At 53.2% G+C, this 140,608-nt stretch overlaps 1 protein-coding gene and 1 long non-coding RNA gene across 6 annotated transcripts; both read right to left on the bottom strand.

Annotated features, from left to right (window-relative positions):
• Nucleotides 1-22,613: 22,613 nt before the first annotated feature.
• CARD11 (caspase recruitment domain family member 11) lies at nt 22,614-78,777 on the bottom strand. 5 transcript variants are annotated; one of them, XM_072943401.1, is made up of 25 exons: nt 78,167-78,777; nt 60,493-60,626; nt 51,655-51,867; nt 49,920-50,057; nt 48,517-48,842; nt 45,502-45,681; nt 44,477-44,629; nt 43,872-43,997; nt 43,049-43,246; nt 41,107-41,295; nt 40,176-40,227; nt 38,309-38,391; nt 37,193-37,293; nt 36,216-36,268; nt 34,151-34,283; nt 33,455-33,656; nt 32,865-32,991; nt 30,599-30,839; nt 29,943-30,039; nt 29,473-29,568; nt 27,848-27,983; nt 26,881-27,060; nt 26,417-26,541; nt 25,107-25,222; nt 22,614-23,279 (listed from the first exon to the last, which is right to left on the bottom strand). In XM_072943401.1, exons 1-25 carry the CDS (start codon nt 78,262-78,264, stop codon nt 23,075-23,077), a joined length of 3,702 nt encoding a protein of 1,233 aa, XP_072799502.1. In that variant the 5' UTR covers nt 78,265-78,777; the 3' UTR covers nt 22,614-23,074. The 5 variants fall into 5 exon arrangements, with proteins under 5 accessions (XP_072799502.1, XP_072799503.1, XP_072799504.1 ...); XM_072943402.1 differs by having other exon boundaries at nt 37,193-37,290; XM_072943403.1 differs by having other exon boundaries at nt 41,119-41,295.
• A 10,024-nt stretch (nt 78,778-88,801) lies between these two features.
• On the bottom strand, nt 88,802-89,995 carry LOC140686987 (uncharacterized). The gene is made up of 2 exons (XR_012060999.1): nt 89,749-89,995; nt 88,802-88,977 (listed from the first exon to the last, which is right to left on the bottom strand). It is a non-coding gene; the product is annotated as an uncharacterized lncRNA (long non-coding RNA).
• Between the last annotated feature and the right edge of the window lie 50,613 nt (nt 89,996-140,608).

Raw genomic sequence — 140,608 nt, 5'->3', positions numbered from 1 at the left:
TCACCTCTGACCCCCCCTGCTCTAGTCCCACTCACTGTCCGGTACGAACTTCCGGGCCCTTGTCCTCCCCGCCCTCTGCCAGCTCCCCCCGCCCGTTAGCACGTGCGCCCCCACTTTCCAGCTCCCTGGGTTCTGTCCATCCCCAGCCTCTGAGGGCCTCCTGCTGCCTGGGGTGGGGGCTGGCCGCGGAGCCCTTCTCAGAGCCCTGGCCACGCCCAGCGCCCTTGCTTCCCCTGGGCCTCCTCTTCCCCCGCGGGAGGGAGCGCCGCCTCATTCGCGAGCGGGGAGAACCCGGATGTCCTCGGGGCTTACTGTCTTCCCAAGGCTGTCTACAGTTCTTCTGGCGAAGTGTTGTCAGTGACGGTGTGCTGGCTTCTGGCGTACAGCACAGTGTCTCAGCCATACGTGTACCTGCCTATACTCCTTTCCATGTTCTTTGTCATTATCAGTTACAAGATACTGAATATAGTTCCCTGTGCTCCCCAGCAGAAACCTGTTTATCCGTTTTATACATAGTAGCACCTGCCAGCCTCCAACTCCCAGTGTATCCCTTCCCACCTGCTTTTCCCCCGGGAACCGTACGTCTATTTTCTATGTCTTTGAGTCTGTTTCTGTTTTGTAAATAAGTGCATTTGTGTCTTTTTTTTTCAGATTCCACATATCAGTGATATCATATGGTATTTTTCTTTATCCTGCCAAGACTTTCTAGAACCATGTGTATATATATTTTTAACATAATGTCAAGATTTTGCATTCTGAGTTCTCTGCCCTAAGGGGATGGCTACCCACCCAATAGGGAGGGTGGGGGAAGTGTGTGCACGTGTGTGTGTGTGTGTGTGTGTGTGTGTGTGTGTGTTTCACATGGGTCATCACTCCATGGACATCCCCCTGGTCTCTCTGAACCCCTTGTGTTCCACATGACAGGTGTGCGGCCTCGTTCCTAAGACCTGGGCGCTGTGAACGCCCAGACCCCGCCGTGGGCTGGGCCAGCGCGTGAGCCCGGCTGGGCTTCAATTCAGCTCTTAGACTAGGGCTGGTGACCCTAGAAGGAGGACCAGGCCACAGACATGAGCCGTGTAGGTGACCTAAATTGCCTCGTAGCCTCATTAAAGAAAAGTACAGAAACAGGTGGCATGGATTTTAAAAATATATTTCACTTGACCCACTAAGTGCAAAACATCATCACTTCTGCGTGGAATCAGTATACAATTTACCGGCGACGTAGTGTAATTCCTCCCTTTTGCGGGGAGTCTCTGAAATCGGCACGTTTCACGTGTATGACACGTCCTAACTCGGGTGCCACATTGTAACTGAGAAATATTTGCCTTGTTTTTAGATTTCACAAAACTGACAGTTGGCAAAGGAGGGTAGCCTCTGCGAGTTAACTAAACCTAAGTTTCCCAAGAATTGAATCCAATCTCAGTTTTTAAATTGAAATGAAGTAGAATGGAAATGTGGTTCCTCAGTCTCACAGGCGCACGCCGTGGCGGCCGCTGTGCTGGGCGGAGCAGCCCCAGAACGCTCTCGCCTCCTCCCGATGCGCTTTCCCCTCTGCCTCACCTGGCTGACCCCTCCTGGCCCATCAGCTCCTCTGAATGCCCAGGATGGCACCCGGCTGGCTCCTCCAGACACCCCAGGCCCGGCCTCCAGTGGTCATTGGCACAGCTTTGTTTGAAAATAAATGACTTTGAGGTGCACAGAGATGCACCCTTGGGATTGGGTCTCGGTCTTAAAATCAGACTGTGCCCAAACACGTATCTGACAAAGGACTTGTATCCAGAATATGTAAAGTGCTCTCAACACTCACGAATAAGAAAAGAAATAACCTTGTAAAAAATGGGCAGAAGATTTGAACGCTTTGCTCAACACGTTATTTGGATGGCGCGTCGGGATGCGAAAAGGCGTTCGATGTCACCAGCCACTGGCGAAAGGCAAGTGGAGGCCACGTGGGAGACACACCTGCTGGAACGGTCAACACGAAACAACCCGGATGGCGCCAGGAACGCGGAGGCCGCAGCCGCGCGGGTTGCTAGTGGGGACGCACAGCGGCGCGGGGCTTGGGAAAGCAGTTTGGTGGCTTCGCATAAAGTTATTCCAGGGACCCCATTCTTAGAGATTCACCCAAGAGAGAAGGGTACTTATGCTCACATAGAAACCTGTATGGGAATGTTCGTGGCAGCGTAATTCTTAAGAGCCAGACAGTAGAGACCGCCCAGTGGGTGAGCGTCCGTCCTGTGGGACAAAGTTCAGCACAAAGCAAACGAGCAGCGATGGGGCCAGAATCAAAGGGCGACACACAGTGCAATTCCATCCATCTGACGATCTGGAAAAGGCAAAGTGACAGGGACGGAGAACAGGTCAGTGGTTGCCGGGGCTGGGGTGGGGGTGGACTCTGCACAGCAAGGAGGGTCGGTGGGCGACGTGATTGTTCTGTGTGCTGATTGTGGTTATACATCCGTACCCATTTATACGTGGGGCTGTACACCCCCAAGAGTGAATCTCACTGTTTATAAATTACATCACAATTAAAAATAAAAAACATAGATGCAAGCCACTAACATGACCCTCAGGAGGTGAATGGATAAATAAACTGTGGTCCATGGAGATAATGGAATATTACTCAGCGCTAAAAAGAAAGGCGCTGTCCAGCCATGAGGAGACGCGGAGGGGCCTTACGTGCACACTAACAAGTGAAAGGAGCCTGTCTGCAAGGGCTGCATGCTGTGCGAGTCCAACTCCATGACCTTCTGGGAAAGCAAAGCTACGGAGACGGCGACAGGGCTGCGGGCTGTCAGAAGCCGTGTGCCCGGCCCAGCCACGGTTGACAACATCTTACAAGTCTTGGGCATTTGCCGTGTGTGAAGTGCTTCGTGCACATCGACTGAACTTCTGCAGACTGTTGCAAGGCCGGTATCGTTACTGCCCTCATTTCCCAGGTGAAGAAGTGAAGGCGCGGGGTGGGTGAGACCAGCCCAGGCTCACTCGTCTTAGTAGTAGTGGCGTCCCAGGTCCTCGGATGCCGAGGGTAGTTCTTGAGCATGTGCGAAACTCGGCCCCAGATGCTGAGGCTTCAGGGACGATTCAGTAAGGTGCAGTCTTGCCCTCACGGAGCTTGCAGTCCATCAAGGGGCACAGGTTTGGGGGAACTCGTCACAGGTGTAACTGGTTACAGGTGTGAGTGTCAGAGGCTGTGAGGACAGGTAGGGGAACCCTGTGGACCACGAGGCAGGCCTGACGCCTGTGAAAGGGGGTGGGGCAGGAGGGGGGCTGGGGAGGAAGAGCCTCAGATGCAATCAGCTGTGACGACGTCTCGACCAGGCCAGCGGGGCTCTCTGAGCAGTCCTGGGCAGGGCAGGAGGGGTCCCCTCCGTGCCCCAGGTGCTGCTGCAGGCGGTCACCTCGCTGCACTGTCTTGGCAGGTGTCTCTGGGAGGCAGAGCAGAGTGGTGCCCAGCCAGGGCCACCACAGCACCACAGCGTCCCTGTCACAGGGAGAGGGACAGGTTCCCGCATCAGGGTCCTGACCCAGGCCAGGGGTCAGGAAGGCTTCTTCAGGGAAGTGACTGATAGTCGCAATATTAACGAGGGAAAAGAGCGGTCAGAGGGCGGGCCAGAACCTCCCCAAGGGACTGGACCGAGGACGGCAACTTGGGAGCAAACCGAGGGTGGAACCATGGTAGGAGGTGGGGCTGTGGAGGTGGCCGGGGCCAGTCTCGTGGAGCCTAGGAGCCTCGTTTAGGGTCCTGGTGCCGGCCTCTGACTTGCTTCCATTCCCATGGCCGGTCCAGCTCAGACCCAACCTCCCCCGCTGGCTGGGTGCAGGCCTTGGCTCCAGCCCCACGAGGCGGCCTTGAGGATGCCGCCGAGCACCGACGCCGAGCCCTCCGCTGGGTGCGGCCGGGCTGACGCCCTGGGGTGAGGCTTAACCACCTTGTCTTCAGTGCGGGGTTTGGAGAAGGTCCAGGCGGGAGCGGGGCAGGCTGGGGCCAGCGCTCCTCGGAACGCCACCCGCCGTGCAGCAGTCAGCGTCACCGGAGAGCCTCAGGCCCCACCCCAGACCCCAGGCAGGATTCTGGACGCGGGCCTGGGGATCAGCAGTTTTCCAGCTTTGCCGGTGGTTCTTACCCCACTCGAGCTTGAGAAACAGCACTGGTCTGGGGCCGCCTGCATCTCAGCTGTGGGGACTTAGTCCGGAGGCTCGGTCTGCGGCCCCCACCTGGTGGGTAGCTGGGTGGGGCCGGAAAGCACATCAGGCCTCGAGGCCGTGCAGAATGTACCATCTGGGGGACCCACGTCGTGGCTTGTCAAAAACCACCTGGCTGGTTGTCGTCATGACATAGAGCTCAGAGGCTCATTCTTCTGGAAAAGAAATCCATCCATCTGTCCACAGTCAGGGCAGGGAGTTCAGGCAACGCCAGGCCAGACGCAGTTTGGGGTGCTGTGGTGACAGCATGCTTTGGTCGAGACCATCCTGCCCTGTGTATAATCTTGGAAACAAGCTAAAAAGTTGCCATGAAAGTTACCCGCACTTCCAGCCCTGCTCCTGCTGTCCCGGGAAGGTGCCCTTGTGTCCCCTCCTCTTCCGTCTGCCAGGCTCCTACTCACCCTTTAACACCCAGCCCAAATGTCCCCTCCCTCTCTCTTGAGCCCGCTGACTTCCTTGTGCCACCCGCAGGCACCTGCAACAGGTGGCTTGTGGTTTGTCTCTGAGCTGACTGTCCTCCGCCTCCACCACCTCCCCCTCCGCCTCCTTCTTTTGCTATTGTCACAAATTACCACAAACCAAGGGACTTTAAACAACAGAAATGTGTTCTCTCACAGTTCTGCGGGCCAGAAGTCTGAATCGAGGTGTCTGCAGGGCCGCACTCTCTCTGAAGCAGCCGGGGTAGGATCCTTCCTGCCCCCTCCAGGTCCTGGTGGCCCCGGCGATCCTCTGCGTTCCTTGGCTAGTGGGCGCGTCACTCCGGTCTCTGCCTCCGCCTTCACCTGTGGCCGCCTTCCCTGCGAGTGGATGTGTCTCCGTGTCTTTACCTGGCATTCTCCTCTGTGTGCCCCCAAGCGCCTCCGTTGGATTGGAGCCCTCCCCACCCAAGCAGGGCCGCATATTAACTCGTTACATCTGCAAACTCCCTCTTTTCAAATAAGCTCATGTGCACGGGTTCTAAGGGTTAGGATGCCCGCCTATCTTCCTGGGGGGACGTAAGTCAACCCACAGCACAGAGGTGTTACAGCTGTGCGCTGCTGGGGCTCAGTCCTCCTGGCGCTCCTTCAGGAGCCTGTGTGGAAGGTGCCTCAGAGCCATCCCCCCTTCGGTGAGGGGACGGGGTGGCCCCCCCACCACCCAGCGGAGCCAGCTCAGCCCCGCCTGGGGGCTCGGTGGACTTCTCCTCTCAGTTTCGCATTCATCAGCCTGTGGTGCTGGCTGGACGGGGAGGAGTACTTACAGCACAGACACTGGGGAACCTTATGAATCAGGGCTTTTACTTTTTCCTTCCATTTACCAGCTCATCACTCTGCTCCTGCCCCTCCTTGGTTGGGGGGGGCAGTGGTCGCTGTGGGCAAGCTAACTCCAGCCCCTGGCCTGCCCTCGAGTTGGCTGGGCATGCTCCCGGCGGGGCACTGGAGGGGCTGGGTGCAAAGTGCCCACAGGGGGATCTCTGGGTGGGGCTACGGGGCCAGGCTGGGGGACACCAGGCCTCCCAGGGGAACAGTCAGCCCGGGTCTCCCTCCCCGAGGCCTGATTTGCCCACAGGCGTGAGCACCCGCTGCTGCTCATGGAGCCCAAGCCATGCTGGCAGGTGTGGCCAAAGGGCAGAGGGCATTATTAGAAAAGAGAGACCATGTGATTGACAGCAGCGGCGGCCAGGGCAGCGGGGCTTGTGGGCAGCGGGAAGATGGAAGTGTGCTGGCAGGATGCTAACAGCATGAGGGATCGGCGTTTCATTGAGACAGTGCGCTGGAGTCCACGCTGGCTGGGATGGAATAGCCCACCCCTGCACGCAGAAAGGCAGAAATAAATCAGGCTTTACTGCACGCATGGTGGCAGGGAGTTAATTAGGGATGGGAAAAATACATTTCAACTCACAAAGAAGCCCAGTGAAGAACGTCTCTTCCCCACCAGGAGTTGTCACTCAGGGGAGAGCCTGCAGTCCGCCCCTCCCGCTGAAGGACACTCAGGACCCTGGAGGACGTCAGAGCCCCGGTGGGAGAGGGTGGGACTGCCCTGCACCCAGCCTGGCTCGTCCTGGCCGTTCCCCTGCTAGAGGGTTCTCGGGGTTCTGAGCCTCCAGGCTGGGGACCAGGTCTCCAGGATTATCTGGCGGAGGAGATGGTACTGTGAGTCACACTCTTTGCTCAGTGACGTTCATGGAGGGGAGTTTGCCCTGAATCTCCCGTGTCCCCCTTGCTGCTCCCCCACCAGCCTGCCGGCCTCTCAGTGTCCCCCCGAGCACCGCCCCCACCCCAGGCCTGTTCTGCACCCTGCCTTTGCTCGTGCAGTACCCCCCCCCCACCCCACTGGGAATGCCCTCCTCACTGTCTCTAACGCCTGCCCATTGTTCAGAGCCTAGTAGCTCATTTCTAGCTTGTCATTTACCAAACCCCTGCTCTGTGCTGGGTGCCTGCAGGAGGGTCTAGAATCCAAGCCCTTGCCCTCAGGAAGCTCACAGCTTAGAGCCGTCTGGATCAGGTGGCGCCCATAGGACAGGCTGAGCGCGGGCGGGAGAAAGTTCAGGGGCTGTGGGCACCAGAGGAAGGGAGCCAGCCTGCTTTGTGGTGGGGGATGAAGGCATGGGGAGCAGGGAGCCTCTGGGGGCAAAAACACCTGATGGATGTGTGTGATAGTCAGCTTCAGCCACAGCTATGCTGCAGTAACAAACACGCTCAGATCTCTCCTGGTCACACTGGTTGGCCAAGGGTCCACGTGTCTCTTGGGCAGGTGCCTTTCGGGTACTGACTGGGCAGCTGCCATGTCTACCAGCCCCCTGCCCTGTCCCCTCCCCCAGCAGGAGCTGGTCTGCGAAGGGGAAGGGCTGGGGGAGCCCCAGAGGGCTCTGTGCTGGACAGGGATGTGCATGCAGAGACCCCTCAGGCTGCAGAGAGGACAGTAGGCCCGGGGGAGCCGGAGTGGGCAGGAGGAGACCCTTGCTGTGTCTCGCGGGAGGTGGTGGTGGACCCGGCTCAGGGTGGGAGCCATGGTGGAGAAAGAGGGGCTGTGTGTGGCACCCCCACCTCGAGCCCTCCTCTCAGCACGCCTGCGCTGTGGGACCTTGTGGCTGAACCGCTGCCCAGGCTGTCACAGGCTCGCCCTGGGTCCCTGACTTGGCTCTGCTTCTCTTCTGAGCCGTGAGTCCCTGGAGGGCAGAGATCCTGCCTGGAAACTGCAGTGCTCAGGAACGCAAAAGAGGCTTTCATAAATACAGGCTCTCAAAACAGAAAGATGTGAAACGGGGAAGGACCCCCGCCCCACCGAGAGGGCCTGCCGTGCTCCAGGGCCTCCCTGAAGCGGTGGGAATCACTGGCCCAGTTCACAGAGGCCGGGGGCAGAAGCGGAAGCCTGGCTGGGACAGCCGGAGCAGGAACGATGACTCGGGACCCATAGCACCTCTGAACAAGGTTGGGAGAGGCTGCCTCAGGGCTGCGCTTTGCATGAGTCCCGCTTCTCGTTTCTCCCTGCTTGGTGCTTCCAGCTCCGGTCCAGCCCCACATCCGTCCCCAGGTCAGCATCCCCTCCCCCAAGGCCAGCCAAGGAGGTCAGAGGACAGGGAGGCTGGCTGGGCACCCCAGTCCTTGTGGGAGGTGCCCATGGGGTCCCAGCAGGGCGGCTGGGGGGGCACTAACCCGGAGCCCTCCTCCTATGGATCCACATGAACATCTGATGCCCAGACAGGGGTGTGGAAACTTTAGGTCCAGCCAGACGTTCTGCGGGTGGGAACGTGGGCCTGGAGAGAAGCTTTGTGGGTTCATCTTCACGGAAGCGTTCTGTGCTCGTTGCAGCACCCAGTTCCGTGCCAGGCGGGAAGTGAGCCGTACTCCGCCAATCCCTAAGCCCGGAGATGAGCCCTGTCGGCTTGTGGAGTCTCCACCCCCGGCCTTCTCCGTGCACGCGCGAGCCTGCATACTCAAATGTGCGCCGTACGTGCCTGGCACACGCATTACACACAGTTTTAGAGTTTGCTGCTTCCACGTGCCAGTGTATCTTTGCCCGTCAGGACCCACGGGGCTGCCTTGTTCATTTCATGGGCCCAGAATTCGTGGGTCTCCTCACTTTGCTCTGTGGCCTACTGAATTGTTCTTTTCTTTCTGACTTTGGGCAATTACAAGTCACGCTACAGTGGGCACCCTGGACACGATCAGTGTGCCTCAGGCAAGTGTTTTGATGGCGCAGAGGCTGAGTCGGTTGGCTGGGCTGTGGCTCAGCAGTGAGCTCTGCTGTTAGCCAGCCCGGGGCTGGGGCCCCAGTCTCCCTGGCAGGTCACGTAACTCTGTGCCTCGGCTTGCTGATCTGAGAAATGGGATTCCAAGCCCTCCCGTACGGGATGAGAGGGGTGAGTGTCCAGCAGGATGTCAGCACCCACGTAGGTTGGGCTCTCTGATTCGGGGTCTCTGCCTGGGCGTGGGTGGCCCGGGCCAGGGTCCAGGCTCCCGGCCCCCACCCAGGCCTGGCCGGCTGGAGGACAATGCCCAGCTCCGAGAGAGCAGCGGGCCCTTCCCTGGCTGTCAGGGCGTGAGGATTAGATGCAGAATAATGCAGTCCCCGATCAAACCTGCAGCTGTAACTCAGGCCCCAGACGCTGCCAGCGCCATAAATTTGGGCGGAAAGTGCAGCTCTAGCAGTTTGTGAACAAGAGCGGGGGAGGCCGAGTGAATTACAGCTGAGGAGGAAGCGAGGCCCCCTGCCCGGCATTGTTAGCCAGAGCCAGGGATTGATTGCTCACTGGCTTAATGAAATTGAATTTTAATTTATATCCCAGCCCCCGGTGGGGTGTGGAGGGCGTGCCTGCTCAGAAGTGGGCTCAGCCCCAGGATGGGGGCTCCTTTGTGGAGGGGGGGCTGCCCCAAATCCTACAGGAGGCAATGATGGGTGTCCCAGGGTGGGATCTGCTCCCCAAAGTTTCAAAGTCTTGCCAGCGGGGGGCTTTGGACAAGTTGTGGGACCTCCCTGAGCCTCGTCACCTCCCCTAAATTGGGCCATCGTGGAAACCTCCAGCAGTGAACAGAGGGGCCCTATGCCGCCCCCGCGTAGGCACCAGAAGCCCCGCCAGGTGCTGGGACCAGGTTGGGACGAGAAGTTGGAGGAGGGGAGGGTCAGTGATTCCGGGGGCTCTCTGGGAGTCCCCAGCTCACCTGCCAGGTGTCCAGAAGTGACGCTTTCAGACCTGCTGCTGCTGATCGCCACACCAACGCGGTGTTTTCGAAGTCCTGCCAAGGGCAGGGGCACTCTCCCCGGGGGATCCGTGTGGCACCGACCCCTCTGCTGTGCACACACGTCACACACGTGCTCTCGGGGCTGCATCGCGGAGCCAGCACTTCAGGCGGGACCGGCCTGGTGGCAGCTCCCAGCAGCAAGCTTCCCGCCCCGGGAAAGCGTCTCCCACCTGAGCCTCAGTTCCCCTCCATCCGCTGGAGGTGGTGAGAGTCCCTTCAGCCCAGGGTGTCTGGGGGTTGGGGGGGTGGCGTTTCTAAGCATCTGGCCCACAGCGGAGGCCACGTTTTCAATGGCGAGTCCTCAGACGCTGCTCCTGTCTCACTGGACACCATTGTGGGTGGTGGGGTCGAGCGCCACCAGCACCCACCCTTGCGGCCAAGGTAGAACGAGGGTCTTTTTGGGGCGTGGTGAGAAGGGACTTCACAGAGCATCATCCCAGGAGACTGGGTCGTCCCTGCTGGGGGCAGGGCCAAAGGGCCAGCCCCTTTGCTGAGGCCAGACAGAGGGGCAGAGCTAGGGGAGCTAGGAGGGGCTAGGCCTCACCCTGACCGGCCTGGGAGGCCAGAGCAAGGTGCACATCTTTCTCTGCCTCTCCCACTCTGTGCCCCTCCCTACCTTGTGCCCTGCTGGTGGCCCACTGCGGCACCCACGAGGCCAGTCCTGCTTGCAGCACCCCCTGCAGACCTTGGGGCCAGTGGAGGGGCCTGGAGGCAGTGCTGCCTTCCTCAGTGAGCTGGGATGGGCTGGTGAGGCTGCGGCTGATGAGCGAGGCATAAATCACTGGCTTCAGGTGGAAACTATTGTCTGCTGGCTGGATCTGTCAAGTTTAGATTCATTGGTCCCTTGGTTTAAATGCAGGTGTGCGCATGGCGGGGGCGGTGGGGGGGAATCCCCAGACTGTGCTAAGGCACCTTTAAAAACCAGTAGAAACCAGATCCTACCTTTGATTTTACAGATGGCGACATACAGGCCCAGAGGGGAACAGGCACTTGCCTGAGGTCACACAGCAAGTGAGTGGGAGAGTTGGGGCCAGCCTGGGCCACCGGGGCTGGGCCTGGGTGTGGCACCATCAGGCCTGTGGGTCCCATGGAGTGACAGGGACGGGAGAGAGGCAGGCTGTTCCCACGCCAGCAGGCAGAAAGGCGGCCGGGCATCCTAAACTTCCTTTCCTCTTCCAGACTTCCAATTCCACCCTCGCAATCTCTGGTGCCTGGATGGATCCTTGGGATGCAGAACAAGACACCCATCCTCTGCGCGGCCACAGCCAGTGGGGAGCAGCCGCACGGAGAGCGTCAGCCCCACTCGGGCCCTGGAAGGGCCCAAAGGGCGTGGATCAGCACTGTTGCACCATCCCGACCCCTGGCTGCATCTTTTTTGAAGTTGTCACCTGGATAAAAGGAAACTTTGCATTGCTGTGATTTGTGGGAAACCAGCATTGTTTGCCAAAAAAAGACAGTAACATAAAACAAATGTCTCCAACATATCTTACAGTATTTTTTTTTAAATGGAAGTAAAGGGGATTGAACCTAGGACCTTGTGCATGCTAAGCACGTGCTCTGCCACTGAGCTATATCCTCCCTCATCTTGTAGGGTTACATTATACTGTGTATCACATATACAATATATGTACATGCGTATATTTATTATTTGTATAAGTCACCTGTATATGCCATGTATTTTATACTATTAAAAAAAGTCCACATACCTCCTCAAGTCACTTGCCTGTTACATGCTGGAGACTCCCTGGTCTGGCCCGTGGCTCGGTTCTCTGGGGTCAAGGTCTTGTGGCGGCCCAGGATGCTGCTAGGACATGCGCAGCTCAAGTGCAGGCAAATCTGCTCACAACTGAGCAGCTGGCTCTGCTGGGGTTGGGGCGGGAGGGAGGACCCTGAGTTTGGAAGGGGACAGTCTGGCCCAGGTCAGGGCTGGCGGGTGCTGTGGGGTCGGGTGCTGGCTGAAGGCGAGGGGGACGGTGGGGGCTGGGCGTCGCACGGGCACCCGGTTCCGGGCTGGGTGCCTTGCCTCCATCCTCCCAGCAGCTCTTGGAGGGGTTTTAATGTCCCCACTGCATTTTAGTGTCTTCTCCTGAAATAAGTCAAACATACAGAAAGCTGTGTGCCCGCGTTCCAGCTTCCTGGGGTTCGAGGGTTCCCTGCGCAGGTGGTTTCCTGGGATCTTATGAAAGAACTAGACTGTGACAGACATGGCTGAGGCCCGTCTCCCCAGGAACCTGACCCCATCCTTCCCCTCTCTCCCTCCCGAGAAGGAGTTGCATTCCCCACTGATTATCTACCTCTCAGCTGCACGAAAGTATATTGTTGCTGCAAACGTATGTAGCCATAAATGATAGATGTGGTGTGGCGTTCCAATTTCATACAGACCCATGTCCCTTTTCGGTTGGAAACACGGGGACAGCTGTTCAAGTTCAAGTTCACACCAACGTGAGGGGTCAGCCAGGCTCAAACGCTGTTCCTGGGCCCTCAGGAATCACAGGGGGGCCCTGGAGACAAATTTCTCCTCCACATGGGCCACCGTGGGCCAGCGATGGGGGGCGCTGGATTTGCAGGGGTGACTTTTAGGATCTGGGACCTCTGGGGCTGAAGCAGCCACGAAGAGCCTGCCCTTTGGGCTCTGTTTCCCAGGAGAGAGCCCTGCTCCAGGAGCCGGTGCTGGCAGCCTGCAGCCCTGGGGGTGACTGGAGGAGGCCCCTTCTCTGCAGGTCCAGGGAAAGCTTAGAGGTTTACGTCACCAAGGGTTGCGGGGGTCTAGGTTGGGGGAACGGGGTCCCAATCACCCCTCCTTGTCCCTCTGATGGAAAGGTGGGTCAGCGGGCCTGAGGGAGAGGGTCTGCTGGGGGCAGTGCAGGGCTTGCCAAGTTGGCAGCAGCCTGTTTGGGAGAATTTGAGGAAGGTGGGCTGCATTTGGAGCAGATGGCAGTCACAGCCTGGAGAAAATTGAGCCACCAGTGGGGCTGGGGTGATGGAGCTAAGTCGGGGTGGGGTCGCCAAGCACCTGTGTGACCTGTGACTGAGGGCCCAGCACCCAAGTGTGCTCCACCACAGACCTGACACCCCACACCCCAGCATGAGCAGACACGTGTGTGCACACACCTACATGCATGTGGGCACACCCACCCCAAACACACGTGCACGTGTGTACGCGAGCACAGAAACACACAGTGCTCACACGCGCAACCCAAACACGCAAACACGGACGCATACCCAATACGCATGCATGCGCATGCACATAGCGTGTGCACACACGCACACCCGCACACGTGCACACACAGGCACAGCGCACTAGGGGGTGCTAGAGGTCTTCCCAGCCTGGAAGTTCATTTGCTGAAATTGATGCAGGCTCGCGTGTGCGCGCACCCACAATCCAAAAAAAAAAAAAAAGAGAAAGAAAAAAAGAAAAGAAAAAAAAGAAGAAAAAAAAAGAAAATCTCTAAAAACATAGAGCAGTTGACGGTAATTCAAGCAGACGACGGCTGTAAATCCTAGAGGCTGATGATAATGAAGTAAGAACGGAGCTGTGCCAGATTAACGGGGATACTTGGCGCAGCAGGCCGCCCCGGGATCTCTCCCGGAGCGGACCCCGCTCCCCGCCGGCCCCGCCTCCGGGTGTGGGCAGCCGGGCTCCTCCTTCCCTGCCCCCTCCCAGCATCTCTCGGCACCTCTGAGAGCTGGTGGGAGGGGTGCGCTGGGGGATCGGGAATCGCATTTCCCACGGCAGCGTCCCCTGGGTCGCAGCTGGCGTCCTGCCTCCCACAGGTGACCCGAAATGCAGCAGGAAACTGGATCCGCGGTGGGATTCCAGGCTGACGTCCCCAGCCCGGCCCGGCCCGGCCCGGCCCAGGGCGATACAGCGCAGGCCGCGCCCAGCCCCTCGTCCTCCTCACGGAGCGCTCTTACCTGACCCTTGCCTGGTGCAGGGGCCACGGTGAGTGTCCGGGTAGCTGTTTATGTAACGCTGTCAGGGCTCCCAGGATAGGGGAAGATGGGCTTTCTCGAGATGAGTTGGGCCAGGCCTCCTAGACTTAAACTTTGTCTGAAGTTCTGCCTTTCTTCCAGCAGAGGGGGCCCGGCTGGGAGCCCCCAGCCACGCTCAAGGTCAGACACACCCTCTTGTAAGGAGGCTGGTGGGGCCTCTGGCGCGGCACCTTGGAGACCGAGCATCCAGGGTGGGCCCTGGTCCCGGCCTCAGCTCTTCCCCACATGCCGGACCTTGTCTCTTCTCCCTGGCCCTGTCTCAGCAACACTTCCTGCCTGATCTAAACTTTGCTAGGTTTGGAGACCCAAGGGTGGACGGGACCCGGGAGGGGCTCTTGCAGGGTGGGGAGCAGCCGAGCCAACCCTGACTGCAAGCCCAGCGGGGAGGTGGACCGAGGGCCAGGTGGTGGTCAGCCCCGAGACCCAGGGACGGAGGTGGACATCTCTGAGAACATGTTTAGTGAGACCTGACTGTGTGCAGGCATGTGACTAAGTGACCGAGAAAGCAGGCCCTGCTCTGCTGGACTTCGCTCTCCATGTCTGAGCTTCCTGTGGCCGTTGTCACAAATCCCCTCCCACCGCGTGGCTTAAAGACAACAGAAATGTGTTCTCTTATGGTGCTGGGGGCTGGAAGTCTGGATCGAGCTGTTGGCAGGCCGCGCTCTCTGCGGAGGCTTTCGGGGAGGAACCTTGCTGCCTCTTCTGGCTCTGGTGGTCCCCAGGTTCCCCCTGCGGCTGCATCACTCCACCCCTGCCTCTGTCTTCACAGGGCCGCCTTCTGTCTGTCTCTGCATCCAAATCTCCCTCTCTTTTTCAAAGACACCAGTCATCGGACTAGAGCCCAACCTAACCCAGCACGACCTCACCTTCCTTTTTTTTTTATATTCAGGGAAATTCTCAGATGTATAAAAATTGTGGTTATGGGAGTTGTACAACTTGGTGTTTTGATAGATGCTCATGAAAAGATTGCCACGATCAAGTTAAGTAACTGATCCATCACCTTGCATGGCCACTGGTGTGTGTGTGTGTGTGTGTGTGTCGTGGGGACACTTAATTTAACACCTGTCTTCTTAGTAAACTCACATACACAACACAGCATGGTTAACCACCATCACTGTGCCCGACGCGACTTCCCAGAACTCATACATCTTGCAAGACTGAAACTTTGTACCTCATCTTAACCCGATTACACCCGCAAAGACCCTATTTCCAAATAAGGTCAGCTTCACCGGTGCTGGGGGTAAGGTCTTCAACCTGCTTGGGGGGGTTGTGGGCGGTGCAGCCCCAGCAGAGGGAGCAGCAGCTGTGCAGGCCTCAGACAGGAAGAGTTTGGGGGACCCAGGGGGGCAGGTCCAGCATGGCTGGCTGTGGGGAGCAGGAGGAAGAAGGTACCGGCAGGGCCGGATGGGGCCAAGGTCAGTCACTGTCATCAGCATCCGCATCTCGCAGTGGGAAGGTCTAAAGGGTGCGAGGGATGTGATCCAGTCGTGTCCCAGGAAGGCCCCCCCAGCCCCCCGTCAGGGGTTCTGCACTTGGGTCCGTGCACAGAAGCCCGGGGACCTGTGAGTTTTGACTGGAAGAACGACGTCTTCGTTTTCTCCAGCCTCTAACTGAAAGTCAGCGTTGCCTTCCGTGGGCTGTGGGTGCGGCCCTGGGGAGCTGGTCACCCGCGGAAGCCCGGCCGTCGCTGCGTCTCCTGCCGCGGTTCCGGGCGACTCGAAATACCGGCACGCTCTTCACAACTCTGGAAGGGTGACAGCGGCGGGCCCCGCCCCGGCTCTCCTGCTGAATTTCGTTATTTAGCGCGTTCGCCGCAAAGCATGTAAATGACCAGATTACGGGCTCGCTCTTTAAATATTTTGATGACTGTATTTCAGCAGTTTCCTTTTGCAATCCTGTTATATTTTATGCATTTAAAAATGCTATTTTGAGAAGGAAGGAGTCTCTGGGCTTTCAGAGGCCCAAGGGGTTCACGGCACAAAAATGGATGAGGATCGCTGCTGGCCGGCCCGTTGGGGCCGTTTCAGTCAAGGGTGCTGGCCAGGGCGGGGGGCGGAGGCTGGAGACAGCGGAGGGATTTGGGGCGCTCGCTGGGCTAAGCTGTGAGTTGAGGCGGAGGGTCAGGTGTCCAGCTTGAGTGACTGGTGGGGTGATGCTATGTACAGATGGGGGAAGAGGAAGAGCTTTCAGGGGAAAAATGACACATTTGTTTGAACATTTAATTTGGGCAAATCCCACTGGAGAAGCCAAGGGGTCCTGGCCTCACCAGACGTGCAGTTAACAACAGCCACGCTGGAGGTGCCAGTTTCAGGTTTCCCTGCGTGAGCTTGTTTGGTCCTCAGTGACCCCATGTGGCACATCACCCAGGTTTATAGCCTCACTTTACAGATGAGCTTTGGAGGGGGCGGGGCAGTTACAGAAAGTTGCCTTAGAATTCAGATGTCCCCGTCCTGTCCCGGGGATCCCGAACCTCCAGCTCTCAGGTGCCCAACGATCCCTCGCTGTGCAGCCACAGCTGAGCACAGCTGTCACCAAGATGCCTGGTGTCCGCCGGGTGCCGGGCCTTGGGCTGGGGTCACAGAAGCGTGTGAGTGGGTGTGGTTCTGGAAGAGCTGGGGGTGGTCTGTCAGTCTTGGTCTCCGTCTCTCTCCGTGTGTCTGTCTCTTTCTCTCGTCTCTGTCTCTCCCCAGCCCCCAACCCCGGGGCAAACGCAAGTGCACAGCCTCACGCCCACACGCAAGTCCAGTCAGAGACACGAACACCGGGGGAGACACGCGGCATCGATCAAAACAAGGTCAGCACTGAGCGTGACATGTGATAGGAAAGAAAGAGATTCCTGTAGCAGACTCATTTCCAGTTCCCCCAACAGGTTCGGAAACTTTCAATACAATTTTTAGCTGAGCACCTGGGGTTTCGAAGCGGCCGGTGCTAGGAGGAGTGTGTGAGCCCCCGGCCCCCTCATTCACAAATGGCTAATTTTAGCATCCAAACAAACCAGAAGGCCCAAACCTCTCCTCTTTCTCCTCCACGCCCCCTCCTTGCCCGCCCCTTCCCGGGCGGCTGTGGCTCTGCCCACATCCGAGAGCCCAGACTTCCTGTCGCTGGTGGGGCAGCCTCGCCGTGGCCCCACCAGGGGACCGAGGGACCTAGGGACCCAGGCCCAGGCGCTCCTGGGGGCAGAGGGCTTTATTCACACCAGGGGCAGTGCAGGGAGTGGGGGGCGCTGGGTCAGCTCAGATGAGTGGCAGGTGAGAGGACAGGGAGGAACGGAGGCAAGACCCACCTGCATCTCGGCCCCTGTGGTCTCTCCGCCTCAGCATGGGGTGCCCATCCCTCTCCGTCTCCAACACTCCCTCCTGAGCTCTCCAGTCCTCCTGAGCCCTGCTCCTATATTGCAGTCTGATGAGCTCCAGGTGCGCCCACACCAGGGCTGCCCCTGGCAGCTGTGACAAGCGTCCTGAAGTTTCCCTTGGCAAATCTCAGCTCTGCCCCTTCCTGGCAGCGAGGCCCCTCTGAGACTCAGTTTACCCATCTATTAAATGGTGGTGATATTTGCCACAGGCACAAATGGATGCCAGGTTTGGAAATGACATAGGTGAATATGCCCAGCTTATAGTAGGGTCAATTGTCTGCTGGAGGGGCCGGCACTTTTCAGCTAGTTCGGAGGGTCTTTTCTGAGGTCAGAGGTCCAGGGCCCCCAAAGCGGAGGGAGAGGGCGATGGCTGCTTTGCTCGCCGGAAGCCACGCTCAGAGGCAGGCATGGGCAAATAACTCGTGGGAGGTGATGGGGAATCCGTGTGTGTGCAGGAAGGCCCGCCGACGTGGGCTGAGGGGCCCCAGACCCGCAGGTGCTGCTATGCATCATCACAGCTCTGCTAGCAAGAGGCACGGACTGGCCACCGCATCTGCCACCCAGGCCTGTGAGGGCAGGACTTTGGCCCCTGGGGAGGGGCCCAGCTGGGCCAACTCCCCAGAGACCCACAGAAGCCCCAGGGGTGAGGGGTGAATTACCCAGACATGCATTCCACCCTTGGGAAGTTCACAGTTAAGAGGTCAAGACAATCAAGAAAGTCATTCCAACATGGGAAGATGAGGGTTGTGACAGAGTGTGGCCCTCAGCCTAGGTCAGGGAAGGCACACCTCTCCCAGAAGTGACAGTTCAGCTGACACCTGATGGATGAGTAAGAGTTAATCAGGCAGTGAAGGGAACAGTGTTTCAGAGAAGAGGAACAGTGTGTGTGAAGCCCCAGTAGCCAGAGGAAAAGTGAGAGAGCTGATGCAGTTGAGGGTGGGATGTGCGGTATGGGAGGATGTCCTAGGCATCCTGTGAGGGACAAGGTCAACCTGGACCAGGGTGGTGGCCGTGGGGTGAGGGAGCAGTGAAGGGATTCAGTAGGGAGTTAAGAGTTTAATCAACAAGACGAGGTGACTGAGGATGTGGTGATGTGTGTGTGTGTGTGAGAGAGAGAGAAAGAGAGAGAGAGAGAAATGGAGACAGAAAGACAGAGAGATTGGAAGCCAGGTTCCTGGCTGAGTGACTGAGTTGGGGCGAGTGGGGACAGACAGGTTTGTGGGGTAAATTTGGTTTTAGGCCTGTGTGGATGAGTGTCTCTCAGAGGATGGGAGGAGGGGCTGGTCTGTATCTCATGGATGTGGAGTGGGGTCCCAGCACCAAACTCCCCACCGAGCCCTGGGAAGGACCACAGTTCACAGACTACATGCACCGCTTTACAGCGAAGAGCAGTGCCAAATGTCAGGGTCTTGGAACTGCCAAGTGCAACCGAGGCAGGAGGGTGGCAGTGAGCAGCCCCTCCAGACACCAGTGGCCGCTGCAGGTGGGACAAGCCTGGATGGAAGAGCCCCAGAGCAGAGCACCAGGCCACCCTGTCCGCCTGCTGGGGCCCCCCTGCCGTGAGAGCCAGGCCCCGCCCTGGTAGGTGGCAGTGAGCCCCAGGCCAGCGAGCGGCTTGGGGGAGTGTGTCCTTCGGGGACTCCGGGTAAAGTGACTCAGAGGAACTGCTCTTCCCTGGGAGGAGCCCTGGTGGCCATCGGCACGGGCTGGTCGGGGAAATGATGGGGTCCAGACAGGGGATGCCAGACGGCTGTCAGAAGAAGAAAGGAACGGGCCTGAGATGCACAATTCAGGTCAAAATAGACAAGCAAGCAGAGGACAGTGTGAATAATGTGCTCTCAGTCGTCCAGCAAAGGGGGACTAGGAGTGCGCACTTCTCTGTGCGTGAAAACGGGACAGGAACACAGACCTGAGAAAGGTAGTTTCCTGTGTGTTGGAGGGGGTCATGGAGATGGAGGGGTGAGAATTTTAAATGCATGGCCTTTTACAACATGTAGCTTTTGAACTTTGAATGTTTTATCAATTAAAGTTGGATAAAAAATGTTCCAGATTAAAAATGAAGGTGAACCGCACATCTTGCTCGAAGCCTCTCCCCACCCTGAGGCTCCCAGTTCCGCAGCTGGTCTGGGAGGTGATGGGTGGATGCCCCAGGTCCCTGTGTCCACAGCTGCTTGGGGACAGGCCCGGCAGGTGTTCTGCGCTGCAGATTCCGTCAATTTGGTCACAGACCCATGAGGACGGGGCTGTCCACAGGGTCTCTCTTCTTTTCCTCCCAGGGACCTGCAGCCTGGTGGCCCCGGAGGTCACAGTGGGCCTAGGGGGTGGGGGCTGGGAGCCAGGACGAGGAGGTGGGGGAGAGCGGGGCTCTTCCTGTTGCTTTTGGTTTGGGTTCCTGAGCTTTGAAACTGAAACCAAAGGCCAAGGCTGGGAGCCTCGGTTCAGATCTCAGCCGGAGCGGCCCCTCAGCTTCTGGAGATTTCTCTGGTGCCAGGCCCTCAGAGCACAGAGGCAAGGCTTTCTGGATGTTGTTGGAGCCCCTGCAGAACACTTCGGGTAATAAAGGGGGCTGGAGCAGGCGCTGGAGGCCAGGCCTCCCCGTCAAGTAGCCACAGCATCCTGGTGGACCTTGGCGAGACCGCTACAGACAAGCCTCAGAGAGCAAAGCAGGGCTGGGTGAGGGACGCCAACCCAGGTGGACAACTTGTAGGAGAATGAGGCCTTTTGGGAGCAGCATGACGGCATGAGGCCGGAGCTCAAAGACGTTCCCCTCCCGCACCCTCGCCTCTCGCAATCTGATCACTGGGCGACCTGGCCTCAAACCAGACAGTGCCCTGGACCCAGGACACCAACCACGGCCCCAGTCCCTAGAGGAGCAGAGGAGAGGCACGACAGATGCCACCAGGGCCCCAAACAGCTCCTTTGAATTGGAGGATCTAGCCGAGAGCCTGCAGGTAGCAAACCAGCCAGGCCTGGGTGGGGTTCCAGCTTATCAGCTGCGTGGTCTTGGTCAACTTACTTAACCTCTCTGAGCCTCAATCGTCTCCTGAATAAGGACAAACCTCGGAGGAGACTTGAAGAGTTTTGGGATCAGGAATCAGGGACCAGGAAGTGAAAGAACATTTATAAAGGTCTCGGTCCAGAGCAGGGGCTCAAACAATAATTAACGTTTGCCTAACCTGGTGAGGGAGGGAAACAGCTCAGTGGTAGAGCGCGTGCTTAGCATGCACAAGGGCCTCCATTTAAAAAAAAAAAGGAAACTGTAGGGAGAGGGGAAGTGACATGGGTCAAAAACACATATTCACGTAAGAAAAGACGGATGTCAGAAAAAGGGTAAATAAAAAGTAAAATATTAAAAGAAATTTACCAACCCAAGAGCAATTTCCTTCATCTTTTGGGGGACAACAGGACCCCTGAGGCACCTGGACTTTCTCCCTAGAACAGTGTAGGTCTGCGCACACAACGTGCTTTCCAGGTCTCTGGGCTGCGTGGCTGGTGTTCCTGGAGGCAAACCGAGTGTCTGTCACTGGTGTTGTCAGCCTGGCCCAGGGGCCTTCCCAGAGCCTGGGGCCTGGGTTTGCTGTGCGGGTGGTGGGCCCCACTGTGCAGCCTCCCTGAGTCCTGGGCTGACTCCAAAGGAAACCCTTGGCTTGCAGGCCCCGGTGCGATCATTCGAGCTGCAGCCTTTGCAGGCAGCTCTGCACAGCGACCCCGCTGCCCAGCCCCTCGGGCCCCCCTTTCCTGCCCATTGCTGGGCTGTTGGCAGCTGAGGGCCCGGAGCGTGAGCAGATGGCGTCGGGGTCCCCTTTGAAATCTTCAAGTGGACCAACTTCCCCGGGGCGCCAAGCCCCAGCCTCCCACCGGCGGCATCCAATTTTCATCCAGGGAGTGACCCAGAACATGGAACTCATGTCTCCCTCCTTCCCCTTCTCCCTCCCCCACCACCCCCAGCCCTGCATCCTGGAGAAAATTACTTGGGAAAAAACCCAAGGCAAATTCACAAATTCTTTTAAGATGTATTTCTCCGAGGGTGGCTTGTTTTTAACCATCCTTGTCCACCACTCACCCTCCAAACTGGGCAAGCTGTGGGTTTGTTATCCCGCACAACGCCTGAGAATTCTGCAGTTAAGTAAGTGGATACAAACAAGTCAGCCGGCCTTTTACGCTGGGGCTCTGGTCCAGTCACGTCTGCCTCCATGGCTCCAGGTGCATCACAAGGAAGCGATGGTCTCCAAGCCTGGGGAAGGCGGACCGTTCACCTTACAGCTCTAGCAGGGCGGGGGCAGAAGCCCTCCTAGCTCTCCCGTCTCCGCGTGTGGTGGCTCGTCTGGCCCTGAATAGCCACGGCTGGACCCCGGAATCACGGCCTCTCCAGACCCAGTGAATCCAGCTTGCTCTGGAGAAAAGCATCGCTAACTGGTTTTTGGACTTTTTTTCCTTAAAGGTGTCACACTCACTGACAAACTCAGACCTGGTGGTGTAGAGCTGGACCAGGCGGAGTGGGGAGAGGAGTGGCCCCTGCCCAGGACCCTCACCTCCCACCCCGTCCCACACTTCCCAGGGTTCCGTGGTGCTGATGTGGCTTCTAAGGGGTGTAACGCTAGACGATGCTATAGGACACACGGCATTGTTTTTTAGGATGAGGTCTTTACTAAGAGTTCTTTTATTCATAATTCACATCTTCAATATGTGGCAAAAACGTACCAGACAGTCAACTCACATCCATGGTATCTGAAACTAAAGGAAAGTGTTGCTCCTATGTCATTAAGAATTGCTCTAGGCTGCAAGTAACTGAGAACCCAAATAATGGCCACTTAACACAAAATAAAGATTTATTTCAGTTTCATGTGAAAGAAACCTACGCAGCAGTCCTGGGCTCCAAACTGTTATCAGTGACTCTGGCTTCTCCTATCTTTTTGTTCCACCAGCCTCTGCAGGGTTTCTACCTTCAAGGTCACCTCAAGATCCCGTATGGCTGCTGGAGCTCCAGCCATCACGTCTGTGTTCTACACAGGAAACTGAAGGAAGGGCTGTTCTGTCTCTACCCCAAACTTGCCTTACAGTTCCTTGATTATTCTGGCTGCAAGGGAGGCTGGGAGCTATAGTCTTTAAGCTGTGCACAGTTTCTCAGGATAAAATCAAGATTCTGTTAATGAGGAAACAAGTGTGGATACTGGATTGTCAACTAGTGGTTGCCCCCACAGCTCCCAGGAACACACAGACCTAGGTCTGAACCCCAGCCGGCCACCCACCAGCTGCTGAATACTTGGCATGGTGCCAGGCTGGAGCTGGCCTGGTCTGGCTGTGCCTGCTGGTCCATACTTGGAAAGTCTGCACTGATGGGGGTCAAGGAGAAGAATGGCCCAAGGACCCACAGGGCCCTTGCTGTCTTCCGTGGAGGAAGTGTGGCTCCTGGGCCGTGGGGAGCAAACCCGCCAGAGGGCCTTACCCACGTGCTCCCTCCTGCAGGACAGCGCAAGGCTGCACCACGCAGGAGCAGTACCTGCACAGACACATGGAGGACGCGTGCAGGGAGGGCGCGGGGCCTGGCCTCAGGCTCGAGTCAGGGATGCAGGCATGTAGACAGGGGGCCCTTCCCAGGGTCATGATATAATTAATCGTCCACATCAGGACAAATCTTAGTCAAACCAGAGTAATTAGTCCCAACCCCCAGGGTAAATCAGGCCTGTCCTGAGAAAACTGGGCCATACAGTCATCCTACCTCCACCCTGCACATGACATGGGGCCTGAACTGAGCTCGCTGAAGGCCGTTTGAGTTTAGGATGGTGGCAAGAGCTGAAAACCCCTGCAAACTATTACATTAAAAAAAAGTGGCTGAAAACAAGGAAATAAGAGAAATTTTAATGCAAGAAAAATAGTAGCATGGTGCATGTCCCCTTCTGCGTGTGAATGTGCATTGAGTCCCGCGGGCGGGCAGACCCCTGGCTTTCAGGGTCCCCGCCCTGTGGGCAGCACACCTGTCCCATGTGTTACATTCAATTGCTGCTCCAGGTTCCTGGGGCCGCTGACCTCAGACCTGGCTCTGTGTCCTTCATGCGGTCCTGCCTCCCTCCTCCCGCCGGCCGGGCTGGCCTGCTCAGCAGGTCAGCCTCCGGTGGCGAAGACCACTCCCTGCTCCTTCCCGAGCTGCACGTGCCCCCAGTGCTTCCTGGGTGGGGGCTCCGTCACCAGGGAGGATGGAGCCCCTCGGCCGTCTACGCAGCAGGGGGCCCCGGCTCGCCACGGCATCGCCCGGTGGGGTCTGCACACCCCGGCCGAGTCCCGCTCAGACTCAGCGGCGCCCGCCTCACAGCTGGTCCTCGTCCACCCACACGGTCTTGCGCTGCTCCTCGCAGATCTTGTCCTTGAGGACGCGCAGCAGCTCCTCCACGTTGCCCCACATGTCCACCTCCACCGTGGCGTACAGGCACGGCAGGGCCTCCAGCTCCCTCTCCTTCAGCCGGCACAGGCGCAGGAACTCCTCCTCCGTCTCGGGCCGCGTCAGCATCTTCCTGCGGGCGGAGGGCGAGGGACACATCCGGGCGGGCGTCACGGGGGAGGCTGCCCGACCGAGGCTGGGCTGGGCGGACCCGGTGCTGGGGACCGTTGTCTGCCCCCCTGGGAGAGCCCGGCCACGCCACTGTGCCTACCCCACAACCACCCCACTGACGCTACCTTCCTGCTTTGTTTCTCCACATCGTCTACCCCTGCGCATCCCGTGTGCCGTGCCTTTTTACTTTGTTCATTATGGAAATCCCGAGAAGCGGGATTTAAAAAAAAAAGTCTTTTTAAATTTTAACTGTGGTTAAGGACGTGACGTACAAAGTAACATTTACCGTCCTGACGGTGTGTAAGGGTATAGTTCAGTCCTGTTAAGTTATTCACACTGTTGTGCCTCTGTCTCCATAACTTTTCACCCTGCAAAACTGAAACTCTACCCACTAAGCAGTAACTGCCCCAGCCCCCGACAACCGCCCTCTGCTTTCTGTCTCTGTGAGTCTGACTCCTCCAGGGACCTTGTATAAGTGGAATCACACAGTACTTGCCCTTTCGTGTCTGGCTCATTTCGTTTAGTATAATGCCCTCAAGGTCCATCCATGTTGTAGCAGGTGTCAGAATTCCCTTCCTTTTCAAGGCTGTATCATATTCCACCGCATGGATGGACCTGTTTTGTTTATCCATCATCTGTCAACGGACACTTGAGTTGCTTCCACCCTGTGGCTGCTGTGAGTGGGGGTGTGCCGATCTCTCCAAGACCCTGCTTTCGATTCTCCTGGGTATAGCCCCGGAAGTGGGGTTGCTGGATCCCATGGTCAGTCTCTGCTTAATTTTTGAGGAGCCTCTGCACTACTTTCTGTGGCAGCTGCACCCTTCTACGTTCCCACCAGCTGGGCACAAGGGCTCCAACTTCTCCCTGTCTGGGCCAACACGTGTTAGCTTCTGTGTTTTGAACACAGCTGCCCTAAGGTGTGTGAGGTGGGATCCCAGTCTCATACGCTTGCTCATGGGTCCCCAGGCTGGGCCCTTCACGAGCATTGGGTAAATATTTGGGGAAAGAATGGAGGGGCCTGACGTCCCTTAGCCTCAGCTGCAGGTTGTGCGAGCAGACATGGGATTCAGAGACGATGCCATGCCAGGCAGGCCCCCAACCTCAGCATCATCCTGACCTCCTCTATTAAATCCCACAGCTCAGCCTTCAACATATCACACAGGCTTGACCTTGAACCTGAGCCCAGAATCAGACCTTTCCTCATCACCTGCCAGACAGGATCTGGTTCCAGCATCACAACCCCCTGCTCAGCTATCATGAAGCTGTGTCTCAACACAGAAGCCAGCAGGGGCTCTCCATCCCACGTTAAGGTCAGTCTGTCACTCCTCAAAACTGTCAGTAGCTCCCGTCCCACTTGGAAAGAAATGTCACCTCCTTCCATGGCCGATATGGCCTGGTGTGGTCTGGACACCCCCTTGGCCACAAAGTCACCTCTCACCACTGTGCCCACCGCGCCAGCCTCCTCTGGGCCATCCCCGCCTCGGGGTCTCAGTGCCCGCTGTGCCCTCTGCACCTGCCTGGCCTGGCCTCCCCGTGGCACGCCTGTTTCAGTGTCCACTTCCCGGGCCACCTGGGTCCTGTGATGCCCGCCCATCCCTCCCAGCATCTTTCCTCCTGGACGTGCTCCACGTGTGTGTGTGGGTTACTGTCTCCATTGCTGGAGGTCAGGGCTGTGTGACCCTGGGTGAGCGGGGGAGGGGACCAATGCAGCAGCCGGCTGTTCTTGGTGGGTGGGGTGGGGGGAGCAGGGGCGGACACTGGGGGCCCCTGGGGAGTCTCGGAGCCCCACCTGAACTTCTTGATGTTCTTCTCTGACACCCGGATGAAGAGGACGATGGGGTAGATCTGGGACTTGATCAGGTCTCTGGTGCAGCTGATCCCGGCCTCCAGCAGGCAGTGCTTGTTCTGCAAGCACAGCGGCCAGCGGTCAGCAGGGGCCCACCACCTCCTCCCGCCAGGGGGGGTGCCTGGGGAGGGGTCCAGGACGCAGAGTCAGGCTCCACAGGATGGAGCCGGGGACGAGAGCAGCGAGAGCTTGGAGCATCCCCGGCTGAACCAGAAAACGACCTGGGAGGAACCTGACCTCTGAGAGACAAGGCCCTGCCCGTCTGGACACCCGGCCCCCCTGCCGCACACAGGGATGGGTGTTGGCAGAGCCCTGGCCCCCGGCCCGAGGTGAATCAGGGAAACTTAATAAGACTCAGAGTCAGCATGGAGCACACATGCTACTCTCTTTGGCCTACGGAGGCACCTGGGGTGCCAGGTGAGGGGTGGACATCACTTGGAAGGTCCAGAGGCAGAGATAACCGCCCAGCCCCCTGCGCTCCTTCCAGTTGCTGCTCCCATCTCACCAGCGTGGCTACTTTTGACTCCTAACAGCGCAGATTCTCGGAGGGCAACACCTTCGCAGCTAAAACTATCTCAGCTCCAACCCTGCCCACGCGCCCCCTCCACTCCAGCTGTCAGAACTCTAACCTTTACACCCAATAAACTGTTCAAGGCTGGCTGACAGCTCTGCCTGTGATTTGATCCGTGTGATGACTCGGGAGGGCGTGGGAGTGACCGATGGCTGGACAGCAAATTCGGAGTTCCTGGCTGGACACCTGCTCCTGCCGCCCCCAGGTCACCGCCCACCGGGGAGCCGAGGCCCGGGCTCTGGAGGCTGAGAGCCCCCCTTCACCCGGCGCTGGAGCAAGGAAGAACTCCACACGTAGGACCAGTCAGGGTCGCAAAGCCTGGCTCTAGAAGACTCTGGACTGTGTGCAGACGCCTTTCCTGCATCGCAGCCAAAACCCTCCTGATGCCCACTTCCCGTTTGGCCTTGTCATGGCCGGGCACACACATCCCTGAACAACGCAAACCAGAGTGCCAGCACCAGGAAGCTCTCAGAAAGAGAAGGAGGTTCTGAAGCACACGTGCCCGTCAGAGCCTGGAGAGCAGGGCTTGGAGACGCCCGCTCGCAGCAGAGGGAGAGAGGGAGAAGCGGGCGGTCCACCTGCGAGGAGCGGGGGCGGGTCTGCGCCCCGCCCTGGCCCGTGGCCCAGGCGGCCCGCAGCGCGACCAGGAGGCATCAGCCCCGCCGGCCCCGGCCTGCCTCACCTTGTCCGCCACGGCCTTGATGTGGGCAGGGACGACGCACTCAAAGGCGTTGGGGTTCTTCTCCCGGGAGAAGATGATGGTCTCTGTCTTCTGCTTTCTGAGGAACTCGTCTTTCGTGACAACATCTGTGGAGAGGGGGCCAGTCCTGAGGGCAGCACAGGTGGTCTTGGGCCAACCGTCCCGTCCAGGGACAGAGCTCCACAGAGCTGCGTGTCCGATCCCTTCCTGGCCACGTTTAAATGAACCTTGACTCCTCCACTAGACCCGGAGGCTTCTCGATGGGGGGCAAAGTCAGGGTCCCATTTTAAGCTCCCCACGGCAGCCCGCAGAAGATCTGGTTAATAAACACTCAGGATGTGGCTTCTCAGCAATCAGTTTCACTGGACAAAGGAAGGGGAGGACAAGGGGGAGGAGGGGGAGGTAGAGGAGGAGGAGGGGGTGGGTACCGCATGTGGGGTGCTCACCTGGCTTGCACATGGTGAACTCCATCGCGCCCCCCGAGTTGAGCAGCTTCTGGACCAGCGCCTTGGCCAGCATGGTGGGCGTGAAGAGGACGGGCCGGCGGCGCTCGCAGTAGAAGGCGCGCACCAGGCTGTAGGGGATCAGGCTGAGGTTCCTGCCGAGCTCGCTCTCGGGGTCCAGCTCTGGGAGGGGACAGGGAAGGGGTGGCTGGGGCTGGGGACACCCGGGTGCCCTGCTGGAAAGCTGCTTGGGGGCTGGAGGACACTGGGGGTGTAGTCCTCAAAAACCACTGCACAGTGCGACACGAGCCCATAGCCCGGGCCGCCCTTGGGCCGCCCAAGAAAGTTTGTGGAGTGATCTGTGGGCTGTGTTCTGGGAGCTGGGGCGACAGCACCAAGCCAGGCAGACAGCCCTGCTCACGTGCCAGGAGGGGCGATGGTGCGGGTTGGGGAGGATGAGGAGGGGGAGGTGGGGGAGGAGGGGAGGTGGTGGAGAAGGAGGCAGTGGCGGCGGGAGGCCCACAAGAAGCGTGTGACACCCTTGGGACACAATTGAGAAGGTGCTGAGCCATCCAGGGAGGGGCCTGGCCCTGGGACGCAGGCTGGGGGGCGGGCCTCCCATGGGGGACCGTGCACTGGGTGGCCCCTGGCCCACTTTATGATACACAGTGAGCAGCACTCAGTGGGGAGAGGAGTCAGTAAGTGCACGCTCACAGCAAACAGCTGCAGTTAACGCGGGTATCTGAGCCAAGTACAGCGAGCGGCGGCTGGGGACACGCGTAGCGGGGTGCCGCCCCGGGAGGCCCTGAGGGCCTCGTGGCCTGGGCCGGCCGGCTCCTCCCAGGGCAGCAGCCCCCTGCGGGGGAGCAGCCGTTCCAGCACTGTTCTCGGGGACCCTTGTGGCCCACCCACACCCCCCGAGGCCGCCGGACGTGGGGAGCAGGGAGGGGCTGGGCGGCTGGCACCACACCTTCCTGCTTCTCGGTCAGGAGCTTGGAGGTGTCCAGCGAGGACCGGGCCAGGCTCCCCAGCGGGCCGCCCGAGACGATGCGCACGCGCTCATGGCTGTTCATCCGCTTGTACTTGTTCTCGGACCTGCTGACGAACTGGAGGCAGAGGGGGCTGCGGGAGGCTCCCAACCCGTGCTGGGGCAGACCTCTGTTCAGGTCCCAGCTCTGCCATGGGGGCCTGGGTCAGTCACCTCCCCTCTAACGACAGCAGACCCCTAGCAGGTGGCACAAGTTTTTCAAGTTCGGGATGCTGGTAGTAGGTAAGTAAGTGAATAAACATGCACTCTCTCCTCCCTAGGTGGGCATGACTTGCCATGGCGGCGGGAGGTGGGGTTTGGTCGCAAACAGGCCCTCCATGGAGCGCCCTCTGCAATCCCACCCATGTCTGGGGGAACTGCTGGCACCATGGGGCCTGGAGCGCCCCAGCTGCAGAAGACTCCTGGCTGGGAGCCTCCACTGGCCGACCGCCGACAAACTGCCCACCTGCTGGGTGGGAGCAGGTGACTTCACCTCTGGCCTCAGCATCCCCGAGTGGTCTAGGGGAGTGCCTGCATCCCTCTATAATTCAGAGTTGAGTCCCGGAGGGTGGAGGGGTGGGCACCATACTGCCTGGGCTATTCTGAGTCTCTCCCTACCCTCCTTCTGCAGGGAGGAGACTCCAGGGAGCTGGGATGTTGGCCTCACTCTGTTGTTAACTGGCCTTTGGCTGAGTCACCCAGAAGCTCAGGGCTTTGGATTCATGTGTGATGTGTAGACACAATAATGTGTGGTCTCACGTGGTCCTGCCTTCGGGACGGCCTCAGACTTCACAAGGGCTCCCTTCCACCTCCGTGAGTGTCTTCCTGCTGACTGTTCCCCTCTCCCTGGGTTTTAGGGTCACATCATGAACCATGCCTCTGGGTTCCCTATGTTCCAACATTAGGATGGAGCAGTGGAATGACACACCAGCTCCACTGGGGCCTAATTAGCACGGTGCCGACACAGGAACATCCTTGAAAGGCTACACATCTTAATAGTATTCCCTCAGCTTTTGTTGGCTGGTGATAGAGAGAAAGGCTGTACAGGATACTTCGGCGTTTATGTGAAATCACTCCTGAATACATCACCAACTAGACTATTAAACGTTCCTCATGTAATGATCTATGCCAAAAAGGAAAAAAAAATCCTTCCTTTTAGGATTAAGTACAAGGAAAAGATTCTTTCTGGTCCCAAAGAGCTAAAACATTTCTGTGTCAGATAAGATTTAAATAATCTGTGGGTTTCCCTTTTCCCCTTGGCTGCTGGGATGCTCAGAGGGAAACTGAAAGCTCAATCTAAGGGACTAAACTGACCTGGGTCTCTGGAATGCTTGTTTTCCTCTCCTGATTCACTGTTTCTGATTTTTCTACTAATATTTGAACACCTAATATGTTTAAATTTCTTTTAGCCCTAAGTTTCCTCAAATCTTTTATGAAAGTGAGGTTTCTTCCAACAGGTGCAGAGACTGTGTACCAACCAGTCACTGTGAGGATAAAATGGGACGGGAGAGGGCAGGGCCACAGCAAAATGTGATCAAAAAGTCAGTGGGCACGCGGGGGAGCTGTACCTGCAGGAGCTGGCCGAAAAGGAAGCTTGCTCGCGACAGGCGGGGACTGACTCTGGGGTCCGTGGTGGGAAGCGGTTCTTCTGGCTGCAGGGTGTTCTGAAATCAGTTTGTCATCCCGTCAGACCTGCTGGGCTTGGTCGGCCACATGAGCACATTAATGCTGCTGAGAACGGGCCGTCCCCCAGCCCGCCTCGGAGCCGAAGGCGGAATGCACTCCAGGCAGGAGTTTAGCTCAGCGGCAGGAAGGGCCACGGGACCTGTGCCAACAGAGACCAGAGAGCAAAGAGGAGGCCGCAGCACAGTTGGGGGAGGGCGCAGAGGGCAGAGTCCCTTCTGGAAGCGGGGCATGTTCCTAAGGAACCCAGTCCCCAGCAACCCACCATCCTGAGATTGATGCCTCCCACTTGGCACCCTCTCCGAAGAAGGCCCCAGGGGGTGGTGCGCCGCCAGCAGGGTGCTGGCTGACCTACCCGGAGGGTCCTCAGGGTGTGGTGGGCCGTGTCTGCCTCCTCCCGGCTGCCCCTGTGCATCAGGCGCTGCAGTTTGACCAGGAGGAGCTGCTGGGCTCTGGGGAGGCGAGGAGGCGGGTTGGAGCCTCGGGCTGGAGCAGACCCCAGGGCTGAGGCCGGGGAAGCTGATGGGGGCCTGGCCTGGGCAGGGTCCCTATTTAGGGTGTGGGCTCTGAACCCCGGGCTACTCCAGAGAGGACTCAACATTGACTCACTGTGGTGCTGGGGCAGTCACTTAACTTCCCTGAGCCTCCGTTTCCTCATCTGTAACTCAGGTCTACTGACCTGGCAGGGCTGTCCTGGGCAATGGTGTTAGAAGCTCTGGGAGCCTTACAGCTGCCTGGGGCGTCTGGCCAGGCTGGGGGGGGGGTGCTACAGGGGAGATGACTGGTGGACACAAGAGAACGTAAAATCAAGCGCCAAGCTGACTAGTAAGATGGAAATCGGGCACGCCGAGATTTACTGAAGCAACGGTATTTAAGAGAGCAACACCCCAGGGAGGCAGGGAGGGCCTCGTGGAGGAAGAGGGAACGGGGAGAGGCTCGCTCTTCTGCAGGCCACGGCTCCCCGTGAGCCCCTGTGCACGGCCCCCTCGGCTGCACCGGCTGTGGCCTCACCGGCTGTAGCTGGGGATGGTGCCCACATCCAGGTCGTGGTCCGAGAAGGGGTCGACCCGCGCGCACAGCCACTCGGGCCGGTCCTGGTACATGGTGTCACGGACGTGCACGACGTCATCACACTTCAGCGACATGGAGCAGGCGTCCAGCTGGCTGGAGATGTTCAGGTTCAGCCGGATGTAGAAGGAGTCCCCTGACGTGATCAGGCCCTCCTCCATGTCCTTCAGCAGCTTCTGGTACCCTGCAGGTGGGCAGGAGGTCAGAGCAGCACCAGCTAGCTGTCGGGGAAGGGCCTCCCGCCACTGGACCACTCTGATGACGCCACTCCTCCCTGGGTCTGTGGTTAGGGAAACAGCCATCCTCCAGTGAATAAGGAGCTGGGCCCCTGATGGGTTCCCCTCTTCATCCTAGCTGCCAGGAAGCTCAGAGCGAAATTTTGTGCCAAGTTGCAGCAAGTCTAGGATCTCCGCTACGATCCCCGTGTCCTTCCCACCATTAAACGGTGCTTGTGTTTTCTCATTTTTTTCCTTTACTCAGTGCATAACTTACGCATAGTAAACCCCATTATCCTTAAGTATTCAGAGCTACGAATTTTCCTAAATGTGTACACCTGGGTAATTACCACTCAGAACCCTCTCTCCTGCCCCCTCGGCCAGGACCCCTCACGGGGAACCGCCAGGCTGACTGCTGGCAGCACAGGTAAGCTCGCCTCACTTCACGAAAACGAAAGCAGATGGTACGTGCTCTCCGTGCCTGGCTTCTCCTGCTCAGCCTCACGCCTGTGAGGTTCGCCCGAGATGCTGCGACGTAGCATCATGAGCCCTTCCTCATCGCGTGCAGTCCTGCGCGAGGTGCGGACTCACCCCCTCCAGGGGTGCACACCTGTGCCACCCCCGGTTATGGCTATTGTGGGTAACGCCGCCGTGAACATTCTTACCCCCACCTTTGTGCACGTGTGTACCCACTTCTCCTGGGGACACGCACAGAATTACTAGGTCACTGATTACGTGCACGAGTAGCTTTGCAGACGCTGCTGAACAGGTTTCCCCAAGTGCTGGGAGCACGGCACACACGTTTCAACCTTAGTTAACACCATTGTCCGTCAGTGTACATTTTTATAACCCCCTTCGGAAGGAAGCAGGGCATAAAACCATGAATGCAATAAACGCCGTGAACTTTCTGCAGACGTCCGTGACGTAAAGCCGTAAGTAAATTCCGAAATCAGCCCCACGTGCGGAGAGCTACATAATACAGTGGAAGCTGAAACAGTCCCAACAGCCGGCCCATGAATAGCTTGTCAAGTGGCCACACCACACGTGCCAGGGAGACTGCAGCCGGCAGGCTCTGATCACCAGGGAGGCCCAGCCGGGCCCCTCCACCCACCTGGCTGGAGGCAACACCCATCACCACCACCCGGGACCCTGCCAGAGGGACCCCCTCCTTCGTCGCATTCCAGACGCAGGGCTCTGCTGCTGCACAGACCCAGGGGGCGCCGCCCACACCGTGTTCTACAACTCGGGCCAGTGCGCAGGGTGGGGCCCGAGACTGACTGCACGGTGAGGGGGGCCGGGAGGCCAGGCCTGGCAGCGGGGAGGAGCGCGGCCGCGGGAGGTGGCGGCCGGGCCCTGCGTTTGGGTCGGGGCCTCCTGATTATCTTCCGCACCGACCAGGCGCTGCCGGGAAGGAGCGCGGGCAAGCAGACGGCAGCAGGGGGACGGCGAGGGAGAGAGTGGCTATTTATGCTCTGCTGAAACATTCATGAGCCCAGGTGGTTAAAAATAAGACCCAGCTGCAGACATAATCGTGCAGGAAAAAACCCAGAGGTGAGAAAGAGAGCTCAGGCTTTGGAAGAGGAAAGACACTGCCCAGGAGTCTCGGCCGAGAAAGAGGAGGCTCCGTGAAAAAGCTGCCAGAGGCCAGAAGAGAAGGAGGTGCGGCCTGGCTGTCCTGGTGCCGGGGCCCCGGAGCCAACCGCCTGGCTGCGTTGTGGCCCAGTGGACCCGCTGGCATTGGAGGGGCCACCTCGGAGCTGCCCAAGAGAGGAAGCCAACCTCAGCCCGGCGGGGACGCGGCCCCGGGCTGGTAGCCTGCTTGCGGGGTGCGCGGGGCAGGTGTGTTCACGCCGTCTGCCTGTCCCTGCCTGCTGTCCCACACCTGCCCCCCAGCCCTCCTGGCGGGGCCAAGACTGCCGCTTCTCCCCAAGTAGGTGTGCAGTGGAGGGCACCAATGCAAGGTCCCACCCCGTCTGGTGTCCTGCCGGCCTCACCTTCCTGGTTGACCTTGTAGTGCAGGGTGATGGGGCCACTGCATCTCTGGATGGTCCAGTGCGCCTCCTCCTTCGTGCATGTATCCAAGGGGATGCTCTGCCTCTCGCCTTTGATGCAGCCTTCTAGCTAGATACCAGAGACACGCTGTTCTGCTGGGCTCTGCAGCCAGCAGAGCTGCGGGGTGAGACAGCCCCCCGGGAGTAAAAGCGCCTGCCCCCAGTGAGGACCAGCGCAGCACCCCGCGGGATGAGAGCACCCCTCCAGGCGGGGTCCACATGCCTCCTGTCCGCCACCTGGAGCACGCGTGTGCAGGGCATGTGTGTGTGTGTGCTGGGGGTGTACGCGTGTGCTGCGCATGTGTGGATGCACAGGCTCTAGAAACACGAACAAGGAGTCTCAGAGAAGGAACTGGAGAGGCGCAGCTGACCACCTGCCCCTCGCGGCTCCCGCCTCCTGCCCAGGATCCGCAGCTTACTGCGAGGCCTGTGGTGGGGGTCCACGCGCTGTCAGCAGCCAACTTGCAGGGGGGATGGAGGGGAAGCCCCGGGCGCTCTGGCTGTGCTGCCGACCCCCCGCCCCAGCCCCTTACCAGCAGCAGCTGGTGGCCCTCGTGGAGGCCGGCCTTCTCGGCCAGGGAGCCCGGCTTGACAGAGTGGACGAAGGTGCCGCTGGCGTTGCCCCCGAGCAGGGTGAGCTGGGAGATGAGGCTGTCACCACTCAGCGTGGTGTGCTGCACCGAGGGCCCCGGGCCCCGCACGTGCCCCACGGACGTGACCGACGGCCGGAAGGGTCTGGGTCGGGAGAGAAGATGGCTGTTAGGCAGCCGTCGTCGGGACCCCTGCCAGGACAACAGAGGGCGGGGCGCAGGGTGCAGCTTCCCTGGGAGAGAGCTGGCAACAGGCTCCCACTGTGACAGCAGACAGGAAGCAGGGGCCATGGGCAATGCTGCTGTGAGCCTGAGGTCACGCTCGCCGGACCGCTCGAGCCGGGTGCAGTGGAGGCCTGTCCCTTCTCGCACACCACGAGCGCTGCATGGCACAGCCCACACCAACGGGGCCGGGGGCTGGTCAGATGTCGGACTCCGGTCCCCTGCCTCTGCGAGGCTGTGTGGCCTGGGGCCAGCCCCTTCCTCTCTGGGCCTGCTCAGGGCTCAGGGGAAGTGATTGCTGACTCTGGGGCTGTGATTACCGGACTCTGATTCTTGGGCGACGGGACGATCTCCTTCGCAGGGGATCCCCCCTCCCTGCCGCCCACCCCAGCCTCCCCTTTGCCACGACCCTGGTACCTTTCCAGAGAGAACTTTCTAAACATGAGGTTGACCTGCTCCAGGTCATAGGCGTCCAGGCTCTCGGACTGGTGAGAGGAGGAGGAGGAGTGGACGGAGGGGGGTCCGAAGGAGCACCGCTCGTGACTGTCATCTGCAAGAGGGTGATGGGCCCATCAGGAACAGGGGGTGGCTGGCGGAGCAGGGAGGGCAGCCCACGGACTTGCGGGGACGTCCGAGGGAGGTCAGCCTGGGCCCACCAGCCCCTGCTCCTCCCTGCCTGCCTCCCGGGAAATGCTGCCCACTCCCCCAGACGAGGGAGCCTGGGGAAGGGCAGCCTCGGTTAGCCAGTCCCTGGTCCCTGAGACCCTGGGGGCAGGGGCTTCAGTCCTTGCATCCTCTCCAACAGAGCCATTCTCCTGCCTCCAAACAAGAGTCCCCTCTCGGTAGAATGCCTCGCCAACCATCTGTTTTTTAAGACTTTTTCTTTCTTTTTGTATCTGGAAAAGGGGTCTCCACCAGCAGGCGCTCATTCTGCTTTTAAACTGGTGTCCGTGTTTTCATCTCGGAACCTTAGGTCTCACGACCACCTACCGGCTTCTTTGGGATGGGAGTGTGGCTAGAAGAACGGGGTCTGGACCGAGTGCAGAAGCCCCTCTCCTTCCAACGCAGTGAAACCCTGAGGACCCCGGGGGAGAGACGCCCGGCCCACACAGCGCAGGCTGCTGGGATGGCAGATCGGCAAGCCCTGCTCCGGGCTGATAACAAAGGCTTCTCTGCAAAGGGGATTTGTCCCCACACTGCAAAACACTTTGGACCGCTGCCCAGAATGCTCTTCCCAGCCCTCCCTCCCCACACTCCTTTAGTTCCTCCCACGGCCCAGCATCTATGAGGTGCCGACCTCTCTTTAACACTTGATAGCTTCTGATGGTCCCCAATTAAGGAGAGCCGCTCATCTCCCGTTTTATCTGCTGGCAGCCTGAGCTGGCGAGGGGCGGAGGCCAGGTGTGGGGAGCCAAGGGGGCTGGCAGGCCACGCCTGGAGGATTCTGAGCCAGTCTCCACGTTGCCAGCTCCGGAGAGGCCGGGGGACGCTGCAACATCCCAAGGCGCCAGGACAACTCCGGAGAGGCCTGAACACACCCTGCTCCTGCCCCGGTCAGAAGCTCAGCTTTGCAAACCTGCGCTGGCCTCCTCCACTGGCTCACAGCTCCACCACCACAGTCTGCAGCGAGGGCTTGGGGGCACGAGTCTCTGTGTCCCATGCACCTGGAAGGCCTGGCGAGGCGCTGGGGCTCACTGTGTGCTGGGCTGAACCAGACCTCCCAGCTGTAAGGGGTGGTGGCTGTGTGCGTACTCCCTGCACACAGAGCCCTGGTTCCCTGCCCTGCGTGGCATGTTCTGGGACAAGGGACTGTCCTCCTTCCTCATACCAGCTCTGCCCTTGGGGCTGGCTTGGGGCTACCACGCACCCCCAGCCTCCCCAGTGCTTGCCTGCCCCACACCTCCAATTCTGGGGGATGAACACCGGCCTTGCTCGCCCCATCTCCATGCCTGGGTCCCCGCCCCTTCCCACCACTTGTCTTGTTGAGGTTGGTTAATACCTTAATTAACATCCGGATTCTTAAGAGGGCTCCCTGCTCCGAGGCCACCTCCACCACACTGCCCCCACCTCCCTAAGAGCCTGTTTCTTCGTCTGACAGTGAGGACAGTAAGAGGTTTCTGCAAACAGTTGTCAAGAGTCCGTGAACCTGAGGGACCCAGGGTGAGCACTGCCACGCTGCTCGGCGACAATCACAAGAGCTACTCTTTCTTAAAAACTCAGACCTAACTTGGACTCTGTGTTCAGCATCAGGGTGGGCCCCACCCCTGTGAAACAAAGGACAGACTCCCCGGGTGCTCCCCGGCCCAGGACGGAGGCCTGACCCCACGTGCACAGACGGCTCTCCCGGAGTCCATCGCACACATGTGTCCGAGGGCCCTGCTGTGTGCAAGGCTTCGCCCCCGGCGGGCCCCGCTGGAGGCTCGGGACGTGGGCGATGTGGCTGCCACACTGGCAATGCCTCTCAGGTCCGCTGGGCACCTACCGTCAAGGTCTAAGGCGTCGAACCCACCGCTGTCGTTGTCTTCTTCAACTGTGCTGCAAGATACAAGGGGACAAGGAGTTCTCCTAACTGTGTGCAGGAAGCTTCTGGAATGTTCTGGCTGCCTGAGAAGCTTTGGTTCCGAGAGGGTGGGACAGGTGGGTGAGGAAGGTGGGTGGAGGGCTGTGGGCCAAGGAAGGGCTGCCCGAGGCTGGATGCTCCGGCAGCCCGCAGAGGCCACACTGGCCGGTGTGAGGAGTCCCTGCCAGCCTGCCTGCTATCTCCCACTCACTCCTCTTCCTTGACACAAAGAACACAGTATCATTTGTGCTCAGACGGGCTGCATCATGCGACGGCCCTGAAACAGCTGGGCCCGCCTCACACAGGGCTGGGAGGGAGTGAGGCGTGAGCGTGTCCCCCGAGCTTTACGCTGTTTCCGTGTGGTTCCTGCGGTGGAGTGACGAGGCCCGGACCAGGCTGCTGGCAGGGCCAGAGATGTCGATCTGGCCCCACCGGCCACTCCTCGTGCTCGGCCCTTCCAGAGTCACCAGCAAGCTCTGACTTTGAACGCGGCATGCTCAGCACCCAGCTGACTGGGAGCACCTGGCTGCCCAGCTGTATCTCTAGTGTGTCCTCGTTGGGGACACAGATGGCTTCCAAAAGGCAGGAGGGAGTAGGAACACGGGGGGACATTCAAAGGGTCTCTCTTTGGCAGAAAAAGCCAAACCTGGAACCACGGGATGGAGAAACCTGCTTTCCGGGTGGCATGGGGCAGAGTGACGCAGGTTTCATCGCTGGCTAGCTGGCAGGTGACCCTGGGAAAGTCACATCCCTTCTCTGAGCCCCAGCCTCCCCAACTCTACAACGGACACCATCTTGCCCCCAGTGTTTCCAGGTCCCTGAGGATGGCTCAGTTAGTGTCGAGTGGCACAGCAGGCACCGGGAAGGTGTCCTGCCTCCTCCCTCCACCTGTCACCCACCTCCGATGCGGCGCATCTTCCTTATAGCGTCTGACGATGGAGTCGTTTCCTGGGGGCTCGGCGGTGATTGACATGATACTGGAACGGCTCCTGTGCGGCTGCTTTAGACACACATGGTGTGTTACGGGGGCCAGGTGTCTACGCGCTGCGCCTCCGTGGGCATCAGTGTTACACACGCTGGGGCTAAATGTAGATGTGTCCCTGCCTCCTACATAGGCAGTGCGGGCCGGCCCTCTGGTCCCGAGCGGTGACCTTGGCCAGAGAAGGCTCGCGCTCAGCCTGGGGCGGCCGCAGCCGACGAGCCTGGTGCACATCTGCTCGAACATCTGCTCGCCTTGGGAGCGGGCAGGGAAAGGCGGATGGAAACCCTCGAGGTGGTGCCTTGTCTGTGCCCAGAACAGGCTGAGCTCCCTGTCCCCAGGGCCGCCCGGCCTCGGGCACCTGCAGGCTGGTGGGGGTGGGGGTGGGGGCAACGGATGCCCACGCAGAGAGCTCAGCTGCTGGAGGGCCACCCTTTGAAACCAGGCCCGCTGGCTCCTGGCAAGGGCTGCCTTAAATAAGAACCTTGGATGTTACCTCCCAGAGCCGCACTCAGTCGGGAGTCATTCCTTATCAAATCTCTGCCTCCCCCAGGGCCTGATTTTCTGAGCTGAGCTGACAGGCTTCCCAGGGCTTCCCCTCAGGGTTAGAATTTCTAATCCCACACCTTCTGCTGCCTCCCTGGAGGGGTCGTGGGGACCTTGCCTGGCTCTGCCCAGGTGGGCCTGACTGAGGCAGGCCTTGCTCTGGTGTGTGCATGTGTGTGTGTCTCCAGCTGCTCAGGCCCTGCCAGCCACCAGCGTCTCCGGCTGCTGGAGTTGCCCGGGGCTGGGGAGCTGTGGCAGGCATTTCAGCCGTCTGTGCCATTCATGGCAGCCCCACCAGGGCCCATCTCTTCCTCCCACCAAGTGTTAAATTGGGAAAGGAGATGGCAAGAAGGTGTAAATACATCGTGAGGCCCTGGAAACATCTTTAAATAAACATAAGGAGGGCCTGGGCTGCAGCCCTGGGAGAGGAAAGCAAAGGGGCCAGGCCTGTGGCGGGGGGACACGAAGCCAGGGAGTGGACCCCACTCACCATCTTGGAGAAGGAGTTGGTGACAGGCAGGGACCTGGAGGAACTGGGGCTGACGTCCATGCCGTCCTCTTCATGTCCCCTCCCTGTCCTCAGTGAGACGGGCAGGAGGTACAGGGGGGAGGCGGGGTTGAGGGAGAAAAGAGAGGGGGTAGAGAGGGGAGGGAAAGGTCACTGGGAGCCCCCGGAGCACTATGTCTGTGGGGACGTCCTGTCTGGGGGTCACGTCCTCCTAGGGAGGGTGGGAGGCAGCCTCCTCTCCTGTCTCCTTGGAGGAAGAGCTCTCGAAACCTTCTCCTCTCACCTGCCCACCCAGCTGTAGGCTCCTGGAGGGCAGCCTGGTCTTTCCCCAAACACGTCCCGCCCCCAGCCAGGCCCATGGGGCTCCGTCAGGGCTGCACGATGCCCTGTGTCTGGAGGACTGAGGCGGGCGTCCCCAGTCGGCCCTCTATGGAACAGGGAGACTGGGAGGAGGTGTCTCTTGTGGGGCAGGGACGTCCCTGCCCAGCTACCCCAATATCGGATGGGACCCCACCAGCCCCATAAACAGGCTGACTGGGGTCGGCCGTGGGAACAGGGTGTGGTGCCCCTCCCACTCCTGCGGCGCTGCCCGAGGGGCCCCTACACACTCTCTTGGCCCTCTTCCTGCTGCAGGAGAGCGGTCAGCTTTCCCAGGCCCTACGCCTTGCAGCACGTGCACATGTGTTACGCCCACACAAGCGCCCCAGGCTGTGCCTCCCCAGAGCGGGGGAACCACATTCCCTCCCTGGCCCAGCACCCATGTCAGGCAGCCAGTAAGGCTCCGGCCCTACTGCACCCCTTCCTCCCTTCTGGGCACAAATGCCCTCTCTATTTCTATAGGCCCCAGGACCTTCACACCACCTGATCTGGTCACTAAGGAAGTGGCCAAGTCCCCAGCTCAGGGCGCCCTTTCCCCGGTGCCCCTCCTCTGCTCCCACCAGGTCAAGCCCAAACTGGAACCCTGGTCCCCCTGTCTCCTCACAGCCCCTTGGAGGGGTGAAGTCCACGAACTTGGGCCTGGCCATCCCCTCCACAGGCTTGTTTCCAGTGCTGTCGGGCTCCAAGCCCCAGAAGGCACCACACTTCTCTGCACTGTGCGCTCTGCAGGCTCCTCGTCCCCGCCTCTGCTTCCTGCTCCATCCTGGCGGGCCCTTCCAGCGGCCCGGCCCAGTGGCCTCAATTCTCCCTTTTCCAGGCACAGTCTACACGTCCCCCTCTTGGCAGATCCTTCTCCAATCTTCCTGCGACTGCTCCCGACTGCTCCCGACTTCTCTCTTGGGTTCCAGAGCCACTTTCTACCTCCTCACCAGTGGCCCTGCCCGAGCGCGTGGGCTGTGGGAGTGTCTATGTGGACCTGCCAGCACCTGGAAGCCAGCAGGTGCTCGGTCACCTGGGCAACCCTTGCTAGCTAATTGTCACTCCAGAGTCGCGCTGAGGAGGAGCGAGAGGACTTCAGAAGACAGCGTCTCTTGGAGAACCAGGGGCTCACGGCTGAACCAGCAGCCTCAACACACCGGGGGCGGTCTAGCCGTAAGGCTGGGAGGGAGACCAAGTGGTCCTCCGGCCAACAGGCCAGGAGCAGAAATGCAAGTTCAGCTGAAGCATCAGGCGGCTCTGGACAGACCCACGGGGAGGGGACCATAAACATGACATTTCCGTGGTCGGGGGCCCTGCCCTCTCCCGTGACAGCGAATGTCAATGACCATCTGGATGGCCCGCCGCACTGGGACCCCAGGGCCCCCGAGACCCATCCTGGCTTAACCTCACAGGACTGATACTGCAACGGGAGAAACAGATGGACCGAACGTCAGAGAGAGAGACTGGGGAGGGATCCGGGTGGCTCACTAACCTTGAAAATCTGATGCTCGCTTCAGGCTGATGGGGGATTTGGCTCTCTGCAGCTGGAATAGGGGGGCGGGGAAGGAAAGAGACAGAGGACACAAATCAAACAAGGCCTGAGACACATGTCACTGGAGCTAAGGAAAGAAATAAACTGAGGCAAGCCCACAGCCCGCGGCCACTGGAATCACGGGGGGCATGCCGCCCATCCCCGTGGCCCGGCGGCCCCTGACAGGCACCGGCTGGTGCGGACAGGCTCGGCCTGAGGGCGGCAGTGGCACGGGGCTCGGAGGGTACAAGAGCCCAGAGGGGCAGAGGCGGCGGGAGCGTGAAGCTGGGCAGAACCAGGACGTGACATGGGGTGACTTTGGGGGAAGGACAGGGGCTGGTGGGCCCCGGGCTGGCCTCCCCGCTCTGTGTGTGTGAGTGTGGGGAGGTCAGAGGCAATGTAGGGGCCCTTGTGGGAGACCGTCTCATTCATTCATTCATTCACTCATTCATTCATTCATTCCTCAGCAGATGGACTGCACGAGACACGGAGCATGGACGACAGATGAGAACTGTCACCCAGCTCCTCGCAGGCCGTTCACACTAATGAACACGGGATAGGCACTCAGGACCCATTTGTTGAACAAACGAACAAAACTAATAATGCTTACTTCATTCTCTCTTCCTCTCTCTCTCAACTTCCACTACATTCATGAGGTAAGAGAATGGTTAAAAAAAAAAAAAAACAGGAAAAAAGCATGACCTGGCATGATTTCCGTTCATAGGGCTGAAACATGTCCAGTCGCATCTGGGGTCTGAGTCCCGCCCCAGAACCATGAGCCACGTCCTCACCGGCCTGCAGGGCCCCCGGCTCCCCGCCCGACCCCGCAGCAGCACCCCGCTTCCGCCGCCCTGCCTCACAGCAGAGGGCTCCCACCCCCACCCCCACTCACGCGAGCAGGCACCTGGATGCCTTTCAGGTTCATTCTGCGCTTGGGGGGGTGGTAGGGCAGGAAGTATCGGCTGTCCTCCGGCGACTCCTCTGAGGTTGAAGAATCATCAGCCTCCTGACCGTTGGTCCTGGGGCTGCTGTCCCCGAAGTTCTGAGAGATGATGGTCACTGGTAGGTTCCTGGGCAGACTCTGGCGGCAAGGAGAAGCCGCGTCATTGACGGGGAGTGAGGAGCAGCCTCTGGACGGGCAAACGGCTCTGCTGCCGGTGCTGCTGATCCCTGGGGCACCCACGCCTGAAACTCAGGACGGCCTGTTCTTCTCTCCTGACCCCTGCGTCCACCAGGACGCCAACATCGTTCTAAATTATGATCGATTCATCAGTGAAAATAAATGAACTACTACTTGGTAAGATCTTACAAACATAACATTGACCAAAAGAAGCCAGGCTCAAGAGACCACCTACTGCAGGATCCCACTTATAAAAAACTATGAAAGAGGCAATAAAACTGACCTACATCATAACCAGGATAATGGCTACATTTGAGGTGAGGGAGTAGTAATGCGTAGGAGGCACAGGGGTTGCTTCTAGGGTTCTAGTAATGTTCTATGTCTTGATCTGGGTGGAGGTTACATTAGTGTGCTCACAATTAAAATGTATTGAGTTGTTCGTGACAACATATGCTCTTTTTAATATACATGTTATTCTCAATAAACCAGTAAAAAAAACCTTAAAGAAAAAAGAACTTATCATCCGAGCTCCAGTGTCCTCCTCACAAGCCTCCTGACCCCATCTCCCTTCCGCCAGGGGTTGGGAACAGGCCCCGTGTCCTTTGTAATAGTAAAGAGATTGCCTCCTGGCTGGACTTGGCCCCTTAACTGGTATGCCACCATCAGATCGCCAATTTCTAGCCTTGTGCCTAAGCTACAAATATAAAAGATATTACCCGGGGATAAGGGGATAGCTCAGTGCCAGAGCGCATGCTTAGCACACACAAGGCCATGGGTTCAATCCCCAGCACCTCCACTACGTTGTTGTTTAAAAAAACAAAACCTAAGAAACTTTACTTTGGGGTGGGGAGGGTACAGCTCAGTGCTTAGCATGCGTGAGGTCCTGGGTTCAATCCTCAGCACCTCCATTTAAAAATAAAAACCAAAACCTAATTATCTCCCTTGTCCAAAAAAAAAATATTGCTGAATGACTGAACAACCATGGAAACAGTGCCAGGTACCGTCCTGAGTGATTCACCCTGTTGTCTGAAGCTGAGGCTCAGGCCCGTTATGTAACTTCTTGATGACCCCTGCAAAGCCACATAGCACCCTCATGCCACACTCGCTCTAGGCCCAAGCTTTGGGCCTCACTCTGCCGCACAAAATCCTTCATGGTCCGAGAATAACTGACAACCAAACTCCTCAGCCTACAGGCCCACCCTGCCCCTGCTGCTGCCCCCACCAGCCACACCTCCCGCCTGTCCCTGCCCCCCCGACACACGACAGAGCTGCCTACCGTGGCCTGTTGACCGTGCACCCAGACCCACAGCTGTGAAGGGGATACCATCTGCCTTGACGGCAGCGTCTTTCACGTCTGAGGGCCTGGGGCCTCGCCGTGACACGTTCTCTGAACCTCCTATCGCCCGGACACGGCTGTGTCCTCCTAGGCACCAGTGACTTTAACGGGAGTGGGCATCTTAAAGCCCGTGACCATCCAGGTGGGTCTCAGGAAACCCAGTGGGGGGCTGACGGCCGTCAGGGGTCAGCTGAGAGGGAGCTGAGATGGCCTAGCCAGCGGGCGGCCAAGCCAGGGACCTGCCCCGCACCTTCCAGCTTCAAATGAGCGGCTGGTACTCGTCACTACCCAGACGCGCGTCCCAGGGCGGGGCGCGGCCCAGGGCGGACTGCGCAGGCGCGGCGGGGAGGCGGGGCCCCGCCCAGCCCCCCCGCCCACCTGGTCCAGGCTGCCGCTGTCCCTGGAGAGGCGCCGCAGCTTGCTTTCCAGGTTCACGATGCAGGCCTCCCGCCGGACCATCTCAATCCTCATCTCGTCGTTCTTCTCCTCCAGCTCGCGGATCTGCTTCCTGTACTTGTCCTTCTCGATCAGGCACTGCGAGTACTGGGTCTGGGCTTCGTCCCGGGAATGGAAGGCCTGTGGGGGACGGGGAGGGAACAAGGCGGCCGCTTGGCTTGCTCGCCGGACACACCCACATCGGCTCAGGACGCGCGCACCCCAGCCACGTGCCGGCCACGCTGTCCGCGGCCCTTCTCTGACCCTGACTCTGGGGCATTTCAATCTCTGCCTTCCTCAGTAACACGTGTCACAACCCCCGTCTGTCCAGCCCTGGCTGTGGGCCGGGCTCCGTGCCAAGGGCAGAGCCCACTCTCTGCCCTGCAAAGTCGTGCTGTTAGCACTGTTCCCACTGCACAGATGAGGACAGTGAGGCTTCCGGGGAGTAGAAGCCTGTCTGCCGTCACATGTCTGAAGAGTGACAGGGCCTGGACCTGGTCATCTTACTCTAAAGACCAGGCGTGTGAGGACCATTCTCTGTCCTATGAGCTGCTGGAGCCGAGCGCAGGCCCCCATGCTACTCAAGTGCCTGTGAATTCCAAAAGCCTTTTGGGATACGATTCATTTTTGGAAGAGAAACAGGAAAGATGGATTCATGAGTAGTCCCCGCAGAGTTAATGCCACTCCACTGGACAGAACACCCTGACGGACCCCAGTGGCTTGAGCCCACAGCCCCGTGCGCAGCAGCAGCCAGGCAGGCCTGTACCTGGTCGCGCTCCCGCTCCACCTCCTCCAGCTGCAGCATGACCGTGTTCATGCGGTGCTTGTACATCTCGCAGTCCTTCCCGAGGGTCGAGCACTTCAGCTCCAGGTCCTCCTTCTCCTCCAGGTACTGTGAGCAACAGTGGGAAATCTATACTCGCCTCACACAGTCAGCAAGTCAGGGCTGACAGCTGTTTTCCACTTGTGTCTTTCTACTGCCTGGCCAGAGCTGGATTGTCCCTCCCTACAATGCCTGACCTTCTCAGAGTCAGCTCTCTGATCAGAAGGGACCACGGCAGTAGGCTAGTCAATCAACTGAGATTTGCTGCGGACCTACTATGTGCCAGGGTGTACAGCAGGGAACAGGGCATGCACTGCGCAGGCCCTCCTGTGGCCATCGGTCAGGAGGGGAGACAGGGCCGCACTGACACTGACAATTATTCCCAAGTAACTGCCAGGTTCTGTGCTGATGCACGGGGAATTCACACCAGGGGTCAGACCTAGTCCCTGGAAGAGAGCGCGGGTCTGGAGGTCCCACCAACACACATCAGTGCACAGGGGCCCTCAGCCCAGGGCACCGGCTGGGCGGATGCCGCCCGAGCAACCCACCTTGTCTCGCAGCTCCTCCGCCTGGCGGGCCTCCTCCTGCAGGTTGTAGATCTTGTTGACCAGCTCCTGTCGGTCCTCCAGGGCCTCCTTGCGGTCATGCTCCAGGATGTCCAAGATGGCCTTGTCGGAGTCCGGCAGGCTGCGCTTCCCGGCCTGGACGGGCGGGTGGGGACGTTTAATGATGCTGGGGTAGAGATGGGGCAGGGAGCAAGGTGGCAAACGGAGGGGCCCGTAACACACACTGAGAGAGCAGAAGGTTTTGTGCCAGGGACGCAGGGTCCTTAAGCAGCTTATTACTTATGACTTTTATCACCTGGAAAGAAGCATCAAACCCACTTCTGCTCAGAAACGTCCCGATGCCTGTTGTGCTGCCCCTGTTCTTGTCAGAGCCGACAGCAGCAGTAGCTGCTCCTCCAGACACTTTGCAGGTGACAACCAAGAATGGTTCATCTGCTTTCCAGATGCTCCCCCTGAAATAGCAATGTGTCTGCTCCGATCGAACTGGGACCCAACCTCTGCTCTGAACCAGACCCTGGCACACCAGGAGCAAATCCTGGCGGGCGGGGGTCGTTCTGGGGGAAGGGCGGGGCGCCTTTTCTCTCTGCTGCAGATGAATTCTGGGATGTTCTCCCTCCACACCCACAGATGACTCACTGATGACAAAGGTGAGGAGGTGCTTGAAGTTTTAACATGTCACATGGGGCTGAGAGGTGAGTTTCTTGGAATCTGTAAGGGCAAGAATGTCTCCTAGATGTACTTTGCCCACAGCACCTGGGGCACTGATTTGGTGTGAACGGTGATTTTTCACCGAGTGCTTCAAGGAAGGGAACAGTGTCACAAGTATTACGTCACAGAAGGCAGTCTCTGAGAAGTGGGGGTGGGGGTCACCCCGGTGACAGGAGTAAAGTAAGACGCCCAAGGATGACATGAATTATCTGTTGTCCTGCAGTCAGCACGGGCCTGTGCGGCGCACATGCAGGCAGGCTGTTGGTCCCCACCCCGCCCCTGCCCCGCCCCTCCCTCACCTGGATGATGGACTGCAGCTCCTGGATTTTGGTCTTCAGCATCTCATTCTCCCGCTCCAGTTCCAGAACCTGCTCCTTCTTGGGCCGATTCTCGATGTCATTCTTCAGTTTCAGCGACTGATTCCTCTCAAGCTTGCATTCCTCCTCCATCTTATTCAACCGATGCTTGAGCTGGTCGATCTGGAACACCCCCCAGGGTGCCGAGGGGAGAATGCCGCAGGCAGGAGACACTCAGAAAAGGCACTGCCTCCCCAGATCCCGCTGAACTTCCCAGCGTGACCTCTGTCAGGTCCCCCTCTCCCCTTCCTCCAGTCGGTGACCGAGAAGGGCTCAAAGAAACCTTTTGCAGTGAAACAAACCACCATCTCCTTGCTGAGGAAGAGAATAGTTCTAAAGCAGTTATGTCCGTTTAAAAGCCCCCTCAGGCAATTTCTGTGTGTGTGTGTGTGTGTGTGTGTGTGTGTGTGTGTGGAACAGGTTACAGATTAGGATAAAAGATACCCAAGCTGAGTATGAGTTTCAAACTCTGATCCTCAAAGTTAAGGTTTCCCAGTAGAACCCTGGTGTCATCAAAGTGAGTAAATAGATGGGGGAAGGGCGTCTGGGCCCCACCCTGATTTCACGTCCCAGAGAAGCTCTGCCTGCACGTGTTTTGGCCTCTTGGGTTTCACACAAAATTTTATTTGAACCAATGGCACTGCTGCTAAAAGAACAGCCTGGGATCTACTGGACTGTAGGTCGACAGGATCTCTGGCTTAAAGGACCTGCCCAGACTTAGTGCTGAAGGAGTGGCTTCCTGGAGGAGGCAGTTACTATCCCTGGAAATGGGACAACTGGAGATGTGCTGAGTGTCACCCTCAAGAGGTATCAGAATTGGGACCAGAAGAAGACCTCTTAAACCTCCATGACTAAGCACGTCTGCTTCCCCAAACTGATCAGTCTTGGCAAAACACTCAAAACAAGAAGATTGTTTTCAAGGGCGGCAAGGAAAGGGGCACCAAAGTGGTGAGTGTCCTATTTCAAGTCTAGGCTTATGGGAAGAATGTCTCAAGAAATCTGGCAGGTAGAGGGTGGCGGCTTTAGCAAGGAAGGGACTGTGGCTGTGCCTCGGTGGCCTGAGGGAGGGAAGAAAGAAAGAGGAAGGCAGGGAAGTAGCCTGGAGCTGAGGACTGATCCAGGACTCAGCTGGCCAGATGCTCTTTCAAGTTCTAGATATGTTTTCTCACTACTGACATATGTCCAGGAAAACAAAAAACAGGTGAAAGTCTTAGGAGGGAAAGTTCTAAGTCTCTGCCACAGGTTAGTTTCCCCAAATCCTAGATAAAACAGCACAGAAACCTTTCCTCCTAATCATGCAAAAACAAACAAACAAAGCAAAACCACAAACAAACAAAAAAACCCTCTCCAGCATCTTGGAAGATGAACCCAAGTGTCTTGTTCTGGGTCCAGATCCCCAGTCCCATCCAAGTGGACATGAAGCAGGTGCTTCCTGGGTCAGCTGTTTTGCCAAAGACTTCTATTTCAGTATCTCAGCAATCCTAAGGCACAGGAATTAATCCCATTTTCACATCACTGCCATTTACAAAGAAGGGAACTGAGGCCAAGAACCAACTAGGCGCTAAAGCCAGAAGCCAGATTTGAACTCACATCCAAAGAATTTAAAAGCTAATATTCTTTATAGGAACACTCTGACTCAATTCACCTGAATTCCACTGGATTGTTCACTAATCTGTCTGCTTCAACTAAACTGAAAGTGACCTGAGCAGAAATCAGGTTATTTATCCCCGTGTCCCCCACAGTGCTTAGCACCGTGCCTTACACATGGCAGGCGCTTCATAAATATTCTGAGAGTCTGTTTTCCACCCAGCAGCCAGAGTGGTCCTTCCAGACATAAATCAGTTGTCACTCTCAGCTCTCAGTCCTTCAGTGGCTTCCATCACAACTGGAATAAATTCCAAATTCTTACCATGCCCCCATGATCTGGACCCTGGCCAGCTCTCCATGAGGCTTGCTCATTTGGCTCCAGCCCCACTGGTTCTCTTGCCGTTTCTCAAAAACACCGAGCACGACCCCTACCTGGGGCCCTTGCATTTGCTCTCTGTGCTTCCCCTGAGACTTGCTTGGCTGGCTTCTTCCCTTTCTGCAGATCTCTGCTCTTGTGTCCCCTTCTCCGGAACCTTCCCCGACCATCCGATTTAAAAGAGCATTCCTCACGCACCATCTGCACTCTTCTCTCTTCCTCATAGCACTTATGACTACCAGGTATTGATGTATTTGTTTTCTGATTAGAATGTGAGCTCCATGTCAGCAGGGCTTTGGTCTTGCACCCCTGGGAAAGTGCCTGGTGCAAGGCGGTGCACAACAAGTAAAAGGAATGAACGAGTTAAGCCAATTCCCTTCTCTCCCTTTTGGAGGTAAACTCGTTAATGATGTCCATCATTTGGCTACTGGACTATGCAATGATAACTGTATTGACGATTCCATTGTGTCATGCTGGGCTTTGTGGATACAGCTGTGAAGGGCCCAGTCCTGGCCTCAAGGACCTCGTGACTCCAGGGACAGGGGCTGCACCCATCTCCTCGGTGATTTTCCTGACAACCACAACTGTCTGCGCCCCTGGGTCCTCCGTCTCCCCTCTCACCCGGCGCCCTGCAGGGCCCGTGTGCCGCGCGTCTGGGGGATACGGGTTCCGGAGCAAGAGGGAAACCCCACTGGGTCCAGGCGCGCATGTCTGCACATGCGCACGTGGCTCCACGGGCTCCCGACTGGGAAGCCCAGCCCACCGGGACCGTGTGCGCACGTGCACAGATGCACACGGGGGAATCGGGGGGCCCTGCTGGGTCGGCGCGCGCACGCGCAGAGCGGATCACGGGCCCCAGCCCCCCGCGCCCTCCAGTCTCCTCCACCCGGCCAGGGGTGACGCCCGCGCGTGCCCGCCTGCTGGCCTTGGCCCCAGCGGCCGCCGCCAAGCCCCCGCGCGCTCCGGCCCGGCCGGCCCGGCCGCGTGCCCCTCACCTCGAGCTGGAGGTCCCGGCTCCGCATGACCGCCATGTTTTTCTCCTCGCTGAGCTGGGCGTAGCGCATGGCCAGGTTGTAGTTGTCGTCCTTCACCTTGACCAGCTCGTCGTTGTAGCTGTCCCGCTCCTCCTTCATCTTGTAGTACCGCTCCTGGAAGGTCAGCAGCTCCACCCGCGTCAGCGTCAGCTGCTTCTTCTCGTCCTCCAGCTGCCGCGACTTGGCCAGCAGCTCGCACCGCTGCATGTCCTTGGCCTTCATCTGCTGCTGCAGCTTGATGACTTCGTTCATCAGGAAGTGCGTGAGGCCCTCGTGGCCCTCCTCCACTGTGGAGAGGGGGCGCCCAGTCAGGCCCGGGGACTGGGGAGGGGGAGAAGGGGGTTCCAGACGTGGGGCGGGGGTCATTCGTTCACTCATCACTCACCAGCCTTTTACTGAGCTTTTACTACCCATTAGGCACTGGGGATTCAGCGCGAGTAAGACAGCCTTGCTCCCGGGAGAGCTTACAGTCAGGTAAGGGAGACAGACCTTAAAAAAGCAGATGATCACACACAAGCCCAAGTACAGATGGAGAGGATTTCACCAAGTAAAGGTAGGGGGGCCATGAGCGTGTGTGACAAGGGGACCAGATCCAGCCCAGTGGACAGAGGCACTAGAGGACTCCCGATGGTTGAGCTGAAGCGCTGAGGAGAGAAGACACATTCTAAGAAGGTGGAACAACGTTGCCAAGGCCTTATGGGGAGGAAGGAGGAACCTGGCACATTTCAGAGACGAAAGAGGGAGAAGACAGAGAGAGAGAGAGGTAGAAAGGTGAGGCTGGGAGTGTCCTCAGGAGCTTGGCCATGTGGGGTCCTGGTGGGCTGCACCTGGGTCTTTGGATGGAAACAAGGGGAAGCCACTGAAGGGTTTTAAGTGGTGGGGCGGGTAACACGAGGAGCTGAGAAATCCCTGGTGCTGAGCAGGAATGGATGTAGAGGGTTGAGGGGGTTGCAGGGTCTCCACCAGGGTAGTGCTGTAGATGGAGAGAAGACTGATTCAAGAATACTGAGGAAGGAAGATTAAGATACGATGACCATAGGCTGTGGTTCATGGGATACTGGCAAGAGAGAAGGCAAGGCAAGGACAAGATCCAGGGGGCAGTTTGAATTTCTGTTCCACCCCACCAGCATTCATGGGGGATGTCCAATGAAAACCCGCTTCTCCTGGCTCTTGCTTCAGTTTGCTCCTCTGTCACCTACCTTTCATCAATGGGCAGAAATAAGTGGTTGACAGTTCACAAGTGCCACCAGGGCACTGTCCTGATGTCACAGATTCATAGCCTTAGAACTGTCCCACCACTGGACACACACACACACACACCCCTCCTACCACAGTCCAAATGCTCCTGATGACAAACCACTTACCCACAATGGTGGAGAACCTCCGAGTGGGCTCCTTCCCGGTCACCAGCTTGTACAGTTCTGGGTAGTAAAACTCCAGGCTCTCCAGGAAGACCACATAGCCCCTTTGCCCCTTGGTGTGCAGGATGTCCAAGAGTCGGCCTAGAGCAAAGTCAAAACCACTCAGTGAGAAGAAGAGTGCGTGTCTGATTGGATGCAAGTCTCCAAGTCCAGTCTTAGCCTGGCTCACATCCCTCAGTACACTCTTAAGAAGACAGTCTTACTGCGTCCTGTCACTACTGAGTTATATCTTGGAGGCCAGATGATGTAAATCAAAGTGCCAGGCCCTCAGCAGGGATTCAGTGAGTGTCAGTTTCCTTTCTCCAAGAAATTGGTAGAACCAGAATAAATGGAATTGCAGCCATAATAGGAAACCACTGGCTTTAAAGCGCATCCCAAGTGACCACAGCGCAAATTAACCGTACAAGCGTCAGCTCATCTGTGATTGAGGGAGGGTGGAAGTGCAGCAGCAGTTACAGAATAACATATGGTTCTCTGGGATTCAGACCAGGAAGACAAATATTTGGGTGGGGAGCTAGGAAAAGTCACAGGAAGCAAGGACAGCTCCATGTTCTTCTGTGGGGTCATCACATGGTCTGGAAGCATCTAATCTAAATGTAATTTGCCTGGCAGTTTTCAATTTTTATCCTACTGGTTCCATTTATTGTTTACTTCTCTTGTTCCTTCTTTGAACATTTTATTTTCAGCTGTTTCTTCCCTCGAGGTCTTAAAACTCTACCTTTCCCACAGGATAGACATAATAAATAAATTTCATCTTGTGTCAACTGACTGTCAGAGCTGCCTCGAGCACTGTGCTGAGAAGGGTCCTAAGGTTACATCCAAGCTCGGCAGGAAAGCATGCTGCGCTTAGTGATGTCTGTCGTGTGTGCAAAAGACGGTCACAGCATTATGAGCTGCTTATCTCCAGTCATACTGTGGGCAAGTGACTTTCAGACCTTTAAAACTGTGAGCCACAGAAAGAAATGTATTTAACACTGTGACCTCATGCTTACACACAAAGAAAAATGTACAAACCTATATGTGTACACACACTCACAGACGTATACAAAACCAAAACAATGTTCACAAACCACACTTACTACCTTTAATGAATGTGATAACGTGTCGTGGACCCCTAGGCAGTCTGGAAAAGCCTACAGACCCTTTATCAGAATAATACTTTCAACCATCTGTTCAAATGCATAGGATTACAAAGGGAACCAATTATAATAAGGTACAGTTATCAAGTATTAAATTTGTGATTCAGTACGAAATGGGCTTCCTTATTAATGCATCAAACCCCAATCTCTTGGCAGGTCTAATAACCACTATAATTTCAAGGGGAGATGAGTATAAAAGTATTCTGGAAGGTCTGTGACAGCTGTAATGTGACAAGAAGAGATCTGTAATGTTCACTGTTGACAAAGACACAGGTACCGCTGATCACCATCGTTCGTAACTAAAGGGGACGCTCAGTCTCAGTGAAGGACGGTAAAATAAAGACGTAACCCTCCGCCCCCTTCCAATTTCATGGACTCTCTCTACACATGGACAGCTAGGTGGGGGAGCAGGGGTGGACGGAGGTCTACAGACCCCAGTTACAAAACCCGTGACTGAGAGAAACTTCATTCTGCTACAGCAACCGAAGCTGCTGCAAGAGGTAGCCCACCCTTTCTGCCAGCGCGGCCCCTACGGTTACCTGCCCGGTTGATCTTGGACGGCAGCATGGGAGCGTTAAGCACTTCATCTTCATCTTGCTCATCGATGACCTTGCACTGGCGCAGGTAGGGGGTGAGCTTGGCCGGGTTGATGTAGCGACTCAGCATGTGGCGGTTACACTCCACATTCTCCCACAAGGCGTCCTCCTCATCCTTCAGCGTCTCCGTGTAGTCGTCCATCTCTGGCGCTCCTCCTTTTAGACATAAACCCCAACAAGATTAACCAAAGAGCCCCACTGGACCAGCTCTGTAAACTTTAGAGAGATCTCCAGTATATACTGTTCAGTTTAAAGAAGTAGAGAAAAGGATAGTCTTTTGTCTTTTAAGAAAGGAAAGGATATGAACGTAGGCATGTATTTCTTTATGGGCTAAACATAAATGATGGAGAAAGCCATAAAATAAAAACAAAACCTTTATGGAGAGAGGGAACATTTTGCAGTTGGGGTGTATTCTTGCATCTACGGTTTTATATCTTATTGAGGACTTATCTTTCCAAAAACAATATATGCTGTTACTTTTTGTTTTACAGTTTCACATAAATGGTGTCAGGCTGTATGCATTCCTGTTTCCTTTTCCAACTTGTTCTACCTGCATTTGTTGAGATTTATCTAGGTTGATACATACAAACCTATTTCATTCATTTTTAAAAACAGCTTTGTTGAGATATAATTCGTGTACCATACAATTCACCTTTTAAAGGTGTATAATTCAGTGGTTTCCAGTATATTCAGAGTCATGCAACCAGCAACACAATTAATTTTACATTTTCATCAGCCCCCAAAGGAACTTTATGCCCCTTAGTAGGCGCTCCCCATTTCCCTCCAGCACCTGCCCCTCCAGCCTTCGGCAACCACTAATCTACTTTCTGTTTCTATAGATTTGCCTATTCTGGACATTTCACATAAATGGGATCACACACCCGGTGGTCTTTCGTGACTGGCTTCTTTCACTTCTCACTGTGACTGCACGTTTTCAAGGTTCATCCATGCTGTAGCATGTTTCGGCCCTTCTTTTCATTGACAAATACCTTTTCATCGTGTGGATATGTCACATCTTGTTGACCCATCCGTTGATGAGCACTTGGGTTGCTTGGCTGTTATGAATGATGCTACTATGAATTCATGTCCAAGTTCTTGTGTAGACACGTTTTTATTCTGCAGATATGCAGAATTGGAATTGATAAGCCATCTGGTGACTCTCTGTGTCACATTCTGAGGAAGTGCTAAACGGTTTCTCAAAGTGGCCACACCATTTTGCATTCTAGCTAGCTTATCCACTAACTTATCCTAACTCAGTCACATTATTCTAACTTACCCACATTCTTGTACACTTGTTATTGTCCATCTTTTTTTTATTATAGTCAACTGAATGGGTGGGCAGTGGTATCTCACTGTGGTTTTGATCTGTATTTCCCTAATGACTCACAATGTTGAGCATCTTTTCATGTGCATATTGGCCACTTGTGCATTCAGAAATGTCTATTCAAATCCTCTGCCCATTTTAAAATTGGATTGTTTGTCTTTATTACTGAGCTTTGGAGTTTTTTATGTGCTCTGGATACAAGTCAGATGTACGATTTTTAAAAAAATTTATTGAGTATAGTCAGTTACAATGTGTCAATTTCTGGTGTACAGCATAATGTTTCTGTCACACATATACATAATTAATTTTTGTAATGGGTTACTGCAAGATGTTGAGTATAGTTCCTTGTGCTATACAGAAGAAATTTGTTTTTTAAATCTATTTTATATATAGTAGCTAATATGAGCAATTCTCGAACTCCCAGTGTCCCCCTTCCCATCCCCTGCCCCTCCCCTGGCCGTAACCAGAGCTTTGTTTACTAGCTGTATGTTTTTCTCCTATTGTGTTGGTTATCTTTTCATTTTCTTAAAGGAATTTTCGGTAGCACAAGAGTTTTTAATTTTGATATAGTCCAGTGAATTTTTTCTTTTTTCACTTGTGCTTTTGGTGTGTATCTAAAAAACCATTGCTTAATTGAAGGTTATAAAGACTTACATCTATTCATTTTTCTAAAAATTTTATACTTTTAACTCTCATATTTAAGCCGATGGTGTATTTTGAATTAATTTTGATATACGGTGTGAGGTAAGGGTCCAGCTGTGTTTTTCACATGTGGATATTCAGCTGTCCCAGCGCAATTTGTTGAAAAGATTATTCTTTCCTCATTGAATGGTCTTGGCACCTTAGTCAGAAGTCAACTGACCGTAAACGTAAGTGTTGGTTTCTGAACTCTCAGTTCTATCCCACTAGTCTGTCTGTCTGTCCTTGTGCCTGGACCACACTGTCGTCATTGCTGTAGATGTGTAGTTAAGTTTTGAAATTGGGAAGGATGAGTCTTCCAACCTTGTTCTTCCCTTTGCAGATTCTTTTGGCCATTCAGTGCCCTTTGCAATTCCATATGAATTTTAGGGATCAGCTGGCCAATACCTGCAAAGGAAAAGTAGCTGGGATTTTGATAGTGAATCCACTGAATACGTAGATCAGTTTGGAGAACCTTACTAATTAACAGTTGCTATGCACAACATGGATAAGGGGTGTGTTTCTATTAATTTAGATCTTCAATTTCTTTCGGCAATGCTTTATGGTTTTCAGTGTGCAAGTCTCACACGTCTTTTGCTAAATCTGTTCTTAAGAATTTGATTCTGTTTGATGACAGTGTAAATCTGAACTGTATTCTTAATTTCCTTTGCTGATTGTTCATTGCTAACGTATAGGTATATAGCTGAGTTCTGCATATTGAGTTTCCATCCTGCAGCCTTACTGAAACCATTTATTAGTTCTAAAATTTGTTAGTAGAATTCCTTATGATAGGATTTTTCTATATGTAAGATGATGTCATCTGCACTCAGAGGCAGTTTCACTTCTATCTTTTCACCCTGGATGCCTTTTCTTTTCTTTTCTCTAATTTTCCAGGCTGGAACCTCTAGCACAGTGTTACATGGAAGTGACAAGAGAGGACGTTCTTACCTTGTTCTTGACGTTAGGGAAAGCGTCAGTCTTTCACCATTAAGTATGCTGTTACTCGGGTAAGTGTATGTATGTTTCAGATGTCCTCTGTCACGCTGAGGAAATTCCCTGAGTATTTTTGTCATGAAAGGATGTCTGATTTTGTCGATGACTTTTCTGCACCCACTGGGATTACCGTGTAGTTTTTGGGTTTGATTCTGTTAATATGGTATATTACATTGCTTGATTTTCAGGTATTCAACACATCTTGCATCCTTGCTATACATCTCTGTGAGTTACGGACTTGCTGGATTTGGTTTGCTAGTATATTTTTGAGCACTTTGGCGTCCGTATTTATAAGAGGTCCTAGTCAGTGGTTTTCCTTCCGTGTGATGTCTGAATGGCTTTGCTATCAGGGTGATGTCTGCCTCGTTAGAATAAGCCGGGACGTTTTCCTTCCTCTTCTGCCTTTCGGGGGGCTTCTGGAGAACTGGCGCACTTCTGTCTTCTGTCTGGTAGGGGCTGCGCCTGGGCTCGGCGCTTCTTCCTGGGCAGGGTTTTAATTGCTCCTTCCTCGCTTGTTGTAGGCTTGCTCATGTTTCCTGTTTTCTTGAGTCGGTTTCTGCAGTTTGTGTCTTTTTAGGAATTTGTCCCTTTCATGTAAGTCATCAAATTTATGGGAAACTGCTGTTCCTGTTACTCCTTTATTTTTGTTCTGCTTTTTATTTCTGTAAGGCTGGAAGTAATGTCCCTTCTTTTACTTCTCATTCTGGTGATTTGCGTCTTCTCTCTCTTTTTCTCTTGGTCAGCCTGACTGAGGGTTTGTCAATTTTGTTGATATTTCAAAGAACCACCTTTTGGTCCCATTGATTTTCTCTGTTGCTCTTCTGTTCTCTAATTCACTGATGTTTGTCCTAATATTTGTTATTTCCTTCCTTCTACTTGCTTCAGGGTTAGTTTTCTCTTCTTTTTCTAGTTTCATAAGGTAGAAGGTCAGGTTATTGAGCTGAGATCTTTTTAAATATTAACATTTATAGCTGTAAGTTTCCCTCTGAGCCCTGCTTTAGTGACACCACGTAAGTTTTTGTATGTTGCATTTTCGTTTTCATTCATCTCGAAGTAAGTTTTCTATTTTTTGTGTGTGACTTCTTTGACCCACTGGTTTTATCGAAGTGCGATGTTTAATTTCCCCATGTTTGTGAATTCCCCAAATTATTTTGTTACTGATTTTTAATGTAATTCCATTGTGCCTGGAAAACATACCTTGTATCACTTCAACCCTTTTATATTTATTGAAGCTTGTTTCATGGACTCGCATGTGGAGGCCATCCCAGCGTGGGCTTGAGAAGAGCATGTATTCTGCTGCCGTGTGGGGCGTGTGCGCCGCATAGACATGTCTGTTAGGTCGCTCGTTTATCGAGTTGTTTAAATCGAGTATTTCCTTGTTGATCTTCTGTCTGTTGTTCTATCCGTTATTGAAAGGAGGCGGGTAAAATCTCCATCCGTGATTGTTGAATTTTATACTTTTCCCTTCAGTTATGTCAGTTTTTGCTTCAAGTGTTTTGGGGCTGTGTTGTTTGGGTGAGGGTTATAATATTTATAACTGTTACAACTTCCTAGTGGATCGACACCTCAATCATTATGAAACGGCTTCTTTATTTCCAGTAACACTTTTGTTTTAAAGTCTATTTAGTCTGATGTTAGCCACTCCAGCTCCTTTATGATTCTTGTTAGCACAGTGTGTCTTTCCAGCCTTTTACTTTCAGCCTCTTCGTACCTTTGGGTGTAAGCTTTTTCTCCTGTAGACGGTAAACAGGTGATCTTGCTGTTTATTTAATCTAATCTGACAACCACTTAATTTGTATTGGTTTATTCATTTTAAACTGTGTATATATTATTCCATTGCAAAAATAAGCGATAATTTACTAAAATTCCTGGAATCTGCAGATTGATGAGTGTGAATGTATTTTGCATGATGACTCCTGGGTAAGGGGCCTCTAGGAGCTTCAGAATGGGGGCCGGTAGCCCGAAAAACCAAGCAGGTGACTAGAGGGTTATAACTTTCAGCCCCGCAGCCCAACCTCTGGGGAGGGGAGAGAGGCTAGAGACTGAGTCCAGTCACCAACAGTGGATGATTTAATCAATCATGCTTACGTGATAAAGCCCTGGTAAAATTCCCAAACCAGTGGGCTCAAAGAGCATCCAAACCTCTGAATGCATGCACACGGCGGGGGGAGTCACTCCTCAGCTCCCTGGGGACAGGCTCCTGTGCTTGGGACCCTTCCAGACCTCCTCACGTGTGTTTTCATTTGGATCCTTTAAAATAAACTGCTCTACTAAGTAGTGTTTTCCTGAGTTCTGCGAATCATCCCAGCAAATTACTGAACCTGGCGAGGAGGCTGTGAGAGACGCTGTTTACAGCTGCCGACTATGATAGTGCAGGTGGCCCTGGGACTGGAGCTGACGTCTGGAGTGGGGGCTGGAGCCTGTAACCCGTGGCGTCTTTCTAACTCTGGGAAGTTAGTGCCAGAATTGAATTGTTGGACACCCAGTTGTGTCAGAGAATTGGTTGATGCGTGAAAAAATAACACATATTTGGTGTCAGAAAAACACTGCACATTTGGTGTTGGAAAAGTATCACAATACAGTATAAAATCATCTCTGTAATCCAACACCTATAATTATGTAGGGGTGTGTGTGCGCGCGTGTGAAAAGGAGAGAAATAGTGAGGGGGAGGGGAGGGAGAGGCAGGAGGGGAAAAGTTTGAGAGGATGTGGTCACCCTAATCTGATTACATCTAAGAAGTGGAATGAATTCTGATCCGAGGTTAGCGGTCAAGGAGGGCTTGGACATTACACGTTTCAGTGTTCACAACAAACATGCATCAATGTATTGTATAGTTTGAAAACAGAAAAAAAAGAAAAGTGAACAAACATGAGAAGCCAGGCCTAGGGCAACAGATACACCAGTATCCAACGTTTGCCTTCCTACTCATACCCTCTCCGATGGCTGCAGCCCTGGTATCTCGTTTGTATCGAATAAGCGCTCCGGCCACGGCTGACCGACCCGCCCCAGGGGGACCAGCCCCGGCAGGTCGCAGTGGTCAAATCCCCTGGCCTGGGAATTTCATACGAGCCAGAGCGACAGTGGGGCGGGTGAGTGTGCTGGGGGGAACGGAGCTAGCAGGTGGCGTCTGGGTGGCCGTGGAGGCTAGAACTTGGCCACTGTAAAGCAGAGACCAGGGCAGAGAAGGTGTCAGGAGGCAGAGCAAGCTGGTTTGCTGGGTGAAGCTGCAGTGAGAGACCCCCAGGGACCACGCGAAGTGGAAGAAATCATCTCTCTGGGTGGATAACTCAGCTTCCCAACCATGGAAGCCTTGGCCACAGGTGACGTCCGGTCCTTGCTGAGGCCTTCAGTCACCTCGCCATTAGTTTGGGCTGGCCTGAGTGGGCTTGGGCTATGTGCAACTCAAGAGCCTTAAGTAAAAATACACACTTGCTGTATGAGCAACAACTGATGTGAAGAGGTTAAAAATGAGGACGCTCCCTCCGATGAACTGTGCACGGACAGCAGCGACTTTGCAGACAGGAGTCCTGAACTCTACAAGCCCCTTGGCTCACGCAGAGCACCGGCCACCTGGGTCACCTGGGGAGAGACTGTGGCTCAGTGCAACATCACGATGCCCCGACAATCACTCTCTGACATCGCGTCAGAACAGTCATTTCTATAGAGGAAAACACATTTACCTTTAAAGTGCCAACATCCCAAGACCTTGATTGCACAAGTGATTTACTGAATGTGTGGCTGGCACTGCGTTGTTTATACAAGTCACCCCCTGCCCTTCCTGCTTGTGCAATCCCTGTTTTATTCAGGAATCAGGTGGCCTCGTGCTTTTTGGGAGGTTGGGCAGCTTCTAAGCTGCCAGGAGCGGATCTTGTTTGGTCTCTACCAGCGGTGTCAGAATGAGCATTGAAGTGCTTTAGGGCCAGCAGAACCGTCAGGAAAGTCTGCTGGGGGCAATTCTGGTGCTTTCCTTGACCTCTGACAGGAACACAAGGAAAGGATAAGGTCATCGAGCATTGGGATGTTAGCACATGAAGGTATGTGTGATGCTGGGGGTTGCTGCAGCCATCCTGTGACCTGAGGACAGAAGCTAACAGCCCCAGATGACAGAGCAAAGAGATGGAAAGAATCTGGGTCTTTGATGATGTCACCTCCTGGGCACTGAACTAACCAGCACTGGATCCCTCCCACCGCTGGAGAACTTCACATGTAAGATGACATGCTCTTTGCCCTACCTAAGCCGTTTAGAATCGGGTCTCCTGTCACTTGCAGCACAACGCCTCCCAACTGGTAGACGCAGCTTCTTAGTACAGAGACTTGCTAAGCACGGTGAGTGCACAGGAGAACTGAGGATCAGGTGTTAGCATGCTTCTGCTTTGGGGGAGTGGCAAAGCCCTTTTTCCAAAACAGAGATCGAAGGGACCCTTCTACCTTATGCACGAGGAAATCACAGGACCCGATCTAGTCCAAGCCCGCCCCATCAGTAACACCGCGTGCGTCCCGGCCGCAAGCGACGCTGGCGACGCAGGACTCCTGAGCTGACTGCTCGAGTCAGTGCTCCGGCAGTGGGGCCTGTTCTTCCCGGAGGTGTGAACACCCACCCCGCGCCGAGTGCTGTGCTGGGGGCAGGGAATGCAGAGAAGTGGCCAGCGTGGCCCCTGCCCTGTGGGGCACTAGAGTTTGACGGTAAGAGTGGGTGCCTGCACCGCACCTGCGGAAGGGGCAGCGGTGAACCCTGCCAGCGGGATGAAGCGCCCTCAGGGTTGGACAGCTACTGTGTGCCAGCCGCCGTATCAGTCACCTCCTGAATATCCATCCCCTCCCGTCAGTCCCCTTGTGGACTGAACTGTGTCCCCCCAAATCCAGATGTTCAGGCCCTAATCCTCCGCGTGGGTATCTGGGGACGAGGCCTCTGGGACGCGTCAGACTGAGATGCGGTCTCGAGGATGGGGCCCACGACGGGATTAGCACCCTGGAGAGCGTGCTCCCTGTCCGCCAGGGGAGCACATGGCGAGGAGGCAGATGTCGGCCAGTCAGTGAGCTCTCACCAGGACCCAAATCGGCTGGCACTTTGATTTTGGATTTCCAGCCTCCAGAAGAGTGAGAAATAAAGGTCAGCTGTTTAAGCCTTTCAGTCTCTGGTATCTTGTTCTGGTGGCCAGGGCCGACAAAGACAAGGAAGCAGCCCAGAGAACTTGCTCGAGGCCACACGGCGCGTACAAAGCTGGGTTCCCTCCTGCGCCTCCCTGGTGCCAAGGCTCTGCTCTGAGGTTCCTCTCCTTACACGGCAGCTGGCATTTTGAGGGGGAGTTTGCTCTGCAAGCGGAGGTAGATCAGAGCAGCCGAGTGAAGTATTAGCGTTCACACAGCGCAGAAGCTGAGCTGGGAGGAACATGGCTGGGCCACCTGCTCCCACTGGGGGACTGAAGACTAAGAGGTTCAGTGACTCACACACAGGCACCTGTCAGCGGTTGACAGCAGCTCTCGGATTGGACCACACGCTGACCTGACCTAGTAGGAGTGAGCATGGATGTCACACACCACAGCCTTCCCGCCTTGGTGTGATGCCTACAGAAACTAGCCCGTCCATCAGGCAGACGCGTGCCTTCAGCAGTGGCATCGTGTATCCAAGACACCTGGACACCACACGGACGTCCTGACGGTAGAGAAGATAAATAACGTGGAGCACCTCCCTCTGCCTGGAACCCTGCGCTCGCTGCTCCCCCAGCGAGCCTCAGGTCGCCCTCACTTTGTACTGATTTCACACAAAGGAGTGACGTGTGACGCACCTGGCATGTGGTCGGTGCGCAGCAGACAGCAGCTGCCCTCCTGCTCCTGAGCTCTGACTTCTACTCCTTCTGCCTGGGGCTGGTCCTTCCCTGAGCCAGTCTCCTTCTGGATGTGGAGTCGTGATGGCCAGGGTCTGTAAGAGGAAAGATAATCTGGCTTGGCACAAGGGCAGGGGCTGGGAAAGAGAACCGTTCACGGACCAAAGGGGCGCCCTGCTTCAGAAGAGGAGGCCAGACGGTTTGGGGACCTGCGTCTCTCCAGGGAACCCTGCTGCAGTGGACCACGGCCTGCAACTGCTGGGGGAGAAGGGCTTTTGTTCCCACCCCCGGAGGGCCTGGAAACCATGGCCCCAGGTCCCAGGACTCTGGGGGTGGAGAGGAGGCCAGGTGGTGACTTTGGGGTTGCTCATGGCCGGGTGGAGGCACTTTAGGGGTCTTGGGTAGCAGACTGGCAAAGTGGAAATGTTCTCATCAGCGATGAGCTCATCAGGTCGAAAGCATCCGACCACACTCCCGGGTCCAGAAGAGTCCCTTTGTGACAGGAAGGAAGGGGGCAGGGCACAAGCACTGAAGGAAGGACACAGCCACTGAGGACAGGACACACTGGTTAGAGCCAGGATGGTGGAAGATGCCGCTCCCAGTGGACCTGGGGCCTCACTGTACGCTCACTGCAATACAGTAGCTGCCAAGTGACACACCTACAGGCGCCGTGACAGTTCCCAGGCTGATGGTGAAAGGCCCCAAAGTGGGTGGGGCTCCAAGTCCTGAAAAAGCCCTGCCCCTTCCCCAAAACAGTTGGAATAATCCTCTCATTGGTTACCATATGCAATTACCCGGCCGTAAAAACTAGCCACGCCCACACCTCGGGGCCCCTCCCCTCCGGAGACACACCCGTTCAGTCTACGGAGTGTGCATCTCCACGGCCGCGTCTCTTGCCTTCTGAGACGGCCCCCCTCCGCCTATGGAGTGTGTATCTCCCTGAACAAACCTGCTTCCAGTCTGTCACGACTCGCTCTTGAACCCTTCTTGCACGAGACAAGACCCTGCCTCCAGCCACACCTTCGCTGTGCGTTACGTCTCGGCCCCACTCGCCGTGGGTCTGGGCGGGAGCACGCCGTAACCTCCCCAGGGCGGCGTCCTCGCGGCCTCTCCAGGAGCCCAGCCGCGGCTGCGAGTCTGGGGGGAAGGGCCGGTCCTCCTTCTGGAGAAGGGGAGGCGGGGGAGGGGGAGGGGGGAGGCGCACGCCCGAGGAGGCGAGGAGGGGCCGGCACCTGTCCTGACAGCTGCCAGGGTCCCTTGGTGGGGGACGGCACCACTCGGGGTGACGGGGAACCCGGGACGCCATCATTTAATCAGGAACTTGCTTGGTTTTGGCTTTGAGGGTTAATCGCAGGTGACACCGGACCTCCCGGGGCCGACAGAAGCTCTTCTTGTCGGCTGTCAGCTTGGAGCGGAGCGAGCTGCCACAGACCCTCGCCGCGGGGGGCGGCGGCGACGTGCTTCTCTGGAGGACACCGCCTCCTCGGCCTCCTCGGCCTCCTCACCCTCCTCACGGCCTCCCTGCTCCGCGGCTGGGCGGGCGAGGGCTGGGGGGCAGGGGATGTGCAGGGCCGGCCGAAGGCCCCAGCCTGGATCCGCAGGGCCACCCGCAGCCCAAGGAACAGAGGCACAGGGGAAAGACGGGTCTCTGCATTTGCGTTTTTCTTCTTTTAGAATTGGAAGGAAAAGCTTTAAGGAAATTAATTGTCAGAGAGGTTTTTACTGCAGGAAAGGGAAAGCAGGTTTGCACAACGACCTGACGTGCCACAGAGGCTGGGAAAAACCGAGGCACAAGGCACCCAGTAATGAGGCAGGACTCTCTACTTCTGCCCCTGGAATTTTGAGAAGTTGGTCCTAAGGTCGAGGAGAATGTAGAGACTGACTCACAGGTACAACATTCAACTGGGGGAGACGTCAGCCCCGCCCTGCGGTCCGTTTCCTGTGCCAGGCACGTTGCCAAGCCTAGCTGCTCAAGAACCCTCCGAGAGGGGCGGCATCACCACCACCAGCGGCGCCACCATCGCTGAGAAAACCAACCCCGGGAGAGGCCCAGAGCCACGCAACCACCATGGGAGGCAGGGTTTGGCCCTCCTCTTAACCACTGCCACACGGCTCCTAGGATTGCCTTTTCAAAAAAAGTTTTATCTTCTAAATGACTGAAGTATCACAGTAACACACAAGCCTGAGACAGAAGAGAAAGAAAGCTCCAAGATGGTACTCTGGGTAAAAAGAGAAGAGTCGGCTGTTTCGTGAGAGACGAGCTCCCCATCACAGGTGCTGTTCAAGCACCATCAGCCAGCGATCCTTCACCCTGCGGGGAGGCCCATTAGGGGCTCGGACACCGTCTTTGTTGCCCTCCACAGAAGAACAAACAGAGAGGCAGGGATCATTCGATGTTTGAGGAAAGTCTCCACGGGAAAGGAAGAGATCAAAAGAGACAAACTGATGCCAGGAACCTGCAGGAGGCAGACAATGCACAGAATAGGAGAAAACTGAAAAAAACACCATCCGAGAATTAAAATCCATGAAGAGATTAGATGTTGCAGCATAGTTGGGTGCTTTGACAAGGGAACAATCAAAGAACAAGAAAGAGTTCTTAGTGATTAAAGTAGCAGAAGTTGATAGTCAATAGAGAGTCTTGAAGCTAGAGGTGAGGATATCTACCCAAAAGTTAATAAAAAGTTTAAAGAGAAGGAAGATAAGAAAGGGGGGGAGGATGGGAAGTAAGGTCAACTTAGAAGGTCTAATATCCAATAAATAGAAATCTTAGAAAGAGATGACAGAAGTTATGCTTCTTTTCTTGTATATCTTTTGGGGATATGATATCAGTTATGGGATGAAATTATCAGAGAAAATAGTATTAGAGGATTCTCCAAACGTAAAAACGGGAGTCTTCAGGTTTGAAGGGCCTTTGGGTGCTCAGTGTCGGTACAATCAATGGAGAAGAACCTTCTCAGGCTGTCATTCTGAAATTTCAGGGCACCAGGCAGTAAGAGAACCTTGAGAGAGACCCTCAAGGCTTCCTGGGAGAAAACATCAGGTCACATGCAAAGGACCAGGAGTAAGTTTGGCTCCAGATCTTTCAGGAGTAACACTGGAAGCTGGGAGGCAATGAGGTGATGCCTTCACATTTCTGATGGAAAATACTTCTAAACCTAGGATTCTGTACCCACCCAAACTATTACATGTGAAAAGAGAACAATGTTATTTTCAGAAAAGTGAAGACTCTATAAACATTAAGCTCTTGTGCACCTTTTCTAAGAAGCTACTGGAGGATGTGCTCCAGTAAAATGAGGGGATAAAACAATAAAGAGGGAGGTACAGAGGCCAGGAGACAGAGCAGCAAGGACAGTTCCAAGATGAGAGGGATGCAGCAAGAAGGAGCTAGCCACGATTACGGTGGGATCCCAGCGGGACCACTAGAGGGGAGAGTGCCCGGGGAAAACGCTGAATGGTTATCTGACGTATTTGGTAATTTAAGAAATAATAGTATTAGGAAAATGATGGGTCTGAGAGTCAGAAAAAAATTGAGGTCAGAGATGTTAAAAAAAACTCAGCAAACAAACAAAGAAAAAAGAGAGACAATACTAACTTTGGGAAAAACCGAAGAGATAAGAAAGGAAATATAATCACAACATACAACTTGCCTCAACATGGACAATATTTATGCAGTCATGATAATGTAACACATAAAACTGACCTAAATGTGCGGAGAGAATGGAGGGAGGGAAGTTCATGGAGTGGGTACTAGTAAAATGGAGCTAAATTATCATCTACCTAATAGTATGTCAATAAATAATGTCTTCAAGCTGACATATCAATAAACAGCAATGACAGTATTTAGAAATGAAGAGGTAGAGTTAGCAGTGGCTGCCTCTGGGGGTCGGGACTGGGGACGGTGCCGGCCAAGTCAGAAATGGATGTTTTTCATTACAAGCCTACTTTACTTTTTAACTCTGCATGCATGACATATGTATTTATCATGTTAAAAAAATAAAAATAACATTCACCAATAGTTGGAAATCTGGACAACGCATTTAAGTATAAAGAACCAATCGGCGGGAGGCTATAGCTCAAGTGGCAGAGCGCATGCTTAGCACGCACAACGTCCTGGGTTCAATCCCCACTACCTCCTCTAGAGATAAATAAATAAGCAAACCTAATTACCTCCCCCACTGAAAAAAAACAAAAAAACAAAAAAACAACCAATCAGTTACCTCCATCCCGTGCACATGTGCTGTATTCCATCTTCGGTTAATGCTAGTGAGACAGCTCAGCCCTTTGTAAGCCAGAAGCGCTGACTGTGTGCTGGGCACTTTACAGATGCCACCTTGCCTAAACTTCACAGGAGCTTGATAAAGTAGGTTTTATTATTCCCATTTTAGGATGAGGAGGTCAGACGAGAGAGTTAATAATGGGGGGAGATCCCACAGCCACTAAGTGGCAGAGCAGGGATTCCAACTCAACACTCACTGACTCATCTAATCTTAATTGAACTAGCAATCCTCACAGCTAACACTTAACTTACTAAGCACAGCATCCAATCTAACCAACCAGATACCCTGCTTCCTGGCTCCATATCTTCCTCTTTTTTGCTTTATTCCCTCATTTTGCTGGAGCATGTCCTCTAACAGCTGTCGAGGAAAAGGCAGGTGCTACAGGCAGACACCGTGCTGAATGCTCCATGTGGACCATCTCAGTCAACACAACAAGCCTATGAGGTGGAAACTATGACTACCCCCATTTTATAGAAGAGGAAACAGAGCGAGAGTGGTCCGGCTGCCTGCCACCTGTCTGCCTCAGCTCTGCTTCCTCCTGCCCACCCTCCCCTGCCAAGCAGAGCTCAGCACAGGGCCTTACTCTTAGTAGGTGTGCAATATATATTTGTTGGGTGAATAAATGAAAATCAGATGCTGATTAAAATAAACCACAAGGCTGCTATCACTCCAAGTCAGAGACTGCCAAGCCCTTTGGAAACGAGCTGTCTTTGTGGGACACACGCCTCTTCCCTCCGAGAGCCGCCCCGGCATAGAAGCTCTGGAATGAGAGGGGGGTCAACGGTCAGTGAGATAAATGCGTCTCTGGTTAATTGATCTGCCTGGGTGATTGCAGTGAGAGGCTTGAGATGGAGGGTTTAATTATTCCAATGAAACCTCCATTTAATTGAAAGGACTTCTGGCAAAAAAAAGAGGAAAAAGATGATTGCACAGGATGATCTACTGCCTGCGAGGAAGGGCTGAGGAGACCCTGGGACGCACCAGCGCTCAGCCGTCTCCGGGAGCTCTGTGGAAGAGAACCGCCGGTCCTTCCTCGGCAGTCCCCTTCATTCCTCCAAAAAGGGCTCTCAGAGAAGCAGCTAGAAAACCCCCTGCACAGTTCTTCCCTGGCAGCCCAGCCGACTGTCCAACCTCTGTCTCAGCTCCTCCAACAGAAATATCGAGATGGTAATATTCCCCGTGAATGAACACGGGAAGAGCAGTCAGCAGGGCGTCACTGATACATATTTTGAAAGCAGCAATTATCATTTTAAACGTGCAGTGGAGTGGCAGACACAGCCAGGTGCCGACCCAACATCCCTTCTCCCTCACTTAGCAGCAGAACGCCAGTTTTGTCTGCAGTGTTACTGTGCCCATCTCTGAACTCCGCATTTCCAGCCTCCCTTGCAGCTAGAAGTGTGCCTGTGTGGCACAGTTCTGCCAGCGAGTTTCTGGGTGAGGCATCTAGGAAGGCGACGTAGAGGGGGCATCAGATGAGAGGCGCCCTTTACTTGTTCTGTTCTTCCTACCTGGAATGTGGATGCAATGCTTGGAAGCAGAGCAGCTACCTTGTGAGCACGAAGACAAAGGCTACACTCTAGGTAAGGCTGCACAGGGCACTATAAGGACGCTGGGTCTCAGCGAATCTTCGCGGTCCTGGGTCCGAGAAGAATAAAGTCCCTCGCATGCATAAAACTTCGATTCTGTTTCTATTTCTTGTAGCCAAAAATTATCCTCGCAGATATACATGCCAAATAAGAGCTACGCCTCCTGAGAAAATCACACGGATCCCAGCCACAGACTTCCGAGCCCTCCAGTCGGAGCGATTCCTTATCTGCTGGTTGCTGCTGCTTTTTTCTACATACAAAGCCAGAGTGAGCAAGCAGTCAGCCAGGACTGAGTACAGCCCGCGAACAAAGTCCCGCGGGGGCAGAAACAAACGGCGCAATTCCAGGAGGCGCACAGGAGGTGGGCAATCCCCGGCCTGCCGCGCTACGTCCTGCCTTGGATCCTCGGCGCTGCCCCTCCCCTTCAGCCCACCCCTGGTCACGGCTCCAGCCTCTGCCACATCCACCGGAGCCTGTCTCTTCTCTTTAGCCCTCATTATCCCATATGCACCCCCGACCCCATCTCGAGTGGCAGCCAAACTTCCCAGTCATCATCCCAGGAATGTCCTGCCCTCAGCACAGGGCACTGCCCCCCATCCCCGGGCGTCTCCTCGGGCACCAGGCCACCTGCAGTACTTCTCGAGGTGCTCCCTCCATCCCCTGCAGGTGGCCTAGGCAAAGGGCCGGTGGCTTCCCTGGGATGAAAATGTCTCACCCTGACAGCTTTCAGCAGAGGAGGAAGCGGCAGCAGGCAGTCAGGATTTGGGTGGGCGGGGGCGCGGCATGCTTACTGAACCCAGGAACCAAGCACAAGGCGAACGCTCCCCCTCCCCAGGCCCTGCCGCAAGTCCACGCTTCCAGCTTGCACCCCCAGGGCAGGGAGCCTGGGGAAGGCAGACCCCTCCTGCATTGCCAACGGATACCGCTTTCCTCCCTGCCCTCTGCAGCTCTCGCGTCCCCGCCACTACTGCAGGGGAGCTTCGTGAAAAGCACAGCTAGGAACGACAGATTTCAATCGTTCTGAAATGTGTGTCAATTTATCACACTGGCTCTTTATGAGCATTTGCTCCGTCTGGATTCCAGAGACGTGCACACAGCAGACTGACAGCTCCGATGGTCTCTGTGAACCGTGGCCGGACCCCCACTGCCAAACCTAAATCCCGGAGTGCAGCGCCCTCTCTCGTCTCGGGAACTGCCGCCTTGCTGCGGCCGGCCCTGACGGTAACGAAATACTCTTTTCCCTGCAGCTGCCTGCAAGCCCACCTTCACTCCAGGGGATGTCAAGTCACCGAGCACACAGCTCGTTCAAATTCTGGACCCTTCTGTGCTTTCAGGGAGAGACTCTTGGCTTCATCTGTGGGCTTGATAAATTCTCCACCTTTGACATATTCCTCACCATCTTGGTTATCGTTTTATTACCTGGCTTCAGTATCTGGGTGGGGAGAACTTGGAGGGTCCCCGGTCCCTGTCTGAGATCTCCATGTTGGTCTGAAGACTCAAGTCACAGCCATGCCACCCAACGTGTGGTGGGTTTTCAATACACGTTTGCTGAGTTGACTGCTCTGACGATCTGAGGCTTTATGATGCAAACATTCCATTGGTGCAGAACTGTTTTCAGGAGTCACTCAGTCTGGAGGGACTGAGTGAGCGCCAGCGGTGTGACCAGCCCGGGCCGGCCGCTCTGCGCCCCGCCCCGGGCAGCGCAGCCGCCCCTTCACGCCGCCAGCAGGCTGTGCACGGACCCCCGCGCTTTCCACCCTGGTTCGTCCTTACTTCTGTGTCTGCTGCAAGTTCCTTGGGAGGAGGACTGTCACTCTCACTTGTGAATCTCCAGCCGATGCCTGGCACGCAGGGACCTCCCCGCACACCTGCTGAACGCGGCCACCGTCTCCTTCCAGAGTCCAGCGTGGAGACAGACGCGGTTCCATCACGCAGAAGCAGCCCCGAAGCGGGACACAGAGTGTGTGTTTTGTGGAGAAGTTAAATTCTGGCACAGGAGAGGTGGGCACAGGAGACCGCAAGTTCCCTCTGGTGTGGGGTCTGAGGGAGGCAGTTTGGAAGGGACAGAACGGGACACGGGGAAGGCACAGCCCTAAACGCGAGCACTTACAAGCAGCGTCCACTCCTGGGAGCCTCTGGGGCCGGCGTGTGAGTGCGGGGTGAGCCCAGCGGCCCTGAGAATCTTCTAAGTGAAAAGGCTGGATCCTTGCATTTTGAAGGAAAGGTCACCAGCGTCATCAAATAAGAGCGCACTCGGGAAGCAGCCGAGAACGACAGTTGGAAGGGTCTGCGGGAGCCACGTGCAGACTTACGTCTTCCGTCTCGCTTGGCTGGCACCGGCGTCCCACAGGAGCCTGACACAAGGTTGCAGGGTAGGCTGCGCGGCGGCCGAGGCCTCTGGGCGCCGGCGGCGGGGGGTGTCTGTGGAGCTGGGTAACGAGGGCACTTCAGAGCAGACTCGAAGCAGGAGGGTAGGAAGCCCATTCACTCATTCACTCACTCATTCATCCACTGGACTAAGGAGGTCCAGGAGGGAGAAAGACAGGTGAGGATGAGACACTGGGATGTTCACACACACTGAGGGGTGATCAGCGCAGAGCAAAGGAGGCAGACAGGGGAACTCGAAGGAACAAAGGTAAGAAAGTCTCGCAGGTTCATGGAAGGAGAGGCGGGAGGGAGATGGAGCGGTGCCTGGTGTGAAAGGGAGAGGCGTCAGGCGGAGTCTGGCAGGCAGCCCAGCCCGGCCCTGATCTTGAAGGTGAGCAGCAGCTCCGAGGATGCAAATCAGAGGCAGGGCACAGCGAGGCGGGGATGGGGACGCGGGCCTCTGGGCACCTCCTGCAGCTCAGACGGAGTTATCTCCAGGGCCCAGAGCCGGCCTCCTTTGAGGCCTCAGAGGGAGCTGCACACAGAGCAGACATGCGTCTCTTCCCTCTGTATGTATGAGACACACTGAAAGTCCATTTAGGATGGACGTGGCGATCAATTTAAAATGCATTTTGAGTTGGGGGGCTGTCTGTTTTATGCAATGTCACAGGGACAGTTAAACGCCGTCACACTTCTAAACACATTTCCATGTGTTTGAAAATAACTCTGCCAGCGACTTCAACCAGCTAGGAGGCTGGTATCGAGAGAAACGCACATTCCAGGTTTCCTTCTGCGGCATGGGGTGCTGGCGTCGGCGCGTGAGGGGGCTTCTGTCCCCAGCTTCCGAATTCTCCCATCACTGTCCAGGGCGAAGAGCAACAGCTGAAGTCAGGGAGGTGACCCCGGCCGCAGCAGGGGAGCGGGGCTCCGGCCTCCCTGCACACGGGACCCCCAGCGCCTCTTTCTTGGGAGGCCTTCGGACTGGTGCAGGAATCAGCAGGCCAGGCTTTTACGCAGACCTCAGACATCCGTGCACACCCCGAGGTGTTCAAGGCTCGAGGACAGAACTGTACTTTCTCATGCCTCGTCCCTGGGCGGATTTCCAGGCAGCAGAAGAAAGAAAAGTGGGAGCTGGTTTGAAAGTTGGGGGAGAGGGGCTTCGCGAAGACAGGCAGTCTCTGCAGACTTCCTCCACCATCCCCTTAGAGGTGGGGGGCTGGGGTTCCACACCCAGGGCCCCCCAACAAGCAAGAGGTAGCCCCTTCCCTCGAGAGTTTAAAATACAATGCACTTGTTGCTGTGAAGTGACATCATTTCCCCAAAAAAGACAGGGGCTGTGGTGGTGGTGTGTGGGGGGGATTGCAGGAATTCTGCTCTTGTCAAACAAAGAGTCAAATCAAAAAATCTTTCCACAAAGAGACAAAACCAGCAGCTTCTGCTTCTCTGTGTTCCGGTGGAAAGGGTGGTCTTGAAGTGGGGGAGTCCTGGGCTCTGCCATCTTTGGCTGTGTGGCCTTGGGCATGCTGCTCAACCTCTCTGAGCCCCCATTTACTGTCCTGTAGAATTGGACACGCAGCACCCAGCTGCGGCGCACATGGCAGGCGCTTAACCACTAGCACTTAGTCGACCCCTTTGGAAGCCGGTGGCAAACTCGCAATGGGGGAGAAGCCTCTGCCTCGGCATCCTGCATAGTTACCTCCACACCAAACAGATTTTCGAGAACAGCTTTAAAGATCTATGCTCAATCCTTTTTTTCTGGGCTTCTGATTTGCAGCTCACCCCGCTGGTGCTGTTAGCATCTGTCCACCACGTTGCTCACTATCCCCTGGGCAGGACTATCTCCTTTTTCCTTGTCTGCCCGGTGGCCTAGTAAGCGTCCTTCACAAACGGGCGTTTAATATTTATAAAGTGATTGATTTCCAATGGTAAGTACTGGCTCTCTTTTCCTTGTTACAGTTTCCTCTCTTTAGTGGCTAAGACCTTCATCTCCGTGTGTGGGGAGGGACTTCACCGTGACAGCCGCTGACAGGATCACATGCCCTTCATTCGTACCCAGCATGTTTTGCTGCGCCTGCAATTCAGATCTGAGCACCCATCCATCCGGTACCCTCGATCAGTCATGGACTGGAAGTTTAGAATACCCTTCACTCCAGCTTCGGATCTGCAGGGACAGAGCCATCTTGTCACAAATCACCTCTACTGGGTGAAACGTGGAAAAGCCAGCAGGCCCTCCGTGCTGCTGGGGAGAAGCCTTCCCTTGCTGGGGCTGCCAAACATCGCATCCGTGTGCAACTGGATTTTTGCAACGTGCTCCTTCCCTGGGGCACTCTCGGAGTCTGAAGGACCTGCTGCATCTTCAAGGAGAGCCCAGCCTAACCGCTGGCGTGCTGGAGTTCAGTTTCATTTGTGGAATCCTAATCCTTTGAGAATGGATAACCCACCACCAGCCAGCATCTTTGGGAGTCTGTCTAACGCGTCACTCCATCACCGTGGGAGGTAGCGGAGGTTTAAGACACCTCTGCACCAGCTGCCCCTCGGAAGGCTTGAGGCCAGACCACGCCTGGGGCGCTGTGGTGTCCGACGCCTAGCGGGCACTCGCTCCAGATCAGAGGAGGGGCCCCGAACGACTCAGTCCCCAAACCCACAGCAGACGGCGAGGGTGGAGGCAGGCGGGGTCTCAGAGGAGACTGCTGGAGTGCAAAGGGCCGGAAAACCTGCCCTCCACAAGTTCCGTGCTGTGGGCTGTCGCCTGATCCAGGGCTGCTCTAGACCACGGCCCTCTTCCTGGCAGAAAAGGAACCATTAAGACGCGGTGGGTGGGACACTGCAGGGTCCAGCAGCGAGTTTTCGTTTTTAACTGGCCAGGAGAGGAAGACAGGCTCAATGGGCGGCACATGTGCTCGTTCTGGGAGAGGATTCACGCACAGCCAAGTGGGGAACAGCACCAACAGCAACCTCCCGGTCCTTCCGGGACCGATGGCCCGGCCTGTGGAGGTTCCCGGCACCGGCTTGTCCCACCCCCGCTCTTCTGCGTCTCGTGGCAACATCGCCATTCACTGGAGACATTTTCAGATGCGTACAGCGCGATGCCTCCACCCAGCACTCTTACTGCCCCTGCACTTACAACAGTGAGCGCTTCCATGCGAGCGGAGTGAAATTCCACCAGCATTCCTCTCCTGAGATGCTCTGCCAAAGAGATGGCGGGGGAGCAGGTGAGCTGAAATGCGTTTGTTCAGCATCTGCTACGTTGGAGAACAGGCTTGTGCATTCAGTTAAGCGTCAGGCTTCACGTTCGGGGAGGGAGGAGGAGGAAGAGAGACTCAGAAGGGTCTCTCGACTCAAAATTAACCCCGAAGTAAACAGCTCTCTGGTGGAACGGGCCCCTCCCGCCCTACCACCCCCCGCAGCCCACGTTTTGGTTAGCTCTGCGTTATTCTGGCTCCCCTTACTTTGGATAACCCAGTCCTGCCTGTAATTAGTGGTCAGAATGCACTACCTATCGGCAGCTGGAGAAGGCTGCCCGGCGCTGCAGTCTGGGGCGCTCAGTGTTACCTGCACAAGATGGAGCTGCCCCAGGGGTGCGTGAGGGCCACTGGCCAAGTTCCCGTGTCTCCCACCTCCCTCTGCCCAGCTCCCCTGTGAACCCTCAGTGCCAGGGACCCTTAAAACAATGGAATACTGTTCGGTCGTGAAAAAGGAACGAAGTACGATCCACGCTACCACCCGGACGAAACACAACGCATGAACTGAGTGAAAGAGACCAGACGCCAAAGGCCACGCATTGTGTGATTCCACTGAGGTGAAGTGTGCAGAGCAGGCAATTCCAAACGGGCAGAAAGCTGGCCGGCGGTGGCCGGGAGCTGGGGTGGGGGACGGTGAGGGTGACCACTGCCGGGTACGGGGCTTCATTTGGGGGTGACGAGCACGTTTTGGGACTAGATAGAGGTGGTGGTCGCGTGACACTGTGAACGTGTTAAATACCAGGGAATTGCTCACTTTAAACGGGTGAGTTTTGTTATGCAGATTTCACCTCAATCAAATCAAATCAAATCAAATCAACAAAAACAGCTCCAACTTCTTGGGCACGGGGGATTGTGCCAGGCCACCCACCAAGACTAACCCCCCCCTCCCCAGGCTTCAGCAGCCAGGCTGGAAGGCACTGTGAACTCTGGGGAAGAAATAAGGAGACTGCGGCCAGGGAGGGGCGCCGTGGGGAGGGGAGCGGAGGGGTCCTGCGGTCTCGTGCCGCTGGCTCGCCCAGCCTCAGGCTCCGGGAGACTTGGGAATCAGGAGAGGTCCCTGTGTCCAGGAAACGGCCAGAGAGAGGCAGAGGCAGCTGAGGAAGGTGGGGTGAAGCTTTGAAGAGAGGATGGTGATGGAGAAAAGGGAACAGGAACTCAGCGTTTTGTTTGATACCGACAGGTGCGTGGCCGAGAAAGGGACGGAGAAATGAAGCAAGACACAGTACAGGGAGGAGAGCGGGTGGCAGGAACCTGGGCGCGGGAGGCGTTGGGGGGGGGGCTGCTCTGGTCAATTATGTCCCTTCTCTGATGGTCCCGAGCCCATGAACACCGCACAGGAACCTGAGTCACTTCCCGCCATCCGGCCCACCTGCTTTAAAGCCACGCGCCACGTCGAAACGTGTAAACACTGAGACTCACATTTTCCACGTGTCTGGGCGAGCTCAGGAGGGCAGGGAAGGCGATGCGCGGAGCACCTTCGCACGTGCGGACTCCCCTCCGCAGGAGCGCTGCACCACACGCCTCTGAACAGGCGGCCGTGCCCCAGTGCCTCTGCCCGAGCCCGCTGGTGGGCGCTGCCTTCTGCTTTCCCTGCCACCGGGCGCCGGCGGGCACCAGCCGTGCTCTCCTGCTGTTTTACGCCTCCTGCACAGCTGTGACGGAGTCACACGCCCGAGTCCCCACCAAACATAACTGATGGGAATCCGGGAATCTGGATAGCTTCTTGCCACGTAAGCAAAAGCTTGTAAGTCAGATGCAAACCAGAAAGACTTTTTTTGCATGTGCCAATTGATACAGTCACCAATAATTAAGTAAGGCACACATTAGAACCGCACCCAGACCCTGTGGATGGTTTTGGACTTAACGTCATTAGGGACGAGGTCGGTTAGCAGTGGAGTGGGGGGACCCCACTGCTTTCACGATCACTGAACGAGTCCACACAGGCAGCCAGGCTCGTGGGTGGCTGGGGCTGCAACCTTCTGCATCAAGGCGTGTTGTCTGCTGTGTGAACGAGAGGCTATGAATTTATCCATTTCTCATTGTAAAGGACACCTCCATGACCAAGCCGACTTCTTCAGACCAGTGATGTCAGTTTGAACACCGCCCCCCACCCCAAAGTAGACTCCAGGCTATAAGCAAAAGACCCTGCAGGGGCTGTAAGTTTGCAAAAGTTCCTTCAACCCCCAGGACTCAGTGGATTCCTGAAGCATTTCATTAGGAAATGAGGAACCTTCTCAGACGCCTCTGAGAGATGCTACAGGGGAGGAGGAGCCTCCTCCCGGGGGCATGGGCCTTCTGCCTGCTCAGGAGCCCCACACGGCAATGCTCCTCCCGGGGCTCTGGGTCAGAGGTCTCCCACCTGGTTCGGCCCGCAGTCTGTCTCTCATTGCGTTTTGCTGGCGTCAGGGGCTGGGCCTGCGGTTAGCTGTCGGAGGACGGTTTAGCAACAGGCTCATTTCTTTGCAAACGGAATCTTAATAAACCTCAGAGGAGCTGATTGAAAGGCGCTCCCCGGGGAGGGCAGGACCCCCAGAGAGCACACAGCGGTGCGGCTGTGAGCTCCGGGGGAAGGCGAGCGCCCTGGCTTTCGGGGACAGATGCTCACACGCCTCCTCTGCGCCCAGCTGGGGCCGTGGGCCTCTCTCTCTTTCCGCAGGAACGCCCCGCCCCCACGCCTCGGCCCTCTGCACCGTCCTCCCTCGGAAGAAAGTTAAAAAACCCAGCACGTAAAAATGAGCGCGTTCTGGTCCAAGTCGATCATCAGGCATTTATTGAAGGGCTTCTCTGGGCCCAATTCCACGCTCTGCGCAGTCAAAGCAGCTGCATAAAATAGCTGCCCCAGCCCCGCTGTCCAGGGTCTCCCGTGTCGTTTGGGAAATTAAGACGAGAAAGGAGCACCGTGAAGCCGTGAGCACATGGCGCGGCCGAAGGCACGACTGCCAGGCGAGCGGGCGGGGGGCGCAGGCCACTCCGAACTCCGCAGAAGATCCTCCCTGACCCAGGCTGCGGACTCCCCAGCTCGGCACCCGTGTGTCAGTCAGAGCGCCGGCCAGTCGGAAAGTATACTCACGTGTTTGCAAACTAGCTCGGCCCCAGCCCCGGCTGGGGGTCTCTCCGCCGTCCTCTCAGATTCCCTCTCCTCCAGCGCGCTGGCTGCCGGGCCCCCAGAAAGTGCTGATGCTGCAGGGAGCCTGGCCAGCCACCCCCCCCCCGGAAGCCCGCACAACACCCCACTCAGAGGCTGCCTCTATTTTTAGCAGGAGCAGAGGTGGGGGCTGGGGTGGGCGCAGTACTTCCCTTTTTATTTTTGTTCTGAGCAGAGGCTGTGGGTGACTTTGTGCAGAAGGTGGGGCTGGGAGGAGAGGAGGGGCTGTGCCCTCTCTGGCAGGCGGGGCGCTGCAGAGAACGGGGTCCTGTCTGCCCTGTGGGGCGGCGAGGATGGGGGGCGGGGGGGGGGGGACGGGGAACAGGCAGGGCTCAGGCTCGACCCAGCGCCACCCTTCCTGCTGACCCCTGCTGCAGTGCCGGACCTCACCGGGGACACCAGGTCCTGACTAGGAGAGGTGTTGAGGAGGAAGGCCGGCTGGCGGGAAATGAGGGCCTAGAACGTTCCAGGGAGGGTGCTTCCATAAGCCTCGCAGGGGGCTGCCCACAGCCACACCCACCGTCACTCTTTTCTCCTCTCGACATCTCGGACTCCCCCGTCCACACCCTCCGTGGACAGTGACCCAGCTCCTCTGACAATGGTGTCTCCTATCTGACCAGCCCACCTGGACCTCACTGCAGCACCGCCGGGACCACCCGATTCCCTGGGGAGGTCCTGTGTGTAGACGCCTGGAGGTGGACTGGTTAACCCTCTGAGAGCGAGCTAGCAAGGGAGTGGGTGGGGGACCGGGGAGACGTGCGAAGGTGGCCGGTCCCAGCACCCAGCGGTGACCCTAAAGGCTGGCCCCGCCCCCTTTCCTAGAAGCCGGCGATGCCCCTCCATCCCACACAGCCAGTTTCTCACCCTAAGCCCCTCGGCCCTGCACAGCAGAGCCCAGATCTACCATTTCAGCCTAATTCCTATTTCTCAGCCTGTAAGCCTTTCCACTCCCTTTCTTTTCCACAAAAAAAAAAAAAACAAAAAACAATCAGTGTGATCAGTAAGCTACCTGCATCTTAAGTATCCAGTTTAATGAGTTTTGAAAAGAAGACATCCCGTCACCAAAACCCAAAACAAAAAACGGAGCAGTCTTTTCCCTCCTGCCTACCACCCCCCCCCCCCCCCCCCCGGGAGCAGGCGCGCCTGTGCTTGCTATCAGCCTGGCTGCCTTCTGGATCGCAGGAAAGCCGAGCAGCACCGCTAGCGCTCTCGGGGGCCTGGCTCGTGCCTCCGGGCACTTGGAGGTGCATCCGCAGCGCCTTGTCCCTGTCCATCCCCTGACGTTGGACCTTGGATTATCCATTCACCTGCTGACGGACAGCTGGGCTGTTGCCCCAACCTGACTACTGGGACACCCTTGCATGAATCTCTGGAGGAGGAGGGGTGTAAGTCGTCCTGTCTTTTGAGTGAAGGATTGCTAGGTCATACGGCAGGTGCATGCTTTGTAGGAAACGGCCACTCCCTTTCCCAGAGTGGCGCTACCATCCTGCCTTCCTACCAGCAGTGGACAGTTCAGCCCTCGTTAGCGCTTGGCGGTCAGGTTTTCTACCTCAGGCTAACTCGCCGACTAGTGACACTGTTCCCCTACTCAGCACACCTGTGACTTCCCGCCTCCCACCCCCGCCCACCCCTCCCTCCAGCGGGACCCCCATCCCTTTACACGCCCCACATGTCCTGGGCTGAATAACATCCCTCGAAAGCCTGTCTGTCCAGAACTTCAGGGTGGACCACTTTTTGGAAAGAAAGTCTTTGCAGATGTAGGTAAGATGAAGTCTTCCTGGATTAGGGCAGGCCCTAAATCCAACAACATACAGAGACGAGGAAAGACAGCCCCGTGACGATGGAGACAGAGACGAAGACACGGACCCCTGGAGCCACCAGAAATGGGGAGCGGCAGGGAAGGGTCCCAGAGCCTCTGGAGGCAGCACAGCCCTGCCTTGACTTCACCTTGATTTCAGACCTCTGGCCCGGCTGTGAGGGAACACGTTTGTTTTAACCCATCCAGCTCATGGGAATTTGTTATAGCAGCTTCAGGAAACAAACACACCCACTAACATCTCCAACCATGTCTCCCAGTCAAACTCCTATCCAGCCTCAAAGGCCTCCCTCATCAACGCCTCCTTCCCCGAGAAGCCCTCCCTGACTGCCCTCATCTCATGTGTCTCCTCCCCACTAGGCACCTGCAGACAGGACCCCCAATGGCTATGGGCAGGACTCTGTGGCCACCAGTGATCAACTGCGTCACCCTGGGCAAGTCAGGAGCTGGCAGGACACATGTTCTAAAGCTGGGTCTGGGGAGAGTGTGACAAAGGGCCAACCTGCAAAGATGTGGTGGTGGTGCTGTCCCCTGGGGCTGCCACCACTGGAGTTCCCGCTGGACTGAAGGGCTGGAGGAAGGCAGGAGTGGGCACTGCAGCCCCCAGTCACCCCCAGGGAGGGCCCAGGGGACTAACTGCCCAACCTCCGTCCTCCCTGTGCTGTCCATCGGCCAAACCCGAGTAGAAGCCAAAGTCAGAGAACCACGGATGGGGTCACTGAGCTCAGCCTCTGGGCACAGCAGGTGGGAGTGTGTCTGTAGGGCACAGGGAGGCCTTCAGTACATTCCGAGTGCTGGGTTTCTCCTCTGTTGCGTGGAGACAATGACAGTGCCAACCTCGCAGGGGAGCGTGAGGACGAGGAGCTGCTGCTTGGAGACGACAGGCCAGCAGTTACCCCTGGAGCGCGTGGGGCCCAGTGGCTGTGTGCTCTCCGTCAGGGACGCCCGCCCAGCTCTGCTCAGCCTCCCAGCCTCCTCCCCAGGAGCAGAGCTTCCCGCTTCTCCTGGTCATCCTCCCACGTTCTAGGTGCTTAAAGCACAACTGCTGCCTTGAACTGAAATGAGGAAGCAGCAGTGAGCCCCATCCTCGCTGGGCAGGGGCCGGCCTCAGCAGGATCTCTTGGAGGTGATGGGTCTTCCTTTTTCTCAGCCTCTGATTCTGAGAGCCGTCCCCCCCGGAGAGAAGCCCTGCTGAGACGCACCTTCTGTGATTCTCCTGGACGTCCCGAAAACGAGGCTCCGAGAAGTTGCAGGAGTTCTTCAAGGTCACACGGTGGCTTAGTCCCCGGGGATTATACATGAAACTACCACCGCAGCGGCGGCTTAAACAGCCCAGGGCTAACTTCCCCCAGTCCTGGAGGTGGTGAGGTGGGAAGCCCCATAAAAAGACTGGCAGGACCCCCAAACTGGGCTACCACTCTCCTGCCAGCACCATCCGGCTCCCTGGCCCAGAAACGCTCTCTCAACTTTTTGCCTCTGAAACGGCTTACCCCTAAAATTCTATTGGCTCCCTGAGCTCACTTCTGATTGGTTATTTCCTTCACTCCTGATTGGTTATTACGCTCACTTCTGATTGGTCCACTTCCCTAACTTCTGATTGGTCCACTTGTAGTACTTCATTTGCATGGAACTCACTCCTGATTGGTTATTTCTCTCACTCCTGATTGGTCCATTCCCCTCACTCCTGATTGGTTATTTCTCTCACTCCTGACCGGTCTAGTTCTACAAAGCTTGTTCCTGGTTGGTCAACTTGTTATACTTTATTTGCATATGATGTTGCAAAATGTAAAACTGGCAGCCTATAAAGGCCTGTGTAAACCTACAGATGGGGTCCCAGGCTTGGAGTGTTAACTTCTCTGTGTGCGCTTGTGTAATAAGCCTGAGTTCTCCAACTCTCCAAGTGCTGTTTGGTCTCTTGCACGAATCCAGGTTGCTGTCACCACTGAGCTGAAACACGTTTTTCTGCAACAGTGGGGCGTCCATGATCAGGGTGCTGGCGATGGGGGGACGTCTGGTGAGGCCGCTTCCAGCTCTGTCCTTGCGCTGAGTACTTGTGGAAGGAGAGAGTGCTCTGGCATCTCTTGTTCTTGGACACTGTACCCCTCCTCCGAGAGGCCCTCCTCTGCCTCCCAACCCATCATGGGTTTGGGCTTACACACGTGAATTCTGGGGGCACAGCGTTCAGCCCACAACACACATGTGGCGGGAGGTGCTTAGGGTCTGGCTGTGCATGGATGAAAGGGGCACGCACCACTCCCCCCACAGGGTCAGGACCCCCTGTGACCCACTGTGCTGTCAGTGTCACTCAGATGTCATCAGCAAGTGATGGCTCTCGGAGCCAGTTGATGGGAGGGAAGCCCGGTTTGAAGATTTGGGCTCGTGTGATCAGAGCACAAGGTTACCGAGTTTCAGAGCTGGGAGGGGTCCCGGGTGCAGTTTCAGCACCAACACGTCACAGCTGAGGGACTGGAGAGACCCAAGGGGAAGCAGAGGGCTTGCTGAATTACAACCATCCGTGGATGGCCCAGGGCCTGCAGAGCCCTCCGCTTGCGTCCTCTCCTGTTGCTTCACAGCAGCCGCCCTGGGGAACAGGACCCTTTGCCCTCCGCATGGCAGAATAGGGTCTGGAGATGGCAGCACTGAACGCAGGGAGTACGGGGAGGAGCAGGGACCGACCCTGGTCTTCACACAGCCCTGCAAGATGACCCCTCCATCAACTGCACCTTCTTTTCCTTCCCTGGAAGAAAGTGACTCTTCTGAGCTCAGGTAGGACAGACGGCAGTGATGACATAGGGAAGCTTAAATCTGCCAAAAGCAAGCAGAGGGCAGCTGCCCAGTCCAGGGGGGATGTCAAGGAGAAGGATGTCCAGCCATGTCCCAGGGTGGGGCCAGGCACCCTCAAAGTCCCTTTTGATGCTGCAACACCTCTCGTCAGAGGGACCAATCATAGATAGCAGACTTTTCCATGAGCAGAAGGAGCCGAATTCTCCCGGACAGCTGCCAAGAGGCGGCCATGGTGGAAAGGATTCCCCGAAAGCCCTCGGAGAAGCAGCAGTGACTGAGTCACATGTCAAAGGAAGTGGCATCTGAGAGCTTCCTGCACATACACCCAGCGAGGTTCGAGTCTGAGGTTGTGGGCGAAGGTTTCTCTAGCGCAGCAAGAAGGGAAAGAGAACAAAACAGCGGCCCTGCAATAAAGCTGGCCCTGTGGGAGCTCGGTGACCCCGGTGACGAGACACCGCCGACATGGACGGGAGGCTTTGGTGCACGAAGCCCGTCCCAGAGCCCCGACTGTCCGGCTGAGGACTTCAGTTCAACCTCCTCCCAGTGCCGTTTTATCTCCGCCTTGAAACCGTGGTTCTAAACATTGCAGGCCCTTCACTGCTGACTCAGCTGCCGGAGCCAAAACTCATAAAATCCTATTTCCAAAAGGTCCAGTGATTTTATTTTCTGATCATAAATATGAAATTTAATTAGCAGCTTGCAGCTAATGAAGTGGCCGTGGCACTGGAGATATGGAGAGGGGACAAGAACGTCCCCGTAAAGCAGAACCCACCACCTGCTAACCCTCCCCCGCCCTCTGCCCCTCACACCACGAGGCCTGGGGAGGGCCAGGGCCAGGCGTTCACACAGGCAGAGAGTCAGATGTGGCTCTGGCTCAGATGTCCCCTCCCTGGGCTGGTGGGAAATTCCCAGGCACACTGGCCCCGTGGCCCCGTCAGAGGCCCGGCTCTGTCTCCACAGCAGAAGGAAGGGGGTGGGAAGAAAAAAAGTCTCTGCCAAGAAGCCGAGGAAGAACCACTAGAGCTTAGAAAGACCCCAGTTACCCTCCTTGGTGCTGGGCATCCCTGGTGAGCGGCTTAATGATAGCCACACTTCACAGAACACACCAGACCTACATCCACCCTGTCCCTCCAACCACCCCTGCCTTGGTACCCAGAAATGATCCATAAGCAGTCTATCTGTAAGCTGGAAATAATCATGCCCACAGCTGGCAGAATTTTAGTGATGACTAAACACATTTCTAGACACTTGCCTGGAATACAGTAGGTGCTCAATAAATGAGAGCTTTCATTAACATCATCCTTGGGTGAGTTCATTAGTTAAACACAAAGCCCAGAACTCACTAAGGACTGAAGTCCTACGGAGAAGAAATGCGCTGATCCAAGTGCTCTAATCAGGGAGCTGAAGTTAAAATACAATGGTTAATTTCCTAAACGTGGTGGGGGAGAAACCCAGTCCGCAGGGTTGGAGGTGAAATAATGCTAACATCAAAGTGTGTTCCGCGTGCAGTGTCTGAAGTTCAAGTATGTGTGGGTGCTGTGACACGTGTCCTTTACACGCGCAGAGGTCGTGGCCATGCACGCACCCCACATGCGAACGGGGGAGCGGGTGCACGGACTCCCCGAACATGAATACCCGTCAGACATGAGAAAGGGCCACACTCCCTCCCGACGGGATCTGCAGCGTCCAACTCCAGGCTCAGTTTGCACTCAAGGCACGGGAGACTACAGTCCAGAAAAAAGGTTACGGCAGAAGGCAACAGAGTTTGAGGGCGGTTTTTCTTGCTTATTGTTTTTAAACTGAAGATTGTTGCCATTCTGCTGGCATGTGGGCTCCTGAACAAGCAGGAAGAACGGGTGTTTTGGCCCCTGGGGGCTCCACGGGGAGTTCCCCTGGGTCAGGGGCGAGCTGTCTGAGATGCTGGAGGCTGACCCCTCTCAGGTGCACCTGTCAGTCCCAGCGGGTGCGGCCAGCTTCGAGAACGGAACGTTCCAGGTAAACGAAGCTTGGGAAAATCAAGCCCGCTTCTCTTCACCGACTGGGTTTGGCGCTGTGGTCTCCCCCGTGCCACCAGCACCCGCGGGCTCCCCAGCGAGGGGCTGCCCTTGGATCGAGGAAGGACAAGCCTGACGCCACATGAGATCTGCTCCTTTGGCTCTAACCCCGTGCTCTGTTTCCTGCTCTTCTCCACGGAGGGATTAACGTTTAGCGGGAGGAATAACTGATCCTCGGCTGGGGAGCCCCGTGTGGGCCTGGCTGCAGAGCCGGTTCTCAGTAAGTCTGCCCTGACTCACCCGACACCCGTCTCCAGGCAGGAGGGCCCCGCTCTCTCCACCAAGTGCTGGAGAGTCCTTATGCCTCTTTAACCCGGTCCAATCAAGCGCCTCTCCCAGGAAAGGCACGGGAAGGGGAGCTGAGAGCCCCCGCACCTTCTCAGAACCGCCCCCCGCCCCCGGGATGCAGAGATTCCCGGCCCTAGTGACCCGCGGGACTGGCCGGGCCCCACGCCCGCTCAGGGCCGTCTGGCTCCAGGTCGCGGTCTCGGCTCCGGCCGCGTGTAACGGGTCGCCTCTTCTACGAACACCTGCTTGGGAAGAGTGAGAACAGCTCTTCCTGACTGAGGACTTTCAGACGCCAGGGACCCCGCGCCGGCGGGGAGGCGGGCAGAGCTGGCCCGGGGAAGCGGGGCCGCGAGGACGCGGGGAGGGGCGGGCTGTGCGCGGGGCGCCCTGCGGGCGGGGCTCGGAGGCCGCGGAAGCGCGCACAGGCGCCCCGTCAGAAGTGCCGAGTGCCCTGCCGGCAGCTGCGCCGCTCAGCTCGGGCTGCCGTAGCGTAGCCGAGCACCCTGCACCGGCAGCAGAGACCCAGACGCAGCCCCTCCCACAGCTCTGGAGGCCGGACGGCCGAGGGCAAGCTGCCGGCAGGGTCCTTCCTCGTGGGGCCTCCCTTCGCTTGCACACGGCCGGGTCCCGCCGCGTCCGCACATGGCCACTCCTGCGTGTGTGCGCCTTCCTGCTGTCTCCTCCTCTTGTCCTTAGGACGGCAGTCCTCCTGGACCAGGGCCCCACCCTTAGCACCTCATTTAATCCTAATTACATCCTTAAAGGCCCCGTCTCCAAATACAGTCATACTGGGGCTGCAAGGCACGGACGTGTGAGTTCAGTCCAAAACGGTAATTAAGCATCATGCCTCTTCTCCGGACACGACAAGATGTATGAACCAAGACAGACTTTTTTAAACACAGGAGACTTCACTGATAACACCCAAATGAACACAATCCTTTAAGACAGTCTTTTCAACAATGCCACGACCGCTCAGCACAGTAGGTGGAACTTTCTCTGAAATGCTCTCAGTGATTTTAGAAGCCATGGTCCAGAGCTTGGAAGACAATCGCAAAGAGCAAGCACTCCAGTCATTGTGTGTGTGTGACACTGGGAAAGGTACAGGACCGACACGATAGCCCTGCCTGAGCGCTTCAGCCATGCCCCTACGTTGGCCTGTGCTGCTCCCTGGGTCTGGAGCGTCTGTCCTAGCTGTCTGTCTGGCACACTCCTACACACCCGTCAGGGCCCAGTGCCACCACTGTCTGAACCCCCTCGCAGCAATGTCCCCCAAACCCTGACTTTCAGAGCAGCGCTTGCCACCACGGGTTGTGCTTGGCCCGTGTGATTCAAGGATCTGTCCTTGAGACAGGAGATCTGCCTTTTCACCAGTGGAACCAAGGCCTTCATCGATCAATTGCCCTCCCTTCCCTGCTCTGTGATCCCTATTAAATCCTTGTCTCAGGGACTGCTTTGGGGGAACCCAGATGGAGCCATGATCTGGAACAGCAGACAGAGCTGAGCTCAAATCCCAGCTCCAATGAAGGCTCGTTGGAGCTTGCTGGATTCAAACCAAACAACACACACAAGGCCCTATCCCCAGTCCTTAAACCAGCACCTCCGGGAGACGGACACACACCATTTCTCAGCGAGAAGAAAGCCTTGTGGCGCAGCCCACGTGGGAAGGTGGCGCCAGGCCCTGGGCTGGTGCAGGATGGGACCACGTCTTACTGTAGGCTTGTGTCAACTCAGATACAGTCTTGAGACCAGGAGGCCCACAGCAGGGAAGACCCCTCCTGCGCTGTGAGAAACAAGCTTCCCGGAGCCGTGACCCCCGACACAACAGCTCCTGGGGGCTGCGAACAGGACGGCGGTCTAGATCTGGGCTCTCAGCTCACGCTGTAGAGTGAAAAGACGGGGTTATTTTTGTTTCTATGCAGAATCAAGCTGACACGGTCCAATTTTACCCGAGAAAGATCAAAAGGGAAGTTTTACTGCACAGAGAACTATATTCAACCTCTTGCAATAACTTTTAATGAAAAAGAATACGAAAACGAACATATGAATGTATATGCATGTATATGCGTGCCCGGGACATGGTTCTGCACACCAGAAATGGACACACTGTAACTGACTACACTTCAATATAAAAAGTAAATAAATAATAAAAATTAAAATAAAAAAAGGGAAGTTGGAACTTGGAGCTGTAGTAAGGGCTCTGTGTTGGCTGCTAGTTCTCTGAAAGGGAACCTGTGGCAGTTTTAAATTATGACCCCAATTCTCTGCCACACCTCCCACCTCTGGGCAGGGCCTATGTCCCCTCCCTGGGGTCGGGGCTGTGCAATGACTTCATCCACAAGAAGAAGCGGGGTGACGCAAGCCCGTGCCGGGACGCAGGCAGCGAGAAACTGGCAGCTTCCACAGCCTGTCACCCTTCACACCCAGCCACCATGCTGGGAGGGTGCGGAGTCCACTGTCCAGAGGCCCGTGTGGAGAGGAATGGAGGTTCCCGGTCCTCAGGCTCAGCTTCCGGCCAACAGCCTTGCGAGTGTGCCCTCTTGGAGGAGCGGATTCCAGCCAAGCTCAGCCCAGACTGCACATTCATGGGCCAAATGATCACCGTTGCTTAAAGTCACTACACTTTGGAGTACGCAAACACACTTAACCTGGACACCAGCTCTGTGGCCTCAGGCAGATGCTTAACTTCTCCAGGTCTCAGTGTCCTCAACGGTAAAGAGAGTAGGATTCAAAGATTTCCAGCGTAGCTTTCAGCTCAAATGTTACACTGCATTCTTTTAACGTCAATAATCTTTTTCCTGGTTTTATCATAAAACAGAACGCCCTTTCTCCAGTTCACTAAAAAATTCCTTGTACATACAAGAACACTGTCAGTGCTTCGCAGACACCCACGTCTCCCTGTCTGTCCCGGGGGTCTTGTTTGACGCCGCCTCTAATGCAGGCGGCCAGAGGCAGGGCCGGGGAACCCGCATATAAATGCCAATGCTGCGCTGCCGACAGCGTTTTGAGTGGCAAGGCCTTTGTCCCTTTGTCGGTCATCAACAGCAGCCACTAGCCATGGAACTGAACACGGAAAGGCAGTATCTCATTTAATCCTTATGACAGCTCTATGAGGAAGCTTTTAGAATTATATGCACTTGACAGATTGGAGACTCAGCACATACATAAGTCAGGCGACCTGTCCAAGGTCACAGTGAGTGAGTCTGAATCTAGGTCAGCTCACAGATGCACATTGCCTGGCCGTCCTCTTTTAAACACCAGGTGATGTGAGATTAACTGTTTTTTGGGGTTTTTTTGGGGGGGTTTAATCACCCCTTTCGTGCCTGCAGCTAGCCAGCTGGGGTGAAAGTCCATCACGGAAGGACAGAACCGGGGACACGAGAACACATCAAGAATAACAAAACAGAGTTACCAAAGATAGAGGTGACTTTTTCAGGTTTCTATCCCCAGCCGTGATTAATTCACAGCTTTTTACATGCTAATGTTTTCCTGCCTTCTGCCAGTAATAAATAACCAATATGCCTTAATACCTAGTTATTACTCATCCCTTTCAGATATTTGGATTTTGAGTCTTCGCTGCAGTTCAATCACATTGAATTTCTTTAACCAGGACAGCTCCATTAAGAGTCCCCTTCAAGGACATCCCGGGAGGGCAGAGACAGTAATGGATAGCGGGTGACAAGGGAGAGAGGGGAGCGGAGACACGAAATATTAGCAGCCATGGGGAAAAGAAGGGGAGACAGTAATAAAAACACCACCAAACCACATGTAAGTAACGTTAAGGTCATGACACAGACCAATAAAACCAAGAAACTTACATTTGCAGCTGACGCGCCCTTTGTAACGTGCCTCCCTTCTCCCGTTTCCTCACAGAAACGTGGGTCTGCTTCACCACTGTCCCCATGTGGAGCTCCCCTCTTACTCTGGAAGGAGCTAACGATGGCCCACCAGCCCTGACTGTGCATTCTAGAAGGTTCCCTGGAGCTTCCTTCATCTTCTCTTCCTCAAAGTGGTGGTGTTTTTTTTTTAAGTTATAGTCAGTTACAGTGTGTCAATTTCTGGTGTACAGCATAATGTCCCAGTCATGCATATGCATACATATATTCATTTTCATATTCTTTCCCATTAAAGGTTATTACAAAATATTGAATATAGTTCCCTGTGCTCTACAGAAGAAATTTGTTTTTTAATCTATTTTTGTATATAATGGTTAATATTGGCAACTCTCAAATGTATCCCTTCCCACCCTCTTTCCCCTGGTACCATAGATTGTTTATTATGTCTGTGAGTCTGTTTCTGTTTTGTAGATGAGTTCATTAGTGTCCTCTTTCTTCTTCTTCTTTTTTTTTTCTTTTTTAGATTCTACATGTGAGTGATATTGTATGGTATTTCTCTTTCTCTTTCTGGCTCACTTCACTTAGATTGACAATCTCCAGATCCATCCATGTTGCTGCAAATGGCATTATTTTATTCTTTTTTATGGCTGAGTAGTATTCCATTGTATAAATAGACCACAGCTTCCTTATCCAGTCATCTGTCAATGGACATCTCAAAGTGGTGTTCAAGCAACAGAGGCCAAACCCTCCAAGCCAAGGCTAGTTAGAAGAATCATTTCCTTCTGAAGAAGTTATCCATCGTCCTAGGACCCCAGAACGCTCTGGCCATCTTGTCCGCCACTCAACACATGGAAACTTACATCATCCTTTTGGGCTCACTGAGGACCAGACATGACAAGCTCTCTCCATTCTCCCCTGTGGCCACTTTAAGAACGCAAGCCTCACTCCTATGGTCCCTGGTGGGGCACCCTCCCTGGTGGCCCCCAGGGCCTCCCTTGTCAGTCCTCTGCCTCTTTTCAGGGTCGCCTACTCTCTTCACTGCAGGTATCACCTGGGACGCTTCCAGCGCAAGGAGACCTTCCCCGGGGGGCGGTGCTTCTTAACTCTCTGGAGTCCCTTTGGTATCTGGAACCACTTCTGGGATAATGGTTTTAAACACATGAAATAACACACAGTGGATTACAAACTATACTGAAATAGAGTTATCAAATATTTTTAAAATTGTGACTTTCTAATATGTATGCCTTCGTATGAATGCACCAAATAACCTCTAACACGTGGTTTTGAAAGGAGAGGCCAACAATATTCTGAGGTATCTGCAAGAACCACGTGGGATGTGAAAATACTTGTGATTTCCGTTGGCAACAAATTAAAAGTGTTTCCGACACTACGATGGCCTGTCACCTGAATTCATAATTGAAGGAAATGGCAACTTTTCATGAGGGTTAGTGAAAATAAAGACATAATTTCTTCCCTCCAAGCTCACGGGGCCCCTGAAGTCTGTCCATAGATCCCTGGCAGGGCCGGGCGTCGGGCTCTGGGCTCCGGGTTAGGAACCCCTGCCCCAGGGTCACACTCCATCCGTTTCCTTGGAAGCACCTGCAGAACCACCTGTCTTCCCTGCAGGTCCCCAGAGGTCAGGAACCCCGCCTGTCTCATTTGTAGCAGCCGCACGATGCCTGGCAAAGTGCCCGGCAAGTGCAGACGCGTGAGAGCCATGTGCTGAATACACGACCCGGTGCAAGTTCACTTTGTGCACAGCATTTCTGGACGGCTCCTTGAGAACGGTGGTGAATCCTGGGCTTCCCCCTTTGCCTCTGTGAGCACTCATTCGATCAACGCAGTACTTACATATTTGTTTATTTTAATTGAGCTCTAATCCACATGTCATAAAACTTACAATTTCAAGTATACAAGTCAGTGCATTTTAGTGCAGTCAGTCCCAAGGCTGTGTCACCATCACTGCCATCTAATTCCAGAACATTTTCATCACGCCTCAAAGGAAACTGCACACCCAGCAGCAGACACTCCGCACCCCTTCTGTCCCCCAGCCCCTGGCAACTACTAATCTGCTTCGTGTCTCTGTGGATGTCCGCTCTGGGCGTTACTTCTTTTATTCAGTGTAACGTTTTCCAGGTCCATCCACGCTGTAGCAATGCGTTTCTTGTCATGGCTGAGTAGTATTTTTCGTTGTAGGGACAGACCACATTTTGCATCCACCCATCTGTTGATGGACATTTGGATACTTATTGGGCACGAATATGTGCCTCATGGCAACTCGAGGCAAGCAGGGTCCCTGTCCTCACTGGGCCAGAACAGCAGGCTCTGAGGCCAGATCCTTAAACCTGGGACCCCTCAGTTTCCTCACCTATAAAATGGGGGCATATCTTCCTCTTAGGGTGGTAGTGAGGCTTTCGAAAGTGAATACAAAAATTATACAATAAAAAATTTAAATTAAAAAAATACTTTAAACTGATAAAAACATAGCAGACACTGACTACTGTACATAAAATGGATAAACAACAAGTTTCTCTTGTATAGTCTGGGGACTATATTCAGTATCTTGTATCACCTAGAATGAGAAAGAATATGGAAAGGAAGACGTGTGTGTATGTACAACTGAAATGTGATGCTGTGCACCAGGAACTGATACAACACTGGAGACTGACTATTATGCTTCAATAAAAAAGAATGCAAAAAAGAGAGTGAACACACAAAAAAAGAGCAAATACACGTGAAAGACTTAGAACAGCACTTGCCACAGAGTGTGTTCGGCGAGTCGAGGCAGTAAGTTGCGACGGTTATGCTGTGTGATTGACGCCAGGAAAGAAACAGGTGCTGACAGAGAGCTGTACAGAGGGGCAGACACTGAGAGGAGGCGGTCAGAGAGCCCAGCGTCGGTGTTTATTCAAGACCCAAATGACGAGGAGGAGCCAACCAAGTGAAGCATCAGGGCACCAGGGGTCCTGGCACAAAGGTATGGGAAAAAAGTGGTCCAGGGCAGTGATGTCCAACGGGAAGATGTCAGGTGTGGATGTGGGCCACAGATGCCACCTTAAATTTTCAAACAGCCGCATTAAAGAAAGTCAAAAGAAATAGGTAAAATTAATTTTAACAATGTATTGTATTTCACCTAACAGATCCAAAATGTGATCATTTGGACGTGCAATCAGTATAAAAAAAGTCGATGAGATTGTGTCCTTTTTTTTCTCATTCTCAGACTAAGAAGCTATTGGAGATTTCGGGTCTGAGAGTGACATGATATGATCTGCATCTGAAACAGACTGAGGAGGCTCAGAGTGGGACAGGCTCTGGGGAGACAAGTACAGAGGCGGGGGGACAACCTGGGAGGCAAGGGATGATGGTGACCTTGGACGTCTGATGCTGCCCGTGGACATGGAAGGGCTGACCGTTGACACACAGCAAGACGACCTTGTCAGGTACCAGATGGCGGGTGCACGCAAGGCATTATTGTTGTTACCACCCCGAAGGTATCTTGATACTGGGGACCACGTGTGTTTCGTTCACCCCTCTATCCCCACTGCCTGGCCCAGAGCTTGGCCAACGATGCCCGCCTGCTTATAGAGTCCTACCGGGCTCTAGCCTCCGGGCGTTTGGAGGCCACGTACTTCGAAGCAGATTGCATGAGCTTCCCTGTGTGGTCTGCTATTCTCCTGTCTACCTAGTCTTCACAGCCTGGCCTATTAATAATGAATCTTTGCCAGAAGGGCCTCTCACTAGCCTTAATCCACTGTCACATCAGCTCAGTGATGCGTTTTTGGTTAAGAGCCCAAAGTCAGGAGGGCACAGGAATGGGTGCCCCACCTACAATCTGGCCCAGAAAGCACTGGGACCTCCTCTCTTCCACTTCTTCAATTACTTCTCCACCTCGGGTCCCTGTGGGGAGAGGCCACATCCCAGGACTCTAGGTCCCAGGCCACTACGAGCTTTCTGCAGAAAGCATGTGCCACGCAAAGACCTGGGCATGGAGTCAGCCAGTCCAGCAAACTCTGCCGTCAGCAGCTGGGAACTTGGGCGAGGTGCTCCCCATCTATAAAATCGAAATCATGACGTCTGCTCCCCGGTGGCGTGGGGAACTAGCACTTATGAAGCCTTGACTGCGATGGCTTCCATGTCACAATGAGCGTATGTGCATAACCGCCCCCCCCCCCCCGGAAATGACACCAATCCCCTCCCCCAAGAAACCCGTCCTCTAGGCAGGGGGACAAACCAAGGTACCCGAGCAGCTGGGAAACGGGGGGACAATCACACGCTAACTGGCTGGGACTAACAACCAGGGCATCCTGATGGCCACTTCTGATTTTTCACGACAACCTTGAGGGTAAGACGACAGACTCTGGGTTGGCTCCTTCCTGCCACAGGGACTCACAAGCTGGTGGACAGCGTCGCCTGCAGGGTGCGACTGCAGCTCCGTCTTCATGAGCGTTTGCGGAGGGAATGTGTAAACCTTGGGCAAGGTCTCAAGTCGGGAAACCAAAGAGCTCACTTCCAGGCCCCGCTGTGTTCGACATTTTTGGCAAAGACGTGAGTGGAGGCATCAAGGAGGATCTCGCCGGACCCGCAGGCTGCGCGGAGCGGGGACCCGTGGTTCCTGTGGCAGACGCACGCATCGGCCCGCGGAGCGCCGCGACAGGCAAGCGCAGGAGGCCCGGCCCACGAGGCGGAGCTCCGCAGAGCTGGACGCAAGCGCAGGCTCCGCCTTACGGCGCGTGCGAGGACAGGCGCGGGCCGCCGGCGCGGCAGGGGCTGCGGGGGGCAGGAAACGGAAGCAAAACACACGGCGGGCTTCTTCGATTAACTTCGTGCTCGAAGTGACACAGCAATGTGACGCAGGTACTTAGCAAACGTGAAGAAGGGAAACTACGTGGTGCCGTTTCTCCCCTTCTGCCCGTCCCCAGCCTGGTGGAGGAGAAATTAGGGAGAGTTTTTTGGTAACTAGAACACTGCAGAGAAAACCTACGTCCAAATGGCAGCAGAAAAGGCCACTTCCAAGCTTGAAAGTGCCAGACACAGGGGTGGCCCCAGGGTGGTGAGCTAGCACCCTGCCCGGGACAGGAGCAGCCGGGCTGGCTGACCCGCCGCGAGCCCCTCCACCGGGCAGCAAACCGCGGGGAGACCTTCCTGTAGTAGGAGCTGTGAGTGGGGACCTGGTGTCAGGGAGACAGGGCAGTACCTGGGGTAAGGGAGGGGGTGTGCGGGCAGGACCCAGGAGGAACAGGGTCCTCAGAGCCGAGGAACGGAGCTCTTGGAGCATCTTTCCCCACAATGCACCTGGGATCCCCTTGCCCTCACTGAAGGCTGCCTGAACAGAAGCAGCCAAGGCACGCAGGTTATGGAGAACAGATGTCCAACGGGAACAGTCCCCTCACCAGGAAGCACTAGACATCTGGGGAAAAGTCAACACCACAACAGGGTAACAACCATGCACAACAAACAGCACCTGCACCGTCAGCAGAACAGACCGCTGGACCGTGCAGACTCAACGTCCGGCGAGCGGTATCGGCTCGGCCGACGGAGATTTCAAAGATCACTGAATCAGAAGGCAGCAGGTGGCCTGAATTCACAGCATAGACACAGGCCACGCCTGAGTTACTGGGCTGGGAGACTGAAGGGAGGGAGTCTCCCAGGACCCAGGAGAACGAAGGCTGGACAGAATGCAAGGAAAGTCAAGAGAACGGAAGACAGGTCCAGACGTTCCAACTTTTCTCTCGGACGTGAGCCAGAAGGGGAAAATGAAAAGAATGAGGAGGAAGACAATCTCAGAGACATTCTAAGAAAGACATTTCCAGGGCTGAAAAAAGGACACGACTTCTCAGCTCAAAAGGACACAGAGAAAGCCAGGAAGATGCAAGAGAAAAGACCACATCTGCTCACGTTGTGACGAAGTGTCAGGATATGAGACCCACGAGGGAAAAACCCCGGAAGAGACACATTAGCTGCAAAGAAATAGAGTTAGATTGACTAACTGGCAGCACCAGATGCGAGGAGACAATGGGCCATTGTCTTCAAAGCATCAAGGAAGAGTGATTGTTAAACTAGAACTCTGTATTCAGGTAAACAATGACTCGTGCAAAAAAGGGGGAAAAATATACATCACACATGCAAAGACTCAAAATCTTTACCAATCCACGGACCTTAATGAAATAGTCACCAAATGAGGCACATCAGTGAGGAACAAAGAAATTCTAAGGGGAAGAAACAGGAGCTAAGAAACAGTGGTTCCTCCTGCACTGCTGGTGGGAATGTAAATGGTGCAGCCACGATGGAGAAGTCTGGAGAGTCCTTAAAAAACTAAAAATAGATTTACCATGATCCAGCAATCCCACTCCTGGCCATATATCCAGAGGGAACTCTAACTGGAAAAGATACACGCACGCCCATGTTCACAGCAGCACCATTTACAGTAGCCAAGACACGGAAGCAACCTGAATGTCCATCAGCAGATGAGTGGATAAAGAAGATGTGGTGTACATTCACTATCGAATGTTACTCAGCCATAAAAGGGAATGAAATGATGCCATCTGCAGCAACATAGGTGGACCTAGAGATTATCATATTAAGTGAAGTAAGTCAGAGAAAGACAAATACCATATGATATCACCTATATGTGGAATCTAAAAAAAAAAGATAGAAATAAACTTGCTTACAAAACAGAAATAGACTCACAGACATAGAAAACAAACTTACAGTTACCAAAGGGGAAAGGGGGAGGGAGGGTAAATGAGGAGTTTGGGACTAGCAGCACACACTACCATACATAAAGCAGATAAACCACAAAGACCACTGTGTAGCACAGGGAACTGGACTCAGTATCTTGTGGTAACATACGATGGAAAAGAATCTGAAAAAAAAGTGCATCTAAATCACTTTGCTGTATACCTGAAACTAACACACCATGGTACATCAACTACACTTTAATAAAAGAAGAAAAAATCTCCCTCAAGCAGCCCCTCTGCCAGCCGGCCACAGAAGGCGCGTTCCACAACGGAAGGAGCCTGCCTGAATCACCGCCCAGGGGGCAGCTGCCAAGACAGCATCTGACAGAGAACACCCACACTGAACTTTGTGTTTAAGAAATTTATTATTTTTAAGCCACTAAGATTTGTGGTATTTGTTACATGTGGTAGCTAGCATTAATCATTCAGGTTAATACAATTGTTTTAAAAATACGCAAAGGTTAGAATGAAAAATAAGAATAAAATAAAATTATGTAAAAGTGAAAAAAAGAAGTAATGGTTCTTGCCTGCTATGATATGAATTTTGTCCCTCAAGTTCATATATTGACAGCCCAACCCCCCTGTACCTCACAATGTAAGTATCCTTGAAGATAAGGTCTTTAAAGAGGTGATTAAGTTAAAATGAGGCTGTTAGGATGGGGTCCTAATAAGGATGGCAAAAGGTGTTCCACGCAAATAGTGACCAAAGAGAGCTGGGGGGGCTACAGTGTTATCAGACAAAATAGAGTCTAAGTGAAAAATGTTACACGAGACAAAGGAGGGTGTTACATATTGACAAAAGGGTCAGTCAATCAACTAAATGTAAGTTATAAATACATATGCACCTGATAACAGTCCCCAAAGCATATGGAGCAAAAGTTGACAGACTAAAGGGAGGGACAGAAGCGCTCCAATGACAGGTGGAGACTTCAGTAATAGACTTCCAAAAACGAACAGAACAACTAGACAGGTGATCAGTAAAAAGCAGTGATGAACAAAGCATTACAGGAAAAAAACAACAAAGAAAATGTGAATAATTCTGCAAAGGGCAAGAAGCTTAAAAAATCATGAGAAATTAAAAAAAAAAACACAAGACAAGGTGTTAAGAATAAGTCCAATGTATCATAAATTACAACAAACATAAAAGGGTTAACAAAAAAATAGAATTTGAGGGGGAAAATATTAAAAGGAGAGTTTATGTTATTAAGAGGAACTATTGCCTACCATGAGTGTTCAGGTATCTCCCAACACGGCTTTGAAGCACACAAAGCAGAACCAAGAGAAATACAAGAAGAAATGGGCGAAGATGCTGTCATAGTAAGAGACTTCATAAAGCCCCTAAGAAGGGGACAAATAAATACGGTTACAGAGGATTAAAAACAATTAACATGTTTGCTCTAATGGATCTACAGAGCTAGCTCTATACTCAGCAAACAGGGAAGAGATATTCTCTCAAAGACACATGGAAACTTTACAAAAATTCGCCATGTGTTATCCACAAAAGAAATTTCAAGCAATAATGAAAAGCAGAAATACCATGTGGCATATTTACTGATGAAATATAAAATTTTATAAAAAATTGCAAAAGAATACCATCCCTAATCTACAGACCAAAGAAATATAAAAATACAAATTAAAAGTTACTTTTAAAGGAACAATAATGAGATCACAAATGGCTAGTACTAATAAGGGAGTTCAGCAAGGTGGCTAAACATGAGATCAACTTACATCTCTCCAGATATTAAAACATAATTGAGAAGCAACAGGCCATCAAGGTACAGAAACAGATAATCAGATTAGATCCATGAATAAAAGCCTGGTAAACAACTCACTCATGTGTAGAAATTTAGTGCAGGACTAGGGTGATGTTTCAGATCAACACAGAGAATAAAAGGAGTATTCAAAAAGCTGGGATAATTTGCCAACAATTTGGAGAAGATTATATTCCTACCCTGCCCCTTGGCAGAAATTATCTGCAGATAGATTAATGACTTAAAAATGAAATTATGAATTCCAAAAGTTTTAGAGGAAACAAAATTTAAAATATGCTTATAACTTTGGGATAAGGAAAGCCTTCCCAAGAAAGGCATATATGCTCATGTCATCTGGGAGAAGATTGATGAATTTGAGCGCATCATAATTTAAACCTTTTGTGTGATGGAAGCCAGTGCAACAAAGTTAAAGTGTAAGCTACGTTCCAGGAAAACATCTGTAATATACAAAATAAAGATTAATGTGCAGAACAGCAATAAGGAAAAGACAAGGAACGTGGTAGCAAAGGAAATTAGGAAAATGAACCAGCAAGTCAGAGAATTTTATGTGATCAATAAACATGAAGCAATACTCAGGCTCAGTAATAATCAAGAAAAAAGCTGAAACAGTAAGATTTCATTCTGCACCTGAGTTTCATCAGCTATAAAAGAGGAATAATAGAGGCCCCACCTCACAGGATTGTTTTGGGATTAAATGAGCCAATATATACAAGAAAGCTCTTGGGGCAGTGCCTGGAACACACCCACCCATCTATAAGCATGAGTTATTATTGTCTTTAGCACAGTGCCACAATCTGAGCGGCTACAATTGTCAAGCTTGGTAATATAAGGTTTTTGGCAAGGGTGTGAGGAAAAAAATACTGTCACACCGTCTTGGTGAGAATGTAAATTGGTCCAGCGACTTTACTGGGCAATTTGGCAACATCCATGAACACATACGATGCACGCACCCTATGCTTGGCAATTCCATGTTATTACCTAACCTAGAGGCACATTCATGTCTCTGCACAGGAGGTGTGTGCAAGTAAGAAGAGCAAAGGCGGGAAAGAATCCTAAATGCCCACCAACAGAGGACTGACTACATCAAACAGGGTGCTGTTGTGTCATGGAAGACCTTGCAGGTGTTGATAAGAATGAGGTGGATGTATGTATGCATCTGTATGCCTGAAATTTCGTGCTGTACACCAGAAATTGACACAACATTGTAAACTGACTGTACTTCAATTAAGAAAAAAAGAATGAGGCGGAGCTTATGCTTACATGGAAAGATCCCCGAGACTTTTTAAAATATATATTTTAGATATATATAATATCATAGTGTAGTCAGTTTACAATGTTGTATCAATTTCTGGTGTGCAGCACAATGCTTCAGTTCCTATAGGAACACACATGTATTTGTTTTCATATTCTTTTTCATTATAGGTTACTACAAGATATTGAATATAATTCCCTGTGCTGTAACAGTAGAAACTTGTTGTTTATAGATTTTATATATAGTAGTTAGTATCTGCAAATCTTGAACTCCCAGTTTATCCTGTCTCACCCCCTTTCTCCCACCCAGGTAACCACAAGTTTGTTTTCTATGTCTGTGAGTCTGTTTCTGTTTTGTAAATAAGTTCATTTGTCTTTTTTTCTTTTTAGACTCCATATATAATGATGTCATATGGCATTTTTCTTTCTCTTTCTTACTTCACTGAGAATGACATCCTTCAGTGGAGAAAGCAAGTTGCAGAATAGTAAGTGCTGTTTGATGCCACTTAGGAAAACAACCACCCCAAAACTAAAACGTGTATTCTGGTAGCTACGTACACATGCCTAGAAAGAGGTCCGGAAGGGGGCACACCACACTGGCAGCCCTGGCTTCCCCAGGGGAGTGTACCAGCACCTTGACGACATGCTTGTAAGGAGAGACTTAACAGCTTTGTCTACATTACTTGAAAAATTTAAAAGAATGCTTTCACATACGAATTTTTTAGAAATAAAAAATAACATACAAAACAACATAAAACAAACCCAAACACCAGCGTAGTCTTGGCTAATTCATAACAGTGGGAGCACAGTGTCCAGGTCTTAAGATGTAACAGCCCCGCTGTGTGTCAGTGAACATACTGTCTGTGGAATTGTGTGTCCAATCTGAGCATCACGCTCTATTAGGGCACCTCCCAGTTTGCCCAGGACAGCCTTGGTTTATGCCTGTTGCCCTGGTGTAATTATTAACTGTGCCCCTTCTTGCTCTGAAGAATTTCATGGTTTGATTTAAAGGAGCCCCAACCCCCTCAAAACAACAACAACAAAACAACCAAAACCCAAAACAAAAAACTTAGGTAAAAATCTCCCCAGACAGGATCCATATATGGAACAAACACCAATGAAAGAAATGAAAGGAAACCTAAATAAAGGAGGAGACATATACCATGTTCATGGATTTAAAAAATCAATATGGTCAAGATGTGAATTCTTGCCAAACTGGTCTTTAGATTTAATCCAATTTCAATAAAAGTCACAGCAGGCCCTTTTTTTTAAAATAGATATAGACAAGCTGATTCTAAAAGTTATATGAAAAGGCAAAGAAAGTAGAATAATCAAAATGATTTTGAAAACCTGATTTTGAAACTGCTATAAAGCTACAGTCATCAACAGAGTATGGTATTGGTGAAGGGATAGACACACAGATCAAAGGAGCAGAAAAGAGTTCAGAAATAAACCCACAGAAATATGGCCAGGTGATTTTTGACAAAAGTTCAAAAGCTACTCAATAGAGGAAAGACAGTCTTTTCAATAAATGGAAATGGAATAATTGACATTCCTAGGCAAAAAAAAAATGAACTTCAACATATACATATGCATAAAAGTTAACTCAAAATCGATCATATATTTAAACATAAAGCATACAACTATAAAACTTTTAGAAAAAAAATTTTTGACAATGGGTTACACAAGTTCTTAGACAAGACACCAACAGCACAGTCCATGAAAGGAAAAAATGGACAGATTGGACTTCTTGAAAATTAAAAACTCTGCTCCGCAAAAGGTACTATTAAAAAAAATGAAAAGATGAGCTACTGAGTGGGAGGAAATTTTTGCATATCACCTGTCTGACCAAGAACTTGTATCCAGAATATTAACGGAACCCTCGAAAGTTAGCACTAAGAAAACAAACAACCCAATTTAAAAACGGACAAAAGGCTTGAACACTTTATCAAAAGGGATCTATGGATGCTAAAAAAGCACATGAAAAACATTCAGTGTTGTTAGGCACTAGGGAAATGTGGAAGTAAAGCCATGACGAAATACCATGACGCTCCCATGAGCATCCTTGAAATAAAAATCACGGAGCGTGCCGGGCACTGGGGGAGACGTGTGAGCCACTAGGGACTCTCACACGATGCTGACGGGGCTGAGAGATGGCACACACAGGCCACTCTGGAAACAGTCTTGGCGGTTTCTGATAAAGCTAAGAGTAAACGTACCCAGCGATCCCACTTTTAGGTACTCACCCTAGAAAAACGAGAACTTCTGTTCCCCAAACATAGAGCCCGCACGCGGATGTTTAGAACAGCTCTCCATCACTGCCCAAACGGAAGCAACCCCAGCGTCCACCGACGGGTGAACGGTCACACCCAGCACACCCACACCGCGGAGCACTGCTGAGCGCTAAAAGGCACAAATCGCCGACACTCGCAAAAACACGGGTGAACCTCCAAGGCGTCATGCTGGATGGATGAAGCTAGTCTCCAAAGGCTACAAGCTGAATGACTCCATTTACACGGTATTCTTGTCAAGGAGGAAATTCCAGTGTCAGAACGCGTCGTGGTTGCCAGGGTTGGGGTGAGGGGAGGGTGTGCTACAAAGGGGCAGCTTGAGAGAACTGCTTGGGACGACGGAGCTGTTCCACATCTGAATGGTGGTGGTGGTGGTGACCTGGATCCATACATGGGCCAAAATTCATAGAACTACACACTGAAGGGAGTCCGTTCTCTATATGCTAATTAAGACCAAAAAAAGTGTCCTGGTTTGGACAAGAAGTTATATGGTCACCCTGACTATCCAGGGAGAAGACGGAGCTGGGCGCTAACATGCCCAAACCAGGACAGCGGAAGACCTGAGACCACAGACACCGACAAGCACGAGCCTTGCTGTCGGTGAGCCCTGGGCCAGGCGTGGCCCGGAGCCCCTCACAGCCGATGGCTCACTTCAGCTTGTCCGCGAGACACCAGAGTCATCCTCGCTGCACAGAAGAGAGGACCCAGAGTTGGGAACCCACCCCCGTTACAGAGCTCCTGTCGGCAGAGGCCAGACTTAAACCCAAGCCGCCCAGCCCCAAAGTTGACAAATGTACACACTGAGCCCTGCTGCTCCTTCACCTGCCGCTGCCGGGGCACCAAAGGTGAAGAGAAGCGCTGGTGCCGTCGCACACAACTGCCGGGCAAGGGAGGGAAGGAGGGAAGACGGGGCAGGGCAGGAGGAGGGGCCGCCCCAACCCTGAGCATCGGTCCCGCGGGAGCAGACGCGCCTGCCCGGGCCCCTTCTCGTCAGGCGGCGCCTCTCCTGCAGCGGGGGTGACTAGGCAGTGAGTCTGTCGGGGACACCTTACCGGGGATTCCCGCTTCACATACAAGGCTGGACTGGACGAAATTTCCTTCCGGCTGTAAGAGTCCATGGTTGCTTCCTTTTTATTGAGGTGAAATTCACATAACATAAAATGAACCATTTTAAGTGTACAATTTAGTGGCATTTAATATATTCATAAGATTGTGCAACCATCACCTTCACCTAATTCTGAGCATTTTCATCACCTTTAAAGGAGACCTGAAATCCATTCAGCAGTCAGATCCTCCCCCTCAAGCCGTTGGCAAACACTAACCTGCTTTCTGTCTCATGGAGTTGCCGCTCCTAGACTCCTCGTGTGAGTGTAGTCCTACACCACGTGGTCTTGTGTGCGTGGATACTTTCACTGAAAGTATCCATCACGGCTTCTCCTCACTGTAGCACGCCAGCACTGTACCCTTTTTATGGCTGAGTAACAGTCCCTTGTGTGGAGCCACCACACTTTGTTTATCCATTCATCCGCTAACGTGTGTGTGCGCTGTTCCCACCTTTTGGCAGTTGTGAATAGTGTTGCTGTGAACATCCACGTCAGGATTTGTATGAACACCTGTTTTCCGTTCTCTTGGGTACACGCCTGTGAGTGGAATTGCTGGGTCATATGGTAATGCTAGTTTAACCTTCTGAGGACTCACCTGACTGTCTTCCTCAGTGGCACACCATTTTACACGCCCACCACGATTTCTTTTTAATCACAGAATGCAATGGGACCTCAGAGAAGGCAGGCAGCGGTGCTGAGGAGAAGCCAGGACAGGTTTCACGGGGCATGAGTGGGATGCCGGACGGGCGGGCTCTGCACAGGTGGTTTAAAAATAATGGAACTAAAGTACTGGACAACAGGGCATGAACTGGCCTGCTCAGGATTTGTTAAGGTTTATTAAATATGAATGTTAGATGTGTCTAGAGTATTCACTAATTGAATGAAAAATAGAGTGTAACTTTCAAACCAGAAGTTGGTGGGTAGGCGGGGGATAGAATTAGGAGGGAAACAAAACAGAAATCCCAATCAATTCTGAAGAAATGAGAAAAAAAAAGAAGACCTTAATGGGGACTAGAGAAAGCATAAAATGAGTTTAAACAGAAAGACTGTCCAACTAGAAAAAACAATCCAGCCACAAAAAATAAAATCACGACCAAGTGGGTTTGTCCCAGAAGTACGAGGTTGGTTTCCCTTTAGAAAACGCTGCTACTCATTAACAGGGTAAGGAAAAGCGCCGTGCACAGGCGTGCCTTGTTTCACTGCGCTTCACAGACACTGCGTGTTTCACAAACCGAAGGTCTGTGGCCACGGTGGTCCAGCAAGTTTATTGGCGCCATTTTCCCAACAGCTTTTGCTCACTTCACGTCTGTGTGTCACATTTTGGTAATTCTCATAATATTTCAAACTTTTTCATAACTATTACATTTGTGATCATCTGTGATCAGTGGTCTCTGATGTTACCACTGTGACTTGCAGAAGGCTCAGATGATAGTTAACATTTTTAGCAAGAAAGTGTTTTTAACTTAAGGTATGTACTTTTTTTTTTTTTTAAAGACATAATGCTGTTACACACTTCGCAGGCTATGGCATAGTGTGAGCGCAACTGGGACATACACAGGGAAACCAGTAATTTTGCATGACTTGCTTTACTAAGGTGGTCTGGAGCCAAATCTGCAGTATCTCCCAGCTCTGCCTGTATAGTTATTTCAGTAAGTGTAGAAAAAAGCACTTGATAAAATTTGACATGCATTTGCAATTAAATATAGTGGCAAACTAGGAATGGAAAGGAAATAAATGTTCTTAACCTAATTAAATAAATCCATAAAAATCCTTTAGCAAACGTAACAGTTAAAGGTGAAGCTTTGAAAGCTTTTCCTTCAAGATTGAGGCCAAAACATAGATGCTCACTATTCCTGCTATTGTTCAGTGTTTTGTTGGAGATGCTAGCGAGCACAGTAAAAAGTAAATGAAGAAAAGAAAAAGAAATGGAAAAGAAGAAAAAAGCACTGTCATAATTCACAAATGATACTATCTACACAGGAAAATTAAAAAAAACATAGGGACAAATTATTAGAATTTAAAAAAGAGTTCAGCATAGTTATGAATACAAGGGTAAATATAAAAAAGATCCACTGTGTTTCTCTACACTAGTAACAAACATAAATGCAAAAATTTAAAAGACATTCTTTATAATAGCAGTAAAAACCATAAAAGACATTTGGAATAAGCGGAACAAAAACGAAGCAGATCGTTATGGGGAAGATTTTACAACTTTATTGAAAGACATTATAGAAGACCTTTATAAATGGGAAGCTAAACCAAGTTCATAGATGAAAAAACATATTATCATAAAGATGCCAGTTCCCTGCAAATTGATCTACAGATTCAATACAACGGAAATCCCAACAGAATGTTTACTAGAACATGAGAAGCTGGATCTAAAGTAGATAAGAAGAAGCAAAGGACCAAAAGAGGGGAGACACACCTGATAAATAAGGTCAGGTGGACTGGTCCCACCAGGCTTTAAGATCTAATGTAAGGCAGTAAGTGGTGAGGATGGTTCCTGTTCCTGCAGGCCATTCTTTTTTCCTCTGGGTGCATAGGCTGAGTTCTTCTCAATGCAATGTGAACAAAAGCACTGTGCTCTGCTTCTGGGCCAGGTCCACAATATGCCTCCCACGTGTGCACCTTTCTGCCCTTCTCCTTCTGCTACCTGGATGCAAACAACTCCGTAGCCTGGGTAGAGTGGGGCACACAATGGAAAGGGCCTGGGTCCCTGAGTGACTGCATGAAGGACGGCTGTGCTGCTGGCTGGAAACCCATCATGATTTTACATGAGAAAAAATATGTACCTCCTGTTGTTTAAGACCTTGATATCTGGGGGGATATATTTGTTACACAGTATAGCCTACCCTAACTAGTACACTACAGTGATGAAAGAGCTTGGAAGTTGTCACATTCATCTTTACAAAAAATAAAGCTGGACAAACTGAAAATCAGTAATTTTCCTGGAATCATCAGAGAACAAAGGTCACTGGCCAAACAGCCATCCTGAAAGCCCGAGAGACAGGGACAAGTAGAGGGACACAGCAACTGAGGTCGCTTATAGGGAGAAGAGCCCGCAGGAGCTATGAACTGGGAGGAACACTTAGGTGGTGATTCTGATGACTTGCTGGGGGCTAAGTGAGGACTAGTGTGACAGTGAAAAACTGGGGACCACAGCTTAGGAGGCCACCACACTTTTCTAGGCTTTCCCCCAGGAACTCCCCCAGGTTTTCACAGTGAGGACCCCAGAAAGGCCCTCTGGTGTCTCTGGCAGAGGGAGGGGAAGAGGACCACTGTGAGACAGACCCAGAGCCATCATCAGGACAGGGGCTTCTTCTCCGGGGGAGAGGACTTGGCCAGATGCAGCTCAGAAACCTTATCCCACCCGGGGGAAGAGCTCCTCGCCTCTCTGGCCCCCTCTGGCCCTCCCGTCTCACCAAAGGCGAGGGGAGGGGGAGGCCAGACTCAACAGGATCAGGCTTCATGGAGACAGACTGGGAATGCCACAGCTGGGGAGGGAGTAGGGGGCAAAGCTTTGAGAACCACTCGTGGGTGTCACAGCCCTGGAACACAGCCCAGGAAGAGACTGGCCTCATCACAGAGGAGACCATCCCCCTCCCCTGGACTTGACACCACAGCACAGGACTCCAGCACCACCGGGGGGTGCAGTGTAAAGCACTGTAAAAAGCAGGCTCTCCTTAAGGAGGAGCACACAGGGAAGCCCAGAGTCAAGACGGGAGACACAGACAAGGCACTCGAGGAGCCGACGCTTTGAGCAGCTACAGCCACGGCAGTGAGCAGAGCCTGAAGCCTGGCCAGATTAACACGCATCCCCACACTCCCTGCCCTGTTTACCCCGGTGCCTGTCACCCGGTGCAGCAGGTGCGTCTCTCAACAAAGAAGCACCAGGCGTGCCAGAAGGCAAGGAAAACACATTTCAGTGGCAAACCAATGACCAGAACCAGACTCAGATATGACACAGGTGCTGGAACGATCAGAAAGGGAATTTAAAATAACTCTGATGAATATGTTGAGGGCTGTCATGGGAAAACTGGACGCCCTGCCGATGGGTATCGTACGCAGAGAGAAGGAAGTGCTAAATGAGAATCAAAAACATGGCATCAGAAGTAAAGCGCTTTTGACAAGCTCAGTAAACTGGATGTGGCCAAGGAAAACAATCAGTGAGTCTGAGGATAGGTGAATAGAACTTTCAAACTGAAATGTAATGAAAAGAAAACAGAACAGAATAACCAAGAATTACTGGGAGGAATCAAAAGTGTAGTATATGCAATGAAATACTACTCAGCAATAAAAAAGAATAAAATAATGCCATCTGCAGCAACATGGATGGAACTGAGGTTGTCATTCTAACTGAAGAAAGCCAGAAAAAGAAAGAAAAATACCATATGATATCACTTACATGTGGAATCTGAAAAAGAAAAAAGAAAAAAAGAGGACACTAATGAACTCACCTACAAAACAGAAATAGACTGTGGACATAGTAAACAATCTTACGGTTATGGAGGAAAGAGAGTGGGAAGAGATAAATTTGGGAGTTTGAGATTTGCAGATGTTAAACACTATATATAAAAATAAATGAAGAACGAATTTCTTCTGTATAGCACAGAACTACATTCAATATCTTCTAGTAACCTTTAATGAAAAGGAATATGAAAACAAATATATACATATTTGCATATGTATACACACACATACGCGCGTATGACTGGGACAGTGTGCTGCACACCAGAAATTGATAGCACTGTAACCGACTAGACTTCAATTAAAAAAAAGTGGAGTAAATGCGTAACTGGATGAGCAGAGGGAGAAGAAAAAGAGAAGAGAGCCAAAGACACCATTGAACTAATTATGGCCATGAACTGTCCCAGGTTAATGACACCAACCACACAGACCCAGGAAGCTGAGAGACTACTAAGCAAGGTTAGCGACAGGAAAAACACACTTCAGGCACATTAGAGCCAAACCGCAGAGATCCACAGACAAGCGAAATCCCGAAAAAGTCAGAGTGGGGAGAAACACCTCTCCTACGCAGGACCAGGGATAAGACCGACAGTGAACTTCTTATCAGAAACCACGCAAGTGAGGAGGGAGGGGAGTGACACACTGCAAGTATTAAGAAAGGAGAAGCATCAACTCAGAAGTCCACATCCAGCGAGACTGTCCTCAACGTGACGGAGCAATGAAGGCTTTTGCCGACAAAAACAAGGGAGATTTATGGCCAAAAGACCAGCTCTGCAAAACATGTTAACACAGGATCTTCAGGCAGAAGAAAAGCAATACAAAGAAAGGAGGGGCCCTGGAGAAGGACTAAATAAAAGAAAGTAAGACCTTTCGTTTTTCTGATTCTTAGTTGATCCACAAGCTAACTGCTTTGAAACTAATTACAGTGACAGCGTACCACATCAGCAGAGCAGGTGGCTGAGTGAGATGTGGACAGTGATCAGAGGGGGTCGGGAGGGAGGGATTGGGAACATTCGGTCATGCGCTGCCTGCACTGCACGTGAAACCACAGAGCGTCATTTCAAAAGGGACTCAGATCAGGTTAAAAATGTATTTTCTAAACTGGAGGGCAGCCACTAAAAACACCCCCAAAACAAGCATAACTGAAACGCTGGGAGACGGCATAAAGGGAGACCACGAAAGGATCCTTCAAAACCCGAGGAGGCAGGAGACAAAGGGGGAAAGAGACAGCCTGCATTTTTTTTTTTTTTTTTTTTTTGCTGCCAAGGACAAGCAGACCTAAGGAACAGAACAGTGAGCTTAGATTTAGAGGCAGGGAGTTAGCGGAAATTTAACGTATGAGAAACTCAGCATGGCAGGTCAGAGGGGAAAGGACGGGGCTGGGATAGCTCTTTGGAAATTAATTTAATTTAATTTACCACATTTAACTGGATTTCAAACAACTCACAAGAATAAATTCCACTGACTGAAATATGAAGTCTGTTGGTTAGTATTCTAATATATGCATATATTCTTTTGTTTGATTTTTTAAAAAGGAATTTAACTTATAATTTCAAAATGTTGAAAGAATGAGAGTAGAGAAGGATAAAACTTGAGTGTTTAACGGTGCAAGAGCTGGAAGGAAAAAAGGCCATCTGAAAAGCAGGTGATTAACATGTCAGAGGGGTATGAGGGGTGGGCTGCGGACGTTTGTTATTGTGAGCCACGTGGCGGTGTTCGACATTTTAAAGCAACACATATATTACTTAGATAAGGATAAAAATTAAACTACAAAAAAGAAGTGAAATCAACAACAAACCAAAAATCAAGGTCTCTCTGGACCTGGCCATGAGATGGCTTTCTCCATGCTGGTCCAGGGCACAGACCAGCAGGCGGCGGCCCTGAGAGCCCACAGCCTCCCCGGCAGCGAATCTCGTTCCCCAGCTTGGCAGGTCTCAGGCCCTGCCACAGCCCCACGAGGGGCCAGCCTTCAGGAGAGGAAATGGTGCACAGAATAGACGGTGCTCCTGTAATGACTTCAAAATTTCTTCCCAACTTAGTCTTTCTCTTCTCTTTCATTTCCCTCCCCCAAACTCGATAATCCATCACTTCCCTCGCCTTGCTGCAGGCTGTGCCATTAATAACAATAGAAGCAGCACTTTTTGCTTGTCACCTTCCTCAGAGGAACTCAGACAGTCTCTAAACCCTCCATGTGCGTGCCAAGCACCTGGGAATTTTGTTAGAGTGCAGATTCTAATTCAGTCGGTCTGGGGTGGGGCCTGGGAGTCTGCACTCCTAACCAGCTCTCAGGTGAGGCTGATGCTGCCGTCCACGGACCACACTCTGGGACCTGAGGCCACTTACAGGGTGATGGAAACTGTCTGTATCTTGACTGTGGCAGGGGTTACATGGGCATAAATCTTTTATCAAAATTCTCTGGACTGTATACTTAAAATGGGTGCCTTTTACTGTACATAAATTACCTTTTAATAAAGTTGACTTTAAAGGAAAAATCCATTTTAGATGCATTATAGATCTAAATGTGAAAGATGAAACAGTAAAGCTTTTAGGAGAAACACACACCTTGGGGTAGGCATATCTTTCTTGAACAGGACCCAAAAAAGAGTGAACCATGAGGAAAAAACTCACAGGAATTGGACTACATTAAAATTAAACACATCTGCTCAGCAGCAAACTCTAATAAGGGGGTGAGATGGCAAGCTACAAACTGAGGGAGTGTGTCTGTAACACGTACATCTGACAAAGGGCTCCTACCTATCATATATAAAGAACTACTCCGATTCAATAAGAAAAAGACACGCCAATAGAAAAATAGGCAAACACTCGAACAGACACTTCACCAAGGAGGGCAGCCAAAAAGGTCGATAAACACACGAAAAGGCACTTGACTTAGTCACACGTAAAACACAAATTAAAACTGCAAAATCATTTGTTTTGACGGCACACCCAGCAGAGTAGCTAAAATGAAGAGGAAGACACTGCTGTGTGAAAGAAAAGACATGGAGCAACTGAAACTCTCCCCTGCTGCTGACGGGGGTGTGGTCTGCAACAGCGTTCCTGGGAAGCTGTTCAGCGGGATTTATTAGCGCCAGATACAAACCTCCTCTACGGTCCAGCAAATCCAGCCTCGGGTGGATACCTGGACACGTGTCTTTAAAGCTAAGTACAGGATGCTCATTGCGCCTTATTCACAATGGCCCCAAACTGGAACCAACCCAGTCTTCCATCAGTGGTAGTCTAGATAAAATGAGGAATATTCAAAAAACAGGCTCTTACTGGTAATAAAACTATGAAAGAATTACTGCTGCTTGCAACCACATGGATGGAGCCAAGGTTGTCAGATGAAACACAGGGCGCCCAGTTAGATCTGTATCTTGAATAAACAATCAGTAATGTTTCAGAACATGAATGTACCATGTACCCAGTTAATATTAATTAAAATATTATTTTTCAGCCAGTCGTGTTCTGTTTCTTCATCTGGGTGCTGGGGACGCAATGTGTTCACTTTGTGAAAATTCGTCCTGCTGCACACTTAGGACGTGAGCACGTCTCCTGCATGAATGCTATGCTTCAATACAAAGTTTACTTAAAATCACAACACAGCGAGTCCTGGCCCGCGTCCCGTCAGAGGAAGGCCCTCCCCGCCGCTGGCCCCAAGTCTCCCATCTGTTTTCCGCACCGCTGTTGGTGATCTTTCAAACCTGCACATCCATCCTGGCAACTGGCCACAGCTCAGACGCCCCGGCAGCTGGCCCGCGCCCACAGGACAGCATCTGGGGGGCGCTCGGCGGCCCCCCTCCCCTGTCCCCACATCTTCACAGCTTTTTTCTAACACTGACACTCATCACACCTCCGTGGCTTGGCACGTGCTGTTTTCTCTGCTGAGAGGCCACCCCCCCACCTCAATTCTCTGCCTGGCAAAAGCCTCGTGATTTTCCAAGTCTCACTTCAGCTTCAGTCATCTCTGGAGGTCTCTCTGCCCCCTCGTGCCACCCCAGGTGCCCCTCCATCTCACATCTGTCTCCAGTGTGCGCCTCCTTTACTGAAACTGCATTACCCTGCAACTGACTGTCTCCTCACCCGACTACAGGCTGCTCGGGATGGGGACCCCACCTCTGCATCATTTTACCCCTGGCATCTAGCAGAGTGCCTGCAAATGGCAGACACTGGGTACTTGTTAAGAGATGGATGGATAAGTGGATAAAGGCATTAATGGCTATTAACCCACAGAGATAAGGCAAGGAACAGAAGCAAGTGTTTTGCAAATGGTCATGCTAGATTTGAGGTTTGGCGGGGGCCCCCCAGAACTTCCTCCGGGGCACCCTGCTAACGAGCACGACATCCCTGTATCACTTGTCCCTCAACCGTGCCTCCCCAACTGCCGTGCCTGCTGCACGCGCTGGGCACGCAGTAGATAGTATCTCTCTAACTTCTTGTGGGACGCATGCTGTCCTTACCCCCATTTCACCAATGAGGAGGTGTTCAGGGACATGTCCAAGGTCGCCTGCTGGTAGAGACAGAGCCCACGTTCACTGTGCCCATTATTCTGTGAATAACACCAAGCGCTGAATCACTAAAATGCCCCACGGAGCAGAAAAGGCAAGGGAGGAGGCGCCAGTGCCCACTAGCGCGGTGACTCAGGCAGCCTTTCTGGTCCCTCTCAAATCAGCCTCCGTGGGTGGCCACCCCCTCCCCCATGGAATGGCCCATGGGGCAGGGACGGCACCCCAAGCCCCAGACACAGCCTTCAGCTCTGTCCGGAGGCTCTCAACGCCTGCCTGAGATTTTCAGGTTTTAAGCAAAACAAAAATCTGATTCACTGTTTCCAGTCTTACAGGAAACTCAAGTCCTTTATTTTTCTGCCCCTTAAAAAAAAAAAAAAAAGAAAAAAAATCAAACCTCTATGTCTTAGAAGAGTTTTGAACGCGTCTCATTTCACACTGCAACGAACGCTGTTCATGACAAAGGCTGCAGAAGGAAGCCCAAAGTGAAAGACAGAAGGAAACGGAACGCATCACGATAAAACACACTCGCCAACAGATAAGAGCCAGAGCGATGAATCCGACTCAGAACGTACCAATGGCAAGAAGAAATGCCCCAAAGCTTTGCTTAAACCAAATAGTGTAAGAACAGATGGCTCCCCTGGGCGCCTGGGAGAAGTTAATGCGCGCAGGAAGCTGCACAGAGACTCTGCTTGGGATTCTGGCAGAGAACACAGGGCGCTGACAACATTCAAGGTGAAAGAAGGGAGACCTGTAGATTTAGGGAAGGATGCTTTTCTTCATCACGTAACAAAAATAGATCTATCTGGGCATCTCCATTGGACCCTCACAGGCCGCAGGGCGCATGCCCGCTCCGGAAATTAACCAGAGATGCGCTAGGCAGCGCTCCAGGAAGACCCACTGCTCCCAACTGCCCAACAGGACAATTAATTTAACTCCAGAGATCTGAGTGATAAGGATGAGCCCTTGAGGGAGGCAAACGTTTACTTTGGGAAGATCTTCTTCCCCTGCCCGTTGTAGAGAAGCACACGAAGCGGTGGGGTGCTGGTGGGAGGGGAAGGTGCGGGTGCCTTGGAGAAGGCTTCCCAGCCTTGCCCCGCCCAGGGGGCTGCGAAAGACACCGAGATCTTCCAAGCACAGAAAGATCACACCCCACACCCAACATCCTTTCTCATCATCGCCAGAGAAATACAAATGGCAAGTCTTGCCCCAGGTGGGGACCAACACGAAAGCAAAGGCCGTTGCCCCGCCCAAGAAGCTGGTTCCGAGGAAGGCATGACTAACCCAAGTACACGACCAGGGAGGGCAATTAATAACAATGAAACCTCGCATTTCTGTACCGTTCCGTTGTTTTCAAAGCAATTTTTTTCACCCACTGGCTCATATATTGCTCCTCAAAGCAATTCTGTGTGGCAGGGAGGCAGGGGTTATTTCTCTCCATCTTGCCTGGGAAGAAACAAAATCTTGGGACAGTGAAGGGATTTGCTCAAGGTGGCGGCGCGATCACGGGCTTTTAAAGCTGGAGGGGTGCTGGTCATGACGCACACGGCAGGGCAGGGATGACTAAGGGGGGGCACCCGGGCTTCAGCTGTCAGTTTCACTCCCACAGCAGACATGGCCAGTCGATCACAGAGCTCTCTTCCGCAGAGCTCGGGGCCTTCTCAAGCAAGCTGCCACTGGTTGCCAGGAGCTGGTCCTCAAGATGAAACCCATTCCCCAGCCTGGGCCACAACCACTGTCTCATTTCACCTAGGAGGAAACTGAGGCCAGAGCAGAGGAGCATTTGGCCAAGACAGCCCAATGGGTTAGTGGCGCAGAACCCAGATTCCACCCGCTTCTGAGCCCTGGGATCTCCCCAGCACACCACGCTGTGCCCCTCAAAAGATGCACCAGCGAGGCATGGGTGTGGCATTCTTTGCGACCCAGCTGGAGCAAATGGGTTTTCTGTGCTGAGCAAGTGGGGTCAAAGACTATTCCAAAGTTCGAAGGCTGAGCACCTGGAAGGATGGAAGAGAGGACTTAGGCATGGAGAAATCAGAAGTTTGGTTTTGGATCAGTTCTGCGTCCAGGTGGACAAGTTAGAACAGTTGGCTATTGAAGTCCAGAATTCAAGGGAGGAGGCCGGGGAGGAGACATAACCTTGGGAGCCATGAGCCCAGAGGTGGTTTCTAAGCCTTGAGGCTGGATGAGACCAGCCAGGAAGGAGCGGAGGGAGAGGAATCTGGAGGCACTTGGACCTCAACGGTCAGGAGACACAGGGATCAGAAAAGAGGGCCCAGGAAGGTGTGGCCAGGGAGGGGGGACCAAGGCCACGTCCGATGGGGGAGAGAGGCAGCAACTGTGTCAAATGCATCTGAGAGGTCACAGCTCCCGAGGACTAAACACAGACCACTGGACTCGGGGACGTGGAGTGGGCCATCCATGGCCTTGTTAAGAGCTACTTAAATTGAGTGCTGGGGGCAAAAGCCTGACTGAAGCGGGTACAAGACAGAAGGGGAAGGCAGGAAATGGGGACAGACGGTGCAGACAGCACTTCCAAAGGGGTTGGCTGTAAGGGTGTGACTGGCTGAGGTGCACCCACCAGACTCATAGGTAGAAGCCCTGACCCCACAACCTGCAGGTGGAGATAAAGCCTTCCAAGAGCGATGGCGTTAAAGCGAGGCAGTTGGGCTGAGCACTCGTCCAACAGGGCTGGTGTCCTTGGAAGAAGAGGAGATGGGACAGACAGAGAGACACCGGGGCGCACACACACAGAGGGACAGCCACGTGAGGCCACGGCGGGAAGGTGGCCGTCCGCACGCCAAGGAGAGAGGCCCCGCCTACACCTTGCTCTCAGACCTCCAGCCTCCTAAACAGACAGGGGGTAAACTGCTGATGCCCCCAGGTCTGTGGTGTGTTGTTATGGCAGCCCCCGTGGACTAACGCAAAAGGGGTGCGAAGCGGAGCGAGGCAGCAAGAGCCACGAGGGACATGACATCCAGGCAGGCCTGGTTTTCCTCCAAGGTTGGGTGGAGCTGCCGTGTGTCTGTACTCTGATGGGAATGATCCTTGTTGTGATGGAAAAAGTTGATGAGCAGGAGAGAAGGGAGACGGCGCCAGAGAAGCATCTCTGGGTGGACGACGCCCCAGAGAGGCTGGAGGCAGCAGGAGGAAGGATGGTCGTCAGTTAGGACAGGAGGGGCCTCTTGGGCCCAGTTAGTCGGACAGAGATGGCTGGGTTTAAAAAGTGTATTTTAAAGTGAGTTAGGAAAGATACACCATTATATACAATTTCTGTACAAAATTAAGGGGGAAGAGATTGACCCAGCCCTTGGGAATAGCCCTCAGCTGTGGTCGGCTGGTCCCCCCTGCTTGGAGCAGTTAGAGAAAACCGCCCTTTCCTTCGCAAGTTGCCTTGCTTCACGGCCTGAAACTTCCTGACCTCCCCAAACCCAGAGCCTCCTCTAAGAGCACAGAAGACGCGGCTGTTGAGGACGGAGAACTCCCACGAGGAATGCGAATCTCCGCGCGCCTACCCCTGCCCACCCGCCAGTGGGGCTGGCTGTGGAGGTTAACAAGCTGGGTTTGAAAAGCATCTGCGAACTGAAGGCGGGAGCCGCAGAGAGAAACAGACGGTGTCACTGTGATTCAACTGAGCCTCTCCCCAAACCAACTATGCTCCAATCCCCTTTGAAAAAGGCTGTTTCAAATGAATGCACGTGTGTACGTGTAGGCCTGGAACATGATACCGGACACCAGAAATTGACACGACATTGCAAACTGACTATATTTCGATAAAAAAGAGTGCAACTTTTTTTAAAAGGTCATTTCTTCCTTGAAAACTTCAGTGAATCACTGAACCCTGACTCAGAGGCAGGGAACGAAGCACCGACGTCGATAAAATGCAGTTTTACTTCAAATCAACATTCACCCACTGAAATAACCACTCACTAAACCTCCACTGATGCTGGCGCAGGGTTTCTGCTTGCCCTCAGCTAAAGAAAAAAAAAAGTGGGTCACCACCACCAAGACTTCTAGAAGAACGTTCACAGCAGCTCCTCACAACAGCCCCAAGCTGCACACGCGCACACGTTCGTCAGCGGCAGAACGGATCGATACGTTGTGCTGAATTCTCACCACGCGACACTACGCAGCAGTGAAAAAAGCCCCAGTGACTGCGACACACCGAGGAATCTGAAGTTGGAGACACAAGAGCACACGCGGGGCGATGCCGTTCGTGGGACGCTCAAGGACAGGCAGAGGGGGCGGGGCTTGGCACTGGGGAGGGCACGAGGCCCCGCCCCCAGGCCCGGAAAGGACCGTGTCCTGCGCTGGGTGGCTGGCTACGTGGGTGTGGGTGAAACTCAGTCAACAGCGCACTTCACGTGTGGGCCGTCTCCTCTGTGTGCGCGACCCTCATTTAAAACAAACCTTGCTTTTTAAACCCATCAGTTTTGCCCTTCAGCAGGAGCGGGGAGGCCCGCTGACTGCGCTTACACAGCTGGGCTCAGAGGTCACCGCAGGCGGAGCCCTCCTTCTGCAGCTCGGCAGGCGGGGCGCGCGGGCGGCTGCGGGCCGGGGCCGCCGTGCTAGTCTCTGCGGCCCCTGGCTTTTCCTTCTTGTGTTCTTAATTAGACCGGTAACAGTCGCTCAGGGTGGAAAAACAAGCGAAGGAAAAGGACATAAAAGAAATACTAGAAATTCTTCCCCCTTCTGCACCAAGATCCCGTCCCCCAGGGGTCCTGTGAGCGCAGTTTCTTGCACGGACTAGTGTTTTCTTCCAGACACTTCCTGTACGTCCCTGTTTCGTTAATGGCCTCACAGAATTCCACTGCGTGGATAGACCTGGCTTTTGAGGAGCGTGTGTATGGTTTCAGGCTTCTTCCCATAAAAACAATACTACAGTTAACATCGGCAGGCCAGAAAAAAAAGAAAAAAAAAAGATGGCCAAGTCTGCCCGTGAAATAATTTCTTAGAAGCAGAATTCCTGGACCAGAGGGTTTATTCATTTATCATGTTGCTAAATATTGTCAAATCCACAGCACGTCAGACTGCCGGCTTCCCCCGTCCCCTGCAATATTAGATTTTATCAAACTTTCTGCTCTTTGCCAGTCTGACAGGGAAGTAAACGGCACCCCTCTGCTGGACCACCTCACATGCGCTCAGTATGGATGGAGCCTGGTGGTCGGTCTGTTCGAATTCCGCTTGCTCACACCCTTTAAGGAGTTTTCTCTCGGATTTCTCCCCACATCTGGAGTCGGCAAACTGTGGTGGTGGCCCCAGCCCTGCACTGCCAGGTCTGCGCCCACTGGCCAAGTCCAGCCATGCTGCAAGGACAGAGCTGAACCGTCTCCACAGTGACTGTCTCGCTTTCAAAGCCTAAAATATTTACCGTCTGGACCTTTATGGAACAAGTTTGTGGATTCCTGCATCTCACTGATTTCTTTTGAGGCAGCGCTGTCCTGCAGATTCATCGCTCCGTCCTCTCTCCTGTCCCTAACGGCCAAAACTACACGAGTGCGGAGCACACCTGTTTTGGGGGCGGGGCAATTAGGCTTATTCATTTATATATTTTATTTGCTTATTTATTTTTTAATGGAGGGACCAGGGGCTGAGCCCAGGACGTCACGCACGCTAGGCACGCGCTCTGTCACCGAGCTGCAGCACCCCTCCTCCCCAAGAAGCACACCGCTGAAAGCAGAGTGCTCTCCTCTGGAAACACCTGTCTGTGCTAATTTAGGGGTGGTCTTTCATACCCATTTACCCACTTTACACACGTGGCAATTGAGGTTCAGAGCCACCGGTGACCTTCCTGAGGTCATACAGCTAGCACGCTGCAGAGCCAGGATGGACCCCTGGCTCCAAGCGCATAGATCTTTCCACTGGAAGATCCTGCCTCTTAAAGGACGAGACCAGCAGCGGGGGGTGGTGCCGACTGCACAAAGCTGGTCGGGCAGGGGTGGCTGCAGCACCAGCAGCATCCGTGCTGTGGGGGCAGAGCCTGGGCCCTGCCCCACCACTGCCGCACGTGACTATGAGGACTGCACATTCCTGAGCCAGAGTGGAGGGTGGAAGGAAGGTTCCACAGAGACCACACGGGGAGGATGGAGCCCTCTGCTGGGGTACAGTGTTTGCAGACCGTCCCTCTGGCTCCACCAGTGTGTGAGCAGCTGGAGAAACAGAGGACTGTGATGTGAGAGATGTGCTGGGGGAGCCTGGCTGCAGGGACGGATCGGGGAAGAGAGAGCACTGGCCCGAGGAGGTGAGAAGGGGAGCCTGCATTACCCCTTGTGCTGGGCCATTTCACAAATTTGACAGCAACCATGATCATCTCAGAGCCCCGAACAAATCACAGCCAAAAAGGCTGCCCTGCTGAAAACAGTCACCCCGTCAAAACCCCTGACCCACAAGCAGGAGCAGCTCAAGGAGACCTTGGGGGGACGAGACGTGGGTGTGACCTCTGCACACAGCGTGTCCCAGCCGTGCTCTCCCCATGCACCGTGGCGCGGGTAAGCAGGCTGGCATCTAGGAAACTGAAGACTGAATTTTGCTTTAGTAGAAAAGCATTTTTAAGGGGCTTCCTTGATAACTGTCCTTTCCTTATCTTTCTGTTCCCATATTTAAATCTATTTGAATTTTTCTAGATCTACTGGATAATGCAATAGATCGATAGGGTAGATTTCCTTTCATCTTCACAGTCACCCCAGAAGATTGGGACGTAGCCCAGGAGACTAGTGGGGGGGGGGTCCATCCAGCGGGGAAGGGGGAGAGCTGCACTCCAGCCCCAGACCTCAGGAATAACAGCAAAGGTAATAGTACGTCACAGCGTCTCCTGTTTTCTCATTTTGTGCTGGGTGTCACTGAGAAGCCGGAAAGTGATCAGTATTAATATCCAGATCTCACTGGGGAGAAGTGACTGTCAGAGAACTGATGTGACCATGGGCCGGCACAGGTGAGCAGTTCTGACCGGAACCCAGGTCCGGGGCCACAGCCTGACACTCCTCCCCAGCCCCCACTCAGCCTTGAACCCAAAAGGTGGAATGTGGACCTTCCTCCCTTGGCCTGACCTCTTCTGAACACAAGTTTCACAGATCTGGTTTTGCAAGACAAGCAGCAACAGTGGTCACGCTCTGGGTTGGGGTGGTCATCTGGGAATTCTGGCCCACGTGGGACTTAACCACGGTCCCGATTCCCGGGAGACACCGTCTGCAAGCCTAATCCGGGGCTAAGGCAAGAGAGAACGGAAGGCAGTTTTGAACTGATAGGAGGAGCTCCGTTTATCACCGATTGGCGTTGCTTTTCATCATAACCATCTGAACATTGGGACTCGGTTTGGCCTTTCATGCATGAAGCGCTGTAGTCATCAACCCAGACCCAGCCCTCCGGTCCTGGGAAGCAAGGCTTCTACATGAAGTGTGGAGAGACACGGTGTAGCAAAGTGCAGAAGGAGTCGGGGACCCGGCCCCACCAGCACCAATTCAGCCTGGAACCTTCCATCCACCCCTGGGCCCTCTGAGTCCCAGCACCTCCCTCAGTCCTTCGCCCTCTAGTTTGAGTCTCTGCCTCCCGGCGGTCCTGGCAACAAACAGACTCTGGGGCCCGGACTACTTACAGGAGGACATCGGGGTCTCACGCTCCTTCTCCATGCCCTCCCCCCCCAACGGCGCCCAGTACAGTGTCACCCAGGGCCACTGAGTGATTCAAACAAGATCGTCTCCTTCTTCTTGGAAGAGTTAGGTTTGCAAGTCATTTTAAAAGATCACACAAAGCATGAATGTATAGACAAAATGTAGTCCATCCATGCCATGGAATACGATTCAAGCCTTTAAAAGGAAGGGAGCTCTGACACCTGCTACAACAGGGATGGACCCAGAGGATGTGATGCTCAGTGAAATAAGCCAGACGCAGAAGGACAAATGCTATATGACTCCACTGACACGGGGCCCCTAGAGGAGTCAAACTCACAGAGACAGAGATCCGCGTGGTGGTCGCCAGGGGCTGGAGGAGGGGGGCGGGGGATTGCTTAGCAGGGACGGAGGCTCAGCTTAAGGCGGAAAGTTCCAGAGATGACTGTTGGTGATGGTTGTACAATGATGTGAATGTACTTAATGCCCCTGAACTGTGTGCTTAAAAGTGGTTAAGATGGTAAATTTTATGTTCTATATATTTTGACCACAATTTAAAAAAAAAAAGAACATCAGTGCACAGATTCAAGACTGTCTGGGTTGGAGGCCTCCCAGCCTTCCTTTTTGATACGGGTGCTGATAAAATCCACAAACATCCAAACCATTTTGCTGGGATGTAACGAGGCTGAGTCCCAGGCCCCCTCTGTCCCCCACCTCCCACCCCGATCAGCCCTGGCCCACGGGGGACCACCATCTCTACACAGCTGCCTTGCGGGTGGGGAGAAGGGGCGACTCAGGGCAAGGACAGAAGTGGAGAATTTCAGCCAAATTTCTGTCCTGGCATTAACCCATGGCGCTGGGGACCTCTGGTCACATGAACCACAGAGGAGGCGCCCAATAATCGTCCAGTGACAGACTGACGTTTCTTTCTTTCCTGGGAGGCTGGGCGCCTTACACTTTCAGGAGAGGCTATAAATGGCAGGAGGAATTTTTTCATACTACCAAAGACTTGGAGGGCAGGCTGGGCAGAGGTTAGTTTGGTCCAAGACCAGGTTTGTGCAGATGGCAGCTCTGCAGAGTGGGTGCTGGGATCCCAGACAAGCGTCCCTACCCAGCAAGGCGGCCCTGCTCCCTGCAGCGGAACTGTCTCCCTGGGGCCCCTCCAACTGTGCTCTGAATTCTGAAGGGATGGAGAACCCCTCTCCCCTCCCTGTGCAGAGAGGTCAGGAGACCTTGGGAGGGGGCCCTTCCAGCCTGGGCAGTGTCCTGGGGGAGGTCACTGTCCCAGGGGAGGGGACTTCAGGTGCGAGCCCACTAGGACCTCATCCTGGCTTGCTGGGAACCTGGGCCCCTTCTGGTTCCACGCTCTCCCCATGGGAGGCGCTGTCCTTTCCCCTCCCCTCCCAGGAGCCCCACCTTCTCAGGAGCCTCCGAGTCAGGCCTGGCTGTGGTCTGGAAACTTCCTCTCCTTTCAGGTCTTAGAAAAAGTTCTTTTTCCTCTCTCTGGGGCAGGTGCACCACGGGGCGCCCTGCCTGGCCACTGCCCCCGACCACCCCCCACCCCCGCTTCATCCCTTTCTTCTCTGAGGGGCGTGGGGACTTTGCCAGGCAGAGCCACTGAGAGACTGACGGTCCGAGGGAAACACGGAGGCGAGACATAGGAAGAAAGGAAGGTGGAAAAAAGAAGGTTTGGAAGGCTGGGAGGGCGGAGAGGGAGATGGAGTTGGGGGAAAGGGGAAAGAGATGGAGAGAGAGGGATGGGGTCCAGTCCCGTCGGGCGAGCAGAGCGAGCCACTTCAGACCCCGGCCCGCCGCCCCCACTCGGTGCCCCTCGCCGCGGACTCCTGTCCCCCCGCGTCCCCTCGGCCGCAGCTGCGTCCCCCACCACGACGGCGCCGCCGCAGTCTGGCCCCCGCCGTCCCCCGTGTCCCCACCCCCGCGTCCGCCGCGCTTACCTGGGCCGCTCATGCTCCGCCAGCCGCGGGCGCCTCCTCCGCGCAGGCCGCCGGCTCCCGTCCGAAGCCCCAGCCCTCGGTCCCCGCGGCCCGGACCGTCCGAGGGGCGCCGCCCGCCCAGCGGCTGCAGGGCCGGGAGGGGGCTGCGCGCCACCCGGGCAGGAGTCCGGAGGCCAGAGGAGGCAAAAGAGAGAAAAAAGGAGAGAAAGTGTGTCATAGGCTGGAAGGGGGAGGGAAATGCAAAACCCGACAGGAAATGAGACTGAAAAAATGCAAAAGGTTAGAAAAAGTGATAAGGAAGAGGGGGAGGGGCGGGGCCTGGGCCCCGGCGGGCGCGGGGGGAGGGCGGCGACGCGGGGGGGCGGGGCCGGGCCCTGGGGCGGGGGCGCCGCGGGGACGCGGAGGGGTGGGCCCGGGCCGGGGGAGCCCGGCGGGCGCGGGGGCCGCGCCCTGCGGCGGGTCGCGCGAGGCCGGACCCCTCCCGGGGGCCTCAGCCCCCACCTGGCTCCCACCCCGGCTAAGAGAGCCTGCCAGAGCCCAGAAGCGGCCTGGGGAACCGACGCCCCCTGTAGCTTCTTTGTGGGACACTGAGGCAGCTGACCTTTTAGAAGAACTGGCCCCATTTTGAAGAAATCCCAGAGGCATCGCTGCGATTTTCCGGGAGGCTTTTCCCACAAAGGAGTCTTGCAGGCTGGGCACCCCCAGGCCGCTTCCCTCCCCCTGCGGCTGTTCTGAAAGCTTCCTGGGGCTTGCCTGGCGGCCAGCACCCTTCCGATGACCTCACACACCCCTCCTGGACACTTGATAGTGACAGGTGTCCCTGAACCTCCTCGCCCCAGCCTCATGCCCTCCGCCACCCCCACCCCTGGCTGGCACTCTCGGACCCCACGCCTGTAAGGGAACTTGTGACTTAAGGGTGTCATCGTTTTAATGACTCACCCCCCAAAGCTGTGACATAGGCCCCTGGCTGTGCTGTTCTTTCATAGGGCTGTTCGGGTGGGAAGGTCCCAAGGGCTTATCCGGACGGTGAACTTGAGCATCGGGACAAACTGGGCGCTTCTGGAGAACACTGGGTTCTAGTCTGCGGACTGAGGGTTTACGGGTTTCCCCAGCCTCCACTCGGCTCCTGCTCTGCCTCGGCTTACCACTTCTCCCCTCCCCTCTTTGAACCCCCACCGCTGCAGATGAACCCTCCCTCCCAGTGTGTTCCAAGTCTTCTGAGTGAAGTTCCTGGAGCTCCCGGAGGCAAAGGCATTCGATCTATTAAGAAACTAAGCACGAAGATAAACAAATAATGGTGCTGTGGTCCGAGCACCGGAGAACCTGAACGTGAAGTCTCGGCAGTTTCGAGGCGTGTGGGCCAGGCACTCAGGGAGACACACGTTTGCTTTCTGCACAGCATGCTCAAAAACGCCACCAGGAACTGCAGAGAGAAAGTTCCTAAAATAAACGCCCGAGGCCCACAGCATCCAGGTCCCCAGCCCCCAGCGACCGGCCGGGAACAGGGCTGGAATCGCTCTTGCACTTGGTGAACCTCTAAATCAGCCGTGTGGTTTAAAGGAGAACTCTGGTTTTCCTTATGCAGGGGAGGGAGGGTAGACATGCCTTAAAACAACACAAAAACTGACACAAATCCTGCAAAAAGGCTTGACGAGTTTTCCCACAGTGAACACGCCCCAGTGATCAACATGCCATTTATAAAGTTTTTGAACTTCAGAGGCAAGAGATCTGACAAGATCTGACCTATGCTGTTTGAGATCAGAATGTGACCTATCCTCGGTTGGGGGTGACTGGTAGGCGGCTACAAGGGAGTTCTGGGGTGCAGACCAAGTTCTGTGTTTTGCTGTGTGTGTGGATCACCCCTCCCTGTGTGACAGCTAGCAGAACGGCTGCCTGCATAGACCTCCTTCTGCCTGGGCCCCTAAAGCAGCACCCTCTGATTTATCTGTAGTAAAAGACACCTCCCACTCTCTACCTTTAAAAAATGTTCTCATCTGTTACAGACTGATGCTTTTGTAAAATATAATAAAAATGAATCTAGACAGTCAAATTAAAAAAAAAAGATACTCAAGATTCAGGCCCGCTGACTGAGCTTGGTCATCGTGGCAATGCCAAAACGCTGTGAAGGTATGTAAGTGCTCAGTCTGGATTTCTGGGCTTATCCGGATGGTCGAGGGCTGGTGCACAGGCCAGACTTTGCGTGTCACTGTCTTGGGGGAAAGGCAGCCTTGCTGGTGCACCACGTCTGCCCCGAGAGCCCGGCCAGCCTCTCGATGAGGCAGTCAGAAGACATCAGTCAACGGGGCCTTTGCAGACACGGACAGGAATCAGCAGCCGGAAAGAGAGGGACCCTCGATGAACAAATAGGGCAACTGTCTCCCTAGGGTAACACTGAGGAGAGAACAGAACATAATGATCCAAAAAACCATCTAATGAGTATCCTCGGAGAGACGCAAGCGGAGATCACATCCATCAAATAAGAACAGAGTGCTGCGAAAGGGGCTGCCTGAAGAAAGGCCGGTTCGTGGAAATTAAAAACACAGTTGTCAAAATAATAGGATGAATAAATAAAATTCAATAGAAGGGCTGGACGAAGATGTCTGTCGAGCGTATCTCCTAGGCTGGAAAGCCGAAACAAATGAAACCCACCAAGATGTGCAAAGCACGAGGGGAAAGTTGAGACGCAAGTGATCAACTCGAAAAGACCCTTGTCCACTCAGAAAGCGTCCCCAGCAGGGAAAGAGACACCTACTCGAGGGAGGGGTCAATTACAAAATGATCGTGACACTTGTCAGAGCTGAAGAGTGATGTAATTCTCCACAATGAGAGCCTGTATGATGAATAAAAGATCTGCCTCTAGACACATCCACAGACACTGTAGGGAAACAAAGGGAAAGATGGATAATGAGATGTTTCCAAAATCTGTTAGAGAGGGAAAAATAAAGCATGCTGGTGCCAAGAATCAGGTGGGACTCGGGGTTCTCATTGGCTACACTGGGTTATCTTCCAGCAAGGAGATAATGAAGTGATGCTTTGGCGTTCTCAGGGAAATGGACTTTAAACGTAGAGCTCTGTATTCCGCCTAATCATCCATTGAGTGTGAGAGCAAAGTAAACACATTCTTAGACATGCAGAGGCTTTGGAAATTTACCCTCCCTACCGCCACTGTCCTGTCAGGCACTTCTCTTCTGTATTGGAAACTGTATGTTTCCACATCAGGTAATTCTGTTATAGTAAAAATAAATCAGTTCTACAAGAAACAGGGGTGGGGGAACCCCTGAATAATAAAACCCGGCGGGGAGGGACCGATTAGTTTAGTTCCCACATCTCCCTGCATTCAAGTCATCGTGGTCTGGGGACGTGCCGGGGCCCTAGGGTCGCTCACACCACCCGACTGGTGTTCAGAGAGAACCTCTTGCATCTGGAAGTAATCTTGTCTTCCTTCTGGCCCTCCCCTCCATGTTACTTGGACAAATAAAACTTCTAGCTCTATCTGCCTTAAAGTGTCGCCCAACCCAGTAAGTGCACAGTACTTCTAGGTATTCTGAATGGAAATGTTCAGTCTCTCCCGGCGGCCCCACCCTCTGTGGTCCCCGCAAGACGGTGCCTGGGTGTGCTGGCGGAGCGCGGCCTGCAGGACCTGCAGGAAGACGTGGGGGTCCCTCTTTCTCGCCTGGTTGCCTCTCACCCTGCTGGAGCTCATCACTGACATCTCGCTCCTGTAGGATTCCTGGTCTGCTTCCCCTCGACTTGGGGGAGTGTCTGCCAGTCTTACCCAGCCTGGAAGTCCACCTGCAGCCTCGGCTGTGGGGTCACCTCGCCAGCTGGAGCTGGCTCTCACTCTTGGAAAGCCTCCCTCTGCAGGACAAGCTGTGGCAACCAGGTTTTGTGAGGGGCAGCCCCACACCCACGTCTGGTCCGTTCAGCGTCCTTTCTCTGCCTGCTCCATCCGAAGCTCCAGGAGACCCAGCCTCCTTAAATTTCCTGAGAACGCCGAAGCATCACTTTATCATCTCGTCGCTGGAAGATAACTGGGTGTTGCTGATGAGAACCCTGAGTCCCATCTGATCCTGGGCGGCAGCGTGCTTTATTTTTCCCTCTCACAGGGCGGCTGAGGATGGGAAGGGGGTTCTCTCCCCAGTGCCAGGAAACGTCTACGTGCAGCTGTCTGCGTCTCCCCTTCCCATCTGAACAGCGGTGGCCGGGAGCCGCCTGAGATGGGGTTCATGTGTGAGTGATTTCAGGAGGCAGTGGTTTTGGGAGAGGGAAGTGAGGAGAGGAGGCAATAGGGGAAAGGCTGAACAGGAAGGTGATGCCACCCCGAGCCCAGTTTGGTCCCACCGGGAGGCCTGGAGGGGGCTTTGCGCCCCAGAGGGAGCTCCAGGGGTTGGTTAACCCTTGCCTGTGGGCTGCCGGGGAAGGGTGTGCGTTACAGGGCTCCTCTCAACACAGGGTCACCCTGAACCGGCATCTTAGAAATGGAAAGGCCGTGAGCGGCAGGGATCCATGTCGTAGCTGCGCGATTGGAGGCAGTTCACTGAGTGAGCTCCCTTCCCGGAATTGTCGGCTCTGCTTCTGCGCCCGTTTCTCACTCTCGTTCTCCAAGAGGTCTCGCTATGTCTGCCGATGTTCCCCGCCTCCCATTCTCCTCCCACCTTGGAAAGTGTTCACAGTGCCCAGCAGCTGAAAAGTTGGGAGATCAGACGGGGAAAAATGAGAGATGGATTTTACCTGGAGCCAAACCTCGGCTGCAGCCACAGTGCTGTGTTTTGAGACATTTCTGTGTTTCACTGAGAGCCGAAGGGAAAGAGCAGAAACCCAGGGCATGGCGCCTTCTCCCTGTTACACGCAGCTCCCTTGCCACGCGCCCCCGGCCCCCTCCCCTCCCCTCCCCTCCAGCGCGCACTCACCTCCTGAGAAGGCTGCCTTCGACCCCGAGAAGATCATTCCTTATCAGGGCAGCGGCCACATGCTCGGGACAGCAGAAAGGTATTTCACAAACGGTTGATCTGTGAATGAATATATTGCTTTCTTCCCAGAGGCCACACCTCACTGCCATTGTGTACAGTAATACCCACCTCCCACCCCCGCCCCAAACTAGCAATGAGAGCGAGACAGACCCTCCCAGGCCTCTGACTGCCTTCACGTCCTTTATACTTTTACACAGTTATTGTTCTCACCGCCCCGTCAAGCTCATTCCTCTTAATTTTGGATTTTTTTTATGCCACCTCCCTATGCAGAGGTGATTCCAGAAAGGCATCAATCTATCTCCATTATCCCACACAAATACAAAACAGCCCAGTGAAAGGTCCATTTACTTTCTTGTATGCTGAACACCTTAAATGACCCTTGACTTTTTTTTTTTAAATGCAGAAAGCATGGCTTAAATCCAGGAGGAAAATGTTCCCATCTGTAGGCTGGTAATGTATATTCAGTAATTTTCAGTTGCTTGAGTCATGAAATATGATGAAAGCCATCCAGGTATCTCACGGGGGAAAAGGCGCCTTGAACTTCCCTCTGCCACAGAACTGGCGGGGAGACATTTCTACCCGCAATGTGCGAATCGGTGGTGGGCCTGTGACGGAACCGCCGTGGCCTGGAGCTTGGGGCTTTTTGGTCGGAGCCCAGGAGGGCGGCTTCGTGCTGGGCCGTGGGGGCGCCGTCTTGTGCAGCAGGCAGCCTCCCCCCAGTCACGGCGCACCGCGGGGCCCTGCCTGTTCTTCCTCTCCAAGGGGCTGGATGACAGTCTCCAAAACTTGACCACCATTTTCTTTCTCAGTTAATCCGCATTAGGGTAATGGGCACATTACATCCGTCTTGCAGTGGGTATATGTGCTGGCGGCTCTGGATAAATAATGAATACTCTCCGAAATGACCAGAAATGCGCGTGAGCTAGCGCGGCCGGCACATAACGGATGCTTCGTTTGTCCACAGGGACTGTGTTACCAGCAGGGAACTGATCAGGCTCTAAAACGCTCTGGGTTACCTGAGGCCTGAAAGGTGCTCTGTCACGTTGGAGTCCGTTCCTCTCTGCACAGAACTTAGGAGTGGCCTGGCGTTTGCTTTAGGTCCCCCTGTTTGAAAATGGAAAATATTTATGCTCATCAATCACAGTGCCTGCCAACTGCTTCCCCCACCTCCTTGCTTTTAGAGAAAGCAACTAGAAACACCCAAGGCATGTAAATGGCTCTGAGTTATGTCTGTTTTTAGCACAGTGTTTGAGCAGGAAAGTCAGGGCTCATTAAAAATACGAATGTTGCAGCTTATGGAATCGGCTGCTTTAAACGCAGCCGCCCACACACCAGTGGTCCTCAGACTGTTCCACAGTGTTTATGCGGCAGCTCGCAGCATCTGTGGGCACATCCTGCGTCAGTGTGTGTCCCCAGGGTCCAGCTGGGCACGGCATTCACACTCCCACGCCAGCCAGTGCGGATGAGGCCAGCCCTCCGCGATTGATGTGAAAGGCAGCTGTCACTTGATCAATGTCGACATCAGTGCTGACGGTTACGTGAGGACTGTTTGGAAGAATTGTGTGCATTTCTGAGCGTGCTCTTATGCGCTCCTTTCACCCTTTAGTCTTCGGATAGTTTACATTCTCTAGAATTAAGTGCATTGTTATCTACTTGGAACTCAACCGTGCATAGAGCGTTTGTAAGATTTGTCTCTCTGACCTTTGATTTTCTTAATCAGAGAATTGTGTCTGTTTGAAATGCTGGTACTGCAATGGCTGAGTTCATTGCTTAAGATCGTGGAGGAATTGTGCCACTGCTAATAAAGGATTAGTTGAGAGAGCAAATGGGAGGGAAGGAAACATGACGAGGAAGAAAGGAAAGAATGATTGGAAATGAGAGGAAGAAGGACTCTCTCAAGGATTGATCAGACAGAAGCCAATGTTGGGAAGAACCAATAAGGGTCAAAACTATTCAGCCCAAAGTCCCGAGGCCAAGAGATAAACACGTGGAATAAATACACTGAGCACTGCTGAGGTGGGAGGGCTCCACGCGGTCTGAGCCACCCACCCTGAGAGCTTGTAAGAGGGGAAACACACAGCAAAATCAAAACGAAACAGAACGTGAGCAGCCAAACAACCACACACACCCGTGCCAGTAATATATTGCCTATATATATGTATGTGTGTGTGTGTATATATATATATATATATATATATATATATATATATATATATATATATATGCAGGTTTTTTAGCACTGGCTTTTGTATTTGGGGATACTGAGATTAAATTATGATGTGGAAATCGTCCATGCAATGCTACAGTACTTGACTAGATACATGAAATATATCAATATCTTATCAATAACTGCTAAGATCCATTGCACCTGCATGTGTCACCCCGAGTATAGCTTGTTTCCTTAAAGTGCATCCTTCCACCTGTTTACGACGTGCCCGACCCCAGGAGCACCAGCATGTTTGTCACATGGAGCAGATCACTTTGAACAGTCTCCTCTATATTTCAGAATTATTTTCAGCAATAAGGATATCAGAATCAGTAACAATCATTGTTTGTTTCTTGGTTTTAAAATAATGATCAGTTATAGAAAGAATGGATTTCATTGTTAAAGTTATCATTCAAATTCAGGAAAATGTCGCACATATAAACTAAAAGGAAAAAAATATGGCAGCTTGTGATCTGTTTCACTGTTTTAAGCATAAACAAAAACTCCAAGTGGTTGCTGGAATGGCAAAAATGAAGCAGTTCGGGCTCCGTTTTGTTCTGTATAATCCCTGTGCTATTATCATTTATTTGGAATCTACTGTTTCAAGACCAGAGTGGGGCTGGAGTTGGGAACCAAACCAGTCCGAAATGAGCTCAGACAATTCCGAACCTTTAGGAACTTTTCCATTTTAAATAGCTTTATTGAGGTATAATTTACATATCATCAGGTTCACTTCTTCAAAGTGTGTAACTCAATGGGTTTTTTCAGTCAATCTGCGGAGTTGTGTGGTTACACCATAAGGTCACGTTAGAACGTTTTCATCCCTAAAACCTTGTGCCCGTGGGCAGTCATTCTCTGCATTCCCAAAGGCAAGTTCGTCTGCCCCATGTACTGTGAGGCCAAAGGAACAGAAACGTGGGAGTTTGGAGCAGAGAAAGGTTGGCTGTAGGGCCGGCGAGCAAGGAGGATGGGGTGGCTCATGCTCAAGAAAACCCCGAACTCCCTGAAGGGATTCAGCAAAGTCTATTTAAAGGCCACATGGCGGGGGGGCGGGGGGGGGTGTCTCAGGGTCTGTGATCAGCTCGTGCACAATCCTCTGATTGGCTGACATAGAGGTAACAGGGTGTCACACTGTCAACCCCTAGGCGCCAGAAGATCTGAGGCTACTTGCTCTCCATCATCAAGCAGTTAAGTTCTTCCCTTTGGCGGTGGTTTTTAGCATCTGAAAAACTCAGGAAATAAACATAAGATACTATGATCTGGGTCCTTCAGAGAGGAGCTGCGGCAGAGGATACAGGGAGGGTCTGTCCCTCCATGGGAAGCCCCACAGGGTCCCGCTCGGTTACACAACCCCCAAATCTCTCCCTATTTCTAGCCAACCACTAACCATTCTTTTTTAATTGAAGTACAGTTAGTTACAACGTGTCAATTTCTGGTGTTCAGTATAATGTCCCTGTCATGTATGTATGTATGTATATATGTATTTATATATATTCGTTTTCATATTCAAGAGAAGGACTGCAAATCAATTACAGCACACGCTTACTGAATCCTGTGCTATACAGAAGAAAATTGTTTTTTAATCTATTTTTATATATAGTAGTTAATATTTACAAATCTCAAACTCCCAGTTTATCCCTTCCCACCCCCTTTCCTCCCATCGGTAACCATAAGATTGTTTACTACCTCTGTGAGTCTGTTTCTGTTTTGTAGACGAGTTCATTAGTGTCTTCATCTTTTAGATTCCACATATGAGTGCTATCATATGGTATTTTTCTTTCTCTTTCTGGCTTACTTCACTTAGAATGACGATTTCCAGGTCCATCCATGTTGCTGCAAATGGCATTATTTCATTCTTTTTATGGCTGAGTAATATTCCATTGTATAAATACACCACAGTTTCTTTGTCCAGTCATCTGTTGATGGATATTTAGCCAAACACTAATCTATTCTCTGTTTCTACAGATTTGCCTATTCAAAACATTTTCTATAAATAGAATCATACACTATGTGGACTTTCGTGTCTGGCTTCTTTCACTTAGCAAATTGTTTCCAAGTTCCACCACGTTGTAGCATGTATCAGTATCTCATTCTTTTTATTGCCAAATATTATTCCTTTCTATAAACATGCCACATTTTATTTATCTGTTTATCTGTTGATGGACATTTGGGTTGTTTCTACTTTTTGGCTATTGTGAATAATGCTCTGAACATTTGTGTACAAGTTTTTGTATGGATATATGTTTTCATTAATCTTGGGAAGATACCTAAGAGTGGAATTGCTGGGTCATATGGTAGTTTCACGTTTAACATTTTCTGATCCGTAGTCAGACGCGTTATCCATTGCGCTACTGGTCACGTTTAACATTTTGATGAACTAGCAGACTCTTTTCTGAAGCAGCTGCCCCATTTTGCATTCCCACAAGTGCCGTGTGAGGGTTCCAATTTCTCCATTTCTTTGTCAACACTTGCTACTGTCTTTTTTATTACAGCCATTCTAATGGGGGCAGAGTGGTATCCCAGTGTGGTTTTAATTTGCCTTTCCTTCGTGACAGTTGGTTTTATGTTGATCTCGTATCTTTCCATCTTGCTGAAATTGATTATGAGTTCCAAGAATTTTTTAAGGAAATTTTTTTTTATTGGCGTATAGTCACTTTACAACGTTCTGTCAGTTTCTGGTGTGCAGCATAATGTTTCAGTTGTACATATACACATGTATATTCCTTTTTATATTCTTTTTCAATATAGTTTACTACATGATATTGAATATAGTTCCCCGTGCTATACAGTAGGACCTTGTTGTGTATCTATTTTATATATAATACTTAATATTTGCACATCTTGAACTCCCACTTTATCTCTTCCCACCCCCTTTCCCCCTTGGTAACCATACAGACATACTTTTAATATTTTTTTAGTGGATTCCTTGAGATTTTCCATGTACAAAATCAACGTAATCAGCAAATAGAAAAGTTTTACTACCCTTTTTCCCATTCTGGCTGCCTTTTATTTCTTTACTTCTTTTTCTTTTTGCCTAATTGCCTTGGCCGGTCCCCCCGGTAGAAGCGGCCAAGACAAGCATCTTTGTCTCGTTCCCACAGGAACTTACTTTTAAAACGAGCACGTTGTGTAGCTGGATTGGTATGTGTCGGGGGCAGACTGCAGAACTAAATTAAACCCCTTGGAGAATACAGTATTTGTTAACGTTCAAGTAAAAACAACGTGCTAATCTGAGGCTCCCATATATATTATTAAAACACATCAGTAACCACCGCTATTGTTTAGAACTTAGAGCAACCAACGATGTTTTTCACAGAGGAGCAGTTTATCACCGGCATTGGGCAGAATTGCTGGTGGACTGTGATAATAGAAACAGACCGGTTTTTAGTTGGTTTTATTGTTGCTTTTAAATTCTCTGTGGTCACAATGGCATGAAACTAGAAATCAACCACAGAAAGAGAAACTAGAATAAACGATTGCATGGGGGCTAAACAATGTGCTACTGAGAAACCAATGGGTCAACGATGAAATGAAGGAAGAAATTAAATTCTCTGTGCAGAGCATGCCCCCTGCCACGTGCCCTCGGGGCGGATGGTTCCCACTGCCCCACGCCGGTGTACCGATGCCCTCCCCGGCTCTTCCGGCAGTGTCTGAACCCTGCTTTTGACACAGTTCTGTCTCTGATGTGCACAGGCGTGGGGTCTGTCTCATCCACGTCTGCCTCCCTCCCCGTCCCGTGCACAGGAGACCCTTCACACTTGCCTGCCGAGTCTGTTGAGATGGTCTGGGGACCCACTCTCAAGGCTGCTCGCGGGGACCGGCGGCCAGAGGGCACCTGATGGCAGCCCCACAGGGGCTGCGGCGTCGAGCCTGCGCAGCCTCGGGCGGGGCAAGGGCGTGGGAGAACGCGCGGCTCTGCTGTGACTCATTGTGGGAGCCTGGGCCCCCGGCTGCAGCTCTTTTGGTTTCTCTTCTGTAAAATGGGGACAAAGGTGCAGTCTCGACCTGCTGCCACCACCTCGCCCCGCCCCCTTCAATGCCCACCCCGGAGGGGAACGTTTGTCAGTGGGGCTGGGTTACCGAACCTTTGAAAGGAGTGAGGTCTTATGACTAAAAAGGGGGAGAAACCACCTGCTTTTCTCCTTCCTGCCCTCTAGGGACTCACATTCTTGAGCTTGCCAAAATGGACTTCAAATTTTTTTTTTTGCATAGATTAGGGGAAAATGGAGAGGGTATCATTTCCTTGCATGAGTCCCCTAACTGAGATCAGCTATCTCTAAGGGGGAAAAAGATTTTTTTTTTTTGGCAAAGAAAATGCATGCTCTTGAAGATGCTGTAAAGAGGAGGAGGCTGCTAGTGTCCCATTCAAGTCCCCTGGTACATCGTGACTCTGGGCACAAAGGTCCCACCATTGTCAGCTGCAAACACACAGGGGGATGAGCCTCGTGGCTCAGCCTTTGCAGGGAGACAATATTTAAAAGCACAGGTCCACAGTTGTAAGAAATCTAAATGAATTTTATTCCTAAGTCGTGTTTCTGCAAATATATTACAGGGGGTCCAACCTAAAACCCTCGTGGGCTCTCCTTAAATCTCAGGGGAGGCGTCTTTTCCTTCTTCCCAGCCTGTCCTATAGACCCCATTCCAGCAAGCAAGAATCCTTTCTCTTTAGGTGCTGGAAACTGACCCCATGACAACAGATTTTCATCAGTTCAAGAGGAAAGAGAACACTTTCTTAATAAGGGCCCCATCAATTACATTGTGTCAATAAAATACTTAGGAATAAGTCTGAAGGTGAAAGACTTATACGCAGAAAACTACCAAACATTGCTTAAGGAAATTAAAAATGACTTAAAGAAATGGAAAGATATCCCATGCTCTTGGATTGGAAGAAATAATATTGTTAAAATGGCCAAACTATCCAAAACAATCTACACATTTAGTGTGATCCCTATCAAATTACCCAGGACATTTCTCACAGAACTAGAACAAATAATTCTGAAGTTTATGTGGAATCACAAAAGACTCAGAATTGCCAAGGCACTACAGAAGAAAAAGAATGAAGATGGAGGAATAACCCTCCTAGACATCAGATAATACTACAGAGCTACAGTAATTAAAACAGCATGGTATTGGCCCAAAAACAGACATATGGATCAATGGGACAGAACAGAACCCAGAGACAAACCCACAGACTATGGTCAATTAATCCTCTACAAGGAGGCAAGAATGTACAATGGAAAAAAGACAATCTCTTCAGCAACTGGTGTCAGGAAAACTGGATAGTTGCATGTAAATCATTGAAGTTAGAACACTTCCTCACTCCAAACACAAAAATAAACTCAAAATGGCTCAAAGACTTAAATATAAGACAAGACACTATAAATCTCCTGGAAGAAAACATAGGCAAAACCTTCTCTGACATAAATCTTAGTGATGTTATCCTAGGCAATCTACCTAAGCGATAGAAATAAAAGCAAAAATAAACAAATGTGACCTAATTAAACCTGTAAGCTTTTGCATAGCAAAGGAAACCATAAGCAAAGCAGCACGACAACCTACAGAACGGGAGAAAGTATTTGCAAGTGACGCGACTGACAAAGGTTTAATTTCTGGAATATATAAACGGCTCACATACAGCTTAATGACAACAACAACAACAAAGCAACCCAATCCAAAAATGGGCAGAAGACCTAAACAAGCAGTTCTCCAAGGAAGACATACAAATGGCCAACAGGCACATGAAAAAATGCTCAATATCACTAATTATCAGAGAAATGCAAATCAAAACTACAATGAGGTATCGCCTCCCACCAGTCAGAATGGCCATCATTCAAAAGTCCACAAATGACAAATGCTGGAGAGGGTGTGCAGCAAAGGGAACCCTCCTGCACTGCTGGTGGGAATGTAGTTTGGTGCAGCCACTATGGAGGACAGCATGAAGATTCCTCAAAAGATTAAAAATAGACAGACCATATGATCCAGCAGTCCCACTCCTGGGCATATATCTGGAGGGGACTTTAATTCAAAAAGATAAATGCACACCAATGTTCATAGCAGCATTATTTACATAGCCAAGACACGGAAGCAACCTAAATGCCCATCGACAGATGACTGGATAAAGAAACAGTGGTCTATTTATACAATGGAACACTACTCAGCCATAAAAAAGAATAAAATAATGCCATTTGCAGCAACATGGATGGACCTGGAAATCGTCATTCTAAGTGAAGTAAGCCAGAAAGAGAAAAAAAAATGCCATATGATAGCACTCATATATGGAATCTAAAAAAAAGGAAAAAGAAGATACTAATGAACGTATCTACAAAACAGAAACAGATTCACAGGCATAGTTAACAATCTTATGGTTACCAGGAGGAAAGAGGGTTCGAAGGGATAAATTGAGAGTTCAAGAGCTGCAAATCCTAACAACTGTATATAAAGTAGGCAAGCAACAGGTTTCCCCTGTCGGGCACAGGGAGCTGTACTCAGTGTCTTGTAGTAACCTACAATGAAACAGATAGGAAAAGGAATATATGTGCGTACGTGTGTGACTGAAACGTGCTGCACACCAGAAATTGACGCAACGCTCTAAACTGACTGTACTTCAGTAACAAAAATGTGCTGTGTTGTATAAGAACGAATTTGGTCGACCTGTGTCTCTGCTTCCTGGGAAGCGGCTTCTAAACCCTTTGAATCTCCCAAGTGATGGGAGCGTCTGTTGTTCATGCGGGCACCTTAGACCACACCTGAGTTAATGCTGACAAGACGGTGCAGGATGGGGGCCAGCCACCCCAGGAAGACCAGTCATGTGATTAGAGGGCTGGGGCCCTGAGCCAGGTGACATCAGCCTGACCTCCGGGAAGGACAGGGAGCTGGAGACTGAGTTAAGTCATGTGACCAGTGATTCAAACAATAACGTCTCTGTAATGAAACCTCAGTAAAAACCCTGACCACTGGAGATCACTGCCCTGGTGTTTGGTGGTCAGGCCCCTCTGTTCAGGGAGACTGAAGTATCTGAGGACATGGACGCTTGCCTTTGGGGTTTTCCCAGCCCTCACTCTGTGGGTCTCTCCTCTTGGCTGGTCCTAATTTCTGTCCTTTATTTAAAAAAAAAAGTTAATAGTCTGAACAGCATGTTCCTGAGTAATCAGCAGCATTCCAGTGAATTCTCAAACCTGACGGACCAGTGTGGGGCCCTGAATCTGCAGCCAGATGGTCAGAAGTGCAGGCGTCCTGGGGACTTCTGAGCTTGCAGTGTCTGAAGTGAGGACGGCCTTCACTTGTGAAATCTGACCCAGCGCTGGGCAGCTGGCGTCAAAATTGCGTCATAACGTGTCTCCTCCTCGTACCGTGGCTAAGAGGATACAAATTGGATGAGAACTTTCCATTTTCAGGTGGAGAAATCACTTTTTAGGGTGTGACTAATTCATTACTCGGGGACCCAGCTCTTCCCCTTCGAAAATCTTCTGCCCTTGTGTTTTGTTTTCTGGTTTTGACTAAAGACGAGGTTACGACTGGAAAATTGTTGTCTGGGGATTGAAAACCAGGCTCCAGTGAACAGAGAGCCCCAGACCTGAAAGTCCTGTCTGTGTTTCTCTCTTAAGAGGAGACGGGCAGTCAGGTCAGAGGCCACGTTCATAAAGAATCCCAACCTCCCTCCACACTTTGTGCTCCTTAATGGCTCTGCTTAAACACTTCCATAGGAGCCAACAAATTAATGGCTCATGGGACCCTTCAAAGCCTTGTAAGTAGCAAAGAAATGGAAAAGAAGACCCAATTTGTTTTATTCAGAGTTATTGGGATCAAGCTGGATTTGGTTTCTTTTGTTTACCCATTTGTTTCCAAAAATAAATTTCGGAAGGACAGACCATTAAGGAGAAAAGATACCCCAGTGTGCTGGAGACCATCTGAGAGCCAGGTGAGCAGGCAATAAGACATAGAACTGATTGTGGTGGAGGGTTCTTCTAACACCAAGGACAATCGCAGTAGACAGCAGCGCAAACCGTGGGCCGGTGATCACGCCTCACCCCCAGCCCACCTCGGTTCTCCGGGGCGGAAGCCCCATCAGGTAGACATGGAAGAGAAGTGCACTCCCTGTGTTTGGAACCTGGAAGTCAGGGTCCTTTTGGAATATTCTTTTCAGTTATGTGACAAATATGTATTGAGCTTGAATTGTGCCAAAACTCTGAATCAGTTTTGCTAGAAGCCTTTTCTCGGGGCCTCAGATAGCCCACAGCCTCCACGCAGAAGGGCCAGTGAGGGCCCGAGCACTTCGAGGTCCTACAAACCTGGACCAGAGTCATCCGTCTTCACACACACCGATCCTCTGACCTTAGACAACCTCGTTCGTAAAAATACAAAAACTAGTAACTACTTGTAGTGGGTTAAATGGTGTCTGCCCTAAACTCATGTCTGCTGGAGCCTCAGAATGTGGACTTTTGGGAAATAGATTCTTTGCAGATGTAGTAGTCAAGCATCTTGAGATTATCCTGGGTTTAGGGTGGGCCTTCAGTCCAGTGATAGGCGTCCTTATTCAGAGAGACCCACGCTGGGCAAGGCCACATGGAGATGGAGGCAGAGACTGGAGCGATGAGCCTACAAGCCAGGAATGCCGAGGGCTGCCGGCAACCACCGGGAGCTGGGAAGGGGCACAGAGCAGACTCTCCCTCGGAGCCTCCAGAAGCAACCAGCCCTGCCCATCGCCTTGACCAGCAATGTGAGAGACAGTATTTCTGTTGTTTGAAGCCACTCGGTCATTTGATACAGCCGCCCGGGAAACTGGCACAGCGCTTTAGAGAGAGTTATGGCACAGTAAGTCGAGAGATGGGTACAGGAGTCTGATCAACGCACACACTCAACCAGTGCTAGTTCTTCTCACCACTCTAGGCGGTTTCAGTCGGTGGCACCGGCGCTGTGGCTTGGCGTTCAGCTTCGCCTGTCAGCTTCCTGATTATTCATTGAAACGGGCCCTAGTGCAGCTTTAACGCAGCGCCCTGGTCTGGGTTTCCACTTCGGAGTCTTTTGCTTAGTTTCGTGTGTGTGGCAGACATTGTGCGTGTCCCGCCCACATGCCCTTGGCATTCCTCGTTCCTGTACTCGCTGACCCACTGCTGGCTTGGAACTGCAGGAGCTACAGCTCTCTCTGGCCGCTGGCACCTGCTTGGTTCATATGTGGGACAGAGAGTGGAAGCTCCTAGGAGTACCCTTCACCCATGACGGGTGAGACGGGAGTAAACCCCTCAGTTTTGCATCCGCCAGCTGGGACGGTGCTGGAGTGGGGTCCACACCATGTCCCGCTGTCCCTGCAGGACTGAGCCCCAGTTGCCCACAGTAGCAAGCTGCTGGGCGCCATGCATGGTTTGGCTTTTTTCCTGTATTGGTTTCCTGTGGTTTCCATAATGAATGACCATAGACTTGGTGACTTCAAACAACAGACACTGTTTTATCACGGTTCTGGAGGCCAGAAGCCTGAAATCTGTGTGATGGGGCTGAAATCAAGTGTCAGTGGGGCTGCAGTCCGTCCACAGGCTCTAAAGGAGAGTCACTCCTTGCCGCTTCTGGTCTCTGGTGGCTGTCAGAAATCCTTGGCATTTTCTGGCTTATGACCTCATCACCCCAGTCTCTGCCTCCATCTCCTCGAGGCCTCCTCTTCCACGGTCAGCTCTCGCTCGGCCTCCCTCGTATAAGGGTACACGTGATTATATTCAGGGCCCACCCAGATGATCCAGGATAGTCTCCTTACTTCAAGACCCTTCACTTAACCACATCTGCCACGTCTCTTTCCGCTGTATAAGGTCACAGCCCCAGGTTGCAGGGCTTAGGACTTGCAGATCTTGTCGGGGGCAAAGGCGTTATTCAGCCTCCCACCTACCCCCTCCCCTTCCGGGAATCACCTTCCCAGCAAATTAGTCACACTCACCTCCTTGTCTCAGGGTGAGGGCCTCACTTCTGACAGTGTCATTTCACAAGGAATGAGATTCATTCTTTTAAGGAATCATCTACTAATGTTGTCCTCACATCTCACTAACAATTACACCAACTGAGTCTGAGCACGGCCTTTCCATTCTTTGAGGGCTGTTTATTAACTCACAGCCGTCATTCCAAGGTGGAAGGAGTGACTGACTGGAATCGGTTTTTAGACAATAATAATTCAAGAAAAAATCCGGGAGAAGTCTTATGGGGGGCTCTCAGCTCCACCTGAAACCTTCCTCAGCCTCACTCTCCGTGGTTTACATTTCTAATTTCATATATCCAGTGGGAGAGAAGTTTGGGTGGGAGGGCCACTGGCCGGAGAGCGCCCAAGCTCTCGCAGCTGAGGCTTGCCGCTGGCAGGGGGCTGTGGGGGTCAGCTTGCCGCTGGCAGGGGGCTGTGGAGGGCAAGAAGCGGGAGAGCTGAGCTCTTCCTGGCAGGTCCCTTTGGGTGGGGAGAGTGAACACCCCTGGCTCCCCAAGACTGCCTCCTCTTCACCAGTGTGAGAGGGAAGAACAAATCTGACTCCATATTGGACCTGCTCCTCTGGCTCTAGCCCGGGGCTCTGTCTGCTGTGCTGAGTCCTGCTGGGTCTGCACCTTTTGTGAAAGAATGTTGCCTGGAGCCTGAAAGAGACAGGAGAGCCCATTCTCAAGGCTCTCACCTTGAGGGTATAAACTTTTCCATTTAAAAAGAGATTAAAAATTGCAGAACAGAGAATAACATTGTCTTGGAGGTTTACAGGAACATCGTGGCTTGACCTATGTGGACAGCAGCAAGAACAAAGGATTCTGACACCAAGAAGTTTGCAACCACACCCCTCCCCTTTTTAGTATAAAAGGAGCCTGAATGCTGACTTGGGGAAGGTGGTTCTCTAGGACATTGTTCCCCCATCTTCTCAGTCTGCCGGCTTTCTGAATAAAGTCATTATCCCTTGCACCAACACCTCATCTCCTGATTTATTGGCCTGTTGTGCGGCCAGCAGGAGTTTGGACTCTGCTACACCAAGGCTGAGACCGTGACCCCATGGTTGATGTTGTCAACTTTGACTGGAGGGGTTGAAAGTCACTGCACTGTTCGGAGATCTTTGATTGTTCACTCAGTTGCTCCATTCATTCTTTCTTTCCTTCATCTCCTCTTCTGTGAGCAAGAATCTATCAAGTGCCATGCCAGGCCAGGCAGGGGAAGGGCTCCTTTCAACCAGGAGGAGGGAGGTTCAGGGAAGGCTCTCTGGCGGAAGTGATGGAGCTCCAGGAAGAGACACGGCGACTGGGGGCCAGAGATGGAGTTAGGCAGGGTCCCACTCTGGCCCCCTGCTGGGGAGTCCATACTGATTCAACACACAGTGGAAAGCCACCGAAGGCTGGGGGAATGTCACCACCTGATAGGTGTTTTAAGAACATTGCTCACTCTGGCTGCCATGTGCAGAAAGCACCAGAAGGGGGGAGGCCAGGTTTAGCTCCCTGGACATCTGGACAAGACAAGACGGTGGCTGGATGGAGAGCCTTGGGCTTCACGCTTCTTTATGGTCTGAACTGTGTCCCCTGCAAATTCACGTTGAAGTTCTAACCCCATAGGACCTCAGCACATGACTCTACTTGGAGAATGGGTCTGTAAAGAGGTAACTGAGGTAAAATGAGGGTGTAAGGGTGGGCCCTAATCTATGACTGTATCCTGATAGGAAGAGGTGATTAGGACCCAGACGTGCCCAGAGGGCTGACCACGTGAAGACACACGGCTAAGACAGTTGTCTGTAAGCCGAAGAGTGAGGCTCCAAGAGAAATCAACCCTGTGGACAACTTGATCTTGGACTTTCAGGCTCCAGAAGCGTGAGAAAATGAATTTCTGTCACTTAGCCGCCCGGCCTGAGGGGCTTTGCCAAGGCCACTCCCGCAAATAATGCGCCGTGCCAGCTGAGGCTGGCCAGCCCACACGGTGCGGGCCCTCTGCTGTCCCCACACGCCCTGCCTTCTGTCTGTGCACTGCTGTCCCTTGGGTCAAGGGCCATATTTCCCATGGTTCACCTACTCGGCCGCAGACAAATGCCGTCCTCTGCAAAGCCTGCTGGCCTCCTGTCCTCCGCAGCCTGTATCCCAGAGTTCCTACACACGGTCGTTTATTTCCAGATAACTCACTCAGAAATTCTGAGCTGGCCCTTCCGTGGCCCCAAGTCCTCCACGCACTTACAGCAATTCCCCAGCAAACGGATGTCCCTTCTACACAATCGAGACAGACCAAATTAGCGTTTAGCAGAGAAAGGGGCTGTTGCTTCTTTCTCTTTTTCTTTTTGCAAATCGTATAACTCTAAACTACCTCCAATTTCCTAAATGGAATCTGGCTCGAGATTCACTCTGGGATGGAGCAGTCTGTAATGAGATTACATTATGTTTGGGGGAAAACATTCAAATGACCAAGAGAATTAATTTTGCATCCCAACCGATAGCAAGATCCAAAGCCGTAAGTCAGAGCCTGCAACCTGCCGGTGCCCCTGGGGATGATAACGTTTCTTTCCAAATACAGCGACACGGACAGTTCCGGGGACCCATGAAATGTGGAGGTTTTAAAGCTGGAGCCGTTGGGTTCTTTCCTTTCCGGCGACAATGCTCATCTTTTCTCAGTAGCTGTCATTTACCGTGGCTGTCTCCCGGGCTTGGGAAGATGAAAGAAATCCCCAGACCCAAAGGAGCTTCCTGGATGGGTTTCGCTGGAAGGAATCTTTTGAGAATCAATTTAAAGCATTTAAAATGTTTGGTGCTGTTTTGAAGGCTCAGCTTATGGTAGGGTGGAGTGTGTGCATGTGTGTGTATGTGTGTATGTGCGTGTGTGTGCATGCACACATGCAATCTCATCTTTTAAAAGGAAAGAATAAGATTAAACCCTCTTTGGTTCTTTGAATCCTCTTCGCCAGGTGGTTTTATTTGTATGATATTAGACTTGTCTGAACATCTGGGAAGGATCTGAGTTGGCAGCAATTTTCTGATTCTGATTCATTGTTAAAATCAGCTCAGAAATAGCCAGGAGTTGGCAGGCTGCCCACCTCCATCCTTGTATGTCTTGGCTGCATCTAATTCGAACAAGGTCTAAGAATGTGTGTGAGGTGGGAGCCAGAGAACCTCCATTTTGGGGGTGTAAGAGCTGCTTCTCACTACCTGCATGGTCTCAAAAGTGAACTCCTGTACTTGTTTGTCAATGTTCATAGCCACACTGTTCACAAGAGCCAAGACATGGGAGCAACCAAAATGTCCATCAGTGGTTGAGCAGATATGCAAATTGTGGTATATCCATACAGTGGAATATTACTCAGCCATAAAAGGAAGATGTTGAAAATATGATGCTGAGAGAAGCCAGACACAAACAGTCACATGTCTTACAATTCCTTTTATATAAAATGTTCGGGGTAAGTAAATTCACAGAGACAGAAAGCAGATTGGTGTGTGCCTGGGGCTGGGGAGAGAGACAAGTGGGGAGTGACAGCCTAATGGGCCTGGGGTTTCTTCTGGGGTGATGCAAATGTCTTGGAACTAGACAGAGGTGATGGTTGCACAATACTGTGAATGTGTTAAATGCCAATGAATCATTCATTTTAAAATGATTAAGTTACGTGAATTTCACCTCGATTTTAAAAAACGTTCCTCCCGTATCTATATCCCACCAGATCTTGGGGGCTTCCTCTGGGAAAATTAGGGTGTTGGACCAGAAAGAGAGATTTCAAACTTGCAGGTGGTAGACCACATTTGGCGAGTTGGTGATTAACCGGGCAAACACAATGGTTTACAAAATTCCAAACCTCACTTTTCTTCGTGGTAGTTGCTTTCTAAGGGTGAGCCTCCCTCCTCCCTGCGGTGAGCCATGCCTCCTGGGCTTCGTGTTCTGCGAAGCCCCCCTCACACCAAATCCGGGCTGGCCCTGTGATTGGCTCTGACTAGCAGATGCCACAGACGAGACATGATGTAGCCTCCACAGCTGGACCTTGAGACACCTGCAGTTTCCACGGGTGGGATGTGCCCTCTCAGAACCCAGACGCCACGTCGTGAGAAAGCCCGAGCTGCGTGAGGAGCCACACCGAGGGCGGGGAGCAGCGGCCGCCAACCACGTGCGCGAGCGGTCCTGGCACTGCAGCCCCAGTGGGCCCTGGGGGACAGCTCTAGCTGGCCTCCGGTGGAGCTTTTGGAAAGGCGTAGCTATAGATACGGTGTTTATATCACATGTCTATGTATCTATGTCTGAATCTGTATCTGTCTATATAAACATGTAGATGTAATCGTCCGTCTGTCTGTCTGTCCATCTAACGATTCTTTAATTGGCTTACACAAGCCCAGAATCTGCAGGGAAGAGTAGATGACGCCCTCCAGCCCTGAGGCAGTCGGCTGGCAGAATTTCTTCTTTCTTCCAGGATGTCCATCTTTTCTCTTATGGCCTTCAGCTGATTGAATGAGGCCCACCGACATTATGGAGGATAATCTGCTTTATTTAAAGTCTACTGATTTAAATACTAATCTCATCTAGAAAAATACCCTCACTGTCAACATCTAGACTGGTGTTTGACCACATGTGTGGGTAACGTGGCCCAGCGAGGTTGGCAAGGACAGTTAACCCTCACAGGGGCAGTGAACTGACCATGAGTGACCCCTCACTGGCAGACAGTCTCCCAAATTACATTCCTGTTCGTGCTCCGCCCAGATGCCCTTGGATCTGTTTCCTGTTTCCAGGCAGCTCTGCCTGCTGCTGCCCCTGCCCTCAGAGCTGCCCTGCCTGACGCACAGGGGCTGGAGCACCTGGGGTTTCTGTTCCCTGGAGTGGCCCTTGGCCAGGACCCAAGGGGATAAGAGCCAGAAGCCCAGCCCCCCCTCAGGCTGAGGCATCTTGGAGGCCTGACTCACTCTCTGCGATCCTCATGGGGTCGGGCAGAGGCCACCCTCCGTGGCGTGGAGCTTCCCCCAAGCCTCGGCCTTGCTGGATTCCTTCGCCTTCTCCCTGCCGGCTCCCCACTCACCCTACTCCCTCCCTCCCCAGTTTCTCCTGCAAGCACTCAAATCCTCATCTCCGAATGGGCTTCTGGGAATCCCAACCTGAGACAGACTCAGCTGCGAGAGCGGGGCTGGGCGTGTTGCAGTCACCCGCAATCACTGGAAGAAACACCGAGCACCTGCTGGGTGCAGAGCATTATTTCTCGGTCTTGGAGATAGGGCGCCGGCGCAGGCAGGCAGCACCCTCTGCTTGTGGGCTGGCACCCTCACGTTCGGCCCAGCAGGGAGGCGTTCCGAGGCTGGGTGGACTGTGTGTATCTGTACTGCTCCCCTGGTCCGAGCCTTGTCATTGTCAGACCAGCCACACCCCACGAGGCCTTGGCAGGCACCCGAGAATGTGGCCCCGGGCTTCTATTTGGTTTGTGCTGTTTCCCCGCGGCCTCTGGTTTCTTGCTCTTACAAGCAGAAATCAAGTGCACGTTCCGTGCAGCTGCCAGCGCCAGGCGGGTCTCATCCCTTATGCTGCCTCACTGAGCCACAGGTGCTGTGCCCCCCCTCACCCCTGCGGAGGGCCCCACCCTCGGCCTCCGGGCTCACCCACGGCTCTCCTCTCCTCCTCACCCCTGCTTCCCGTAGCCCCCACCCCAATCATGCCAATCAAACAGCGAATAAACTCCCCAACCTAAGCCAGGCGTTCCTCCCCCATCAGAGGCCCTGCGCGCCCCAGACCACCTCGCGCTGTGATCACCGCAGACGCACATGAAGGTGCGTTGGTGTTTGGTGGCAGATATGGAAATTCAACAAAAGGCAAGTTAATTAAAACAGAACATGCTGTTGCCTGGGGCAGCAAAATGTAACTGCTTCTTACGTGACTGAATGTTAAGAAACAA

This window comes from Vicugna pacos, chromosome 18 (genome assembly GCF_048564905.1).
Source record: "Vicugna pacos chromosome 18, VicPac4, whole genome shotgun sequence".
Taxonomy (NCBI): Eukaryota; Metazoa; Chordata; class Mammalia; order Artiodactyla; family Camelidae; genus Vicugna; species Vicugna pacos.
This window is presented reverse-complemented; position numbering and strand designations above follow the sequence as displayed.

Bases quoted from the DNA above. Each gene is read 5' to 3' on its own strand.
- CARD11 (XM_072943401.1), bottom strand. From the start codon at position 78,264: ATGTATAATCCCCGGGGACTAAGCCACCGTGTGACCTTGAAGAACTCC. The intron at 43,247-43,871 runs GTACAGGCCTGC...CGTCCCCCACAG, and splicing joins TGGAGCGGGAGCGCGACCAG to GCCTTCCATTCCCGGGACGA. The intron at 29,569-29,942 runs GTAGGTCAGCCA...AACTGATTTCAG, and splicing joins ACACCCTGAGGACCCTCCGG to AACACCCTGCAGCCAGAAGA.